The 118549-nt window shown below is 47.0% G+C and overlaps 6 protein-coding genes, 2 non-coding genes and 1 pseudogene across 21 annotated transcripts; 4 read left to right on the forward strand and 5 right to left on the reverse strand.

Annotated features, from left to right (window-relative positions):
* Window positions 1-2748: 2748 nt before the first annotated feature.
* On the forward strand, window positions 2749-4627 carry LOC105466465 (nuclear protein 2, transcriptional regulator). The gene is made up of 2 exons (XM_011715437.2): window positions 2749-3333; window positions 4414-4627. The coding sequence occupies exon 1, from the start codon at window positions 2896-2898 to the stop codon at window positions 3325-3327; it is 432 nt and encodes a 143-aa protein (XP_011713739.2). The 5' UTR covers window positions 2749-2895; the 3' UTR covers window positions 3328-3333; window positions 4414-4627.
* An 8127-nt stretch (window positions 4628-12754) lies between these two features.
* LOC105466461 (coiled-coil-helix-coiled-coil-helix domain containing 2) lies at window positions 12755-17688 on the forward strand. Its single transcript, XM_071095196.1, has 4 exons — window positions 12755-12954; window positions 14540-14789; window positions 16272-16416; window positions 17405-17688. The coding sequence occupies exons 1-4, from the start codon at window positions 12905-12907 to the stop codon at window positions 17413-17415; spliced, it is 456 nt and encodes a 151-aa protein (XP_070951297.1). The 5' UTR covers window positions 12755-12904; the 3' UTR covers window positions 17416-17688.
* Window positions 17689-18820: 1132 nt separating this feature from the next.
* LOC112423986 (small nucleolar RNA U13) lies at window positions 18821-18912 on the reverse strand (annotated as a pseudogene).
* Window positions 18913-25662: 6750 nt separating this feature from the next.
* On the forward strand, window positions 25663-38388 carry LOC105466459 (phosphorylase kinase catalytic subunit gamma 1). 5 transcript variants are annotated; one of them, XM_071095203.1, is made up of 11 exons: window positions 25663-25818; window positions 29710-29826; window positions 30889-31067; window positions 31618-31672; window positions 34375-34476; window positions 34923-34988; window positions 35214-35377; window positions 36398-36488; window positions 36605-36758; window positions 36896-37021; window positions 37352-38388. In XM_071095203.1, the coding sequence occupies exons 2-11, from the start codon at window positions 29744-29746 to the stop codon at window positions 37595-37597; spliced, it is 1266 nt and encodes a 421-aa protein (XP_070951304.1). In that variant the 5' UTR covers window positions 25663-25818; window positions 29710-29743; the 3' UTR covers window positions 37598-38388. The 5 variants fall into 5 exon arrangements, with proteins under 5 accessions (XP_070951304.1, XP_070951300.1, XP_070951301.1 ...); XM_071095199.1 differs by lacking the exon at window positions 34375-34476 and having other exon boundaries at window positions 25666-25818; XM_071095200.1 differs by lacking the exons at window positions 25663-25818; window positions 34375-34476 and adding an exon at window positions 27984-28107.
* On the reverse strand, window positions 37978-53442 carry LOC105466460 (sulfatase modifying factor 2). Of its 5 annotated transcripts, XM_071095207.1 has the most exons (10): window positions 53314-53442; window positions 50037-50193; window positions 45230-45344; window positions 44112-44156; window positions 43612-43762; window positions 42071-42126; window positions 40450-40534; window positions 40131-40274; window positions 39594-39712; window positions 37978-39115 (listed from the first exon to the last, which is right to left on the reverse strand). In XM_071095207.1, exons 1-10 carry the CDS (start codon window positions 53375-53377, stop codon window positions 38774-38776), a joined length of 1278 nt encoding a protein of 425 aa, XP_070951308.1. In that variant the 5' UTR covers window positions 53378-53442; the 3' UTR covers window positions 37978-38773. The 5 variants fall into 5 exon arrangements, with proteins under 5 accessions (XP_070951308.1, XP_070951309.1, XP_070951306.1 ...); XM_071095208.1 differs by lacking the exon at window positions 44112-44156; XM_071095205.1 differs by lacking the exon at window positions 39594-39712 and having other exon boundaries at window positions 40130-40274.
* A 269-nt stretch (window positions 53443-53711) lies between these two features.
* LOC105466458 (chaperonin containing TCP1 subunit 6A) lies at window positions 53712-65954 on the reverse strand. Its single transcript, XM_071095198.1, has 14 exons — window positions 65733-65954; window positions 65236-65299; window positions 63222-63356; window positions 61924-62097; window positions 61312-61415; window positions 59607-59717; window positions 59184-59343; window positions 59003-59085; window positions 58060-58156; window positions 57335-57482; window positions 56804-56937; window positions 55877-55979; window positions 54950-55022; window positions 53712-54690 (listed from the first exon to the last, which is right to left on the reverse strand). Exons 1-14 carry the CDS (start codon window positions 65867-65869, stop codon window positions 54618-54620), a joined length of 1596 nt encoding a protein of 531 aa, XP_070951299.1. The 5' UTR covers window positions 65870-65954; the 3' UTR covers window positions 53712-54617.
* LOC112423984 (small nucleolar RNA SNORA15) lies at window positions 57147-57281 on the reverse strand. Its single transcript, XR_003014591.1, has one exon. It is a non-coding gene; the product is annotated as a small nucleolar RNA SNORA15 (small nucleolar RNA).
* LOC112423985 (small nucleolar RNA SNORA22) lies at window positions 62216-62349 on the reverse strand. Its single transcript, XR_003014592.2, has one exon. It is a non-coding gene; the product is annotated as a small nucleolar RNA SNORA22 (small nucleolar RNA).
* A 173-nt stretch (window positions 65955-66127) lies between the features above and the next one.
* LOC105463723 (phosphoserine phosphatase) lies at window positions 66128-108901 on the forward strand. Of its 6 annotated transcripts, none has more exons than XM_071095212.1 (8): window positions 66128-66718; window positions 84122-84413; window positions 88243-88374; window positions 98252-98410; window positions 99663-99797; window positions 101833-101978; window positions 104033-104181; window positions 108393-108901. In XM_071095212.1, the coding sequence occupies exons 4-8, from the start codon at window positions 98271-98273 to the stop codon at window positions 108498-108500; spliced, it is 678 nt and encodes a 225-aa protein (XP_070951313.1). In that variant the 5' UTR covers window positions 66128-66718; window positions 84122-84413; window positions 88243-88374; window positions 98252-98270; the 3' UTR covers window positions 108501-108901. The 6 variants fall into 6 exon arrangements, with proteins under 6 accessions (XP_070951313.1, XP_070951311.1, XP_070951312.1 ...); XM_071095210.1 differs by having other exon boundaries at window positions 84233-84413; XM_071095211.1 differs by having other exon boundaries at window positions 84233-84413; window positions 88320-88374.
* The last annotated feature ends 9648 nt before the right edge of the window (window positions 108902-118549 follow it).

Below are 118549 nucleotides of genomic sequence, written 5' to 3' on the forward strand. Positions count from 1 at the left end.
AATTTTAACTGAATTGCTTTAAATGAACATTTAAACATGATAAACCATATTGATGGTATTTATGTTAATATACTTGAACATTTTTTCTTCATTATGAGTAATACAACATATCCCTCAATGAAAATCTAGAATTAGAGTAAATTTGCTAATGAATTCAATAACATTTCCATAATATTTTTAGTTATGTGCTTAAGGTTCTGTTAGTGTTTCTCCCACTTTTTAATAGCTTATGCCTTTTTTGCCTTTGTTTTTTTATTGGTTCATTTTAAAGCAAAAACCTCACAACATGTGCTCCCTAGAAGCACTGTAACCTAATGGTAAGATCATAGGCTCTGGGGACACAGGCTGGCCACATGTCTTCTCCTGTCAGAGCCTTAGTATCCTCTTGTAGTCACAAGAACTGAAGATCTATCCTGAAGATTTGATAAAATCTATCCTGAAGATTTGATAAGATAGTAAAGTAGTAAAGAAGATAGTAAAAGTGCTTCGCATAATATCGGGCATATAAATACATAATAAATGCTTCCTGACCTCAGGTGATCCTCCCACCTTGGCCTCCCAAAGTGCTGGGATTACAGGCATGAGCCACCACGCCCAACCAAGAAATTCTTATGTAAAAAGAGGCTGGGCTCAGTGCCTCACAACTATAATCCTAGCACTTTGGGAGGTCAGGGCGGGTGGATCACTTGAGGTCAGAAGTTTGAGACCAGCATGGGCAACATGATGAAACCCCATCTCTACTAAAAAAAAAAAAAAAAAAAATTAGCCAGGTGTGGTGGTGGGCGCCTATAATCCCAGCTTCTCGGGAGGCTGAGGCAGGAGAATCACTTGAACCTAAGAGGCGGGCATTGCAGTGAGCCAAGATCATGCCACTGTACTCCAGCCTGGGCGACAACAGCAAGACTCCATCTCAAAAAAAAAAAATAGACTCCATCTCAAACAAAAACAAAACACAAATGTGGTATTGCAATTAAAACAATTACTATGTTAAAGACAGTTTCATAGAAAATAAAAGACCACTCAGATACACTAAGCTGTCTTTTTAGACAGGTATAATTGTTATTCTTATTTTACAGCTTAAGAAACAGGCTCAGAGAATGTTATTTGATTGGACCGTGTTGCATCTCTGGACACTGCAGCTGAGGTCAGACTTCGTGTGTAACTCCACTAGCCTACCAAGGTGCCTCTCATAAAAGTAAGAAATGTAAATTTGGCCTAATATACGAAGTTGCCACGGCAGCACTGGGTCAGTTCTACATACACTACTTCTATGTTCATCAAGGGAAACCTTACAGGAAAGTGAAAATGTTTCTAGAAGGTGATTGGACACCAGCACATTTGCTTGTTGCCTTTGGGCTCTTCTTCTAAGGCCAACAGTGACCTGAAATTATTGACTGACTATTCCAGTCAACTGGAGAAAATGGTACCAAGGTCGCCAGCATCAGACAAATTCACTTGAGGACCTATCTATGTACTTTGAAAGACAAAACTGCTTGTGAAGGATACTGTATTTCAGAAAAACAGAATCATATTAACAACTAATAACACTGTAAAATGCTGATGTGTTGAATGCTACTTTAGAAAAACATGTTCAAATCTAGGAAAAAAATTTCCAACAGAAAACTACGTATCAGTTATCTAGCTAGCTATCTAGAGACATGGTCTCATTCTATTGCTCGGGATGGAGAGCAGTGGGATGATCATAGCTCACTGCAGCCTTGAGTTCCTGGCCTCAAGTGATCCTCCTGCCTCAGCCTCCTAAGTAGCTGGGGCCACAGGTGGACACAGGTACACCTGGCTTTTTTTGTCTGTCTGTTTTATAGAGACAAGGTTTCACTACATTGCCCAGGCTGGTCTCAAACTCTGGAGTCTCGCTCTGTTGCCCAGGCTGGGATGCAGTGGCGCAACCTCAGCTCACTGCAACCTCTACCTCCCTGGTGTAAGCAATTCTCCCGTCTCAGCTTCCTGAGTAGCTGGGATTACAGGCATGTGCCACCACACACAGCTAATTTTTGCATTTTTTGTAGAGACCAGGTTTCACCACATGGGCCAGGATGGTCTCGAACTCCTGACCTCAGGTGATCCACCGGCCTTGGCCTCCCAAAGTACTGGGATTACAGGCGTGAGCCACCACACTTTCTTATGTTATTAAATAGCCTAACCCAGGAAGGGTGTGGTGGCTCACAGCTATAATCCCAACAACTCTAAAGGCCAAGGTGAGAAGATCGCTTGAACCCAGGAGTTCGAAACCGGCCTGGGCAACATAGCGAGACCCCTGTCTCTACAAAAAAATACAAAAATTAGGCCAGGCGTGCACCACTTCCGGCTAATTTTTGTATCATTTGTAGGGACGGGGTTTCATCATGTTGCCCAGGCCGGTCTCGAACTCCTAAGCCCAAGCCATCCATCCTCCTGCCTCGGCCTCTGACAATGCTGGGATTACAGGGCCCAGCCAGCCTCATGTTTTCTTTAAGCAGTCCCTCCCTGTTGCACACTTGGATAGTTTTCTTTTTTATTTTTTTAGACAGAATTTACCTCAGTCTCGCAGACTGCAGTGCTGTGGTGGGATCATAGCTCACTGAAGCCTTGAACCTTGGGGTTCAAGCAGCTGGGGGGCTGAGGTGGGACTTCAGAGATGGGGTCGCCCCGTGTTGCCCAGGCTGCTCTTGATCGCCTGGCCTGAAGGGATCCTCCCGCCTCTGCCGCGCATGAACATAGTTTCCTATTTTTGACCAACATAAACCCTGTGCTGAGTTAGAGTTTGTCAACTACCCTTCTCCAGCAACCTACCGGACCTGACGGGGATGTCCGGGTTACCGGGCTCCACTCCAAGGAAAAGACAGCCCTGCTCTAGGCACTGTACCGCCACTGTGACGTCCTCGAAGGTCTGCCTCTATGACGCTGCCGAAGGCACCCCCGCTTCACAAGCGGAGCCCATCGGAACTCGAGGCGGGGCTGCTGGGTCTTCCAGGAGCGCCCAGACACGGGCGCGTGGCCACGGGTGGCCACAGGTGGCCACAGGCGCTGGGCAGGATGGCAGCGGCCACAGAGCGGGCCCTTCCACGTCTGCAGGCTCTGGCCCGGCAGCCACCACCCATAAGCAATGAGGAGGAGCTTTATGACTGCCTGGACTACTACTACCTGCGCGACTTCCCTGCCTCAGGGGCCGGGCGCAGCAAGGGCCGCACTCGGCGCGAGCAGGCGCTGCGCACCAACCGGCCTGCACCTGGCGGGCACGAGCGCAAGGTCCTGCAGAAGCTCCTCAATGGCCAGCGCAAGCGCCGCCAGCGCCAGCTGCAGACCTGGCTGCGCACTCGCCCCACCTGAGCCTGGGTAAGGGCGCCCAACACCTCCCCCAACCAGGGCCCGGGGACCCTGGTAGCGTCCCCCCATCGCGCGACGCTACTCGCCCTAGGCAGAATCGGCTGCCTCTGAGGGAGCTGCATTAGGGAACTGCACCCGCCAGCTTGGCCTCTGACGGCCGTTGCAATAGCATTAAAGCCTTTGGAACTTCGGAGGTGGATAGAAGGGGCTAGGAAATGAAGACAACATCTTTTTAAAAATATAAGCGATTGATAGCTGGGTGCGGTGGCTCACGCCTGTAATCCCAACACTTTGGGAAGCCGAGGCGGGCGGATCACGAGGTTAGGGGATCGAGACCATCCTGGCCAACATGATGAAACCCCATCTCTACTAAAATATATATTTAAAAAGCGGGGCATTGTGGCGCGCGCCTGTAGTCCCAGCGACTTGGGAGGTTGAGGCACGGGAATCGCTTGAACCCGGGAGGTGGAGGTTGCAGTTAGCCGAGATTGCGCCACTGCACTCCAGCCGGGCGACAGAGAGAGACTCCGTCCAAAAAAAAAAAATAATATATATATATATACACACACACACACACACACACACACATACATATATGTATGTGTGCGATCGAGCCCGGTAGGTTGAGGTTTCAGTGAGCCAAGATTGCACCACTGCTCTCCAGCCTGGGTGACAGAGGGAGACCCTGTCTCTAAAAAAAAAATATGCAAGTAAGAGCTTTTCTTCCGGTGCTCATGCTCAGACTGAAGAAAGTAATTGGGCTGGGCCCAGTGGCTTAGGCCTGTAATACCAGCACTTTGGGAGGCCCAGGCCGGCGGATCGCTTTAGCTCAGGAGTTCCAGACTGGCCTGGTCAACATGGTGAAACCACGTTGCTACAGAAATACAAAAAATTATCTGGGCGTAGTAGTGCGTGCTTGTAGTCCCCTACTTGCATGGCTGAGGCGGCAGGATTGCTTGAATCCAGGCGGTTGAGGCTGCAGTGAGCCATGATTGCCCCACTTCACTCCAGTCTGGGTGACAGTGAGACCCTGTGTCAAAAAAAGAAAAACAAAAAAAGTAACTGATCTTTTTGTCTGATTTCCTACAGGATACCGAAGGACCTGTTCAAAGTATTTTCTGTAACTCCAACTGTAACTTGTTTCTGAGGAGGAGAGAATCCATGTTTGGTCAACAGAACTTTTCCCTGTCACTTAAGTTTACTGCTTCCATATCTTTTCCTTACTTGATTGTTAATTAAGTAGTGTCCAAGTGGATTAGCCTTTTGAGGGTTTATTAATTAAAAGAGAGCAGCAAGAATGGCATTTTAACTCTCCTGGTTTTTTTTCAGTTACTATGGTAACTCTTTTCAAGTCCACAAATGATTTGTTCTTATCTGTAAAGAAAAGGTCACAAAGATAAGCAGAGAGAGACCAAAGATAGGAATATGTGTAAGATTTCTACCTAAATGTAGTTTAGGAGTACACTAAGTAGTTCACTCCTGTAATCCCAGCACTTTGGGAAGCCGAGGCAGCCAGATCGCCTGAGGTCAGGAGTTCAAGACCAACCTGGCAAACATGGCAAAACCCCATCTCTACTAAAAATACAAAAATTAGCCGGACGTGGTGGTGGGTGCCTGTATCCCAGCTACTCGGGGGCCTGAGTCAGGAGAATTGTTTGAACCTGGGAGGCCAAGGTTGCAGCGAGCCAAGATCATGCCACTGTGCTACAGCCTGGGCGACAGAGCAAGACTACATCTCAAAAAAAAAAAAAAAGATTTCTACCTAAAAATGTCATAGACTACTCTGAAGGTTAATATTTGCATATTAAAATGTATATTGCATGGCGTGCCAATCTCAAATAATCAAAAGGGTCAGAATCTAAAGGGAGTTTATTCATGCACAGAGTTTTAGGAGGGCCACCTGGGAAGCACAGATAGAGAAGAGTGGAAGTCAGTGGTCCGAGGCTTCGAAGTTTGGGATCACTTACAAAGTTTAGAGAAGCTTAGCCAAATTAAAGCATCTCTCCGTTTAAGGGTTAATACATAGTTAATCTGATTAGTCCAGGTGGTCTTTCTTTCACTCTGTCACCCAGGCTGGAGTGCAGGGGCACCATAGCAGCTCACTACAGCCTCAACCTCTCAGGCTCAAGCCATCCTCCCACCTCAGCATCCCTAGTAGCTGGGACTACAGGCGCACACCAACACACCCAATTAATTTTTGTATTTTTTGTAGAGACGGGGTTTTGCCACATTGCCTAGGCCGTTCTCAAACTCCTGGGCTTAAGAGATCCACTTACCTCAGCCTCTCAAAGTGCTGGGATTACAGGCATGAGTGACTGCACCCAGATGAGGTGGTCTTTTTTCCGGGAAAGGTGTGTTTAACCTTTCACACTGAATATGTAAGTCATGGGGTCTTTTGTGCCATCTGGTGTGAGTTAGGTACAGAACAATAAAGGAGGCAGTTAATCTCTAACAAAGATGAGTGATTGGAAGGCGAGGAGGTCTAGTCTCTGCTCTCTCATAGTCATTTACAGTATGAAAATAAGGAAAGAATAAATTATAATTTAAGAACCAGAAGTTACAAACATGCTATGCGACTCAATCAGGGTGTAACTTCCCCCTTGGTGTGCTAAATTTATATGGGGTCCTGAAACTTTTTTTTATAGTTGCTAGGTTCTCCACACTATTGATCCCACAACAATTCTTCGAGGTAGATGCTGCTATCCACATTTTTTTTTTTTTTTTTTTTTTTCTGAGACAGTGTCTTGCTCTGTCATCCAAGCTGGAGTGCAGTGGCATGATCTTGGCTCACTGCAACCTCTGCTTCCTGGTTTCAAGCAATCCTCCAGACTCAGCCTCCCAAGTGGCTGGGATTACAGGTGCCCACAACCATGCCTGGCTAAGTTTTGTATTTTTCATAAAGACCAAGTTCCACCTTGTTGGCCAGGCTGGTCTCAAACTCCTGACCTCAGATGATCTACCCACCTCAGCCTCCCAAAGTGCTGGGATTACAGGCATGAACTACTGTGCCCAGCCCACATTTTAGAAAAGAGATTCTAAGGCACAGAGAGTTCAAGTACCTTTCCAAAGATGACACAGCTAATTAGATAGCAGACCAGGTAGCCTGACCCCAGGACTTTTGCCCTTGGCCTCTATACTACTTTGTTGAGCACAGCAGTAAATATTTCATATATAGTTTTATCCAGAATTGTCCTGTTGGTTGTGGTAAACCATGTTTTGTTGTTCTGAGATGGGGGCAAGCTCTGTTGCCTAGGCTTCTGGTGTGCAGTGGCACAAGCACCAGCCTCAACCTCTTGGGCCCAGACAATCCATTTCCGCCTCCCAAAGCACTGGGATTACAGGAATGAGCCATCATGCCTGGCCTCACACTAAACTTTTACAGGCAATTCACTTCCTTCAAACTATCGATAAGGAAATGATTCTGTTCTGTTTTGTGTTTACATATTTTTTGTTTGTTCGTTTGTTTGTAGAGACAGGGTCTTGCTCTGTTGCCCAGGCTGGAGTGTGGTGGTGCAATCATGGCTCACTTCAGCCTCGACCTCCCAGGCTCAGGCAATCCTTCCGCCTCAGCGTGCCAAGTAGTTGGGACTACAAGTGCATGCTACCATGCTTGGCTAACTTTTGTATTTTTTGTAGAGACAGGTTTTCACCATGTTGCCCAGGCTGGTCTTAAACTCCTGGGCTCAGCCATCCTCCACCCTCAGCCTCCCAAAGTGCTGGGATTACAGGCATGAGCCACTGTGCCTAGCTGATGCTGTTCTTTTCAACTGCATTTGTTGGTTTTTTATGTTTGGGTTTTTCTTTGTTTTTTTTTTTTTTTTTTTTTTTTTTTTTTGAGATGGGGTCTCACTCTGTCTCCCAGGCTGGAGTGCAGTAGTGCAATCTCTGCTCACAGCAGGCTGGTCTCAAACTCCTGACCTCAGATGATTTTCCCGCCTCTATACCCCAAAGTGCTGGGATTACAAGTGTGATCAACTGCACCTGGTGATTTTGCTCATTTAGATACTAGAACATTTTAATTTTAAAAAATGAGCTGGAGTGCAGTGGCATGATGGCTCACTGCAACCTCTGCCTACCGGGTTCAAGTGATTCTCCTGCCTCAGCCTCCCAAGTAGCTGGGACTACAGGCGCATGCCACCACACCCAGGTAATTTTTGTATTTTTAATAGAGATGGGGTTTCATCATGTTGGCCAGTATAATCTTGATCTCTTGAACTTGTGATATGCCCGCCTCGGCCTCCCAAAGTGCTGGGATTACAGGCATGAGCCACCGACCCTGGCCAAAAACACATTTTTTTTTAGACAGAGTCTCACTCTGTCCCGCAGGCTAGAGTACAGTTGCACAGTCACAGCTCACTGCAACCTCAACTTCCTGGACTCAAGTGATTCTCCCATCATAGTCTCCCAAGTATCTGAGACCACAAGTACACGCCACCATACCCAGCTAACTTTTTTGTATTTTGTAGAGGAGGGGTTTTGCCATGTTGCCCAGGCTGGTCTCAAACTCCTGGGCTCAAGCGATCTTCCAGACTCAGCCTCCCAAAGTGCTGGGATTACAGGCATGAGACACTGTGCCTGGCCTTTTTAATTAAATTTAAATTATAAATGCGGTCACTGTAGGAAATATGTGTATTACTTATCTACTGCTATGTAACAAACTACTCCAAACCTAGTGACTTAAAATAAATACTTAGGGCCGGGCCCAGTGGCTCATGCCTATAATCCCAACACTTTGGGAGGCTGAGGTGGGCAGATCACTTGAGTCCAGGAGTTCAAGACCAGGCTGGGCAACAGCGTGAGACTCCATCTCTACAGAAAATGCAAAAATTAGCCAGGTGTGGTGGTGCACACCTGTGGTCCCAGCTACTCAGGAGGCTGAGTCAGGAGAATCACTTAACCCTGGGAGGCAGAGGTTGCAGTGAGCCAAGATCACACCACCGTACTCCAGCCTGGGTGACAGCGTGAGACTCTGTCTCAAAAATAAACAAATATAAAAAAATACTTAGGATCTCCATTTCGTGGGTCAGGAATTATGGAGTGGCATAGCTGGGTCATTTGGTCTCAGGGTGTCTCATGACATTGCAGTCAAGCTGTCTACTAAGACTGCAGTCACCTAAAGCCTGTTTCCAAGGTGGCTCACTTATGTGACTGCTGACCTGAGGGCTCAGTTTCTGTCACATGAGCCTCTCTACAGGCTGCTTAGCTGTCATGGTGTGACAGCTGGCTTTCCCAAGTGAGTAATCAAACAGTGAACAAGGAGGAAGCCACAGTACCTTTTATGATGTAGTTTGCAAAGTTGCAAACCATCACTTTTGCTTTTACTATCTGTCAGAAGGGAATTAGGCAACCCAGCCCACACTCAAGGGGACAGGGACTGGGCTCCACCTTTTGAAGAGAGTATCAAATAATTTGTGGACATATTTTAAACTACCATGCTATGTTTAATTATTGCAAGTATGGTCACTGTAGAAAAACTGGAAAATAGGGACAAGCAAAAAAAAAAAAAATCACTTATAATTCCATGACTCAATGGATAACATTATTAGTTGGGTATATATAATTCCAATATTCAAAATATATATTTACTTTCTCAAAATATAAATACACTGTGTACTATCATGTAATCTGCTCTTTCACGCAATGTATGTATTGTAAAAATTCCTTTCATGTCAAATATTCTTTCCTAATTTTTTTTTTTTCTTGAGACGGAGTTTCCTTCTTGTCGCCCAGGCTGGAGTGCAATGGTGCAATCTCAGCTTACTGCAACCTCTACCTCCTGGGTTCAAGCAATTCTCCTGCCTTAGCCTCCCAAGTAGCTGGGATTACAAGCATGGGCCACCACACCCAGCTAATTTTTTGTATTTTTAGTAGAGATGGGGTTTCACCATGTTGGCCAGGCTAGTCTCAAACTCCTGACCTCAAGTGATCTGCCCACCTTGGCTCCCCAAAGGGCTGGGATTACAGATTTGAGCCACTGTGCCCAGCCCCTCATAACATTTTTTCATGGCTGCATACATTTCATCATATGTATATATCGTAACTTATTTAACGAATTATATTATAGGACACTTAGGTTGTTTACAAGTTTTCCCTGTTTTATACATTTTGTTAAATGAACATCCCTACAACACATTTATTGGTATAATCATGACAGTTTCTTAAATTCCTGGAAGTAAAATTTCTGGAACACAGTTTGCATAATTTTAAAACTTCAAATGCCTGTTACCTAATTCGAGCAGAAGGTTTACTACAATATTCAAGAGTCCATTCAGCCAATGTCATATCTATGATAACACCTACAAAAGTTCAAATATTGGTAACTATAAGTAAATTTGTTGAGAGTGACTGAAATCACCATGGAATGAGAAGTTGCTATAGAAATTTTACTAAAGAGTGAACTGGCCAGGCGCAGTGGCTCACACTTGTAATTCTAGCACTTTGGGAGGCCGCGACAGGTGGATCACTTGAGGTCAGGAGTTTGAGACCAGCCTAACCAACATGGTGAAACCCCATCTCTACTAAAAATACAAAATTAGTCAGGTATGCTGGTGCACACCTGTAATCCCAGCTACTTGGGAGGCTGAGGCAGGAGAATTGCTTGAACCTGTGAGGCAGAGGTTGTAGCAAGCCAAGATCGCACCTGGGCAACAAGAGCGAAACTCCATCTCAAAAAAACAGAGTGAACTTCACACATCTGTCTCAGCAAACTATAAATGATATGTAGCAGAATTCTGGTATTTTCAATTCTGAGTTTTTTGTTCTTTGTTTTAATTAACTTTTTCTTAATTTGTTTTTTGGATAGAATACATTAACTGCTTCAAAATCCAAAAGCTACTGAATGCCCCTACCCCCACCACAGACACCCAGTCCCACTGCCTAAAGGCAACCAGTGTTATCAACTTCAGATATTTTATGCATATACAATATGATCTTTTTGTTCTGTTTTACACAAATAATAGCACACTGTACCCAATTCTGTCTCTTGCTTTTTTATCACTTGTAGTTTATTTTGGAAATCATTTCATATTAATATACAGAGAAGATTCCTCATTCTTTTTTTATAGTTGCCTATTGTGTGAATATGCCTTTTTTTTTTTTTTTTGAGATGGAGTCTCACTCTGTCGTCCAGGCTGGAGTGCAGTGGTGCAATCTTGGCTCACTGCAACCTCTGCCTCCCAGGATCATGCCATTTTCCTGCCTCATCCTCCCAAGTAGCTGGGACTACAGGCACGTGCCCCCACGCCTGGCTAATTTTTGTATTTTTACTAGAGACAGGTTTCACCATGTTAGCCAGGATGGTCTCGATCTGTTGACCTCATGATCCGCCTGCCTCGGCCTCCCAAAGAGCTAGGATTACAGGCGTGAGCCACCGCACCTGGCCTGCCATTATTTTTTTAACCAATTTTCTATTGGCAGGAATTTGGGTTTTCTCAATCCCTTACCAACACAAAATAACCTTGTATGAACATCTAATATTCTTTCAATTTAGGAATGAATGACTTAGCCACGTTTGAGTAAAATGGTGTCTGTTCTGGTCTGGATTCCTTTCTGTCTTGAATTGTCCAAAGTTCTCCTCACTCTAAACTCTTGTGCCAGGATGTATCCTATGTAAGACTCATTTTCTTCATCTCTGCTTATGAATTATCTAAAAGCAAGTAAAAAGTCATATTATTTGTAAAGCATTCATTCCTTTAAGAAGTTATGTAATAATAAAGCTTTGTTTTTTACAAAAGGTTTTTGTATTATTTGCCCTTTTTTTGTTCGAACGATCTTTTAATTTTTTTTATTTCAATAGTTTTGGGGGAACAGGTGGTGTTTGGTTACATAGAAAAGTTATTTAGTGGTGATTCTGAGGTTTTGATACACCCATCACCCGAGCAGTGTTCACCGTACTGAACAGTGTAGTCTTTTATCCCTTATCCCCCTAGCACATCCCTCCAAATCCCCAGAGCGCATTATATCATTCTTTTGCCTTTGCATTCTCATAGCTTAGCTCCCACATTATTCACCCTTTAGTTTCAAGTACATTCTGCTGTTGCTGGGACATGGGAAGGCTGTTTTAAAACTCCACTTCCTCTGGTGGAAGGGAGAAATTTCTGATTGACATCAAGCAGAAATGGGGGTTCCATCTCTGCTTCCTCTCCTCAATAAACCTCACTGCCAACTGCAAGGGACTTTCTCATGAGCCCATTATGAAATGCCACTAGTCAAATTTCGCCTTACTTTAGCGATGCTTAATGTAACTGTTGAAAGCATTTCAGGCTGGGCCTGGTGGCTCATGCCTGTAATCCTAGCACTTGGAGGCCGAGGTGGGTGGATCACCTGAGATCAAGAGTTCGAGACCAGCCTGACCAACATGGTGAAACCCCGTTTCCACTAAAATAAAACATTAGCCAGGGGTGTTGACGTGCGCCTATAATTCCAACTACTCCGAAGGCTGAGGCAGAATCGCTTGAATCCGGGAGGCGGAGGCTGCAGTGAGTCGAGAATGCGCCACTGCACTCCAGCCTGGGAGACAGAGTGAGACTACATTTCAAAAGAAAAAAAAAGAAAAAAAGCATTTCACACCAAGTATCACTAAAGCACAGATCCTTGGGGCCTTTGCAATTGCTGTTCTCTCTTCCTGTAACGTTCTTATCCTTCATAAACACATGGCTTGCTTCCCCCAACCTCTTCAAGACCTCGGTTCAAATGACCCCCGCCTTGCATAACCTCTTAATTTCCAGTATCCTTCCTCGCTTTTCATGTCACCACCACCTGATTTACATAGGTGTTTGTGTCTCCCCTCCGTGAAACTTAACTTCGTGAAGGTAGAATCTTACCTGATTTGGTGAAGTATCTCCAGAACCTAGCTAGCCACTCAGTAAATTTTTGTTGAATTTACCAGTGTATGGTTACTATCCCAATTCTGGACGCAAATTCTGTAATACATACGAAAAGGAACTGAAAATAAATAGTAACACATAAATGTAAAACATTATTGCTGCCTGAATTAAACTTTTGCTGACTGGATCCACAGACAAGAAATACCAAATAGAACTAACTCAACTCTCGATTCTTGGCGAAAACGATTTCTTTCATTCAGTTCATACTACGCGTCCACATTGTGCCTCCAAAAATATTTGCCCTTATAACTGAATGCTCACAAAGGCTAAGCAATCTGCCCAAGGTCCCCTGGCAATCCAGCCACAGATGTGAGGCACTCTTAAGGTTGGGTTTAATACAAATGTTTGAAGGAAGCAGCGATGGTTCAACTGAGCTAGGAAGCAAAATGCTAAGCGGCCTGATGCGAGGACCGGAGGACAAGGTTTGCGGACCAACCACAGGAACTTCCAGGTTTTAAAGATCTTGGCGCCAAGTTCATGACGTCGGTCGCGAAGGACGAGGCGTCCCCGTGACGTCCTCCTCTTCCAGTGACCTTCAGGCCGCGGAGACGTCGGAGAACGGAAGTCCTCTGCCTGTGTGCTGGTTGGCTGCGCATTAAGGCCAGCTCCGCCTCCCGTCTTCCGGTCTTCTCAGAAGTCGCTTAGCTCTTCGCGGGTTGTTACAGGTCCAGAGGCCGAGCCGTCGAGTACCTAGGATGCCGCGTGGAAGCCGAAGCCGCACCTCCCGCATGGCCCCTCCGGCCGGGTGAGACCATCGCGGGGTTTGAGACCAAAGCGTGGCCGTCAGGACCCTACTGGGGCAATGACGCAGAGGGAGGCCACGGGCGGGGGCGAACCAAGGCCGGCTGCGGCGTGGGCTCGCCTCGGCCAGGCGGGGGTAGATGGAGCGTAAAACGTGTGTTAGGGGAGTGTGGGGAGGGAATTCACTTACAGAAAAAGCTTCCTATCCAAACAACGGGAAAGGCATAACGTTATGGCCAGGTGCTAGGAAGGCATAACCTTTGACCTAGCCTGATTTGGGGGAAAAGAACACCCAAGGAAATGATCCGGAAATGGTCAGAGGGAGCGTGATACATATGGAGATTTTTAAATACATGCAGGACATAATTAGTCTTTTGTTATTTAAGAAGGGGGTCTCAAAATTGTTGAAAGCATCTGAACGTTGAACAGATGAGGAATAGTTGAAGTTGCTTTTGGTATAATAGTTCGGACGAGTCACTTTCGCCAGTCTTGTTTTCTAATGTGTAAAATGAAGGAATTGGACTAGATTATTTCCCCAGTTGACCATCTTTAGGTCTTAATTAGAATATTTATTTATATTTTGAGTCAGAGGCTAACTGTAACTCAGGCTGTAGTGAGTGACGTAATCATGGCTAACTGCAGCCTTGACTTCCTGGGCTCAAGCTATTCTCTCACCTCAGCCTCCAGAGTAGCTGGAACTACAGGCGTGCGCCACCTGTGCACCACACCTGGCGACTTTATTCTATTTTATATTTTAGTAGAGACAGGGTCTCATTATGTGGCTCTGGCTGGTCTCAAAGTCCTGGCCTCAAATGATCCTTTCGCCTCCACTTCCCTAATCACTGGGATTACAGACAAGAGCCACCACTCCCCAGCCTGTTTTTAGTTACTCGATCCCTCAATAAAATGTAAACTCCATGAATGCAGAGATTTTTGTCTGTTGTTCAGTTTTATTACCAGCGCCTTGTAGTTAACCTAATACTTGAATGAATTCTGTAAGAATCTTTCTAACTTTTAATAGTCTATATTTCTTATGACATATTGGATATGTCTTTAAAGATACTGTGGGCTATGTGAATACATGGAAATGGTTGCAAAAAAGCAGGAAAAACTAGTTTGTCCTAGGCTATTACTGTTACAAGAAAAGATTAAAGTGGCCCGGGGGGTGGTGGCTCACGCCTGTAATCCCAACACTTCCGGAGGCCCAGGCAGGTGGATCACTTGAGGTCAGGAGTTTGAGACCAGTCTGGCTAACATGGTAAAACTCCATCTCTACTAAAAATACAAAAAATTAGCCGGACGTGGTGGCGGGTGCCTGTATCCCAGCTACTTGGAAGGCTGAGGCAAGAGAATCGCTTGAGTCTGGGAGGCAGAGGTTGCAATGAGCTGAGATTGAGCCATTGCACTCCAGCCTGGGAAACAAGAGCGAAGCTCTGTCTCCAAAAAAAAAAAAAAATTGAAGAGATAAAATGATGTAAATAATTTGAAATGAAAATCTTGAGGTCCATTTTAATATGTAAGTTAAGTTGACAATTTCCAAAACTGGTTGGAATTGGGAATTTGATATGTTTTGTTATTTTCTTTCATAGCCGGGCACCTCAGATGAGAGCTGCACCCAGGCCGGCACCTGTCGCTCAGCCACCAGCAGCGGCACCCCCATCTGCAGTTGGCTCTTCTGCTGCTGCACCCCGGCAGCCAGGTCTGATGGCCCAGATGGCAACCACTGCAGCTGGCGTGGCTGTGGGCTCTGCTGTGGGACACACACTGGGTCATGCCATTACTGGGGGCTTCAGTGGAGGAAGTAATGCTGAGCCTGCGAGTCCTGACATCACTTACCAGGTGGGAATTTAGGCAGCATTTCCCTTCCATGGGTGGATTTTATGAGAAAACCCAGATGTTTCTAAGTTCCTTATGTGTAGGACTTGTCTTTGATTTTAGAACCCACTGTGCTGTTAATAGACAATGGGTTTTAAAGCCACATTTGGTCGTTGAGTTATTGCCTTAGGCCAGCACCAACAAGTACTGTACGAATTGTACTACTTCCCAAGGAGTAGACTTGTAACAGTCCACTTGACTCACTGTAAAAACAACCACTTTTCCCTTTGAATATTTCATCCCAGAGACACTTCTTACTAACCCTGTCTTGATTTTAGTTAACGAATCAAAAATCTTGCGTAGTTCTGTGCTCTTTCACCTGATATTTGCCATTACCCATCTTTCTGATGTGTATGGGTTTTCTAGTCTAATGAGCATAGGTGTATATGCTCTTGTATTTCTGGTGTGCTTGAAACTGCTCCATCCATTTTTCTATAGTACTGCCATTTTTCCTCCCTGAAGCTTCACAAGATAACAATTCTTGTTTATTTGCATCTTTATGAATCTTTCTAGTTATAACTGGAATTTTGTTAAAGCTGTTGGCTCTCTGCTTTTAAATATTTTCACTTTTGACTGGGCACAGAGACTTATGCCTATAATCCCAGCACATTGGGAGGCTGAAGTGAGGGGATTGCTTGCCAGAAGTTTGAGACCAGGTTAGGCAACATAGCACGACCCTATCTTTACTAAAAATATTTATTTAATTTTTTCTTTTTTGGAGGTGGAGTAGTGCTCTGTCACCCAGGCTCCACCTCCCGGGTTCAAGCGATTCTCCTGCCTCAGCCTCCCGAGTAGCTGGATTACATTTTTGTATTTTTAGTTGAGACGGGGTTTCACCATATGGGCCAGGCTGGTCTCGAACTCGTGACCTCAAGTGATTCACCCTCCTCAGCCTCGCCTCCCAAAGTGTTGGAATTACAGGTGTGAGCCACCACGTTCAGCCTAAAATATTTTTTAAGTAAATGAAGATTTAAATGTTTTCACTTTCCGGCCGGGCACGGTGGCTCAAGCCTGTAATCCCAGCACTTTGGGAGGCCAAGACGGGCGGATCACGAGGTCACAAGATCAAGACCATCCTGGCTAACACGGTGAAACCCCGTCTCTACTAAAAAATACAAAAAACTAGCCGGGCGAGGTGGCAGGCGCCTGTAGTCCCAACTACTTGGGAGGCTGAGGCAGGAGAATGGCGTGAACCCGGGAGGCAGAGCTTGCAGTGAGCTGAGATCCCGCCACTGCACTCCAGCCTGGGCGACAGAGCGAGACTCCCATGTCAAAAAAAATAAAAAAATAAATGTTTTCACTTTCCATGTTAATAGATGGAAACTTTAATTTGCATCTGGTGCTAATTCCATTTTCCGTTAACCTCAAAGAGGATGGATACTCTTTATTGTCTAGGCGTACGTATGATTTTCTTTCTCAGCAATGTTGAATGTTTTTCCTTCACAGGAGCCACAGGGAACCCAGCTGGCACAGCAGCAGCAGCCTTGCTTCTATGAGATCAAACAGTTTCTGGAGTGTGCCCAGAACCAGGGTGACATCAAGCTCTGTGAGGGTTTCAATGAGGTGCTGAAACAGTGCCGACTTGCAAACGGTAGGTGATTTGTCCAATTTACATCTGCTTAATTCACAGTGGAATTCCTGGATCCTGTAAAACTTAGGGGGGAATCTATGTTTAATAAATTAATAAATTAGACAAGACTTTGTTGAAATTTCTCTAGAATTAACTCCTAACAGCTGGGCCAGAGGTTTCTAGTCATTTTTGTTAGTCATTTTCTGAGTTTTCTTCTTCCTTTAGAAGGTATAGGCCAGGCGCAGTGGCTCACACTTGTAATCCCAGCACTTTGGGAAGCCAAGATGGGTGGATCACCTGATGTCGGGAGTTTGAGACTAGCCTCGCCAACATGGCAAAACCCTGTCTGTACTAAATATACAAAAATTAGCTGGGTGTGGTGGCAGGCACCTGTAATCCCAGTTACTCAGGAGGCTGAGGCAGGAGAATCCCTTAAACCCAGGAGGCAGAGGTTGCAGTGAGCCAAGATCTCGCCACTGCACTCCAGCCTGGGCAACAGTACGAGACTCCGTCTCAAATTTAAAAGAAAAAAAAGAAGGTATAAATCAGTATGCCAGATCTTACTGTGATTACTGGATGTGAGTGACTTCCTATCTTTAAGGCCGTGGATATAAAATTAGATTCTGTTGTCACCAGAATCCGGGAATAGACGAAAAGACTGATACCTGGTATCTGTACCTCATTGAGTGAAAGGAGTTAATTAAGTTCCTCAGGGGAACTCTTGAGATTGAGGGTGTGTTGTTAGTCGTAGGATGCCTTCAGTAGCTTACAAACAAAACCATAAACTTGGTGGAAACTCTGGAAGGTCAAGGTGGGAGGATTGCTTGAGTCTAGGAGTTCGAGACCAGCCTAGGCAACATAGCAAGACATCATCTCTATTTTTTATCCAAAAAAAAAAAAAAAGGCCATAGCCTTGGCCTTTTGTCGCTGCTTTCATAATTTGGAAGTCTTCTGTTTTGTTGAGTATATGAAGCCAGCACTCTTCTAACTTAATCTTTTCTGTTTGCAGGATTGGCCTAATCAAGAAGTTCAACCTGGAGAGATGGAAAATCAGCTCTCATACCTTAAGTTAATTTAGTGTAAAAATAGAATTGATAGTGAAGGTATAAAGTGTAACCATCAGTTAAACCTCTCCTGTCATTCCTCGCTTCCTTGCTTCAGAACTGAAATGGAAGGGGGTGTGTTCCTACTCTGTAGAATTTGGGACTGGGCAAAATGTGTTACCTCCTTAAACTAGCTGTTATGATTTTATTCTTTGTGAGTTAATTAGAATAAAGTCATTTTCTTCCAAGATGTGGTTCATTTAGTCTATTGTCTCTGGTTATGAAATTAGCATCCTCAGCCAGGCGCGGTGGCTCACACCTGTAATTCTAGCACTTTGGGAGGCCAAGATGGGGGATCATGAGGTCAGGAGATTGAGACCATCCTGGCTAACACGGTGAAACCCCGTCCCTACTAAAAATACAAGAAATTAACCAGGCATGGTGGCAGGCACCTGTAGTCCCAGCTACTCTGGAGGCTGAGGCAGGAGAATAGCGTGAACCCAAGAGGTGGAGCTTGCAGTGAGCCAAGATCGCGCCACTGCACTCCAGCCTGGGCAATAGAGCGAGACTCCGTCTCAAAAAAAAAAAAAAGAAATTAGCATCCTCCCAGATCTGACAGCTCCCCGAGGGGTTATATAAGGAGTAACTCAGTCACAAACGTGTCCTCAATTCAAAGGTTCCAGGTGCTGTGGGTCTGGAATTAAGTAAGCTGAGCAGTAGTAGGAAACTGCTTAAAATACTGTTTTAAGCCAGGCGTGCTGGCAGATGCCTGTAATCCCAGCTACTTGGGAGGCTGAGGCTGGAGAATCGCTTGAACTCGGGAGGCGGAGGTTGCAGTGAACCGAGACCATGCCACTGCACTCCAGCCTGTGTGACATAGCAAGACTGTCTCAAGAAAAAAAAATTACATTGTTTTAATCAGGTGAATGATAAAGGAAACAGGACTAGGTCTATTTGGGGTCGGTTCCCTGTGGCCAGGTCAGCACTGCATGTCACTATTCCTCTACTGTTTCCAAGCAAGCTTGTGCAACCCACCTTTTGTTCTGTTTTCTTTTGCTTTAGGCTTTTAGCAGCCTGGAGTCATGGTTCTTAGTTTCTGTCTCTAGTGATAAGTGGAAAAGAGGGATGAGGAAGGGACTTTACTGGCCCTAACCATGAACTGTAACTAAACCGGTGACTGTATTCTCTCCCTTCTCCCTTGGACGCCCAGATTGAAGATAAAAAAGCATTCTTAATATGTGCAGTTCCCCTGAAGGTGCATTTCCTCTGCTTAAGGTGTTGTAGCCGCCTCCTCTTAAAACACTCAGGCTGCCATCCCCCACTCCGTGCTAGGGAAGAACTTTAAGGGGATGGAATTCAGTTTGGAGTAGGCCGCTTTTTCATGTCAGATGGGTAATGTGTCAATGTAACCAGTTTTGAGGGAGGCACACTTCATCTATGAGCGTGAAAACCCAGTCATCAACTACAAAAGGATCAGCAGGTCTTTTTTTTTTTTTTTTTTTTTTCCCCAAAGTGAGCAGCAGAGACAGTTTCACTATGTTGACCAGGCTGGTATAGAACTCAACCTCAGGTGATCCACCTGCCTTGGCCTTCCGAAGTGCTGGGATTATAGGCATCAGCCACCCACCCGGCCTCCGTAGGTTCTGTTTTCTGATTTTTTTCTGAGTTTCAGAGCCCTACATCACTGCCAGGTGAGTGAGATGCTGGTAATTGAGGGAATTAACCAGTTGCGTCTTGCTTCCTATCAACTGTGTTCCTGGAGTGCCTAAACATTCAGTTCCTGAAAGAGACTCAGAAAGAGGGTCTCAGCAGAGTTCACTCCTGGCCAGTCCCCCAGCACATTCCCTCCTGGGTTTATAGAAGACACTTCTACTCGTTTCCTGGATGCTCGGGACTTCTGTGAGTCTGTAGTGTTAATACTCAGATGTCCCTCGTGTCCAGGTGTAGTGGTGATTCAAATACATTGAATCAAAGAGAAATGAACAAGTGACAAAATGCAAGCGTGACTAGCCTTGCCTTTCCCTGGTAGGAGTCATTGCTACAAGGAGAAAGGTGTGGAATAATCCTTTAGGGGCACTGGCCTTTTGCCCTAAGGTCAGAAAGGATTTTGTGATGCATTCATTGATTGTCCAGTCAGTGCGCCAATTCCCTGAGTTCCGCGTCCATCGATTCAGCCAATCGAGGATTGAGAATATTTGAAGCCTGTGCAACAAAGTGAGATCCCAACAAAAATAAATCAGCCAGGTGCAGTAGCATGTACCTGTAGTCTCAGCCACTAGGGAGGCTGAGGTGGGGGGATCGCGGAAGCCCAGTTTAAGATTGCTGTGAGCTATGATCACGCCACGGAACACCAGCCCAGAGTGAGACCCTGTCTCAAAATAATTTTTTTTTTTAAAAATTCAGGGTCATTTCTGTAGGAAACATGTAGACTATTTTCCTTGTCATTCCCTAAACAATACAGTGTAACAACTATTTATATCCTGTTTGCATTATACTAGGTATTATAAGTAATCTAGAGGTTATTTAAAGTATACAGCAGGATATGCATAGGTTATATGCAAATAATGTGGCATTTTATATAAGGGACGTGAGCATCTGTGGATTTTTGTTATCCATAGAAGCCTTGGAACCAATCACCTGAAGATAACATAAGCCAGCAAGAGTCAAATATGTAGCTTAGAAATGTGAGGGAGGGCGGGCGCGGTGGCTCAAGCCTGTAATCCCAGCACTTTGGGAGGCCGAGGCGGGTGGATCACGAGGTCAGGAGATCGAGACTATCCTGGCTAACATGGTGAAACCCCGTCTCTACTAAAAAAATACAAAAAACTAGCTGGGCGTGGTGGCGGGCGCCTGTAGTCTCAGCTACTTGGGAGGCTGAGGCGGGAGAATGGCGTGAACCCGGGAGGCGGAGCTTGCAGTGAGCCGAGATCACGCCACTGCACTCCAGCCTGGGAGACACAGCGAGACTCCGTCTCAAAAAAAAAAAAAAAAAAAAAAAAAAAAAAAAGAAATGTGAGGGAGAAAATAGGTCTATTAACGGTAAATTAGGCCGGGCGTGGTGGCTCATGCCTGTAATCCCAGCACGTTGGGAGGCTAAGGAGGGCGGATCACCTGAGGTCAGGAGTTCGAGACCAGCCTAGCTAACATAGTGAACTCTCATCTCTACTAAAAATACAAAAATTAGCAGGGCATGGGGGTGGGTGCCTGCAATTTCAGCTATTTGGGAGGCTGAGGCAAGGGAATTGCTTGAACCTGGGAAGCAGAGGTTGCAGTGAGACGAGATTGCGCCACTGCACTCCAGCCTGGGTAACAGAGCAAAACTCTGTCTCAAAAAGAAAAAATAAATTTGCCAGGCCTGGTGGCACACGCCTGTAGTCTCAGCTACTCAAAGAGGCCGGGGCAAGGAGAATTGCTTGAACCCTGGAGGCAGAGGTTGCAGTGAGCCAGGATCGTGCTACTGCCTCCCAGCGTAGGTGACTAGAGCGAGACTCTTGTTTAAAAAAAAAAAAGTAGTAAATTAGGCCTGGCACGGTGACTCACGCCTGTGATCCCAGTACTTTCGGAGGCCGAGGTGGGCAGATCACCTGAGGTCAGGAGTTCAAGCCCAGCCTGACCAACATGGTGAAACCCCCATCTCTACTTAAAAAAAAAAAAAAATTAGCCAGGCGTGGTGATGCACGCCTGTAATCCAAGCTACTCAGGAGGCTGAGGCAGGAGAATCACTTGAACCCGGGAGGCAGAGGTTACAGTGAGCCAAGATTGTGCCATTGCACTCCAGCCTGGGCTATAAGAGCGAAACTCCATCTCAAAAAAAAAAAGAAAAGACAATTGCTGGTCATGGTGGTGCCCGCTTGTGGTCCCAGCTATTCAGGAGCCTGAGGCAAGAGGCTCTCTTGAGTCCAAGAGGTCAAGACTGTAGTGAGCCATGTTTGCGCCACTGCACTCCAGCCTGGGCAACAGAGCAAGACCTGTCTAAAAAGCAAAACAAAAGAGAAAACAGTAAGTTAAAGAGTTCCAGGTATTTTAAACCTTGCAGAATTTGTGTTTCAATGTAAGTTGGAGGCTTTTATGCTTAGCACTCATACCCTAAAGTCTTTTTCAGCTCATTTGTATGTAAACAATTCAACAAAAATTTTCCCCAAAGTGAAAGAAATAGATGGTCAGCATTATTATTATTATTACTATTATTGAGACGGAGTCTAGCTCTGTCGCCAGGCTGGAGTTTAGTGGTGCGATCTTGGCTCACTGCAATGCCTCCCGGGTTCAAGCAATTCACCTGCCTCAGCTTCCCGAGTAGTTGGCATTACAGGCATGCGCTGCCGTGCCCAGTTAATTTTTGTATTTTTAGTAGAGACAGGGTTTCACCATGTTGGACAGGATGGTCTCGATCTCCTGACCTCATGATCTGCCTACCTCAGCCTCCCAAAGTGCTGGGATTACAGATGTGAGCCACCACAGCCAGCCAGATGGTCAGCATTATAAGGAAATGCTGGTGCCCACAACATCCACGGTTAATCTAGGCTCTCCAACTCACCTACTTGGCGACCTTGACCAAGTCACACTCTCTCTAAAATTGGCTTAATACCAGGGTTTTGTGGACCAAGTGAAACTATGAAGTGCTTTGTAAAATGTGTATCAATTAGGTATCTGTGGTCGAGTGTGGTTTCTCACGCCTGTAATCCCAGCACTTTGGGAGGACCAAAACAGGAGGATTGCTTGAACCCAGAACTTTGAGACCTGTCAGGGCAACATCGTGAGACCCCCATCTCTTTTGTTATTTTATTTATTTATTTATTTATTTATTTATTTATTTATTTATTTATTTTGAGACAGAGTCTTGCTCTGTCACCCAGGCTGGAGTGCAGTGGCACGATCTTGGCTCACTGCAACCTCTGCCTCCTGGGTTCAAGCGATTCTCCTGCTTCAGTGTCCAGAGTACCTGGGACTACAGGCACCCACCACCACGCCAGACTAATTTTTGTTTTTTGTTTGTTTTTTGAGACGGAGTCTGGCTCTGTCGCCCAGGCTGGAGTACAGCTCTGCCTCCTGGGTTCATACCATTCTCCTGCCTCAGCTTCCTGAGTAGCTGGGACTACAGGTGCCCACCGCCACGCTCAGCTAATTTTTGTATTGTTAGTAGAGACGGGGTTTTGCTGTGTTAGCCAGGATGGTCTCAATCTCCTGACCTCATGATCTGCCCGCCTTGGCCTCCCAAAGTGCTGGGATTACAGGCGTGAGCCACCATGCCCAGTCTAATTTTTGTATTTTTATTAGAGATGGGGTTTCACCATGTTGGCCAGGCTGGCCTCGAACTCCTGACCTCAGGTGATCCTCCCACCTCAGCCTCCCAAAGTGCTGGGATTACAGGTGTGAGCCACCGTCCCTGGCTCCCATCTCTATTTTGAAAATTAAAAATACATATAAAATTAAAAACAGCCAGGTGTGGTGGCTGAAGCCTGTAATCTCAGCACTCTGGGAGGTCAAGGCAGGCGAATCACCTGAGGTCAGGAGTTCAAGACCAGCCTGACAAACATGGAGAAACCCCGTCTCTACTAAAAATACAAAATTAGCCAGGTGTGGTGGCACATACCTGTAATCCCAGCTACTTGGGAGACTGAGGCAGGAGAATTGCTTGAACCCGAAAGGCAGAGGTTGCAGTGAGCCGAGATCATGCCATTGCACTCCAGCCTGGGCAACGAGAGTGAAACTGTTTCCAAAGAAAAAAAAATTCAAAAATTAGCCTGGCTTGGTGGCTTGCGCCTATAATCCCAGCTACTCGGGAGGCTGAAGCAGGAGAATCACTTGAACCCCGGAGGTGGAGGTTGCAGTGTGCCAAGATCGTACCACTGCACTCCAGCCTGGGCGACAGAGTGAGACTCCATCTCAAAAAAAAAAAAATAGGCCGGGTGTGGTGGCTCACACCTGTAGTCTCAGCACTTTGGGAGGCCGAGGCGGGTGGATCACCTGAGGTCAGGAGTTCAAGACCATCCTGGCCAACATGGCGAAACCCCATCTGTACTAAAAATACAAAAATCTCTGGGTGTGGTGGTGGGCGCCTGTAATCCCAGCTACATGGGAGGCTGAGGCAGGAGAACCGCTTGAACCCAGGAGGCAGAGGTTGCAGTGAGCTGGGATCACACCACTGCCTTCCAGTGCAGGCCACAAAGCAAGACTCCGTCTCAATAAAATAAAATAAATAAAACACATAAATAATTTTTAAAACCCACACATCTGATGTAAGATTAAAGGAAGGTTTTTTGTTTTTTGTTTTGAGATAGGGTCTCGCTTTGTCACCCTGGCTGGAGTGCAGTGGCATGACTTTGGCTCACTGCAACTTCTGCTTTCCAGGTTTAAGTGATTCTCCCGCCTCAGCCTCCTGAGTAGCTGGGATTACAGGTGCTCACTACCATGCCTGGCTAATTTTTGTATTCTTGGTAGAGATATGGTTTCGTCATGTTGTCCAGGATAGTCTCAAACTCCTGACTGCAGGTGATCCACCCGCCTCGGCCTCCCAAAGTGCTGGGATTACAGGCGTAAGCCACCGTGCCTGACCTTAAAGGAAGGTTTTTTACATGAAATTATGGAGGGTAGATCAGAGGTGGATTCCTGCAGGGGAAGGTCCCTTTTTGATTGATTGATTGATTGATTGATTGATTGAGACTGAGTCTCTGTTGCTAAGGCTGGAGTGCAGTGGCATGATCATAGCTCACTGAAGCCTTGACCTCCCAGGTTCAAGTGATCCTCCACAGTAAGCCGCCTGAGTAGCTGGGACCACAGGTGTGTGCCACCACACCTGGCTAATTTTTTAATTTTTTTGTAGAGCCAGGGTCTCACTTTGTTGCCCAGGCTGCTGTCAAACTCTTGGACTTAAATAATCCTCCTGCCTTGGTCTCCCAAAGTGCTGAGTGTGAGCCACTGTGTGGGGAAAAGAAAGAAAGATCAGACTGTTACTGTGTCTATATAGAAAAAGGTAGACATAAGAGACTCCATTTTGTTCTGTATTTGAGATGCTGTTAATCTGTGACCCTACCCCCAACCTTGTCCTTGCAAGAGACATGTGCTGTGGTGACTCAAGGTTTAATGGATTTTGGGCTGTGCAGGATGTGCCTTTGTTAAACAAGTGCCTGAAGGCAGCTTGCTGGTTAAAAGTCATCACCATTCTCTTAATCTCAAGTACCCAGGGACACGTACACTGCCAAAGGTCGCAGGGACCTCTGCCTAGGAAAGCTAGGTATTGTCCAAGATTTCTCCCCATGTGATAGTCTGAAATATGGCCTCGTGGGAAGGGAAAGACCTGATCATCCCCCAGCCTGACACCCGTGAAGGGTCTGTGATGAGGAGGACTAGTACAAGAGGAAAGAAGGCCTTTTGGCGGTTGTTGGCAGTTGAGATAGAGAAAAGCATCTGGGCAATGGAAAACCACCTTACGGCAAAAGCTGGGACTTGCTGGAGCAATGCTGCTAAGAGGTTTATGGAGATGTTTGCATATGCATATCAAGGCACAGCATTTTCCTTTAAATTTATTCACGTCACAGAGATCTTTATTCGTATGTCTTACTGCTGATTTTCTCCCTACAATGATCCTATTATCCTGCCACTCCCTTATCTTTAAGATGGTAAAGATAATTATCAATAAATACTAGGGAACTCAGAGACCAGTGCCGATGTGGGTCCTCTGTATGCTGAGCGCTGGTCCCCTGGGCCCACTTTTTCTTTCTCTATACTTTGTCTCTGTGTCTCATTTCTTTTCTCAAGTCTCTCATTCCACCTAACGAGAAACGCCCACAGGTGTGGAAGGGTAGGCCACCCCTTCACCACTGCACCCGGCCTCCCTAATCTGTACAGGTCTGCATTATACAGGGTAATCACGCACACTGTCCCTAAATGTCCCTGGGACAGCCAGGGCAGTCAGCTGCTGCAGTCGTTCACTGAGAAAGCCTCCAGGGCAGTGCTGTCAGCATACGCAGAAATCAAAATTGCTCCCAGTGAAGCTAGTGCCCTCCGCACGAGGCTGGATTTACGTTCTCTGGTCCTGGAAGCCAAGGGAGCTCCAGAGGGAGGATCAATACATCCTGTCTGGCCTGGTCTCAGGCCACCCGAGTTTCCCTCATCCTCCACCAGAGGTCCCCCCTGGTGATACTCGGCCCCATGCCCCGTCCCTGCGGAGCCTTGGCCTGCCTCCCGGGTTTGCAGTTGTGATTTATTTTTGGCACGTTAGCCTCCGGTCATCAAATAGCAAAACCCAAAACAACAGCAGACGATATCTTCCAAGTGTCTGCTCAGGACACGGCTTCAGCCCTCTGTGGTCCCCGCTCCCCGGGGGCTCTGAGGCCTTTGGGATTCTTGTCAAGCTCCTTCAAGAGCCTGCAAGGACTTAACTGTGAGTAGCTAGCCCATTGATGGACAAAAGCCAGGTGACAGGCAGGGAGCAGGGAGGAGTGAGGGTGGAGAAGACAGAAACTCCCACATCCACTCTATCCATGTCTCTTTTCTAAAGGCGGATGGACCAGGGAGAGTGGCAGCACTGACCCTTGAAACCCCCATCTGGGGACTTTCCTACAGAAAAGAGGTCCTGAGGCTGATCTGGTTTTTTGGACTTTCAGAGTCCAGGGGAGGGAAGTTATGTGCCAAAAAGGACCAGGCCAGGTAGGCACGGTGGCTCACACCTGTAATCCCAGCACTTTGGGAGGCCAAGGTGGGAGGGTCACTTGAGGTCAGGAGTTCAAGACCAGCCTGGCTAACATGGTGGAGCCCCGTATCTACTAAAAATACAAAAATTAGCTGGGTATGGTGGCTCATGCCTGTAGTCCTAGCTACTCAGGAGGCTGAGGCAGGAGAATCGCTTGAACCCGGAAAGCAGAAGTTGCCGTGAGCTGAGATCGCGCCACTGCACTCCAGTCTGGGTGACAGAGAGAGATTCTGTCTTAAAAAAGGACTGGGCTACCTACTCCCATGTGGGAACCCTGTCCACAGGGGTCTTGGGAAAGGTGTGAGGGGTGGGTGGGGCAGTAGACAGGGGCACTAAGTTGGCCCCAGTCAGAGCTGGAGCTGGGGCAAGATAACCAACTCCTCAGCACCCCAGGAAAGGTGAGTGTAGCCACAACTTGGCCAAGTAGGCTGTGCCAAGGACTGGAGCCTTAGGCCTAGGCTGGCATCTCATAGGGGGTTCCAGGTGTACTTTCTGCTCATGGAGGGCTGGGGGAGAGGAGAGAGCTGGCACTACCCAGCTTTGGGAGGTGATGAGGCACAGATGCCCATTGTGAGGACTTAGAAGGACTTACCAGCAAATGGGCTTGTTTTTATGGGAAACAGACAGTCCCAGGCTCCGCCGAGTTGCTGATGGGGCAGGCAGAGAAGGCCTGTGCGTGAGCAGCCCAGATGCCTGGCACCAGCAGAGGGGACTTGTTATTCTAAACCTTCCTCTGGTAACCAGGCACCCAGTAGTGGGGCCACCAGGATTCCTGGAACAGCCTGCCCAATCCCGGAGGCAGCCAGAGCTGCTGCTTGGCTGGTCAGCAAATTGGCTCCTTTGAGAGGCCAGGCCTTCTTAGGCCCAGAAGCAGTGGGGAAAAGGGGGTTGGAGGCAGCTTTGGCCCTGCTGAGTGGCAGGTTGGGCCTGTTTTCTATCTGCCTTTTTCCCTGTTGGTAAATGGTATTTTCTGCATTCCTCAAATCCTGCATCTGATTTTGTTTTGTTTTGTCTTGTTTTTTTGTTTTGTTTTGTTTTTGAGATGGAGTCTCGCTCTGTTGCCCAGACTGGAGTGCAGTGGCATGATCTTGGCTCATTGCAAGCAACGTGTCCCGGGTTCACGCCATTCTCCTGCCTCAGCCTCCCGAGTAGCTGGGACTGCAGGTGCCCACTACCACGCCCAGCTAATGTTTTGTATTTTTTAGTAGAGACGGGGTTTCACCGTGTTAGCCAGGATGGTCTCAATCTCCTGACCTCGTGATCCTCCCACCTCAGCCTCCCAGAGTGTTGGGATTACAGGCATGAGCCACCGTGCCCGGCCTGTTTTGTTTTGTTGAGACAGAGTCTCACTCACTCCGTCACCTAGGCTGGAGTGCAGTGGTGCGATCTCAGCTCACTGCAACCTCCACCTCCTGGGTTCAAGTGATCGTCCTGCCTCAGCTCCCAAGTAACTGGGACCACAGGTCCGAGAGCCATCATGCCTGGCTAATTTTTGTATTTTTTGTAGAGATGGGGTTTCGCCATGTAGCCCAGGCTGGTCTCGAACTCCTGACCTCCAGTGATCTGCCCACCTCAGCCTCCCAAAGTGCTGGGATAACAGGTGTGAGCCATCATGCCAGGCCTAAATCCTACATCTGAAGCAGGAGTGGAGTTCCCTGGTAGGAGCCTCCATGTTCCTGACGCAAGGCGGGGCAGCTCAGCGCCTGTGTGTCCAGGCCTGAGTGTCCTGGCTCTGTACTGGCTCTATGCTGCAGCAGGGCCACTCAGGGCTCACTGGCCATTGTTAGGTAGGACATGGGGCATTCTGCCAGCAGGACCCTGAGCACCAAAGGGGTACCTGCCCAACCATTGACTCACATTCAAGGAATAGCCCCTGCCAGACACCCGCACTGGGTATGGGGGGCAGAGATGGCTAGGACATCCTAGAGGTGACAGTCTAGCGGGGGAGGTGAGAGCATACACTGGCGAATGACACCAGAGGTAGGGACCGGGATGGACCCACCCAGCTCTCCATCCCTCAGAGCACCCAGCATAGTGGTTGGCAAAGAGTGGGTGTTCAATGTCTGCAGAATGGAGATGTAATGAATGAGTGAGTGAGTGATTATGAAAGTCCCAGTTATGGATAGAATACATGAGGAAGGGCCGGGTGCAGTGGCTCACGCCTGTAATCTCAGCACTTTGGGAGGCCAAGGTGTGTGGATCATTTGCGGTCAGGAGTTTGAGACCATCCTGGCCAACATGGTGAAACCCCATCTCGACTAAAAATACAAAAAAATTAGCCAGGCATGGTGGTGCGTGTCTGTAATCCCAGCTACTCTGAAGGCTGAGGCAGGAGAATTGCTTGAACCCGGGAAGGGGAGGTTGCAGTGAACCAAGATCACACCACTGCACTCCAGCCTGGGTGACAGACCAAGACTCCATCTCTACACACACACACACACACACACACACACACACACACACACAAAACATGAGGAAGGAGCAGTGGGATGGAGCACAGGAAACCTGTCCTAGAAGGGGGTGTGTTTTCAGGAAGCACAGTCACAACAAGGGGAGATAAGGAGAGGCTACAGGAGTGGCCTATTAAAAAGGAAATTGTGGCCAGGTCCAGTGGTGGCTCATGCCTATAATCCCATCTCTTTGGGAGGCTGAGGCGGGAAGAATGCTTGAGGCCAGGAGTTTGAGACTAGCTTGGGCAACATAGGGAGACCCCATCTCTACAAAAAACTTAAATATTAGAGCTGGGCATGGTGGTTCACGCCTGTAATCCCAGCACTTTGGGAGACCAAGGCGGTCGGATCACCTGAGGTCAGGAGTTCGACACCAGCCTGGCCAACATGGTGAAATCCTGTCTACTAAAAATAGAAAAAATTAGCCAGGCGTGGTGGTAGGTGCCTGTAATTCCAGCTACTTGGGAGGCTGAGGCAGGAGAATCGCTTGAACATGGGAGGTGGAGGTTGCAGTGAGCCGAGGGCCAAGATTGCACCACTGCACTCCAGCCTGGGGGGTACTTTAGTCCCAGCTACTCAGGCGGCTAGGGTGTGAGGATCACTTGAGCCCAGGTGGTTGAGGCAGCAGTGAGCTATGATGGTACCATTGCACTCCCGGCTGGGTAACAGAGCAAGACCCCATCTCTACAAAGAATTTACTTTTTTTGAGCCAGAGTCTGGCTATGTTGCCCAGGCGGGAGTGCAGTGATGTGATCTCCGCTCACTGCAACCTCTGCCTCCTAGGTTCAAGTGATTCTCCTGCCTCAGCCTCCCAAATAGCTGAGACTACAAGCGTGTGCCACTGCACCCAGCTAATTTTTGTATTTCTAGTAGAGATGGGGTTTCACCATGTTGGCCAGGCTGGTCTTGAAATCCTGGCCTCAAGTGATCTATCTGCCTCAGCTTCCCAAAGTGCTGGGATTATAGGTGTGAGCCACCATGCCCGGCCTCAATTCACAAACATTTATTTGGAACATTCACTATAGGCCAGTGTGGTGCCAGATACAAGGATGAGTGAGAAACAGTTCCAGGCCCCAAGGAGAACACCCCCTGGGTCAGGAAGGCTGACAGCTTCTTTCTGTTCCCCTCTCAGAGCCACTCAGAGTTCCCCTGCTGAAGATCTGAGCATGACCCGGGATGAGGCACTGCCGGACTCTCATTCTGCACAGGACTTCTATGAGAATTACGAGCCCAAAGAGATCCTGGGCAGGTAAGGCCCAAGCTCTCCCCACGAAGTACTGTCCTAGGCTCCAGCAGGCCCTGTAGGCTACAGCCAACTCCGCTCCACCCCGAGTACTGACCCCACTTTCATCCCCAAAGCGCTGTTCTCTTGGAGAAACCCTTGGTTTGGGGTCCTGCCCTCCTGAAGCCAGGAAAGATAAGAGAAACCTTTCCCAGCAAAAAGTTCCCAGGGGTAGGTGCAATGGCTCACACCTGTAATCCCAGCACTTTGGGAGGCTGAGGTGGGAGGATTGCTTGAGGCCAAGAGTTCAAGATCAGCCTGGGCAACATAGCAAGACTCCGTATCTCTTTTTTTTTCTTAAGATAGGGTCTTGCCCTGTAGTCCAGGTTGGAGTACAGTGGCATGATCTTGACTCACTACAGTCTCTGCCTCCTAGGCTCAAGTGATCCTCCCACCTCAGCCTCCCTAGTAGCTGGGACAACAGGTGTGTGCCACCAGGTCTGGCTAACCATCTCTATTAAAAAAAAAAAAAAAAAAAAAGCGAGGGGCTGCCGGGCACAGTGGCTCATGCCTGCAATCCCAGCACTTTGGGAGGCCAAGGCAGGAGGATCACCTGAGATCAGGAGTTTGAGACCAGCCTGGCCAACATGGTGAAACCTGTCTCCAGTAAAAATACAAAAATTAGCTCTGCGTGGTGGCAGGCGCCTGTAGTCCCAGCTACTCAGGAGGCTGAGGCAGGAGAATTGCTTGAACCCGGGAGGTGGAAGTTGCAGTGAGCCAAGATTGTGCCACTGCACTCCAGTCTGGGCGACAGAGTGAGACTCTCTCTCTCAAAAAAAAAAAAAAAAAAAAAAAGAGCACTGAACTAGGAGTTACATGGCCTGAGAGCAGGCTTGTTACTCACCAGCTCTGGGCAAATCACCTGACTGTGCCTGTATTTATTCATCCACCATTTCCAAAACCTCAGAGGAACTTGGGGGAAAGTGTAAATCTATTGACAAGGGCAGGACATCTCTGCTGCAGCCTCGAATCTGGGACTCCCCATGGGGTGAGGGACCCCCCGAGGCCATCTGTCCTCTGCACTTCCAGGGGCATTAGCAGTGTGGTCAGGCGATGCATCCACAAGCCCACGAGCCAGGAGTACGCAGTGAAGGTTATCGACGTCACCGGTGGAGGCAGCTTCAGCCCCGAGGAGGTGCGAGAGCTGCGAGAAGCCACGCTGAAGGAGGTGGATATCCTGCGCAAGGTCTCAGGGCACCCCAACATCAGTGAGTGATGACCCCAAGTCACATGACGGGGTGCCCCCCTGTGATTCTGCCCTGACAGCCCAAGCCAGGGAGTGTGACCCCACCACATAGCCAGCTAGAACCACCCAGGCTCAAGGCTCCCAGCTCCACCCTCACTGCTCTGACAGAAGGGGTCCCAGGCTGGGATGGATGCAGGCAGGGGAATGGGGGTTTGATGTCCCTGGGCTGAATTAGCCAGGCGTGCTGATGCATGCCTGTAATCCCAGCCACTCAGGAGGCTGAGGCAGGAGCATCACTCGAGCCCGGTAGTTTGAGGCTGCAGTGAGTTATGATTGCACTACTACATTCCAGCCTAGGTGACACAGTGAGATCCTGTCTCTAATAATAATAATAATAATAAAGTCCCTGGGGCTGCCCACACCCTGGGTTGATGTCCTTTGAGCACCCTCCTGATTCCCCTGTCAGCTTTTGAAGTTAGCCCACAGCATCCTCAGTCCCTGACCCCTGTGCCCCAGCTGCCCCTACCTGGGCTCCCCTGCTACTTGAGACAAGCTAGCCATTTCCATTTCAGTACAGCTGAAGGACACTTATGAGACCAACACTTTCTTCTTCTTGGTGTTTGACCTGTAAGTACCCAGCCCTGGAGCAAGCCACACCTGAGAGAACCTCGACTGTCAACTGTCATCCGCTCCCCAACCCCAGGGCTGCCTGGAGACCACAGCCAGCTCCTGAGCTGAGGATGCCAAATACAATCCCGGTGTTTAGACAGATCAGCCCCTGGGGTCCGGCTGCCGGGTTTGGAAACCTGGGTTCACCACTTGTGGGCTGGATCATTTCTTTAAATCTCGGTTTTCTCATCAGTATTATGGGAGTGATAATAGCACAGTGAGTGGCATAGTGTGAATGCTAATAATTACTAGCCTCAGGCCAGGCACAGTGGCTCACAACTGTAATCCCAGCACTTTGGGAGTCTGAGGCTGGAGAATCGCTTGAACCCAGGAGGTGGAGGTTAAAGTGAGCCAAGATCGTGCCATTGAACTCCAGCCTGGGTTACAAAAGCAAAACTCCGTCTCAAAAACAAAAACAGAATAAAACAAAAAAAAAAAAACCCAAAACTCTTGGCCTCACGCAATTCTCTCACCTCAGTCTCCCAAAGTGCTGGGATTACAGGCATAAGCCACCATGCCTGGCACGGTATATTGATATAATTGTTCTATTTTATTATTGGCTGTTAATCTCTGTGCCTAATTTATAAACTTCATCTTAGGTATGTACATATAGGAAAAACATAGTAAGTATAGACTTCAGTGCTATCCACGGTTTCAGGCATCCACTGGGGGTCTTGGAACATATCCCCTGCAGATAAAGAGGGAGAACTGTAGACAGATATAAAGTAGAACAAGGGTTAGCAAGAGACAGGGGCTTCCTTAGACTGAGTGGTCAGGAAGGCATGTCCAGGAAGTGACCCAAGCAGAGGATGGCAGGATGTAAGGTCGGTCAGCACCAAAGACCAGGTCCTGCAGGCATTTTAGCCATGGTAAGGAGTTTGGAGGGTCAAGACTGGGCGGCTGACGTGATCTGATTTACTTTTGTTTTTTTTTTTGAGACAGAGTTTTGCTCTTGTCGCCCAGGCTGGAGTGCAGTGGTGTGATCTCGGCTCACTGCAACCTCTGTCTCCCGGGTTCAAGCGATTCTCCTGCCTCAGCCTCCCAAGTAGCTGGGATTACAGGTACCCACCCACCACCATGCCCAGCAAATGTTTTATGTGTGTACTTTTTTAGTAGAGACAAGGTTTCGCCATGTTGGCCAGTCTGGTCTCGAACTCCTGACCTCAAGTGATTCATCTGCCTCAGCCTCCCAAAGTGCTGGGATTACAGGCGTGCGCCACCGCGCCCAGCCTGACTTCTTTTTGAAAAGATCTCACTGACTATCTAGGGACGACTGTAATGAGGCGGGATTGGAAAAAGGGAGGCCAGCAGTATCGAGGAGAGAGGCAGGTGGTAGAGGTTGCACCTGTGGTGTGGTCCAAAGGTTAATGTCATCATCACCATCACCACCATCATCATGCCCCTACTTCTGCATCAATAGGATTAGTAAGATGAGCCCGTTATTGCTAAGCATCAAATGTGAACACTACAAAGTACTCTGTGAAATGTGGATTCCAGACTTCTTATCGGCCAGGCACGGTGCCTCACACCTGTAGTCTCAACACTTTGGGAGGCCGAGGTGGAAGGATTGCTTGAGGCCAGGAGTTTGAGACCAGCCTGGGCAACAAAGCGAGACCCCATCTCTACAAAAAAATATAAAATTAAGGTCGGGCATGCTGGTTCACCCCTGTAATCCCAGTACTTTGGGAGGCTGAGGCAGGCGGATCAGATGAAGCCGGGAGTTCGAGACCAGTCTGGGCAACATGGCGAAATCCCATCTCTACAAAAAATACAAAAATTAGCCCAGCATGGGGACAGATATCTGTGATCCCAGTCACTCAGGAGGCTGAGGCACAAGAATGGCTTGAACCCAGAAAGCAGAGGTTGCAGTTAGCTGAGATTGAGCCACCGCACTCCAGCTTGGGCAACAGAGGGAGACTTTCTCGGACCCCTCCAGACTCACCAGCAGCAGCTGTCTTGACTCTGCTCTGTGGCACTGTCCTGTATAGCTCTTGGGGGCAGCTCAAATGTCTTTAACCTTTGAAGAAGTTGCTGGGGGAAGCTATTTTTAATGCTGCCCTGAGGAGCCCTCCAGGGTATAACTAGATGATTCTAGCAGAGAGTTCTTTCTAGATCATCCCAGGAGGTAAGAAGATTGAACCTCAATTCTTAATCCCGTAATTGGCAAACTTTGCGCCTGCAACTCTTGCACAGCTGATTCTTCCCATTTGTTTCCTGGGAAAAAATCGGGATACTCAGCTGGGTGTCGTGGCTCACGCCTATAATCCCCGCACTTTGGGAGACCGAGGCAGGTGATCACCTGAGGTCAGGAGTTCAAGACCAGCCTGGGTAACATGGTGAAACCCTGTCTCTACTAAAAATACAAAAATTAGCTGGGTGTGGTGGTGGGCACCTGTAATCCCAGCTCCTCAGGAGGCTGAGGCAGGAGAATCGCTTGAACCTGGGAGGCGGAGGTCGCAGTGAGCCGAGATTGCATCATTGCACTCCAGCCTGGGTGACGAACAAAAACTCCATCTCGGGGAAAAAAAAAAAAATCGGGATACTCATGTCCTTCTGATCTGGGTCTCGGCTCCTGGGCCAGTGGTTCATGGTCCTCTCTTTCAGCCTCCAGCCATCATTTAGGCCCCGATACATCCCAGTCCACACTGTCACTTCCACAGATGGGAGAACCCCCACACTGAAACAATGGAGATGGAACAGAAATGGCACTTGGGCTGGGGCTCCCCCAAATCCACCAACTTCAGGGCCCAGGGCTGGGAGAGGTACTGCTCACAGGGCCACTAGCTCAGGGCCCATTGCTTCCCTGGTCACTTCTAGCCATTCTGGCTTGGAACTAGCCAGAATGGGAACCTGGGGAGAGGACTTAGCTGAAGAAATGCCTACCCCATGAAATGGTGGGAAAAACTTTGCCAGGGGAAAAATTAAGTCAGGGGAGAAACCTAGGCCATCTCTATTCCTCGGAGGGTTGATGAGAGCCTGAGCCCCCGACATGGGCCACTTCTCTCCAGCCTCCTTTGCTTTTCTCCCAGTTCTTCCAGAACACTTCTCTCCTCAATTCCCCGGTTCCTCTCCCCAGACTGTGGTTCTCCACGGGGAGTGGCCCACTTAGCTTCTAGAGGTATCGGGGCAGAAGGCAGCTCTCTGGGAGCAGGGTAAGGAGGGTGGTGGTCTTGGGACCGACCCAGCTATCAACCATCTGTTTCCACAGGATGAAGAGAGGGGAGCTCTTTGACTACCTCACTGAGAAGGTCACTTTGAGTGAGAAGGAAACCAGGTGAGCATCCCTTTGCCCCCTGTCCGCTCCCTCCCACTTGGCCTAGGGCCACAAGCACTGGGGCCTCAGGGGAGGCAGGGCGTGCATGTGTCTGGGCTGGTGCATGTGTCTGGGCTGGGCGTGTGTGCTGCTCCCTTGCAGTGTGGCTGAAATGTGAGCTGTGTCTCCCTGCCTGTCGCCTGACTCTGCGCAGAGGAAGAGTGACAAGTGTGTGCCCCACCCTAGAAAGATCATGCGAGCTCTGCTGGAGGTGATCTGCGCCTTGCACAAACTCAACATTGTGCACCGGGACCTGAAGCCCGAGAACATCCTCTTGGATGACAACATGAACATCAAGCTCACAGATTTTGGCTTTTCCTGCCAGCTGGAGCCAGGAGAGAGGCTGCGAGGTCTGGTAACATGGCCTTGGCCCACGTCTGGGCCTCGGGCGCTCAATCAACCCTCCGCGGAATAGAGATGGCCTGGGTTTCTCCCCTAACTTAATTGTTCCCCAGAATAAAAATTCCACCATTTCAAGGGGTAGGATTTTTTTTTTTCTTTTTTTTTTTTTTCCGAGATGGAGTCTTACTCTGTCACCCAGGCTGGAGTGCAGTGGCGCATTCTCAACTCACTGCAACTTCTGCCTCCCGAGTTCAAGCGATTCTCCTGCCTCAACCTCCTGAGTAGCTGGGATTACAGGCACGCGCCACAACGCCCAGCTAATTTTTGTATTTTTAGTAGACATAGACCATGTTGGTCAGGCTGGTCTCGAACTCCTGACCTTGTGATCCACCCGCCTCGGACTCCCAAAGTGCTAGGATTACAGGCGTGAGCCACCACGCCCGGCAGGGCTAGACATTTCTTCAGGTAAGTCCTCTCCTAGGTTCCCATTACCCTTGTTCCAGGCCGGGATGGCTAGAAGTGACCAGGGAAGCAATCGGCCCTAAGCTGGTGGCCCTGTGGGCAGTACCCCGCCCTGCCCTGGGCCCTGAAGTTGGTGGATATTGGGGGAGTCCCAGCCCAAGCTCTATTTCTGTTCCATCTCCATTGTCTCTTTGGACTTCCTCTTTTTTTTTTTTTTTTTTTCGTTTGAGACAGAGTCTCATTCTGTTGCCCAGGCTGGAGTGAAATGGGATGATTTCAGCTCACTGCAACCTCTGCCTTCTAGGTTCAAGCGATTCTCCTGCCTCAGCCTCCTGAGTAGCTGGGACTATAGGCATGTGCCATCACACCTGGCTAATTTTTGTATTTTTAGTAGAGACGGAGTTTTGCCATGTTGGCCAGGGTGGTCTCGAACTCCTGGCCTCAGGTGAGCTGCCTGCCTTGGCCTCCCAAATTGCTAGGATTACAGAAATGAGTCACTGCGGCTGGCCTGGACTTCCTCTTCTGAGTGCCCTGCTGACCTGTCTTGATGATGACTGTTCCTGCAGAGGTCTGCGGGACCCCCAGTTACCTGGCCCCTGAGATTATTGAGTGCTCCATGAATGAGGACCACCCGGGCTATGGGAAGGAGGTGGACATGTGAGTGCACCGAGGAAGGAGGATCACCTGCCTGGGCTGGGCGAGGGAGGGAACCGGCAGGGCTGGGTCGGTGCCCCTGGCGCTGGGTAAGTGGCCCTGGGCCCTCACGCGTCCAGGTGGAGCACTGGCGTCATCATGTACACACTGCTGGCCGGCTCCCCGCCCTTCTGGCACCGGAAGCAGATGCTGATGCTGAGGATGATCATGAGCGGCAACTACCAGTTTGGCTCGCCCGAGTGGGATGATTACTCGGACACTGTGAAGGACCTGGTAAGAGGCCAGGCCAACTGGCTCCTGGGCTCAGGACTGCGATGCCAGGCTCCCCTGCCCGGGGAGGCCCCGCCTCTCCTGACATGCTGGAGGGGACCTGCCTTGATGTTCTCCGTTCCTCTCTCCTCCCCTCCCAGGTCTCCCGATTCTTGGTGGTGCAACCCCAGAACCGCTACACAGCGGAAGAGGCCTTGGCACACCCCTTCTTCCAGCAGTACGTGGTGGAGGAAGTGCGGCACTTCAGCCCTCGGGGGAAGTTCAAGGTATGAAGCGTTCTGACCCAGACCCGCCAGCTCCCCAAGTGCAAACCTCTAAGCCCTCTCCTCTCCCAGGGGTCCTTACACCCCGTGGGTTTCCAGAGTACCCACCCCACCCCTCCCAGCTGCCCTGTGATGGCTTCAGAGATGGCAGGTGTCAGCCCACTGGCTCTGTCCCTATGGATGCTGGCCAGGTGGGAAGTGGAGGACACTAGGAGGGCCCCGCAGAAGCCACCCAAGGCTTCGTGGCAAACGAGCCCAGAGCGTTCCTGTGCTGGAGGGGCAGGGCCTGGCAGGGGGGCAGCTGCAGCCCAGCTTCTCCACCTGGCCCTGCAGGTGATCGCTGTCACTGTGCTGGCTTCAGTGCGGATCTACTACCAGTACCGCCGAGTGAAGCCGGTGACCCGGGAGATTGTCATCCGAGACCCCTACGCCCTCCGGCCTCTGCGCCGGCTCATCGACGCCTACGCTTTCCGAATCTATGGCCACTGGGTGAAGAAGGGGCAGCAGCAGAACCGGGCTGCCCTTTTCGAGAACACACCCAAGGCCGTGCTCCTCTCCCTGGCCGAGGAGGACTACTGAGGGGCTGGCCAGTCAGGGAGGGCTGGGGGGCAGGTGGGGAGGGGAAGTCACGGAAATATAAGTCCAAGGGGTGAGATGCGTGTAGTCCTCTGCAGAAGGAGTGCTTGGCCCTGGCCAGGAACCCCTGGAGCTGAGGTCATGATCTCCTCTCAAAGGCTGTGCACAAGGGAAGCGGGTGTTCCCACCACACAGCAATACCTGCAGGCTGGGGCAGGCCCTGGGTGGGCAGAGATCACAGGTGGCCTGAGAACCAGGAGCCGCCTGCTCCCTCACTTCCTGGATGAGCCACCATCTCCGTTTCTCTTTAGGGGAGGCCCAGAGTTACTGACACTTGGGCCCTCCTAGGGTCCCAAGGTGAGAATCAAAGACACAGAAATGTCTGAGATACACAATCACAGGAGATTTTATTGACCCCATGACATCCAGTGACAGTGTGGGAGCAGGCTACTCTCCAGGGACATATTTTTGGAGGCATATGGAGAAGGAGGCCCAGGCGAGGTGGCTCACACCTGTAATCCCAGCACTTTGGGGGGCCGAGGTGAGAGGATCGCTTGAGGCCAGGAGTTTGAGACCACCCTGGGCAACACAGTGAGATCCTATCACTACAAAAGTTCAAAAACTTAGTCAGGCCTGGTGGTGCACACTTAGTAGTCCCAGCTACTCGGGAGGCTGAGATGGGAGAATTGCTTGGGCCCAGGAGTTCAACGCTACAGTGAGCAGTGATCACCACTGCACTCTAGCCTGGGCAACAGAGCAAGACCCTGTCTCAAAAAAAAAAAAAAAAAAAACAATGGGAAGCTTCTGATATTTGTCTTTCTGGAGTACTATTTGCTTTGTGATTCCCACAATGCACCGCTTCACCTAATACATCATTTGGTTCTCCTAGACCCTTTTAGGACTGAACTGTGCTTTAAATAGTTACACGTCTGCCTGTTACACAGTGGAAACTAGTTTCCTTCTTCAGAGGGACACAAAACCACAGATGAGGCCACCAAGAAAGCATTCTCCTTCCACAACAATTGGCTGAGAAAACAGAACAAGGGAAATTCTGCCTTGAGGAAACAATGTCAGCTTCCTGAATCATCCAGGGAGAAAGAGAGAGAATAGATTTTAAAATGCTTAACAAATGGCCTTTCAGAGCCCTCTGTTCTAATTGTTTGCATGTTTGCCCCTGTGTCAATAATACTTGGCCTGTAAGAGAAACACCTGGCTCCCAGCCACCTTCAACACGTTGGGCCCCTTCTCCAAAACACAGGAGGCTGAGTCCTCTCTTGCCCTGGTGAGAGGCGCCTGCCACACAGGGATGGGAGACAGGGAAGGGGAAGTTCTTTCCTGAGGCTGAAGCTCCCGAGCTTGGAATTGGGCTGTTTGCAACATGGCCAGGGAATGACAGTGACCCTGGAGGGCTTTTCTCCTTGTCACCACCCGGCTGCTTACAGCTCCCCTGGCAGCCGGCCTGCGTCTGCAGCACAGCGGAAACCGAGGTTGTCTGAGGCTGAATCTGGAGTGTTGCCCATCCTGCCAGTAGAGGAGGGGAGAGAGGAAGGACACATCCTGAGAAAGAGGCCTGGGGGCTGACCCATCTTCCCTGCCTCACCCGCAGGGCTCGCCATGATCAGGGAGCTTGAGGGCTGGGGAGGGCATAGTCTGGAAGGAAGCCTGTGCCAGTCCTGGGAGAAGGGGAACAAGAAGGGGCTTTGGGACAAAAGGGGCCTTGCAAGAGTGGGGGGAGGGACAGTGGCCCCGAGAGACAGCACTGGAGGGCAGAAAAGACAGTGACTAACTTCTGTGTTAGCAGTTGAGAACAGCTCAGTAGAGAAAACCTGTCCGCAAGCTATGAGAATATCGCGGCCAGGTGCGGTGGCTCACGCCTGTAATCCTAGCATTCTGGGAGGCCAAGGCGGGCTGATTGCTTAGTCCAGGAAAATGAGAAAAACCTAGGCAACATGGCAAAAACCCATCTCTACAAAAATTAGCCGGGCATAGTGGTGCATGCCTGTAGTCCCAGATACTTGAGGAGCTGAGGTGGGAGAATCGCTAGAGCCTGGCAGTTTGAGGCTGCAGTGAGTTGAGACTGCACCACTGCATTCCAGCCTGGACAACAGAGCAAGACTCCATCTCCAAAAAAAAAAAAAAAAAAGATTTTTCGTGTGCCCACCAGTTTGAAGAGTCAGTAAGTCTATGACCACCACTAATGACCTACTGGTGTGGTCATTCTACTTCCCTCCCTTTGCCTACCTAGTGGTAAGGACAAGAGGAGAAACCCCATAATTAAGATGCCACACACAGTCTCCCTGGGTACCAAGAGCTGGCAGGAGAGTCACAAGGTGTCCTGGGCCCCTTTGCTTTTCATAGCAAGTGCTGCTGGCTTTCTTTTCTGTACCCACAACTGGGCACAGGCTCAGGGAGGTGCTGGGACCAGCTCACTGCACACAGACGGTTGGTGGTATGAAGGTTGGGGCACTCCGGGACCGGGATTCAGACTCAGCCCCAGCTACTAAGCCGCGCGTTGCCTGGGACAAAGCCCCTCACCTGGTGGTGACCCGGGCCCGGTGATTGGCAGAGCCGTCAGCTGTGTCGATCCACGATGCCCCCCGGAGGACACGCATGTCCTGCTCAGCGGCCTGGTATGGTGATGCTGTCCACTCCCACACGTTGCCCAGGAGGTCATAGAGCCCTGCAGCCCCACCGGCGGGTCAGGCCAGGCTGGGACCCGCGGACCACCCCGCCTACCCTCTGAGGTCCGGGGGCCAACTCAGGGAAGGGAGGTGCTTCCCTCTGCCTCCTCTCTAGACACGATGGTCCCAGCAGCCAGTTCGTGGGCATGGGCATAAGCCCAAGAGAGCTCTTACCATAGTTGTTCTGGGCGGGGAAAGCATTCACTGGGGAGACTCCATGGAAGCCATCCTCAGCTTTGTCCCCCTTGGGGAACCTTCCCTGATGGGAGAAAGGGAGGGTAAAAGATTTACCACCTGTCCCAAGGCAGGTCCTCATGCCTATCCAGAGGAAAACCAAAGTCGTCTTGCTGTCGCATCTGGGGAAGGGGAAGGGCACGGGGCGGTGACCTAAGATTCCTATCCAGAGCTCCCAAACCCATCACCTCACATCCCCAGGGTGACCCCCCTGCTGGATTAGGAAGAGTGTTTCCCCTGTACCCAAAGGGCTCTAGGTCAAGCCCAGGCCACACCTGACTTCTCCACTCTCAGCAACATCCTGCCCTCTGCCTGGAACCCCACATGCCATGGAGCCTCGAGAAGACAGCTTCTCCCACGCTCCTCCACAGCCTGTCCCCACGCCCCGTGCCTGAGCACTGGAGCCTGCTCCTGCAGGCCTTCTCAGGACAGTGCTTTTTTATTTGCTTATTTTAGTTTTATTTATTATTTAGTCACTTTTTTTTTTGAGGCAGGGTCTCATTCTGTCGCCCAGGCTGGAGTGCAGTGGCAGCATGACCTTAGCTCACTACAACCTCCTCCGCCTCCTGGGTTCGAGTGATTCTCCTGCCCAAGTCCCAAGCAGGTGGGATTACAGGTGCCCGCCACCACGCCCAGTTAATTTTGTACTTTTAGTAGAGACAGGGTTTCACCATATTGGCCAGGCTGGTCTTGAACTCCTGATCTCAGGTGATCCAACCCCCTCGGCCTCCCAAAGTGCTGGGATTACAGGCATGAGCCACTGCACCCAGCCCTACAAATCTTTAATAGAAAGTACTTATGCTGTCTGGGCACGGTGGCTTATGCCTGTAATCCCAGCACTTTAGGAGGCTGAGGCGGGTGGATCACCTGAGGTCAGGAGTTTGAGACCAGCCTGGCCAACATGGCAAAACCTGATCTCTACTAAAAATACAAAAAAATTAGCTGGGCATGGTAGCAGGGACCTGTAATCCCAACTACTTGGGAGAATGGGGCAGGAGAATCGCTTGAAACTGGGAGGCGGAGGTTGCAGTGAGCCGAGTTCGCACCACTGCACTCCAGTGTGGATGACAGAGAGAGACTCTGTCTCAAAAAAAAAAAAAAGGCCGGGCGCGGTGGCTCAAGCCTGTAATCCCAGCACTTTGGGAGGCCGAGGCGGGCGGATCACAAGGTCAGGAGATCGAGACCACAGTGAAACCCCGTCTCTACTAAAAATACAAAAAATTAGCCGGGCGCGGTGGCGGGCGCCTGTAGTCCCAGCTACTCAGGAGGCTGAGGCAGGAGAATGGCGGGAACCCGGGAGGCGGAGCTTGCAGTGAGCCGAGATCGCGCCACTGCACTCCAGCCTGGGCAACAGCGTGAGACTCCGTCTCAAAAAAAAAAAAAAAAAAAAAAAAAAAAAAAAAAAAAGTACTTATGACCCATTGTCTTTTGCTTTACCAGCTTATGAGTCATCAGTTGCATTAGAACCCAAGCTCTCTGGATGCCGCGGCCTAACAACACAGTACCTAGCCTCTAGCAGGTCTCTGTGGATGCTTGGTGAAAGGAGGAATGTAGGTCTTACCTGCCACAGGTTGGTGCGGTTTGGCTGGAACCGGTTTCCCCATGGGTAAACTTGACCTGCCAGGAGAGCAAGGAGGCAGCAGAGGAGGGGGAGGTGAAGAATTAGGGAAGGAAAACAAAAACACAGAAAGAGTGAGGGAACCAAAAGGAAGTTAGAGGGAGATGAGAAAAAAAGAGAGTGAGATGACCTGCTTTTATTTCCCATGCCACTCTCTGAACTGCATTAGAGGCCCTGGCCTCCTCATGTGCTCCAGGGCTCTGGGATCTGAGTCAGTTTATAAAGCATCTCTTATCAGTTCATGTTGAGAAAAGTACAGAAATTGAGAAACTTGAAAATTGGACTTAGATTGCATAAACGAATGAGCCAGAGGCAACCTCACAAGTCATATTAAAAACTTTGATCATTGGCCACACGTGGTGGCTCACACTTGTAATCACAGCACTTTGGGAGACCGAGGCAGGTGGATCACGAGGTCAGGAGTTCAAGACCAGTCTGGCCAACACAGTGAAACCCCCGTCTCTACTAAAAATACAAAAATTAGCCAGGCATGGTGGCAGGTGCCTGTAATCCCAGCTACTCAGGAGGCTGAGGCAGAAGAATTGCTTGAACCTGGGAGGCAGAGGTTGCAGTAAGCCGAGATCGTGCCACTGTACTCCAGCCTTGAGCAACAGACTCTGTCTCAAAACAAACAAACAACAAAAAAAAACTTTGATCGTTGATGTACCTGGTGTTCACTGAAAGACTGTGTAGAGGGGTTTAATGTGGGGAGTTGCTTTTTGCTGTCCTAACTTTCTGTGTAATTAGGATTGCGGAATGACAAATGACCGAGGAGCAAACAGTGATTCTTAACATTAACCCCTGTACCCCAAGGGCAGAGGTGTGTAGTCTAACCCCAGAGACAGAAGTGTGTAGTCTTGGTAATTCTTCTTTTTCCTTATGCCATGTTGCTCTGGTTATATTTATTGAAATGTAATGTCTGTGGAATTTCCAACAAAATATTTTATGTCTGTTCTTTCAATTTCTCCAGTTACTAATTTTCATGGTATTTCATAAATGTATCAGTCTGAGATGGACTAGAAAAAATAATAAAAAAAACCCTGGTCCTCTACCACAGATAGCTTAAGAAGCACTGCTCTAGGGAACACAGACCCTTCCTGCCCCAATCCCCGCTTTTTTTCTTGAGACAGGGTCTTGTTCTGCCACTCAGGCCAGAGAGCGGTGGTGTGATCATAGCTCGCTGCAGCTTTGAACTCCTAGGCTCAAAGGATCCTCCCACCTCAGCCTCCCGAGTAGCTGGGACTAGAGGCACATGCCACCAGGCCCAGTTCATTTTTGTATTTTTTGGAGAGACGAGGTCTCCTTATGTTGCCCCGGCTGGTCTTTCACTGCTGGCCTCAAGCTATCCTCCTGCCCCAGCCTCCCAAAGTGCTGGGATTACAGGCATCAGCCACCGCGCCTGGCCCCTTCCCACTCTTTAAAGCCCCTCATGCAGGGCAGGATGGGGAGAAGAATGAAAGAAAATCGCCTCATCATCTGGATACCCTTCAAGCCCCCTCGGGCAGCAAACTCCCACTCTTCCTCCGTGGGCAGCCGTTTTCCCCGCCAAGCACAGTAGGCACGGGCGTCATTCCAGCTCACGTGTAACACTGGGTGCTCCAGTCTCTCTCGGATGCCAGAGCCAGGACCTGCAGGCTGACAGCCAGGATGAAGTGAGACAGGCTTCCGGGAGCGCATTAAGTCGGAGGCAGGCTAGGTTTAAGGCACCCGCGTTTAGCTTTTACCACTAGATGGAGGAAGAGAGCTGGAAGACAGCCAGGTGAGTGAGGAGCGGTCGGAGTCAGAAAAAAGATTACAGGAGGCTGAAAAGGGAGAAATGGATGGGTAACGGGAAAAGGAGGCCTGCTGAGCGATTTCCCTGAAATTCCCCTGTCCTCCTTTGAAACTCAGTGTTCCTGGACGTACGAGGGGTAGAGAGGAGGCTGGGCCTGGAGAATAAGAGTCAAGCAGGGGTAGAAAATGAGGTAGTGGAATCAGCCCTTACCTGCCTCCAAAATGCCTTTTCCACTGGAAGCCACCAGAGTACAGGCTGCAAAAAAGGAGACTGACTGCAAGATGCTCTGGCCCAGCAAAGGCGCCTCCCCGACTGAGCCACAGGACGCAGAACAGAGACGTCAGGCTGAGACTCAGGTAGTCTAAGTGAGGTTGTGGCTGAAATTTTATTTATTTATTTTTTTGAGACAAGATATTGCTCTGTCACTCAGGCTAGAGTGCAGTGGCACCATCACCGCTCACTGCAGTCTCAACCTCCTAGGCTCAGGTGATCCTCCCCCCTCAACCTCCTGAGTAGCTGGGACTACAGGTGTACATCATCATGCCCAGCTAATTTTCTTTCTTTCTTTTCTTTTTCTTTTTTTTTTTCCTGTAGATATGGGATCTATGTTGCCCAGGCTGGTCTTGAATTCTTGGGCTCAAGCAATTGTCCCACCTCGGCCTCCCAAAGTGCTGGGGTTACAGGAGTGAGCTGCTGTGCCCAGCTGAGACTGGAATCTTTATAGAGTCCAATCTCACCACCCTTATTAGAGGTTGGCTTGCCAAGGGGATTTTTTTTTTTTTTTTTTTTTTGGAGACAGAGTCTCACTCTGTCACCCAGGCTGGAGTGCAGTGGCGCCATCTCGGCTCACTGCAACCTCTGCCTCCCAGGTTCAAGCGATTCTCATGCCTCAGCCTCCTGAGTAGCTGGGATTACAGGAGCGTGCCACCACGCCTAATTTTTGTATTTTTAGTAGAGACGGGGTTTCGCCATGTTGGCCAGGCTGGTCTTGAACTCCTGACCTCAGGTGATCCACCACCTCAGCCTCCCAAAGTGCTGGGATTACAGGCATGAGCCACCACACCCAGCCCACCAAGGTGATCTCCTGATTCAAGTTCCTTGAACCCTATCCTGACTTGGACCTTTAGGCAAGAGCTAACTTCAGTTCAGGTTTAACTTCCTGGGAGTGTGTATTGATCTGATGCTCCATGGTGGGTTTCTCTTGCTTCCTTTCTGCCTCCAGCTCTCAGGTCTGATTCTCCACTGTGTCCCAGGTAACCCATGTCCCACAGGATTCCCTGTCCAGGTCCCACTCCTATCCCCTCAGCCGCAAGACCAGGTTCTCTCACCTTCATTGGCTGGGTGGCTTTGTTTCTCAGCTCATCAGTGACAAAGTCCTCAAAGACAAAGCTCCATCCAAACATCTCAGCCTCTGTCCGATACTTTTTCTCCCTGACAAAATCCCTGCAAAGACATAGTTCAGCTGGTTCAGCTGGTGAGGTTCTGTGCCCGCCCTATCTTCTCCTGCTCCAGGAAACCTCAGATATCCCTGTCCTGTAAGTTACACACCACAGAGTGTTCATGATCGCCAAAGAATTAACCTGAAGCCTGGGCGATTTTCTTTTAAATTAGAATGCAACAAATTCACATACAGTAAAATTCATTCTCTTCAGTGTTTAGTTCTGTGAGGTTAATTTATTTTTTATTTATTTGTTTGTTTATTTATTTATTTAGAGATGGAGTCTCACTCTGTTGCCCAGGCTGGAGTGCAATGGCATGATCTCGGCTCACTGCAACCTCCACCTCCTGGGTTCAAACGATCCTCCTGCCTCAGCCTCCCTAATAGCTGGGATTATGGGTGCCTGCCACCACGCCCAGGTAATTTTTGTATTTTTAGTAGTGACAGGGTTTCACCATGTTGGCCAGGCTGGTCTCGAACTCCTGACCTAGTGATCCACCTGCCTCGGCCTCCCAAAGGGCTGGGATTACAGGCGTAAGCCACCACACCCAGCCTATTTATTTATTTATTTTTTTGAGACAAAGTCTCACTCTGTTGCCCAGGCTGGAGTGCAGTGGCACAATCTCAGCTCACTGCAACCTCCACCTCCCGGGTTCAAGTGATTCTCCAGCCTCAGTCTCTCAAGTAGCTGGGATTACAGATGCATACCACCATGCCCAGCTAATTTTTGTATTTTTTGTAAAGATAGGGTTTTGCAATGTTAGCCAGGCTGGTCTCGAACTCCTAACCTCAGGTGATCCTGCCACTTCGGCCTCCCAAAGTGTTGGGGTTACAGGCGTGAGGCACAACACCTGGCTAATTTTTTCTTTTTTTTGAGACAGACTCTTGCTCTGTTGCCCAGGCTGGAGTGCAGTAGCGCAATCTCGGCTGACTGCAACCTCCACCTCCTGGGTTTAAGTGATTTTCTTGCCTCAGCTTCCCCAGTAGCTGGGATTACAGGTGCACACCACCATGCCCAGCTAATTTTTGTATTTTTAGTGGAGGCGGGGTTTCACCATGTTAGCCAGGCTGGTCTCGAACTCCTGACCTCGTGATCTGCCCGCCTCGGTCTCCCAAAGTGCTGGGATTACAGGTGTAAGCCACCATGCCCAAATTAACTTTTATTTATTTTAATCATTTATTTATTTATTATTTATTTATTTATTTATTTATTTTTGTTTAGACAGAGTCTCACTCTGTGGCCCAGGCTTGAGTGCAGTGGGGTGATCTCAGCTCACTGCAACCTCTGCCTCCTGGGTTCAAGCGATACTCCTGCCTCAGCCTCCTGAGTAGCTGAGATTACAGGTGCGTGCCACTACACCCTGCTAATTTTTGTATTTTTAGTAGTGACAGGGTTTCACCATGTTGGTCAGGTTGGTCTTGAACTCCTGACATTGTGATCCGCCCGCCTCAGCCTCCCAAAGTGCTGGGATTACAGGGATGAGCCACCGTGCCCGGCCGATCATTTATATTTTTGAGACCAGGTCTCACTCTGTCACCCAGGCTGGAGGGCAGTGATGCAACCATGGCTCACTATAGCATCGACCTCCTGGGTTGAAGCGATTCTTGTGCCTCAGCCTCCTGATTTATTTTAATTATTTATATTTTGGACTGGGTCTTACTCTGTCACCCAGACTGGAGTGCAGTGGCACAATCACAGCTCACTGCAGCCTTGACCTCCTGGGCTCAAGCAATTTTCCCTCCTCAGCCTCTCAAGTAGCTGTGACTACAGGTGCATGCCACCATGCCTGGCTAATTTTATAGAGATGGGGTCTCACTATGTTGCCCAGGCTGGTCTAAAAATTCTGAGCTCAAGTGATCCACCCACCTCGGGCTCCCAAAGTGTTGGGATTACAGGCATGAGCCACTGCGCCCAGCAGTTCTGTGAGTTTGACAAAGCATATAGTCACTACAATAATCAAGATACAGAATAGTTCCATTGGTCACCTCTAAAAAAATTTCTCTGCAACTCACCAACCACAGACCAGGTTTTTTGTCCCTATGGTTTTGCCTTTCCCAGAATACCATATAACTTGAATCATATAGTATGTAGTCTTCTGGGTCTGGCTGTGGTTTCCTTCACTTAGCAAATGCTTCTGAGATTCGTCCATGTTGTTGCCATTAGTAGTCTGTCCCTTTTTATCAATGAGTAGTATCTTACTGTATGGACATACCATATATTGTTTATACACTTACCAGCTGAAGATCATGTGAGTTATCTCCTGTTTTTAGAGATCATGAATAAAGCCACTGAGCAGGAGATTTAAGGGTGGGGAATTCATCTCTTTTCTGAAAGGTCTCCAGCACCTATCTTTTTTTTTTTTTTCCTTTTTGAGAAAGGATGTTGCCCAGGTTGGAGTGCAGTGGTGCAATCATGGCTCACTACAGCCTCAACCTTCCACACTCAAGTGATCCTCCTGCCTCAACCTCCCTACTAGCTGGGACTACAAGTGCATGCTACCATGAGGGGCTAATTTTTTTTTTTTTTTAAGACAGAGTCTCACTCTGTCGCCTAGGCTGGAGTGCAGTGGCCGGATCTCAGCTCACTGCAAGCTCCGCCTCCCGCGTTTACACCATTCTGCCTCAGCCTCCTGAGTAGCTGGGACTACAGGCGTCTACCACCTCGCCCGGCTAGTTTTTTGTATTTTTTAGTAGAGACAGGGTTTCACCGTGTTAGCCAGGATGGTCTCGATCTCCTGACCTTGTGATCCGCCCGTCTTGGCCTCCCAAAGTGCTGAGATTACAGGCTTGAGCCACCGCGCCCAGCCTTTTTAAAATTTTTAGTAGATATGGGGTCTGTGTTGCCCAGGATGGTCTCAAACTCCTGGGCTCAAGTGATCCTCCCACGCCAGCCTCCCAAATTGTTGGGATTACAGGCGTGAGCCACTGCATCCAGCCCTTCATCACATATCTAATCTCACAACAGTCATCAGAGGTAGGTAACAGGTTTTATTGTTATTATCTCCATTTAACAGATGAAAAACACTGAACCAAATAGAAGTGAAAAATTGGGCTTTTAAAATGGATTTTCGACTGGACGTGGTGGCTCACAGCTGTAATCCCAACACTTCACGAGGCCAAGGCAGACGGATCACCTGAGGTCAGGAGTTCGAGACCAGCCTGACCAACATGGAGAAACCCTGTCTCTACTAAAAATACAAAAATTAGTTGGGTGTGGTGGTACATGCCTGTAATCCCAGCTACTTAGGAGGCTGAGGCAGGAGAATCACTTGAAACCAGGAGGCGGAGGTTGCGGTGAGCTGAGATTGCACCATTGCACTCCAGCCAGGGCAACAAGAGCAAAACTCGTCTCTAAATAAATAAATAAAATAAAATAAAATGGATTTTCAAGGCCAGGCATGGTGGGTCACACCTATAATCCCAGCACTTTGGGAGGCCAAGGCAGAAGGATCACTTGAGCCCAGGAGCTCGAGACCAGCCTGGGCAACAGGGCAAAATCCTGTCTCTACCAAAAACACAAAACAAAATAAGCTGGGTGTGGTAGGGCGCACCTGTAGTCCCAGCTACTCAGGAGGCTGAGATGGGAGGATGGTTTGAGCCCGGGATGCAGAGGCTGCAGTGAGCTGAGATCATACCACTGAACTTCAGCCTGGGTGACAGAGCCAGACCCTGTCTCAAAAAAATAATAATGATAATAATAATAAAATGAATTTTCATATACTTTGGTATGGTTTAGTAAGTTTCAGCAGGCAGATTGTCAGGGTAAGATGGATTGTTATATATATACATTTATATATATAACAATATGTACAAATTTATATACTTATTTACTTATTTTTACTTATTCATTTATTTTAGCAGAGATAGAGGTCTCCCTATGTTGCCAGGCTGGTCTCAAACTCCTGAGCTCAAGCAATCCTCCCACCTTGGCCTCCCAAAGTGCTCACATTGCAGGTGTGAGCCACCACACCTAGCCTATAAGGGGAATGTAAAGGACTCTCTACTATGATGTCCCTTCTCCCAATCCCTTTCCCCATGTAGAAGAGGGTTCTGTTGAGTGACTGGCATTTGCTTGTATTTCTCAGTGCTATGTCCAGTGTAATGGAAAATGCACTGGCTCAAGAGCCCAGGGATTTGAGTTCCAGGCCAAGCTCATCTACTAACTGAGTCAGTCAAACCTCTTTGGATTTCAGGTTCTTCATCTGAATAACGTATATAACACTTATCCCATAGTACACTGCAAAGATGACATGTGACAGTGAACAAGTTAGTATTCCTTTAGATATTAGATTTAGATATTAGATATTAAGAATGAGGCCAGGTGCAGTGGCTCATACCTGTAATCCCAGCACTCTGGGAGGCTGAGGTGGGGATATCAGTTGAGGTCAGGAGCTCGAGACCAGCCTGGCCAACATAGTGAAACCCCATCTCTACTAAAAAAATACAAAAAAAAAATTAGCTGGGTGTGGTGGTGAACACCTGTAATTCCAGCTACTTGGGAATTGCGGAGGCAGAGGCAGGAGGCAGAATTGCTTGAACCCAGGAGGCGGAGGTTGCAGTGAGAGACATCACGCCATTGCACTCCAGCGCCTGCGAGACAGAGTGAGTAAGTCTCCAAAAAAAAAAAGAAAGAAAGAAAGAAAAAATAATGAGATTAGAGAGGGCCTTCATTCCTCCTGGAAGAACACCTCATGTACCTGAAATCTTTGTTGGTGACAGGAAATATGTCAATGGCAAAGGCTTTCACTGTTGCCTCCCGCACAGGGCCTTCACCATCTCTGCTGTCTGGAGAATTTGTTCCCATCAGGAATCTCCCACCTGGCAGTTGGACCATGCTAGTAGCCTGTCCATTTCCTGCAAAGAAAAATGAGAGTTATCAGTAATACATGCATATATATAAAACAAGTGGTAATATTTGGATCGTATGCAATACTCATGATGGTATAATAAAACACAACAAAAAATGTGGAGGCTTAAAAATCTGGCTTTAAATTCCTTTTGGGCTGGGTGCGGTGGCTTACGCCCTGTACTCTCAGCACTTTTGGAGGCCCAGGCGGGTGGATCACAAGGTCAGGAGATCAAGACCATCCTGGCTAACACGGTGAAACCCCTTCTCTACTAAAAATTTAAAAAAAAAAAAAATTAGCCGGATGTGGTGGCAAGCGCCGGTAGTCCCAGCTACTCGGGAGGCTGAGGCAGGAAAATGGCGTGAACCTGGGAGGCGGAGCTTGCAGTGAGCCAAGATCACACCACTGCATTCCAGCCTGGGCGACAGAGTGAGACTCCATCTCAAAAAAAAAAAAAAAATTCCTTTTGCGTTTTGTTTGGCTTCACATTCTTGTTCTGCCACTTGATTTGCTGGGAAACCTTAGGCAAATTACTTAATCTGAGATTCAATTTCTTTCTTTTTTTTCTTTTTGTGACAGGATTTCGCTCTGTCACCCAGACTGGAGTGCAGTGGTGCAATCTGGGATCACTGCAACCTCTGCCCCCGCCGGATCAAGCAATCCTCCCGCCTCAGCCTCCTGAGTAGCTGGGACCACAAGTGTGCACTACCATACCTGGCTAATTTTTGTATTTTTTGTAGAGATCGGGTTTTGTTGTGTCACCCAGGCTGGTCTCAAACTCCTGAGCTCAAATGATCCTTCTACCTCAGCCTCCCAAAGTGCTGGGATTATAGGTGTGAGCCAACACGCCCAGCTGAGATTCAATTTCTTCATCTGAAAAATGGGAATATCTATGAACGACCATAGCTTGTTAATAAAAGACAAAACAATAAGTATGAAAAATAGGGATAATATCTCACTATCTCTTGGGTAGTAGCTGTGTCAATTAAAATAACATGGAACCAGGAACAATGGCTCAGAGACAGGGTGCAGAGGCTAAGGCAGGAGAATTGCTTGAGCCCAGAAGTTCAAGGTCATAGTGAGCTATCATTGTGTCACTGCACTCCAGCCTGGGTGACACAGTGAGACCCTGTCTCAAAAAATAAAAAATAAAAAGATAATAGTAACAATAAAATAGCATGGGTGAAATGTTGACCACATGGTAGATTTGCACGTACCTCTTTCTTCCTCTACACAAGCCCTTGTCCCAGCTAGGCGAATTTAGACACTCTACCCTAAAATACACCTAGCACTTTCTTTCCATCCTTCTGCTTATGCTGTTTCTCTGCCTCTTCCTCTCCACTTACTGAACTCTTATCAGTTATTAGTGATTCTAACCATTATATGAGCCAGAAGAGAAGCATATAATACATACATGTTTGACAGTATATCCCTGGCTCCTGCTATAAGTGCACAATTATTGCCAAATAGTTGAATGAGCACCTTTAGACTTGTATGAATGCCTCAGAAAATCATGGAATTAAAAAGGACGGGTCAGGTGCAGTGGCTCACGCCTGGAATCCCATGCTAGGAGGCCCAGGCAGGCAGATTACCTGAGGTCAGGAGTTCGAGACCAGCTTGGCCAACATGGCGAAAACCCGTCTCTATCAAAAATACAAAAATTAGCCGGGCGTGGTGTCAGGTGCCTGTAATCCCAGCTCTCAGGAGGCTGAAGCAGGAGAATCGCTTGAACCCGGGAGGCAGAGGTTGCAGTGAGCTGAGATCACACCACTGCACTCCAGCCTAGGTGACAACAGTGAGATTCCGTCTCAAACAAACAAACAAAACCAAAAATTAGCTAGGTGTGATGGTGTCCACCTATAATTCCAACTACTCCGGAGGCTGAGGCAGGAGAATAACTAGAACCTGGGGGCAGAGGTTGCAGTGAGCCAACATCGCGCCACTGCACTCCAGCCTGGGGGTAACGGCAAGACTCTGTCTCAAAATAAATAAATAATAAACAAAAAAGGGTCTTTGCTTCAACCTCCTTATTCCACAGGAGCAAACCAAGACTCGAAAAAGAAATATGACTTAAAGAGCTAGTTAGCAGGAGACAGGACTAGATTCAGGTCTCTCTACGGTGCTGTTTCCAACAGGCCACATTTCTTCAGCTTGATGCACCACTTCACAGTGTCTTTCCAAGAAAGTGTCTAAGCACTACAACTTCTTTCAAGGCAGAGTCCTCGTCTTTTGATGTTCCTCAAGATCCTATCTTTGGCTCTCTTATTCTGACACATTCACACTGATTTCATCCATTTTCAGTTTTTCTTTTTTTTTTTTTTTGAGGCGGAGCCTTGCTCTGTCGCCCCGGTCGGAGCGCAGTGGCCCGATCTCGGATCACTGCAACCTCCGCCTCTCGGGTTCAAGCGATTCTCCTGCTTCAGCCTCCTGAGTAGCTGGGACTACAGGCCCCCGCCACCACGCCCGGCTAATTTTTTGTATTTTTTTTTTTTTTTTTGAGACGGAGTCTCACTCTGTCCCCCTTGCTGGAGTGCAGTGGCCAGATCTCAGCTCACTGCAAGCTCCGCCTCCCGGGTTCAGGCCATTCTCCTGCCTCAGCCTCCCGAGTAGCTGGGACTACAGGCGCCCGCCACCTCGCCCGGCTAGTTTTTTGGTATTTTTTAGTAGAGACGGGGTTTCACTGTGTTAGCCAGGATGGTCTCGATCTCCTGACCTCGTGATCCACCCGTCTCGGCCTCCCAAAGTGCTGGGATTACAGGCTTGAGCCACCGCGCCCGGCCAATTTTTTGTATTTTTAGTAGAGACAGGGTTTCATCATATTGCCCAGGCTGCTCTTGAACTGCCTGACCTCGTGATCTGCCCGCCTCGGCCTTCCAAAGTGCTGGGATTACAGGCTTGAGCCACCGGGCCTGGCCTCTCTTTCCCTTTTTTAGGTTTGAAAGATTCCAGCGCACGAAGTTGAAAGTACAAGGCAGTGAGACGCCACGGGCGCCAAGAGCGACCTCCCCAGCCGACCGCTGCAGCCGCATCCCGAAGGCGAGGAGAGGGGCCTCTGGCTCTCTCCCGCCAGGGCGGAGCACCCCATCTCCTTCCCAGCGCCCCCGGGATGGACGGCCGGTTCACTGACCTAGCTTGAACCATGCGCCGACCAGGAGCAACAGCAGGGACAGGAGGGGTACTAACCAACCCATGCCGGAATCAGGACTGGCGAGCTGCGCCGCGCACACGCACGGCCCCACTACGCATGCGCCCTCCTTCACTGCAGCGGTCAAGCCCTATGCACATGCGCAGGCTGCTCCACCACCCACCACCCACCCCTTACCCTACAGTTCAGCAGGGGGAAACTTACAGAGCGAGGCGGAGGACTCACCACACCACCTTCAGGGCCGCCCAGCGAATTAAGGAAGACCACGTTTAAGGGTCCCTTCCGTTCCAGAGACCCCCTCACTACTTTTTTGAACTTTTGGGCAGTTTACATTCCCCTTAAGATTGCTTTTGTGCGTCATACCATTCAAGACCAGAAAGGAGGTTTCAACTTAACATTTATTGCACAACTCACTTCAGGCCACTGCTGACCCCCCAAAACACAGCCTAGTAACACACTTCACCTTCAAGGGCTGCTGAGATAGACCAACTATATAATCTCGTGGAACGCAGTAATTTGGGTGAGAAAAATATGACACTAGAGGCTTTGGGATATTTTGCATAAGCAAAAGTTCAGAAGCTTGAAAACACAGTCGGCCTACAAATCTCAAATTTCACCCAATAACCGTAACCCTTAGTCACTACGCCTTGTATCATCTTTTTACCTCTGCCTGTTTTTGCCTCTTTACACTTGCAGCTCTCTCAACTCCCTCGCCTCTAGCTTACTCCTCTTCCCATTTCCTACAACTTAACTTTGTGGAGGGGGGGAGCATTTTAGCAAAGCCATTTTAAAAGCATTCAAAGTCCAACTGACCCAATGCATTTACTCAGAAATTTATACTAACAAGGATGCTTTCAAAATTTTAAATTACTTGTTTATATTAGCATAAAAATTTTAAAACCAAATGTTTAACAATAGGGTACTGTTGGATAATTTAACATACGTCTACATAAAATTAAGCCATTAAAATTTGCTTTTCAAGGAATATTTAATAACAAGTAACATATGCTTATCTAACATGGAATTTTATGTCACTGCTGCTAAAGCAAAACATCCTGTTTACTGGGTAAAAGAGCTGCTTTATGTGTATACGCTTCAGTGCAATTTTTAAAAATACTGTAATTTCAGAACTTCCAAATTTCAACAGATGCCAGTGTTCTCTCCTTTTTTCATATGGGAAAATTCCTTTGGAAATCATTTGAAGCTTGGACAAAAATTCCACAGCTGTATTCTCTCAGGATCACTTTGCAGAGTCTTCAAGACTCAGATACAGAGGAAGATTCAATTCAACCTTTCAGAGAAGACATTCCAGCTCGCATGATCTCATCAACCAAGAGAATGTTGGTGGCAATCACAGTGCTGAAAGGGGGACAAAAATAAGATGGCTCAGATGATTAGGAGTCCTAATTCGACTCAATTTCCCACTTCCAACCAAGCTGCACACATTACATCCAATTAAATTTTCCCCTTCCCCTCTAAACATCAGAGAGGGCTAGTTCAGTTTCCATACTTCCAGCTGATTACATTATTCATGGGGGGAAAAGGAGCAACTAAACAGAACACACCAAATGAAGAGTATGATTCTCTAACAGTTTAGTTTTCATTTTCCCAAACTTACCAGGAGTGAAGAAGCTGTTTCTTTACACAATAGTTATCCCACACACCTACTTCTGCTGCTACCATTGGCTCACCTAAAAAGCAACCAAATCTTCTTAAAGTAAGTTCAGTCAATAAGAACCAACAATATTGTGTGTGGCTTTGCTTATCACTGATGACTCATTTCCTCCAGCATTAACTATGAGAGTTCAAAGCTTCTCTGTTAGCCCAATTTTCTACTCTAAACACAATATTTGATGAGTGTCTGACTTCTACTGAGAAGTCCTGAACACCGCCCCCCTCTTCTTCTGGATAGATTTGTTTACTCATACTGAAGTACAGCACTTCAACTATAATCTGGCTAAAATGGACTGATCATTTCCCTCATTCCGGAAACCTTTTCTATTAAATAATAATGCTGACAACAATAGGTCTTGCACATACTGCATGGATGTACCTGTTATCTCCTACTTTGTACTTAATTTGTGTTGTTTTGTTTACAGGAACCTAAGATTAGGGCTGTCACCATTTCACTACATTTCGAGATCCCCTTTTCTGGCATTAATTGCTATCTTTAGCTGGTTTTCATCCAGGAATATAATCACCAAATCTATTTTATCATAGTACTTGATTAAAAACTAAGTAAGGCAAATACAATATGAAAATCCTTCAACATTAATCTGAACCATCTACCACCACTCAACATCTCCAAAATTGTATCCCCAAATTACTCATGTCTACCTACTCTAGTCCCTTAATTATACCTAGTCATTCCATTTTTTATTAATATCCTATTTTATTGTATTTTAGAACCCAGAGTTCCCTAATAGTACTGGTGTCAAATTGCAAAGCAAAACATTTTTTTTTGGTCCCCATTTTCAATCTTTCCTGGCTTCAACTCACATGTATTACATCTAGTTTTCCCTCTACAACAGTTGCATTCTCTTACCTGTGTTCAGGTCCACACCCACAAGCTGACCTGATTCTGAATGTTCTGCTTGAATTTTAACTAATGTTTCCTGAAGGTCAAAACCAGAGTTCTGAGCAAGAACCTAAAGTAAACAAATTTAATTCTTGAGAAAACAGGAATAACTGTTTAAAAAAAAAAAAAGATAAGAAAAAAAGAAAAAGAAAATCTCAGCTTGGTGCAGTAGCTCATGCCTGTAATACCAGCACTTTGGGAGGCCATGGCAGGTGGATCACCTGAAGTCGGGAGTTTGAGACCAGCCTGGCCAACATGGTGGAACCCCATCTCTACTAAAAATACAAAAAAAAAAAAAAAAAAAAAAAAACCACAAAAACCTAGCTGGGTGTGGTGGCAAGTGCCTGTAATCCCAGCTACTTGAGAGGCTGAGGCTGCAGTGAGCCGAGATCGCACCACTGCACTCCAGCCTGGGCAACAAGAGCAAAACTCCGTCTCAAAAAAACAAACAAACAAAAAAATCTCATTGCATGAAGACAGAACATTTATGCTTCCTTCAGAGAATAACCAGACACAAGTTACTGATCAATTCTCTCATCTACCTCAAACCCAGCAGCAATATACCAGTCATAAATTATACCTCAAAATTAGTATATAACAGAAAATAGTATCAGTTTAAAACAAAAGCAAAAAGCAAGTTTGTACTCAAGTATAACCCCTAATACTGCAAATATTAAACTACAGGTTATCTCTTGTTATCTGAAACGTCAGTTATTCAGGCCTCCCAGAGAAACCAAATACATTTGGATGAGGAGGAATACCTGTTCTAGAGTCAGGAAGAAAACTGATCAAACTTGGCTTATCCAAAATCCACATTATGAATAAAGCCTACATTATCAAAAAGGTTTGATCAGCTAAATCTTTTAGAAGATTGACTGTTAAAAGCGTGCACACCTTGGGAATAATGAGCAACGCATCAGCAAATGCTTGGACTCCAAGCTGTGCCCTGCCCTTTACACTGGGCTTATATTTAATCAGGGCTTCTGCCATTGCCACTTCCACAGCACCAGCACCTGGAACCACACAGCCTGTTGAATGGGGGAAAAGGAAAAATGCTAAGAAAACTGCAGAACTAATTATGAGCAACAACTAAAATACACATATGAAAGCCATTAATTTCTTACAAATTTACTATGACAAAATACAAGCGACTAACATATCAAATAGGAGAATGTTTCAACAGAATGGCTTCACTAGCCGCTGGCAGCTCTTTCAACAGATCAGTATTATTTCATTTATCTGTATTCACCTTTAATAATGATATGCTATGAAAAACCTTAGCATACCATTGGTCATTCTAAAGGGAAGACTGCTTTTGCATGGTGTCTGGCTGTGTAAACTACTGATAAAAGAACACAGTATTCGGCCATGCCTTTCAGACCAGCAAAACAATATAATAGAATTAAAATACAGTGAGGATCTTACCATCATCAATAGCATTTTTGACAGCCCTCAAGCCATCCCTCACTGCATCTTTGATCTGAGTGAGTGTGTGCTTGTTTGGTCCTTTGATCAATAATGTGACAGAACGAGGGTTGTTACATTTCTCAATAAAGGTGAACTTCTCTTCTCCCTATGTGTAGAAAAAATATGATTTTCAAAAACAGGATTTGTGCAGAGAGTGAAGACAGAAGAGGGACTTACAGAGAATGACAAGCAGCATATTAATAAGGAATAAACTTGATCACATTAAAGCAAATTATCTCCTTTTGAAAAATCACATATAAAAGAAATGGGATTTTCCCCAAACAAAAATCTGATCCTGAATTTCAATTAATTTTTCTGCTCAAGACTTCATGAACACAGTGGCTCATGCCTGTAATCTCAGCACTTTGGAATGCTGAGGGTGAAGGACAGCCTGAGCCCGGGAGTTTAAGACCAGCCTGGGCAACACAGTATGAACTTGTTTCTACAAAAACTACCAAAAAAAAAAAAAATTTAGCCAGGCATGGTAGCACACATGTCTGTGGTCCATTTGCTCAGGAGCCTGAGGAGGGAGGATCACTTGAACCCAGGAAGATGAGGCTGCAGTGAACTGTTACCACATCACTGCACTCCAGCCCGGGCAGGAGTGAGACCCCATCTCACACAAACAAAAATAATTCATGAGCTAAAAGGTTCTATTACCTTGAAGAAGAAAATACACTTACCAATGTATACTCATACACAAGTCCTGCATGTCCCAAGCAGTCAGGACTTAGGTCGTCAAAAGAATTCAGGGCTACCCCACCACAAGCAAGAGTCAGCCTGAAATAGCATTTTAAGGGAGATGGATAAGCAAGGTTACCAGTGAATTTCAAAGACAAGACCAGTAATTTTTAGGAAGGAATCTTCCAGAATTACACACAAAATTACATTTTAAAATGTACTTTAATCTAAGCCTTTCCATTTGCCATCAACCAGCTGAAAACTAGCATTTTCTCTTAACCCTCCATTTAAACCACTCTCCCCAAGTCAGCAAATGAAATCTAAAGGTGGACAAGAGCTCTTTATTAGCCAGGCATGGTAGCTCACACCTGTAATCCCAACACTTCGGGAGGTTGAGGTGGGTGGATCACTTGAGGCCAGGAGTTTGAGAACAGCCTAGCTAACACAGCAAAATCCCATCTCTACTAAAAAAACACAAAACAATTCAGTGAGCATGGTGGCAGACACCTGTAATCCCAGCTACTCGGGAGGCTGAGAATCCTATGAACCCAGGAAGTGGAAGTTGCAATGAACCAAGATCATGCCATTGCACAACACGGCAAGACTGTCTCAAAAAATAACAATAAAATAAAAAAAATTTTTAAAAAGCTTCTTATTGTGGTGAGCTCTTTGGGAAAAAGTATACTGAATTCAGAGACAAAAAGTAAAATAATGTTTACAAGGGGCAAGGGGGAGGGAGAAATGGGGAGTAATTATTTAATGGGTATACAGTTTCAGTTTGTGATGATGAAGAAAGTCCTAGAGATGGACAGTGCTGACGGGGTGCACAATGTGAATATAGTTAACGACAATTCATTGTACAGTTGAAAAACCTGAAAATAAATTGTAAGGAAAAATAATCCCAATTCACTTGCAAAATGAGTAAAAGTCAAATTACTCGGATACCTCTCCATATTTCTCCTTTTAGCTCTGCGCAGAGCGACTATGCCTTCTTTTGAAAGAGCATCTAAGGAAAAGGGGTCAATTCCCTATAACAAAAATAAAAATTAATTTCAACATCTTTCACCTTAAAAGCAAAAAGGATGATACATACTATTTAGTTTATACATTGGGTTTTCATTCTCACCTTTTGATTAATAACAACAAATCCTTTATCTGAATCACCACAGACTTTCCTTTTCAGTTCTATTATTTTTTTAACTTTATCTTCAATGAATTTTCTTTCAGCTTTTACGAGTTTTTCTCTCTCTTCTGCACTTTTGTAAAAAAAGCCAGAACTCACTTCTCTATTAAGAAAAAAAAAAAAAGGTTACAGAAAACAGGGAAACATTCTAAGAAAGTAGCTTCTGAAACTGGTTTAGTCCTAAGATTTAACAGTTCACTAAGCTCGAATCCTGTCCCTTATACATCTTCAGAGACTGTTTCCTGTAACTCCCCCAAACCAATTTGAGCATTATTGTCCTTACAGTGGGAAACAAAGTTTCACAAAAAATAACTCCCCTAAAATACGAAGTTCCTCGATTTCACTGTTAAGGGGCTATAAACTTACGTTTTTTCATACTCTAATGATACGTTACAAGTGAGGACATATGCATCCTCCACCCTTTTCTTCATATCAGGATGCCGTGCTCCATGGTCCAAAACAAGCCCTCTGATTAAGCTGTTCAAAACACACAAAATTACGGTTATTGATTTTCACATGGGTATATAATATGTTAAACACTCAACTAAGAAGGTATTGATATTTCATGCAGTCACATTTCTTTTTTTTTTTTTTTTTGAGACAGAGTCTCGCTCTGTCGCCCAGGCTGGAGGGTAGTGGTGTCGTCTTGGCTCACTGCAAGCTCCACCTCCTGGGTTCACACTATTCTCCTGCCTCAGCCTCCTGAGTAGCTGGGACTACAGGTGCCCACCACCATGCCCAGCTAATATTTTTTGTATTTTCAGTAGAGACGGGGTTTCACTGTGTTAGCCAGGATGGTTTCAATCTCCTGACCTCATGATCCGCCTGCCTCGGCCTCCTAAAGTGCTGGGATTACAAGCATGAGCCACCGTGTCCAGCTTATTTCTTGAATTACTTGAAGATCCCGTGCTGTACAGAAAAGTCTGCAGAGATAGTCTCACTAGTAGGCTGTCAAACTGTGATGACGTCCTTTAAAAACATGTTTTCTGCCAAGCGCCTGTAATCCCAGCACTTAGGGAGGCAGAAGTGAGAGGACGCCTTAATCCCAGGAATTTAAAACCAGCCCGGGCAACATAGGGAGACTCCATTCTCCACACACACACACAAAAAAGAAAAACACAAACATTTTCTAAGTCTTTGAAAAAAATTTTTTAAATTTCTCTACTACTACTCATTATGCTTCGTACCTAGCACATCAATAAATGCCAAATGACTGATGTCATTCACTTTTCAGAATCACTCTAACCATAAATATAACATCACATTCACCTTATTTCAGGAGAAAATATTACTAAAAGTAAAAACAATATTCATCTAGCAATTTATCCAGCTTACATCTTCAGGTAAATATACAACATTTTATACCCAAAGATATTTTAAAAATTGCCAACGATTTCACGCCTGTAATCCCAGCACTCTGGGAGGCCGAGGCGGGCGAATCACGAGGTCAGGAGATTAAGACCGTCCTGGCTAACATGGTGAAACCCCTTCTCTACTAAAAATACAAAAAAAATTAGCCAGGCGTGATGGCGGACACCTGTAGTCCCAGCTACTCAGGAAGCTGGAGCAGAATGACGTGAACCCGGAAGGCAGAGCTTGCAGTTGAGCAGAGATTGTGCCACTGCACTCCAGCCTGGGCCACAAGAGAGAGACTCGGTCTTAGGAAAAAAAAAAAAAAAAAAAAAAAGCCAACCATATATTGTACAAAGCACCCCTAAATTTCTAAACACAGTTTATTTTTTGTTTTTTTGGGACGGAGTTTCACTGTTGTCACTCAGGCTGGAGTGCAATGGTGTGATCTCAGCTCACTGCAACCTCCACCTCCCAGATTCAAGCGATTCTGCTGCATCAGCCTCCCGAGTAGCTGGGATTACAGGCGCGTGCCACCACGCCCGGTACACCCAGCTAATTTTTGTAATTTTAATAGAAACGGGGTTTCTCCATGTTGGCCAGGTTGGTCTGAACTCCTGACCTCAGGTGATTTGCCCGCCACGGCCTCCCAAAGTGCTGGGATTACAGGAGTAAGCCCCCATGCCTGATCATTAGTATTTCACAGTATTCTACCACCTACCTTGTATCAGTTTCAGATTTATGTTTCATCTCCATGATCTCAATCATGAAGAGATCAATAGGTTCATCTTGTTTTTTAATGGCCAAAATGGAGTCCACTACAGCCTGCAATTGGAGGAGCATAACCATTAACTAAATTCAATTTGCAGCAGCAGAAACATCTTGCTTTTCCGAAGGCTAGACAGTTTCATTTTACAATTACACACTGATTTAAGTCTTTTTCTATGAGCAAACAGAATATATGTAAACAGCAACAACTGAAGCCATTTACATTTCTGAAATCTCAATCTGTAATTCCCAAACATTAACATTAATTAACATTAACAATTCTCCTGTTTCATTAAAAATACTGGTAACTTGGAAGCTTTCTAGTAACAAAATCTCCACTTTACAAACCTTTTAATGAAAGCCTCAATTTTACTTTTATAACCCAGTTACGTATACTATTATTTGAATTTCCTCATTTTAGAGACACAAATTAGGTATTATTGCCCCAAAAATGAACCTATACAGCACCTTGTAATTGAAATTGGGAATTATATTCATGTTTCTACTATCAGAGATTTTCTATATAGGTGTATTATACCAGACACAGACAACGTTTAATATATACCTCTGTTAAGACATCTGCAAGTTCAGCATGAACTTTAGTACGAAGAGATGTTCTGGCCACATCTATAAGTGTTTCCCTGTCCATCTCTCTGCTTACTTTGACTTCTTCCAAAAACTGAAGGGCCTTTTCCTTTGCAGCTTCAAATCCTTCAGTGATTATTCTGGGATGAAGGCCCTACAATAAACACACATTAACACTTGCATCAAGTAGGTACAACCACAGTTCCTGACGAAGTTCAGTTAATTCCTGAAGGGGTATTCTGGATCATCATACCTATGAACACGAGGTAATATAATGTGCTGGCTTTCAGAATACATTTAAAAGGATAAATATTCCTTTCAATGCAGAGGAGAACAACAGGTAATGCTCTAGCACAGGGTCAAAGCCAAGGAAACTATAAAGCACACTTAGGTATTCACTGTGCAAACCACTCTGAATCATTTCAAAATCGACACTGTGTCCCAACCAAGGACTCGCAGATGGTAACATTATTCTATCTTTTCTTTCTTTCTTTTTTTTTTTTTTGGAGACGGCGTTTCGCACTTGTTGCCCAGGCTGGAGGCAATGGCACGATCCCGACTCACCACATCCTCCGCCTCCTGGGTTCAAGCGATTGTCCTACTTCAGCCTCCCAAGTAGCTGGGATTACAGGCATGCACCACCATGCCCGGCTAATTTTTGTATTTTTAGCAGAGATGGGGTTTCTCCATGTTGGTCAGACTGGTCTCGAACTCTCGACCTCAGGTGATCCGCTCACCTTGGCCTCTCAAAGTGCTGGGATTACGGGTGTGAGCGACCACGCTTGGACTATTCTCTTTTCTATAGGTAATCTCAAACTAATTCACATCATTTACTAATTATTTAACAAAGACTGCTCTCTTTTTCCAGGAAATTCTGACAACAGATTCATACTCACTGAGGTTTGTTTTAACCTTGGAACTAGTCAGGGCTTAAAAAAGTGGAATTTATCCAAATATAAGCTTTTGGATGCTTTTTTCCTAACAAATATTCCTAGTCCTAAACATTCCACTTTTAGATCTAAATTATTAATCTACACTAAGGACAGATACAAATCACATAGGCAATGCAACTTCATTACAAAATTATTTTCAGGCCAAGAAAGGTTCCATAACCTGTCCAAGGTCACAATTTGTTTTAGACCAGGACAAAGACCCAGATTTAAGCCCCCTAGTTCTACTGTATGGCCTCAGCTATTAACAGCACATCAATCTGTATAAATAAGTATCAGACACTTCCTATATACAATAAAATATTACAGAAACAAGAGTTGTGCATACTTCAGAAATGTAGAGATCCGCCTGTTTCAGTAGTTCTCCAATGATTAGGACATTGGAAGTTGTACCATCACCAGTTATATCATCCTGGGCTGTTGCTACCTTTGCTATTAAGGAAGCTGTTGGATGTTGAATTTGCTGAAAGTAGAAAAAGAATGAATCACTTAAAACAACATGAAGCAGTCTAAATATAACACAAACAAAATGTAGGAAGGGCCTCTTTAAGTGCTATCTACTTGAAAAAGCTACCCAAGTGTTTGGCTACAAATTACTTCGATTAGCTATCACGCACATGCAATTATGATTGAAACGTTTTCATGTGTAATTTATTTCCCAGGTTATCTCTACTTTACAGATGAGGAAGCTTGAGGCTAAGTAAAAGTTTACTCAAAATGACAGAGCTACCAGTTAACAGTAAAACATAATTTTACATCCTTGCCTCTTTATGGCAAGTGTATGGCTCTAGTGAGAGTAAGTCAGGTATCTCCTAAAGGGCACACACATCGTAATTATTTTTGTAGGTTTGTAATTTTTTCAAAGAAAACTGAAAGACTTCTGGAGATTGGAGAGAGGTTCCAGTGGGAGGAGACTTCTGAGGTGGTAGCAACAATTTATTTCTTAGCTACAGTGGTGGTTGTGTGTGTCCATTTTATAATTTTTTCTTAAATAGTAAATGTTCAATGTGCTTCTCTCTACTTATGCTGTATTTCTCACACACTAAAACCCAAATAATTTTTTGTTTTGTTTTGGAGACAGTCTCTGTCACCTACATTGGAGTGCAGTGGCACAAACTCGGCTCAATGACACCTCAGCCTCCCAGGTTCAAGCAATCGATTCTCCTGCCTCCGCCTCTGGAGTAGCTGAGACAACAGGCGTGCAGGACCACGTCCGGCTAATTTTTGTATTTTTTGTAGAGACAGAGTTTTACCACGTTGGCCAGGGCTGGTCGTGAACTCCTGGCCTCAAATGAGCCACCTACCTCAGCCTTCCAAAGTGCTGGGATTACAAGCATGAGCCACCACACCCAGCCCCCAAACAATTCCGACATCAAGTTTAACTATGCTCCACTTTTCCAACACGGGCCACCATTGAGCCCACTAAAAACAAACACTACACCTCCTAGGTTACCAAGTCCTTACTAAAGATATTTCATTTGGATGTTGATAGCTTGGTACGCTACTAGTAAAACCCTAAGTATTATTCTGAACTCAAATCAGCAGGAAATCATTTCCTGTTCTTGAACTGCTAAGTTTTGGGAATTCAGGGGATGAGTAAAACGCATACTCCCCCCAATAATCTCATATTCTCCATCCCTAAGACTTGCAAAGAGAGATTTCAATCCCCTCCACTTGGAGATGCAGATGAGACCTAACGGAGAAATTGCTGTTTTAAAAAGAGAAAAACCGGCTGCGTGCGGTGGCTCACGCCTAGTAATCCCAGCACTTTTGGCGGCTGACGCGGGCGGATCACCTGAAGTCAGGAGTTCAAGACCAGCCTGGCCAACACAGTGAAATCCTCTCTCTACTAAAAATACAAAAATTAACTGGGAGTGGTGGCCCGAGCCTGCAATCCTCGCTACTTGGGCGGCTAAGACAGAAGAATCGCTTGAATCCGGAAGGTGGAGGTTGCAGTGGGCCAAGATTGTGCCACTGTGCGACACAGCAACACTTCGTCTAATAAAAACTAAAAAAAAAAAAAAAAAAAAAAAAAAAAGAAAAAAAGAAAAATCATCCTCATGCATTTTGCCCATGTGATTGTGTCAACCTCTCTTAATTTTTCAAATTTTATAATAATTAACTTTAATATACAATTACAGTCCTTTAGCCCAGACTGTGAATAGCAAAAAAGCAGGAATTCAAAGGCAGAGCTGTCAGACTCCAGGCACTGTACTATTACTGATTACATGCCACTTCTAAATGTTCTCCTGCCTTGAAAACGGACACTGCAAATCTTTCCACAAAGCAAACAATCTACGGAAAATCAAGACCTTTCTGACCTAGAGCAGAGCACCTCTCACCATTTCGTGAAGCAGCACATTGCCGTCTTTAGTAAGTTTGATGTCTCCAGCGCCAGAAACGAGCCTGTTTAAGGGACAGAAATGAATCAGAAGTGACTTTTCAACGATAACTAAAAGTCCCATTAGAAAACGGGCTCTTCCCAGATCTTACGGAGCCAGGGATATGGGGCTAGTTATCTCCCGCAGGCTGGAGGAACAGGTGTAGTGCCCACCCCGTCCCCGCAGAGATTGTGCCGAGTCCTCAGAGTGCCTGGAAGCCCCAAAGGGAGGGGAACGCCGCGCTCTAGAGACGCTTTGTTCTCCCCAGAGACGGCATGAACGCTGGAAGAAATGGCTGGGACGGTGGGACTTAGCAGAGAACAGGACCGACCCCGAAGGACGCGGAGAAGGGCGGCTGCGGAGCCCCGAGGCGGCGGGCTCCAGCCCGTGGTCCCGGACCAGCCAGGTGCGTGGCGGCGCGCGGTGCCCACCCGGCCCTCCCTTCAGCCCCGCCTCACATCTTCATGGTGCCCTTGGGCCCCAGGTTGGTCCTTAGCACGTCCTGCAGACCCCGCGCCGCGCTGATGTTGACCGCCAGGGCCGCCTGCGCTCGGGCCACCTCGGCCTTGGGGTTCAGGGTTTTCACCGCCGCCATCGCTGCTCCAGCGGAGGAAAAGGAAACGAGGTTGAGAACCTAGAGCCGGCGCGGCGTGGCCAGGAGGAACTATCCGGGTCTTCTGGAAAAGTCGGCGCGTCCGGCCCGCCCCCAGCGTGCCCGCGCGCCTCCGCCATTGGGCCACAGGTCGCCCGGCGCCCGCCCATTGGTCCGTGGCTGCACGGCGCCTACGGTCCCACCCCTCGCGCGGCGGCCGCGGCGTCATTGCGCACGGGAGGAGCCTATTCCCGGCCGACCGTGCTCCTTGGTTCCGGTGTCGCAGCTCAGCGGGGCCCAGCTTTGTGGACCCGGGAGTCCAGGACGCAGGCGGGGCTTGTGCTTCGCGGGGGCAGGGCGTAGGGTGGGCCTCCTCTCGCCTCCACTCTCGCGGTTTGCTCCTCAGTCTCCTTTCTTTGCTGATTTTATGCCTTTCTTTCTTTTTTTGAGACGGAGTCTCGCTCTGTCGCCCTGGCTGGAGTGCGGTGGCGCGATCTCGGCTCACTGCAAGCTCCGCCCCCCGGGTTCGCGCTTTTATCTCTTTCATTGGAGCTTTCTGGACCCTGTGCTTGACGGTGCCCTAGGTGGCTTGGAGACACACGCGAGTCTGATAAGCACCCTGCCCCGGGATCATGCGGTGCTGTGAGGCCTAGCGAAGATGAAGATAGAATGCAAGGTAGAAAGTGCTGGATACCTTTAGAAAGCTGCAGAACTGGTGCGATGGGAGTTGAGACGTAAGAACCTGCCCGTCCGTAGGGCTCTGGATGCTGCTGAGGCCCGAGGCCCCCATGGCACATTTGAAAACTCACCCTTGTAGAGTCATTCCTGCCTTTGAGAGGACTCCCTATTAAGGTAAATTTCCAAAGAGCTCCACAATTGTTTCCAGTATCCAGTGTCCCGCCAAATACCAGGGATTCCGTAACACGTGATATTTTACTTTATTTATATTATTTTTGTAGACATAGGGTCTCACTATGTTGCCCAGGGTGGTCTCAAACTTCAGAGTTCAAGTGATCCTCCTGAGTTCAAGTGATCCTCCCGCCTCGGCCTTCCAAAGTGTTGGGATTACAGGCGTGAGCTGCCGCGCCCGGCTGATATTTTATTTTTAATAAATAATGGAAATTGTTCTGAATTCAAAAGGCACCAAAGGGCATGTAGTGGAAATTAAATCTTCCTCCCACCTCTAGTTCAACACTAGAGACAAAGTTACCCCTGGATACTCTATGAATTTTCGGAATGCTTTCTGAATGTATAAACTTATATATGAATGTAATCATTTCCTCACACAAATGGCAATTCATAATACACACTGTAGGGTGTGTTATACTTTAAGTGTCTTGGAGATTGTGCTATATCAAGACTAATGGGAAGTCCTCGGTAACAGCTGCGTGATGTTCTTTGTAAGAATGACACAACTAGGGGCCAGGGCTCAGTGGCTCACGCCTGTAATCCCGGCACTTTCGGAGGCTGAGGCGGGGGCATCACTTGTGCCTGAGAGTTCAAGATCAGTCGAGGCAACATAGCGAGACTCCATCTATACAAAATATACAAAAATTAGTCGGGTGTGGTGCTGCACGTCTGTGGTCCCAGCTACTTCGGAGGCTGAGGTGGGAGGATCGCTGGAATCTGGGAGGCGGAGGTTGCAGTCAGCTATGATCTTGCCACTGCACTTCAGCCTGGGCGACAGAGCTGACCCTGTCTCAAAAAGAATGACACAACTAACTGGTCACCTACTGACTAATGTTTAAGTTGTTCCCAATCTACTATTCAGGCTGCAGTGAACATCTGGATGTATGATGCTTTTAGGTGGGTTTGTGTATTTGAGAATCACAAAAACATCTATATATGTGACTAGTAGCACTGCACAATAGAAGATGAGTTATTAGTTCCATAGGCATTACATGGTGTGCATTCAGATTTATTATAACTGCTGTTAAAAATGTTATGAGGAGGCCAGACATGGTGGCGCATGCTTGTAATCCCAGCACTTTGGGAGGCCGAGGCGGGCGGATCACTTGAGGTCAGGAGTTCAAGACCATCCAGGCCAACATGGTGAAACCCCGTCTCTGTAACAATACAAACATTAGCCTAGCCTGGTGGTGTGCATCTGTGATCCAAGCTACTAGGGAGGCTGAGGCATGAGGATTGCTTGAACTCAGGAAGCAGAGGTTGCAGTGAGCCAAGATCATGCCACTGCACTCCAGCCTGAGTGACAGAGCCAGACTCTGTCTCAAAAAAAAAAGGCCAGGAACAGTGGCTCACACCTGTAATCCCAGTACTTCGTGAGGCCGAGGTGGGCAGATGACTTGAGGTCAGGAGTTCAAGACCAACCTTGCCAACATGGTGAAACCCCATCTCTACCAAAAATATAAAAAGTTAGCTGGGTGTGGTGGCGCACGCCTGTAATCCCAGCTATTTAGGAGGCTGGGGAAGGAGAATCATTTGAATTCTGGAGATGGAAGTTGCAGTGAGCCAAGATCATGTCACTGCACTCCAGCCTGGGCAACAGAGCGAGACTCCTCAAAAAAAAAAAAAAAAGGCCAGGCACAGTGATTCACGCCTGTAATCCCAGCACTTTGGGAGGCCGAGGTGAGCGGATCACGAGATCAGGAGTTCTAGACCAGCCTGACCAACATGGTGAAACCCGTCTCTACTAAAAATACAAAAAACAAATTAACTGGGCATGGTGGCCGGCGCCTGTAGTCCCAGCTACTCTGGAGGCTGAGGTGAGAGAATGGCATGAATCCAGGAGGTGGAGCTTGCAGTGAGCCGAGATGGTGCCACTGTACTCTAGCCTGGGCGACAGAGTGAGACTCTTTCAAAAACAAACAAACAAAAAAAACCTAGAGGATGGGTTAATGGGTGCAGCAAGCCACCATGGCATATGTATATCTGTGTAACAAAAGTGCACATTCTGCACGTTTCCCTGAATTTAAAGCAAAAAAAAAAAAAAAAAAAAAGCCAGGTGTCGTGGGGCATGCCTGTATTCCCACCTACTTGTGTGGCTGAGGCAGAATTGCTTGAACCTGGGAGGCGGATGTTGCAGTGAGCCAGAATCGCAGCACTACACTCCAGCCTGAGTGATAGAGCGAGACCCTGTCTCAAACATAAAAAGAATTTGTAAAAAACAGTAAGAAGAATTCCCATACTCTACCCACAGATCCTTCTGTTGTAAACATCACATTTAACCCTGGAATAAGAAATTAACATTAGGCCGGGCGCGGTGGCTCAAGCCTGTAATCCCAGCACTTTGGGAGGCCGAGACGGGCGGATCACGAGGTCAGGAGATCGAGACCATCCTGGTTAACACGGTGAAACCCCGTCTCTACTAAAAAATACAAAAAAACTAGCCGGGCGAGGTGGCGGGCGCCTGTAGTCCCAGCTACTCGGGAGGCTGAGGCAGGAGAATGGCGTGAACCCGGGAGGCGGAGCTTGCAGTGAGCTGAGATCCGGCCACTGCACTCCAGCCTGGGTGACAGAGCGAGACTCTGTCTCAAAAAAAAAAAAAAAAAAAAAAAAAGAAATTAACATTGATGCAGAATCCAATCTATAGATTTCATTCAAATTTTGCTAATTATATCATGAATGTTCTCTCTCTGGCCCAGGATTCTATTTATCTAGAATCACTCTTCACATTTACTTGTCACGTTCTTCAGTCTGGAACAGTTCTGCAATTTTTCAGTCTTTAATGATCTTGGCATTTTTTTTTCAGTACTGTCCTGTTATTTTACAGACTGTTCCTTACCTAAGGGTTAGTTGATGTTTCCTTATGATTTTTTTTTTTTTTTAAATTTTTTAAAGACGGAGTCTCGCTCTCGCTCTTTTGCCCAGGCTGGAGTGCAGTGGCGCTATCTCTGCTCTCTGCAGCCTCCGCCTCCCGGGTTCAAGTGATTCTCCTGCCTCAGCCTCCGGAGTAGCTGAGATTACAGGCACCCACCACCATGCTGGGCTAATTTTTGTACTTTTAGTAGAGTTAGGGTTTCGGCATGTTAGCCAGGCTGGTCTCAAACTCCTGACCTCAGGTCATCTACCTGCCTTGGCCTCCCAAAGTGCTAGGATTAAATGCATGAGCCACTGCACCTGGCCTGATATTTTCTTATGTTTAAATGCAGGTTATGGCCGGGCGCAGTGGCTCATGCCCGTAATCCCAGCCCTTTGGGAGGCCAAGGTGGGTGGACCATGAGGTCAAGAGATTGAGACCGTCCTGGCCAATATGGTGCAATCCTGTCTCTACTAAAAATACAAAAAATTAGCTGGGCATCGTGCTGCATGCCTGTAATCCCAGTTACTCAGGAGACTGAGGCAGGAGAATCACTTGAACCCGGGAGGCGGAGGTTGCGGTGAGTGGAGATCACGCCACTGCACTCCAGCCTGGGCTATAGAGCAAGACTCCGTTATCAAAAAAAAAAAAAAAAAACCAGGTTGTTCATTTTTGGCAAGAACACCAGAGAGTATGTGTCCTTTTCAAGGCATCATAGGAAGAGTCACATGATGTCAGTTTTTCTCATTCCTGGTGATGTTAACTTTGTTCACTTGGTTAATATTTGCCAGATTGCTCTACTTTAAAGTTACTAGCTTTTCTTTGTATTTAATAAGCATTTAATAAACATTTTGTGGGAAAATATGTGACTGTTCTGTTTTTCATCATAACAGTGCCTACTAATTTAAGCATCCATCGATTTTGTTGTTTTTGAGACAGGGTCTCACTGTGTCGTCCAGGCTGGAGTGCAGTAGCTCAATCACACAGCTTACTGCAGCCTGAACCTCCTGGGCTCAGCTTCTTATCTCAGCCTCCTGAGTAGCTGAGACTTCAGGTGTACACCACTATGCCTGGCTAATTTAAAACTTTTTTTTTTTTTTTAGAGATAAGGTCATGCTATGTTGCTTGGGTGAGTTTCAAACTCCTAGGCTCAAGCAGTCCTCCTGCCTCAGCCTCCCAAAGTGCTGGGGTTACAGGCATGAGCCACTGTGCCCAGCCCATCAATAATTTTTGCCTGAAACAATTATTACTGTGATCTTTGTACGAAAGTCCTCCATGGATCTGTTGCGTGCTTACATGTCTTGCTGTGTGTGCCAAGAATGCAAGGCCCAAGAATGCTCTTTATTTGGGGCTTTTCTCAGAGTTGTTTATACAGCTACTAATCTTCAGAGACAAGTTAATGTTTCCTCCTGGACAAAGAGCAGGCTTGCCCACTGCTTGGTATAAAAACAATAGATTTCAGCCTGACATAGTGGCTCATGTCTATAATTCCAGCTTTTTTTTTTTTTTTTTTTTTTTTTTTTTTTAAGGTGGAGTCTCACTCTGCTCACTCTGTTGCCCAGACTGGAGTGCAGTGGCGCGATATCGGCTCACTGCAGCCTCCATTTTCTGGGTTCAAGTGATTCTCCTGCCTCATCCTCTTGAGTAGCTGGGACTATAGGTGCCCGCCACCACGCCTGGCTAATTTTTGTATTTTTGTAGAGACAGGGCTTCACCATGTTGGCCTGGCTGGTCTCAAACTCTTGACTTCAGGTGATTTCCCCCGCTTGGCCTCCCAAAGTGCTGGGATTACAGGTGTGAGCCACTGTGCCCAGCCATCCCAGAACTTTGGAAGGCGAAGGTGGAGGATCCTTTGAGGCCAGGAGTTCGAGACCAGCCTAGGCAACACAGTGAGACCCCATCTCTACAAAAATAAAACAATAAAACAATAAATGAGGTGGGCAGATCACCTGAGGTTGGGAGTTCGACACCAGCCTGACCAACATGGAGAAAACCCATCTCTACTAAAAAAATACACAATGAGCCAGGTGTGATGGCACTGTAATCCCAGCTACTGGGGAGGCTGAGGCAGGAGAATAGCTTGAACCCAGGAAGCGGAGCTTGCGGTAAGCCAAAATAGCGCCATTGCATTCCAGCCTGGGCAACAAGAGCGAAACTCTATCTCTAAAAAAATAAAAAATAAAAAACAATAAAAAACAAAAACAAAAACAGTAGATTTCCTGAGCTGAGTGTTCCTTAGCTGTGATCCAAACCCACCGTCTTTGAGGCATCCATCTGGGTCATGTCGTGTTACCCCATGGAAGTTGGAGGGAAAAGGGAAGTGATGCAATTATCCTACTGCCTGTGCTGCTTGCTGTGCTGTAAGCAATAAAGTTCTTTGAGACAGGAGACTTTTTTTTTTTTTTTTTTTTTTGGGACAGAGTCTTGCTCTGTCACCCAGGCTACAGTGCAAGGGCACGATCTTGGCTCACTGCAGCTTCTGCCTCCTGGGTTTAAGTGATTCTCCTTGCCTCAGCCTCCTGAGTAGCTGGGACTACAGGCACGCACCACCACACCCAGCTAATATTTGTATTTTCAGTAGAGACAGGGTTTCACCATGTTGACCAGGATGATCTCGATCTCCTGACCTCATGATCCACCTGCCTCAGCCTCCCAAAGTCCTGGGATTACAGGCGTGAGCCACCGTGCTTGGCCAGGAGTCTTGTTTCTTAGGCCACATCCATAAAACAAGCAAGAGGCTAATGTATTAGTTTGTAAGTAGGGTAAAATCAAATCTCAAACCTAACAGTTTGCAAGTGGTAATTTTCTATTCATTTTTTATTTCATATATATTTTTGAGATAGGGTCTCACTCTGGTGCCCAGGCTGGAGTGCAGTGGCGCAGTCACTGCTTACTGCAACCTCAGCCTCCTGGGCTCAAGTGATCCACCATCGTGCCTGGCTAATTTTTTTTCGGAGAAGGTCTCCGAAAAGCTGTGTTGCTCAGGTTGGTCTTGAATTCCTGCCTCAAGCGATCCTCCCACTTTGGCCTACCAAATTGCTAGGTAGGATTCAGAAGTGAGCCACTGCACCTGGCCAATTTTCTGCTTTCATCATTCATTTTACACTTATTGGTTGGAATTCTGCTGTAAGGAAGGACTTTCCCTTCTCCTCCATGAATGAGTGAATGAGTGAATGAATTTGTATCAGTATGGATTCAAGAATTCTTTTTTTTTTTTTTTGGAAACAGAGTTTCACTCTTGTTGTCCAGGCTGGAGTGCAGTGGCGCCATCTCAGCTCACTGCAACCTCCACCTCCCGGGTTCAAGCGCTTGCCCTGCCTTAGCCTCCCGAGTAGCTGGGATTACAGGCATGCACCATCATGCCCAGCTAATTTTGTATTTTTAGTAGAGATGGTGTTTCTCCATGTTGGTTAGGCTGGTCTCGAACTCCCAACCTCAAGTGATCTGCCTGCCTGGATTATAAGCATGAGCCACTACACCTGGCCCCTTTTTTTTTTTTTTTTTGAGATGGAGTCTCACTGTGTCACCCAGGCTAAATAAAGTGCAGCGGCGCAATCATTAGCTCACTGCAGCTTTGAACTCCTGGGCTCAAATGATCCTCTCACCTGAGCCTCCCAAGTAGCTAGCCTCAAGCGATCCTCCTGCCTCAGCCTCCCAAAGTGCTGGGATTACAGGTGTCAGCCATGGTGACTGACCTATTATCTGATTGTAGCCAGCAATGTTGTTTTTCTTAATATTATTCTTACACTGTTAATTAAATGTGATTTAAATAACCTTTTAACTCTCAGTTATTATAGATGAAACAGCCTGCAAAAACTCACCTTACTTTGTTTATTCCGTAATCTTTGTCCTCCTAATTTTTCTATTGCATCATTTCTATATTGTCAGAGTAGATAACATTTACATTCTGTTTTTTCTCCCCAAAACCTGGGTTTGTTTAGTCTTAGTTTTGCAGTTCTATACACTCAGTGCTCCTGCTTGTCCCTTTGCTGAAGTTCCCTTTGCTATCCATTGGTGAGTAATGTTTATTCATTAGCAGTTTCCTCAAGAAAAACATTCCCATGGGAGGCCGGGCACAGTGGTCCATGCCTGTAATCCCAGCACTTTGTGACGCTGAGGCGGGTGGACCACCTGAGGTCGGGAGTTTGAGACCAGCCTGACCAACATGGAGAAACCCTGTCTCTACTAAAAATACAAAAATAGCCAGGCGTGGTGGCACATGCCTGTATTCCCAGCTACGCAGGAGGCTGAGGCAGGAGAATCGCTTGAACCTAGGAGGCAGAAGTTTCCGTGTGCCAAGATCACGCCATTGCACTCCAGCCTGGGCAACAAGACGAAACTCTGTCTCAAAAAAAAGAAAAATATTCCCATGGGAAAAATATCCTCAGAATTCCTGTATGTTCAAAACTATCGTTTGTAGCCTTTGTGTGTGAATGATGGCTTGGCTTGTTTTAAAACAAAAAATCACTGGCTCATACTTTATTCATTTATTTTTTTGAGACAGGGTCTTGCTCTGTTGTTCAGGCTGGAGTGCAGTGTCACGATCACAGCTCACTGCAGCTTCCACCCTGGGGCCCAAGCCATCCTCCCACCTTAGCCTCCCAACAGGTGTGTGCCACCACGCCCAGTGAATTTTTTTTTTTTTTTTTTTTGTAGAGACAGGGGGTGGGTGGGTGGGGGTGTGTCTCATGTTGCCCAGGCTAGTCTCGAACTCCTGACCTCCAGTGATCCTCCTACTTTGGCCTCCCAAAGTACTGTACTAGGATTACAGGCATGAGCCACCACGCCTGACCTGTATATCTTTAAATATTTATTTATTTATTTTTAGAGATGGGGAGTCTTACTCTGTTGCTGAGGCTGGCCTTGAACTCCTGGCCTCATGTGATCCTCCTACCTCAGCCTACCTAATAGCTGGGACTACAGGTTCAAGTTACCACACCCAGTTAAATACTTATTTGTTCTAATGTTTTGGTTATCTTCATTGGAAATTTCAATTGTGCATGTTGGCTGTCTTTGGTCTGTCTTCTATAGCTATATATATACATATATATATATATATATATATTTTTTTTTTTTTGAGATAGAGTCTCACTTTATCACCCAGGCTGGAGTGCAGTGGTGCCATCTCAGCTCACTGCAACCTCCCCCTCCCAAGTTCAAGCAATTCTCTTGCCTCAGCCTCCCAAGTAGCTGGGATTACAGGTGTGCACCACCTCGCCTGGCTAATTTTTGTATTTTTTGTAGAGACAGGGTTGGTCTTGTTGGCCAGGCTGGTCTTGAACTCCCAACCTCAGGTGATCCACCCACCTTGGCCTCCCAAAGTGCTGGGATTACAAGCGTGAGCCACTGCACCTGGCCAACTATCATTTTTTCTCTAATTACATTTAATTCTTTTGGTTTATATTGTTTGCTTTTCTCATTTTTATCCATATTGGTTAGTATATTTTTCATAGTGTCCACTTTTATTTTTGCTCCTTTTAGCTTCATCTTCACTTCTGTGATGGTTATTTTACCTGTTTTTTGGAGATGGTGTCTCAATATGTTTCCTAGGCCGGATTTGAACTCCTGGGATCAAGTGATCCTCCTGCCTCAGCCTCCTGAGTAGTTGGCATTATAGGCACGTGCCACCATGCCCAGTGTGATAGTTATGTTTTTTCCTTCTACATCCTTTTTTTTTTCCCCTTTCGAGACAGAGTCCCATTCTGTCGCCCAAGCTGGAGTGCAGTGGCATGAACATGTCTCATGAACTGCATGAACTGCAGCCTCAACCTCCTGGGCTCAAGCTTTACTCCTACCTCAGCCTCCTGTGTAGCTGGGACCACAAGCACTTGTCACCATGCCTGGATGATTTTTTGATGTTTTGTAGAGACAGTGCTTCACTTTGTTGCCTATGCTGGTCTTGAACTCCTGGCCTCAAGCAATCCTTCTGCTTTGGCCTCCTAGACTGCTGAGATTACAGGTGCCTGGCTCCCTTCTGCTTCTTTCCTGGATTTTGTCAGTTTTGTCTTGTCTTATTTTGTCATCTTTTCCATGAATCTCTATATTTGTATTTTTGTTTTTCCTTCTTGGAAATAATTCATTAAGTTTTTTTCAGACAGTTTTTTTGTTTGTTTTTGTTTTTTTTTGAGACCGAATCTCGCTCTGTTGCCCAGGCTGGAGTACAGGGATCTTGGCTCACTGTAACGTCCACCTCCCGGGTTCAAGCAATTCTCCTGCTTTAGCCTCCCAAGTAGCTGGGATTATAGGTGCACGACACCACACCCTGCTAATTTTTGTAGTTTTAGTAGAGACGAGGTTTCACACTGTTGGCCAGGCTTGTCTGGAACTCCTGACCTCAGATGATCCACCGGCCTCAGCCTCCCAAAGTGCTGGGATTACAGGCATGAGCCACTGTGCCCGGCCCAGATCTTTTTTTTTTTTTTTTTTTTTGAGACGGAGTCTCGCTCTGTTGCCCAGGCTGGAGTGCAGTGGCTGGATCTCAGCTCACTGCAAGCTCTGCCTCCCGGATTTACGCCATTCTCCTGCCTCAGGGATTACAGGCTTGAGCCACTGCGCCCGGCCTCGGATCTTTTTTTTTTTTTGAGACAGAGTCTCGCTGTGTCGCCCAGGCTGGAGTGCAGTGGCACAATCTCAGCTGACTGCAACCTCTGCCTCCCAGTTCAAGCAGTTCTCCTGCCTCAGCCTCACGAGTAGCTGGGATTACAGGCGTGCACTACCACGCCGGACTAATTTTTGTATTTTTATTAGAGACAGTGTTTTGCCATGTTGCCCCAGCTAGTCTTGAACTCCTGGCCTGAAGTGATCTGTCTACCTCGGCCTCCCAAAGTGTTGGGATTGCAGGCATGAGCCACTGTGCCCAGCTCACTCACATGCTTCTGATGTCTCTCCATGTCCAAATTTTCTCTTCTTACAAGGACACCGGTCAGATTCGATTAGGGCTCACTCTGAAGACCTCATTTTAACATAATCACCTCTTTAAAGACATTGTCTCCAAGCCAGACTAGGTGGCTCACACCTGTAATCCCAGCACTTTGGGAGGCCGAGGCAGGCAGATCACAAGGTCAAGAGATCAAGATCATCCTGGCCAACATGGTGAAACCCTGTCTCTACTAAAAATACAAAAATTAGCTGGGCATAGTGGCAGGCACCTGTGGACCCAGCTATTCGTGAGGCTGAGGCAGGAGAATCGCTTGAATCCGGGAGTCAGAGGTTGCAGTGAGCTGAGATCGTGCCACTGCACTCCAGCCTGGGCCACAGAAAGATTCTGTCTCAAAAAAAAAAAAAAAAGAGAGAGAGAGAGAGAGTCTTGCTATGATAACCAAGCTGGTCTTGCATTCCCGGGCTCAAGCAATCCTCTCGCCTTGGCCTCCCAAAATGTTTGGATTACAGGCGTGAGTTTCCGTGCTGGCCAAAACAGAATGTTAGAGACACACATTGAATTTACTTGGAAGGCTGATTCTTTTCCCACGCCCTCCCTAGGAAGGTGAGCTGGGTGTTCAGACCTTAACCTTGGGTTACACCCCTTGGGCATCTTCACCCCTTGGGTTACAAGGGTTTCAACTCCCTTTCTGCTTGATTGAGCCTTGCCCTCAGTTCTTTTTATCCCTGCTCTGCTCTGCTTGTTTCAAACAACACATGTTTGCACTGTGGCACCAATGGCTCGTCTTCAGAGAGTCTATTTTTGCTGGTGTTTTCTGGGATCTGCATCTGCCTCTTCCCATGTAACTTTGGTAGCCCTTGTACAGGTCTTGGAGTCTCCAGTGACTTTGTGTCTCCTAGTTTTGTTGAATATGGGATTTCTGCCTCATTCCCCCCTACCACCATATCTCGCTATCACTTTGCATAATTTCTAGGAGGAGGAAGGGGAAAATTCACTCAAATATTGCCACAGTTTTTTTTTTTTTTTTTTTTTTGAGACGGAGTCTCGCTCTGCCACCCAGGCTGGAGTGCAGTGGCCAGATCTCAGCTCACTGCAAGCTCCGCCTCCCGGGTTCACGCCATTCTCCTGCCTCAGCCTCCCGAGTAGCTGGGACTACAGGCGCCCGCCACCTCGCCCAGCTAGTTTTTTGTATTTTTTGGTAGAGACAGGGTTTCACTGTGTTAGCCAGGATGGTCTCGATCTCCTGACCTCGTGATCCACCTGTCTCGGCCTCCCAAAGTGCTGGGATTACAGGCTTGAGCCACTGCGCCCGGCCTGCCACAGTTCTTATACTGTAATCATATCACTTTGTAATATAAATTTCTCCCACTTTTTCCATTATAAAGATAGCTCACAACAAAATCCCAGCGCTTGAACCCAGAAGGCAGAGATTGTAGTGAGTTGAGATTGCACCACTGAACTCCAGCCTGGACAGTGACAGAGCCAGACCCTGTCTCAAAAATATAAACAAATGAATAATGTTTCCTTTTTTATATAGATATATAGATATAGATATATAACCATATACCATACCTGGATGTAGACACACATAGAGATTTCTTTGTTCAAAAATGGGGTCTCAAATGATATATATGTTCTGCAACTTCCTTTATTCATGTGACATATGGGCATATTTCCATGGCATGACTTATTTTGAATGACAATGTTTATATATATATATATATATTTTTTTTTTTTTTTGAGACGGAGTCTTGCTCTGTTGCCCAGGCTGGACTGCAGTGGCCGGATCTCAGCTCACTGCAAGCTCCGCCTCCCGGGTTTACGCCATTCTCCTGCCTCAGCCTCCCGAATAGCTGGGACTACAGGCGCCCGCCACCTCGCCCGGCTAGACTTTTGTATTTTTTAGTAGAGACGGGGTTTCACTGTGTTAGCCAGGATGGTCTCGATCTCCTGACCTCGTGATCCGCCCGTCTCGGCCTCCCAAAGTGCTGGGATTACAGGCTTGAGCCACCGCGCCCGGCCAATGACAATGTTTATGTTAAATCACATTTCAAACTGTGTTCACTGTGCTCTTTCAAGACATTTATATTATTTTAATGTATTGGTTTTTTTTTTTTTTTTTTGAGACGGCGTCTTTCCCTGTCACCAGGCTGGAGTGCAGTGGTGCAATCTTGGCTTACTGCAACCTCTGCTTCCTGGGTTCACACGATTCCCCTGCTTCGGCCTCCCGAGTAGGTGGGATTACAGGCACATGCCACCACGCCTGGCTAATTTTTTGTATTTTGGTAGAGATGGGGTTTCACCATGTTGGCCAGGATGGTGTCCATCTCCTGACATTGTGATCTGCTCTGCCTCGGCCTCCCAAAGTGCTGGGATGACAGGCGTGAGAGCCACTGCGCCTGGCCGGCAGTGTATTGGTATTTAATGTATTGATAAGAAATATTACATTTGTTAGCAAATATTTTATACACACAGATATAAAAAGCATCTGTATACCTACCATCCTACTTAAAGGAACATTATTGTTATAGTATCATTGTTAACTCTACATACCTTTTCTCAGTCTCATTTCCTTTCTTACTTTCAGAAGTAACTACTGTCCTGAATTTTATGTTTTAAGTTATCATTTATGACATTAAATGATAGTCTCTTTTTAAAGTTTCCGGTGGCTATTGGAGTATCACAGTAACTGAGAATGTTCACAGTATTGCTGTGAAAATTCTTACATATATGTGGCTCCTCCAGTCATACAAGTGTCAGTTTTTTTTTTGTTTGTTTGTTTTTGAGATGGAGTTTTGTTCTTGTTGCCCAGGCAGGTGTGCAATGGCATAATCCCGGGTCACCACAACCTCCGCCTCCCGGGTTCAAGCGATTCTCTTTATTCAGCCTCCTGAGTAGCTAAGATTACAGGCATGCGCCAATACACCCAGCTAATTTTGTATTTTTAGAGGAGACAGGGTTTCTCCATGTTGGTCAGGCTGGTCTCAAATTCCTGACCTCAGGTGATCTGCCCGCCTCAGCTTCTCAAAGTACTGTGATTACAGGCATGAGCCACTGCACCCAGCCTCTTTTTTTTTTTTTTTTTCTTTTTTTTGGGGGGTGGAGTCTCACTCTGTCACCCAGGCTGGAGTGCAGTGGCGTGATCTTAGCGCAGCCTCAACCTCCTAGGCTTAAGTCATCCTCCCACCTCAGCTACCCAAGTACTTGGGGTTCGAGATGTGTGCCCCCACGTCCAGCTAATTTTGTACAGATTAGTTCTCAATATGTTGCCCAGGGTGGTCTTGAACTCCTGGGCTCAAGGGATCTTCCCATCTAGGCCTCCCAAAGTGCTAGGATTAGAAGCATGAGGCACCACACCCAGCCAGCTTAATCATGCAAGTTTCTCCTGAGTGTCTTCCTCAGGTGGAATTGCTGGGTCGTAGAAATTGCTTGTGTTCAATGTTTTTTGTTTGTTTGTTTTTTAGATGGAGTCTCGCTCTGTCGCCCAGGCTGGAGTGCAGGGGTGCGATCTTGGCTCACTGTAGCTCCGCCTCTTGGGTTCATGCCATTCTCCTGCCTCAGCCTCCCGAGTAGCTGGGACTACAGGCACCTGCCACCACGCCCGGCTAATTTTTTTTTTTTGTATTTTTAGTAGAGACGGGATTTTACCGTGTTAGCCAGGATGGTCTTGATCTCCTGACTTCGTGATCCGCCCACCTCAGCTTCCCAAAGTGCTGGGATTACAGGAGTAAGCCACTGCGCTCCGCCGCTTGTGTTCAATGTTACTAAATAACACCATATTGTTTCCGGAGGGCTTGTTTCAATTTACTATACTTTAGAAGGCTATTAGCACTGAATGACTTTTAAAAAGAGTACATGATTCTAACATAATTAGCCATTAGAAAATTTGTGGCTGGGCACGGTGGCTCACTCCTATAATCCCAGCACTTTGGGAGGCCAAGGCGAGTGAATCACCTGAGGCCAGGGGTTCAAGACCAGCCTGTCCAACATGGTGAAACCCCATCTGTACTAAAAATACAAAAATTAGCCGGGCATGGTGGTGCATGCTTGTAATCCCACCTACTTGGGAGGCTGAGGCAGGTGAATCGCTTGAACCCGGGAGGCAGAGGTTGCAGTGAGCTGAGATCACGCTGCTGCACTCCAGCCTGGGTGACGGAGAGAGACTCCATCTCAGTAAAAAAAAAAAAAAAATGTTAGCTTACAAAAATGTGATCTATAGAAAATCTTTCAGAGCCGGGTAAAGTGGATCACGCTTGGACTTGAGCCCAGGAGTTGGAGACTAATGAGACCCAGGCTCTACTAAACATAAAAAAAAACAGCCTCGTGTGGTGGCACACACCTGTGGTCCCACCTGCTCAGAAGGCTGAGGCAGGAGGATTGTTTGAGCCCAGGAGTTCGAAGCTTCAGTGAGCTATGATCATGCCACTGCACTCCAGCCTAGGTTACAGTGAGACCCTGTCTCAAAACAAAAAAAAAAAGAAGAAAGAAAACCTTTAGGAACAGTAGTATGACCTGTATTACTTTTGACTAACCAATTGTGATTAAAACTCTGCAAAATAATTTGCTAATATTTTTATTATACCTTCATTATGCTGTATTGTATTTGGTTCTCACGTGCTATTATTCCACTAATTATGCCTTCATTATGCTGTATTGTATTTGGTTCACTTGTGCTATTATTCCAGTAAGAACAGCATTGAAGCTTTTTTTTTTTTTTTGCTTTTTGTGTTTTTAGACAGAGTCTGGCTTTGTCACCCAGGCTAGAGTGCAGTGGTGTAATCTCGGTTCACTGCAACCTCTGCCTCCTGGGTTCAAGTGATTCTTCTGCCTCAGCCTCCCCAGTAGCTGAGATTACAGGTGCCCACCACCAGGCCTAGCTACTTTTTGTATTTTTAGTAGAGATGGGGTTTCATCATGTTGGCCAGGCTGGTCTCGAACTCGTGACCTCAGGTGATCCTCCTGCCTCGGCCTCCCAGAGTGCTGAGGTTACAGGCGTGAGCCACTCTGCCCAGCCTGATGAAGCATATTTTAATCTGTTTCACAGTTTTGCTTTCTCTGGCAAGATTACCTCCTGGTTGTTATATGTGACCACTCATTAGTGTCTTCTAGGCAACTATATATATTTTTAACGTGATGTGCTCTAGCAAAACAATGTCTACAATACAGCCATCTCATGCCCACAAGTATTAATACAGGTGTGAGTGTGAGGTTGATTCCAGGACCATGAAGAGGTGACAGATTTTAATTAATTAACTAATTTTTCAGAGACAAGGGCTTGCTCTGTTACCCAGGGTGGAGAACAGTGGCATGATCACAGCACACTGTAACCTTGAAATCCTGAGCTCAAATGATCCTCCCGCCTCAGCCTCCCAAGTAGCTGGGACTGCAAGCATGCACCACCACACCCAGCCAGATTTTAGTAAATATAAATATTTTATCTGAAATTTTTAAGAATATTTAATATTTTAAGGAATATTTAATGTTAAACATTTATGAAATACAAATAGCATAAGTTAACTCTTCTAGTCTTCCACATTTACTTACTTGAGTTTCTTTTCCCCTCAAAATAAATTCTCAGTTACCACTTATACTTAGATACAAACATCTGGTGTTTAACATTTTGTTTCTTATATTATGCTTTTGGTTTTTGTGTGTTTTTTTGAGATGGATTCTCATTCTGTTGCCCAGGCTGGAGTGCAGTGGCGTGATCTCACCTCACTGCAACCTCCCCTCCCAGGTTCAAGCGATTCACCTGCCTCAGCCTCCCAAGTAGCTGGGATTACAGGCAGGCGCCACCATGGCAGGCTAATTTTTATATTTTTAGTAGAGACAGGGTTTCAAATTGTTGGCCAGGCTGGTCTTGAACTCCTGACCTCAGGTGATCCACCCGCCTCGGCCTCCCAAAGTGCTGGGATTACAGGCGTGAGCCAATGTGCCCAGCCTATTATGCTTTTTAAAAAACTACAGCAGGCTGGGTGTGGTGGCTCATGCCTGTAATCCCAGCACTTTGGGAGGCTGAGGTGGGCAGATCATTTGAGGTCAGGAGTTTGAGACCAGCCTGGCCAACATGGTGAAACCCAGTCTCTACTAAAAACACAAAAACTAGCTGGGCATGGTGGCGTGCGCTTGTAATCCCAGCTACTGGGGAGGTTGAGGCAGGAGACTCACTTGAACCCAGGAGGCGGAGGTTGCAGTGAGCTGAGATCACACCACTGCACTCCAGCCTGGGAAACAGTGAGACTCAGCCTCGGGAAAAGAAAAAAATTGTGTTTTGGTGAGGAGGGTCCTGTAGCTAAGGGCAGAGATGCTGTGACCAAGTGTCCCACCCCAGGGATTGCATCCTCTGTGTGGGTAAGCAACGTAGAGTGAGCCTGGAGTGCAGACTGCCAGCCTTTGAGGTTTCAGGTTGTGTTTTAGAGTGGACCTCGATGCCCAGCTCTAGCCAGCTAACTCTAGTGGTAAATGTTTGGGGGAAACACCTGTTATTTGTTGTAGTTACATGCAAGGAGCTGGGCAAGTGACACATGGAATTCATATATATATTTTTAAACCAGTCTTACTCTGTTGCTCAGGCTGTAGTGCAGTGGCACGATCGTGGCTCACTGCAACCTCCTTCCCCGGGGTTCAAGCAATTCTCCTGCCTCAGCCTCTCAAGTAGCCGGGACTACAGGCATGCACCACCATGCCCCGCTAATTTTGTATTTTTGCTCCAGACGGAGTTTTGCCATGCTGGCCAGGCTGGTCTGGAACGCCTGATCTCAGGTGATCCGCTTGCCTCAGCCTCCAAAAGTGCTGGGTTTACAGCCTTGAGCCGCCGAGCCTGGCCAGAAAAATTTTAAAAAGAAATAGGCCGGGCGCGGTAGCTCACACCTGTAATCCCAAGACTTTGGGAGGCCGAGGAGGGAGGATTGCTGGAGCCCAGGAACGGGAGCCCCCCATCTCTATTTAAAAACATAAATAAAAATTAAAAATAAAATAAAAACAAGGTGCAAAGACTCATTTTGTTACTCATGGTTGCATTTTAATTGAGAATATAAGTAGTCTTGGCCGGGTGTGGTGGCTCACGCCTGTAATCCCAACACTTTGGGAGGCTGAGGTGGGCGGATCACGAGGTCATCTTGGCTAACATGGTGAAACCCCGTCTCTACTAAAAACACAAAAAATTAGCTGGGTGTGGTGGCGGGCGCCTGTAGTCCCAGCTACTTGGGAGGCTGAGGCAGGAGAATGCTGTGAACCCAGGAGGCGGAGCTTGCACTAAGCCGAGATCGTGCCACTGCACTCCAGCCCAGGCGACCGAGAGAGACTCCATCTCAAAAAAAAAAAAAAAAAAAAAGAATATAAGTAGTTTTTGAAGTTCTTTTGGGACCTACAGTGCTGCAAATGCATAATGCCAAACGTGGATTTCAAAAGAGGCCCCCCCGACGGGGTTTTATTAATTGCAAAATCAGTGCAGCGGTCCCTTGCTTCCCTCACCTACCCTTAGATCCTAAGTGGTGGTGGCGGCAGCGCGGAGCAGCTTCTGAAGGTCCAGGAGCTTAAAGCGGAGGTGCCACGGGGCGCGGCTTTGCGGAAAAAGCAAAAGCTCACTCCGCACCGTGCACTTCTCGGAATACAGGCGCTGAGCCCCGGGAGGAGGAGAGGGCTGGTTCTGGGAGCCCCTCCCCTGGGGCGGGGCCAAAGGGTCCTCCCAGCCCGGCTTTGCAGAACAGAGATCTGGTGTCTCCAGTTTACAGAAGCACTTGCAGAACTCATCAGAAGCCACCCTGCTTATCAGCAGATTTCAAGAGAGCGTTCAGTGGAGGCCCTGAGTCTGCACAGTTCACCTCCCTGGGAACTGCTCGCCTGAGCATTGGAGCCGGCGCTGGCCCCCTGTAGCCGAAAGGAGCCCCGGAGGCCCAGGACACAGCGTGAGTCCTGGCTTGTGCTTTCCCTGCACCCAACTTTCTGATTTTGCCGACTTTCCTTTTCCTTTTCCAGGCTTCCTCTCTGAGTCTACATTTCTTCTTAATCGCATAGGCAGATCATTTCCTAGAATCTTCAGGCTTGCTTTTCATTGATTTATGTTTTGGGTAACTTCACTTGTCTAATCTTACAGCAGCTGCATGTTGCCAAACAGCATGAATGAATGATGCAATCCCTTGCACACAGGAGCACCCTCAGTGCAAGACTGGGGCAGTCCCCAAACTCAGAGTTGAAGTGTCCGAGTTTGTCTTCTTTCCCATTAGAATTAGAATTTTAAAATAAGTACTTACCAGATACATTGTTGTAACGATACAACGTCAAGTTGGGAATTAAATCATGTTTTCATTCATTAAATATATTTACTATATTTTATTTTCTTTTTTAATTTTTTTTTTTTTTTTTGACAGAGTCTCATTCTGTTGCCCAGGCTGGAGTGCAGTGGCGCGATCTCGGCTCACTCCAACCTCCACCTACAGGGTTCAAAGGATTCTCCTGCCTCAGCCTCCCGAGTAGATGGGTGTGGGCCACTATGCCCAACTAATTTTTTAATTTTTGTATTTTTAGTAGAGACAGGGTTTCACCATGTTAGCCAGGCTGGTCTCAAACTCCTGGCCTCAAGCGATCCACCTGCCTCTACCTCCCAAAGAGCTGGGATTACAAGCATGACCACTGTACCTGGCCACTATATTTTCTTTATGTATGATTTGCATATTATTACTTTTTAAATATTTGATGACTGATATTGGAATGAGGATCAGGGAGGAAAATAATAAAATCCAAGATTTCTGTATTACAGTGCCAAGTAGGTTTTCAATATCATGACCGTAGCCCTGTTACTATCATGTTGGTGCAACAAAGTAGTCAGGACTTTTAAAATTTTCAAATGATTTAATATATGCCTTCCTTTGCTTCCTTCTTTTCTTTCTTTTTTTTTTTTTTTTTTAAGAGACAGGGTCTCACTTGGTCACCCAGGCTAGAGTGTAGAGGTGCAATCATAGCTCACTGGAATCTCAAACTCCTGAGCTCAAGTGATCCTCCTGCTTCAGCCTCCCAAGTAGCTGGGACTACAAGTATGCACCACCATGCCTGGCTCATTTATTTTATTTTTTGTAGAGATGGCATTTCACTATGTTGCCCAGGCTGATCTGGAACTCCTGGGCTCAAGCGATCCTCCCTCCTCAGCCTCCCAAAGTGCTGGGATTATAGGTGTGAGTCCCCATGCCCAACCTTTTTTTTTTTTCTTTTTTCTTTTTTGAGATGGAGTCTTGCTCTGTCGCCCAGGCTAGAGTGCAGTGGTGAGATCTTGACTCACCGCAAGCTCTGCCTCCTGGGTTCACACCATTCTCCTGCCTCAGCCTCCCTAGTAGCTGGGACTACAGGTGCCTGGTACCAGGCCTGGCTAATTTTTTTTTGTATTTTTAGTAGAGACGGGGTTTCACCATGTTAGTCAGGATGGTCCCGATCTCCTGACCTTGTGATCCGCCCATCTCGGCCTCCCAAATGGTGCTGGGATTACAGGCGTGAGCCACCACGCCCGGCCTTTTTTATTTTTTAGAAAATCCTTGGACTAGAATTAGGGTTAAAGGGATCCTCAAGGTTGCCTAGAGCAGCCTCCCATGAGAGACTTTTTTAAAACCAGTGTTTTATTGATATATAATTAAATGCAATAAAATGCATTCTTTAAGTGCACATTTTGATGAATTTTGATAAATTTATTCATGCTTGTAATTATCACCACAATAACATTTCCATCACCCATTAAGTTTCCTAGGGCCTCTTTCCAGTCAGCCCCTTGTCCCAACTCCTAGCCCTACTGATCTGATCTTTGTCATTATAGCATTTGTATTTTCTAGTGTTTCTTCTTTTTTTGTTTCTTTTTTTTTTTGAGACCAAGTCTCGCTCTGTCACCCAGGCTGGAGTGCAATGGTGCAATCTCAGCTCACTGCAACCTCTGCCTCCTGGGTTCAAGAGATCCTCCTGCCTCAACCTCCTGAGTAGCTGGGACTACAGGCGCCCGCCACCACGCCTGGATAATTTTTTTGTATTTTTAGTAGAGACGGGGTTTTACCATATTGGCCAGGCTGGTCTCAAACTCCTGACCTCGTGATCCACCCACCTTGGCCTCTCAAAGTGCTGGGATTACAGGCATGAGACACCGTGTCCGGCCTCTAGTGTTTCATATAACTGAAACCATACAGTATGTGCTCTTGTGTCTGGCTCCTTTCCATCAGTATAATTATTTATTTGTTTATTTATTTTGAGACAGAATTTTGCTCTTGTTGCCCAGGCTGGAGTGCAGTGCGCGATCTCAGCTCACTGCAACCTCCGCCTTCAGGGTTCACCAATTCTCCTGCCTCAGTCTCCCTGGTAGCTGGGATTACCAGCATGGTGGCCCAGCTAATTTTGTATTTTTAATAGAGACAGGGTTTCACCATGTTGGTCAGGCTGGTTTCAAACTTTTGACATCAGGTGATCCGCCCACCTCGGCCTCCCAATGTGCTGGGATTACAGGCATGAGTCACCGTGCCCGGTCTTGCTGGGTCTTATGGTAAGTATATGTTTATAAGAAACTGCAGGCCCAGTGTGGTGGCTCACAGCTGTCATCTCAACACTGGGAGGCCGATGTGGGAGGATCCCTTGAGGCCATGGGTTCAAGGTCAGCCTGGGCAACATAGCGAGACCCTGTTTCTACAAAAAATGAAAAATTAGCAGGGCATAATGGTGTGCATCTGTAGTCCCTGCTACTCGGGAGGCTGAGGCAGGATAATTGCTTAAGCCCAGGAGTTCTAGGATGCAGTAAGCTATGATTGCATGGCTGCATTCCAGCCTGGGCGACAGAGCAAGACCCTGTCTCAGAGACACACACACACACACCTGTTGTCTTTGCTCCCTTGTAATTGGGCAGCAGATCCTTTCTCTGATTCATCTTGGAAGGCTGTTGTCTCTGTCCCCTCATTATATTTATTGTTTGTTTGTTTATTTATTTATTTATTTTGAGATGGAGTCTCGCTCTATCACCCAGGCTGGAGTGCAGAGGCACGATCTTGGCTCACTGCAGACTCTGCTTCTGGGGTTTATCAAGTAGTTCTCCTGCCTCAGCCTCCCGAGTAGCTGGGACCACAGGCATGTGCCACCATACCTGGCTAATTTTTTTTTTTTCTTTTGAGACAGAGTCTCTCTCTCGCCCAGGCTGGAGTGAAATGGTATGATCTTGGCTCACTGCAGCCTCTGCCCGCTGGGTTAAAGCGATTCTCCTGCCTCAGCCTTTCAAATAGCTGGGATTACAGGCACACACTGTTACCAGCAGGCTAATTATTGTATTTTTAGTAGAGATGGGGTTTTACCATGTTGGCCAGGCTGGTCTCGAACTCGTGACCTCAAGTGGCCCGTCTGCCTTGGCCTCCCAAAGTATTGGGATTACAGGCATCAAACACCGCACCCGCCCAAGTCTGCTACTTTGTCTATGCATTTAGTTCTCCCAAGAGATTATCTTTCCCTCTCCCTTGCCTTTGTACCCTGCTAATCAGGTATATGTGATTTCCTGTCAGACCTGAACCTTGCAGAATTGAAGCCATAGAAAAGAGTATGTTGACTCTACAGTGATTGAAGGGGGTAGGAGTAAAGCATTTCGCAGAGGAAGCAGTCTTAGGAAATTTTGCCTCTGACCCGTTTTTGTGCCAGTCGTACCAGGAGAGAGAGTGAAGCCAGACAGCCTCCCTCTTTCCTGTTTTGTGTGTGGACTACGATGTTCATTTCCTCATTCTCTCTTTCTAGGCTCTTGCTCTTGCAGAATCCACAGGTCTTTCTTGAAGAAATCTGTAGTCAGAACTTTGTTCTGCATTTTTATCTAGGGAAGGAACAGGAAGAGAAGAGTGTGGTCTACTAGAAATCTAGCACTGGAGACACGTGAGTCTGATTTGCCTTTTCTTGGTTTTTTTTTGCTGTCATTGGAATGTTTTTATGCATTGAACTGTTAAACGTTTGTCTATCTGCTAGCAGTTCACTCTTTTTTGAGACAGAGTCTTGCTCTGTCACCTGGGCTGGAGTGCAGTGGTGCGATCTTGGCTTACTGCAACCTCCACCTCCTGGGTTCAAGTGATTCTCCTGTCTCAGCCTCCTGAGTAGCTGGGATTACAGGTGCGGGCCACCACACCTGATTAATTTTTATATGTTTAGTAGAGACAGGGTTTCGCCATGTCGGCCAGGCTGGTCTTGAACTCCCGACCTCAGGTCATCCATCTGCCTCGGCCTCCCAAAGTGCTGGGATTACAGGCGTGAGCCACCGCGCCCGGCCGGCATTTACTCCTCACCTGAATTTTAAAAATTGATGTCAACTATGTGGCATGCAGAAGATCTCAGCTTCCCAGAATAGCTGGTTATATTACATATCATTTCAACTTTTATTTTAGCTTCAAGGAGTACATGTGCAGGTTTGTTACATGGGTATATCACATGATGCTGAGGTTTGGGGTATGATTGATCTCCTCACCCAGGGATTGAGCACGGTACCCAGTAGGTAGTTTCTCAGTCTTTGCCCTCCTTCCGCTGCCTTCTTGTAGTCCTCAGTATCCTTTTTTTTGTTTGTTTTTTGTTTTTACACAGTCTCGCTCTATCGCCCAGACTGGAACACAATGGTGTGATCTTAGCTCACTGCAACCTCCACCTCCTGGGGTCAAGTGATTCTCCTGCCTCAGCCTCCTGAGTAGCTGGGATTACAGGTGCCCACCACCATGCCTGGCTAATTTTTGTATATTTAGTAGGGACAGGGTTTCACCATGTTGGCCATGCTGGTCTCGAACTCCTGATCTCAAGTGAGTTGCCTGCCTCGGCCTCCCAAAGTGCTGGGATTACAGGTGTGAGCCACTGCACGTGGCCATTACTGTGTTTTTCCCGTCTTTGTATCCACATGTACCCAGTTTAGCTCCCACTTTTAAGTGAGAACGTGTGATTTGGTTTTCTGTTCCTGCGCTAATTCACTTAGGATAACGGCCTCCAGATGTATCTATGTTGCAGCAAAGGACATGATGTCATTCTTTTTTATGGCTGCGCTGGCTTTTTTTTTTTTTTTTAATCATAAAATATAGCATAAGGCCGGGCATGGTGGCTCACACCTGTAATCCCCGCACTTTAGGAGGCCGAGGTGAGCAGATCACCTGAGGTCAGGAGTTCGAGACTAGCCTGCCCAACATGGTGAAACCCGGTCTGTACCAAAAATACAAAAATTACCTGGGTGTGGTGGCACACACTTCTGATCCCAGCTATTCGGGAGGCTGAGGCGTGAGAATCACTTGAACCCGGGAGGCAGAGAGTGCAGTGAGCCGAAATCACACCACTGCACTCCAGCTTGGGTGACAGAGCAAGACTCCATCTCTAAACAAAAGATAAAATAAAATATAGTGTAAGTGCATGTGCTGAGGATCCCAGCCCTTGTTATAGGGAGTTCCCTGTTTGACTCTCCTCTGATTCAGAAGCTTTTCAAAATCTACTGTGTACTCTTTTTTTTTTTTTTTGAGACGGAGTCTCGCTCTGTCGCCCAGGCTGGAGTGCAGTGTGGCACAATCTCGGCTCACTGCAACCTCTGCCTCCCAGGTTCAAGCAATTCTCCTGCCTTAGCCTCCCCAGTAGCTGGAATTACACGCACGTGCCACCATGCCCGGCTATACTGTGTACTTTTTCAATTCCCGGGAACCTGAACAATTTTATCCCTATTACCAAAGCAAATAAGCTTGGTTCTCGCAATTGTGTGTGACCTTCACAACCTCTGTACAGGCTTTTAATTTTTCCTTACACAGGTGAAGGTAAGAGGTCAGTCCTAACAAGGTGAAGGAAGTAAGGTGATCTTAGAAGCCTGTTGAAAGATACAGAGATTGAGAAGTTGGAAAGCGTTTGTTTGGGCGAGAAGCTTTTTTCCTCTTATCCAAAATCAGGCCTCCGAGGCCTGGTCCTGCAGGAAAACTTGCTTTTGTACTTTGGAACTAGGGGCAACAAGCCCTTGTCAGCAGTGACTTTTTTGTTTTGTTTTGTTTTTAAATCCGTTGGTCCTTTGCTTGCCCCAGATGAAGTAGCTGGGGCCAGCCAGGCAGAAGTTCTGTTCTGAGCTGCAGAAGACAGTGGTCCGGATGGGGCCTGGGAGCCGCTGTGTCTGAGAATCTGAGAATAGACCTTCCCACCGGCATGTCTTCTACCCCTGGCCCTGCCCTCTCCCTCCCTGTTAGAGCCAAATATGAAGAATCCAGAGTCCATTCTCCGGCAATGATTTTTCTGTGTGTGGAATTCTGATGTACACAATTTACTTTGAAGCAACTGACCTTACTCAGCAGATTTTTTTCCTCTATAGCCACGAGAATTTTAAATACACATGGATTGCGAGTCACTCCTGGTAGAGACAATGAAAAGAGGAGGAAATTGGCCAGGCGTGATGGCTCACACCTGTCATTCCTACACTTTGGGAGGCTGAGGCAGGTGGATCACTTGAGGTCAGGAGTTTGAGACTGGCCTGACCAACATGGTGAAACCCTGTCTCTACTAAAAAGTACAAAAGAATTAGCCAGGCGTGGTGGCAGGCGCCTGTAATCCCAGCTACTCGGGAGGCAGGAGAATCATTTGAACCCAAGAGGCGGAGGTTGCAGTGAGCCGAGATCACATCACTGCACTCCAGCCTGGGCAACAGAGTGAGACCCCATCTGAAAAATAAAAATAAAAATAAAAATAAAAAAGGAGGAAATCAGAAGTGTACAGGGAGGTACAGCATTTTGCAGAGCAGGATGGGAAGAGCTAAAAGGAGCTGTGGCCAAGTTTGCTCTGCTGCTCAATCAAGCAGGGAGGGAGTTGATACTCTTGTAATCCAAAAGGTAAAGGCCATCTCCCCTGGCCTGACCATTTCAGGGGCAGAGTTAAGGTCCTAAAATCCAGCTCGCTGTCTTAGGGAGGGTGTGGAAAAAGAATCAGCCTTCCAAGTAAATTCAATGTAAAGTGTGTCTCTAATGTTCTATTTTGGCCAGCACTGTGGCTCATGCTTATAATCCTAGCACTTTGGGAGCCAGGATGGGAGGATCGTTTGAGGCCAGGAATTCAAGACCAGCCTGGGTAACATAGTGAGACCTCATCTCTACAAAAATATTAATAATAATAACTTAGCTGGGTGTGGTGGTGTGTGCCTGTAGTCCCTGCTACTCAGGAGGCTAGGGGGGAGGATCACTTCAGCCCAGGAGGTTGAGGCTGCAGTGAGCTATGATTATACCATTGGCACTCCAGTGTGGGCGACAGAGTGAGACTTTGTCTTGAAAAAAAGCCAAAAATATTCTGTTTTCTCCTTGGGACCACATTACAACCCAGAAGGCAGGTGTCAACAATTCTGAGCTGTATATCAGGCCTAGTGGTCAGCTGGGGATGTGTAAATCAGTTCTAACTTTTAGTGGAGGAAATGTACATTTCCTTTCAAACTCAAGGCTGATGGTCTTGCTTTTTTTCTGAGACGATGTCTCACTCTGTCACCCAAGCTGGAGTGCTGTGGCCTGATCTCGGCTCACTGCACCCTTGAACTCCTGGGCTCAAGCCATCCTCCCGCCTCAGGCTCTTGAGTATCTGGGACCACAGGCGTGCACCACCATGCCCCACCAATTTTTCTTTTTCTTTTTTTTTTTTTTTTTAAAGAGAAGGAATCTTGCTATGTTCTCAAGAACTGATCTCAAACTCCTGAGTTCAAATGATCCTGCTGGGATTACTACAAGTGTGAGCCACTGTGCCCAGCCAATCTCATTAAAGTGTCATTGGTTGGAAAGAGGTTCAAGTACCTGGTTTGCCTTTTTTTTTTTTTTTTTTTCCAGATGGAGTCTTGCTCATGTTGCCCAGGCTAGAGTGCAGTGGTGGGATCTCAGCTTACTGCAACCTCCGCCTCCCGGGTTCAAGCGATTCTCCTGGCTCGGCCTCCTGAGTGGCTGGAATTAGAGGCGCCCGACTAATTTTTGTACTTTTAGTAGAGATGGAGTTTCACCATGTTGGCCAGGCTGGTCTCAAACTTCTGACCTCGTGATTCACCTGCCTTGGCCTCCCAAAGTGCTGGGATTACAGGTGTGAGCCACCGCTCCTGGCCAAAGTCACTGGTTTTTCTAACATGACCAGTAATTATTTGTCTGACCATTTCGACAAGACTGGAAGCCTCTTGAGGATGGCGCCCATGCATTATGCATTCCTCTTTGGGTCTTGTGTCAGGCTTCCTGGGGACTGGCTTTGAGGTTCTGGTGCCCGTCAGTCGTTCTCAGGAGCATTGCCCATTCTTAGTTATGGTGTGTTGCCTCATTTGCCTCATGCATCTTCTTTTTTTTTTTTTTGGAGACAGAGTTTCACTCTTGTTGCCCAGGCTGGAGTGCAATAGTGCAAGCTCGGCTCACCGCAACCTCTACCTCCCAGGTTCAAGTGATTCTCTTGCCTCAGCCTCCTGAGTAGCTGGGATGACAGGCATGTGGCACCACATCCAGCTAATTTTGTATTTTTAGTAGAGACGGGGTTTCTCCCTGTTGGTCAGGCTGGTCTCGAACTCTCGACCTGAGGTGATCCACCCAGCTCAGCCTCCCAAAGTGCTGGGATTATAGGCATGAGCCACAGTACCCAGCCTTCTCATGTACCTTCTTAAAAAGTCCTTTAGCTTATCCCATTTATTTTAGCTCCTCTTAAACCATTTGTCTGTTTCTGGCTACCTCTTCACTCACCTATGGTTCATTCTCCATTCTTAGTGGAATTATGCTACAGTAAGTGCTGCTTCTCTGCCGATAGACCTGCTGACTTCAAGGTCTTTACAGCGACCCTGCCTGGTCATGTAGTATGAATTAGCTTGATTCCTGCTGGACCAAAGCCAAATGACTGGTTTCTTTTTATTTTTTATCCTTTTTTTTTTTTTTTTTTTTTTAATAGAGACAGGGTTTCACCATGTTGGCCAGGCTGGTCTCAAGCTCCTAGCCTTAAGCAATCCACCTGTCTTGGCCTCCCAAAGTCCTGGGATTACAGGTGTCAGCCACCATGCTGGCCCTTGTTGAGTTTTTTTTTGAAATGGAGTCTCGGTCTGTCGCCCAGGCTGCAGTGCAGTGCAGTGGTGCAGTGGTGCAATCTCGGCTCAATGCAGTCTCCACCTCTCTACCTCCCAGGTTCAAGAGATTCTCCTGTATTCAAGTGATTCTCCCGCCTCTGCTTCCCAAGTAGCTTGGATTACAGGTGCCTGCCACCATGCCTGGCTAATTTTTGTATTTTTAGTAGAGATGGGGTTTCACCATGTTGGCCAGGCTGGTCTCGAACTCCTGACCTCAAGTGATCCTCCTGCCTTGGCCTCCCAAAGTGCTGGGATTACAAGTGTGAGCCACTGCAGCCAACCTCTGGTTCAGTTCTTAATAACTGCTTAGGTTCCACTCTATTTAATTCATAAAATATTTAATTCATGAAATATTTAACTAACACCTATTGAGTGCTGGGTGCAGTGATAGAAGATAATTCAACTGGAGTGATTGACTGATTTTCTGGGTTGATGGGGTGGAAATAATGTGGTATAGGGGAGGCCACTTGATCTACACCATGAAGAAGTAGGACTTGCTTCATGACATGGGGGATATGGTGATTCCAGGCAGAGAAGCAACATTTGAAAGGGTGTAGAGGAATAAAAACACATGACATAGGCTGGGTGCAGTGGCTCATGCCTATAATCCCAGCACTTTGGGAGGCCAAGACAGGTGGATCGCCTGAGGTCAGGAGTTCAAGACCAGCCTGGGCAACATGGTGAAACCCTGTCTCTACTCAAAATACAAAAATTAGCTGGATATGGTGGCATGCACCTGTAGTCTCAACTACTCAGGATGCTGAGGGAGGATAATTGCTTGAACCTGGGAGGGGGAGGTTGCAGTGAGCCGAAATTGTGCCACTGCACTATACTCCAGCCTGCGTGACAGAGCGAGACTCTGTCTCAAAAAAAAAAAAAAAAAAAAAAGTCCTTAGTATTCCTTGAGCCATAAATTGTGTGTTTGACCAGGCACGATTGCTCACGCCTGTAGTCCCAGCACTTTGGGAGGCCGAGTCGCATGGATCATTTTATTCCAAAAGTTTGAGACCACTCTGGGCAACATGGCAAAACACCATCTCTACTAAAAATACAAAAAATTAGCCAGACATCGTTCCTGCCTGTAGTCCCAAATGCTCAGGAGGCTGAAGTGGGAGAATCGCTTGAGCCAGGGAGGCAGAGGTTGCAGTGAGCTGAGATTGCACCACTGCACTCCAGCCTTGGTGACAGAGTAAGGCCCTAACTCAAAATTTAAAAAAGTGTGTGTTTGTGTATGTGTGTGCGTGTGTGTGTAAAAATGTGTGTGTGTGTATGTATATTTGTGGGGAATGAGGTTGGTAAAATACATAGGCATGGGAGCCAGATCATGAGGACATAAAGTGTGTAATAAAGACATTATGTTAATGGCTGGGTGCAGTGGCTCTGGTAGGGTACAGTGGCTCATGCCTGTAATCCCAGCTCTTTGGGAGGCTGAGGCAGGAGGATCATTTGAGGTCAGGAGTTCGAGACCGGACTGGCCAACATGGTGAAACCCCATCTCTACTAAAAATACAAAAATTAGCTGGGCGTGGTGGCATGTGCCTATAATCCCAGCTACTTGGGAGGCTGAGGCAGGAGAATCACTTAAACCTGGGAGGCAGAGGTTGCAGTGAGTCAAGATTGTGCCACTGCACTGCAGTCTGGGTGACAGAGCGAAACTCCTTCTCAGAAAAAAGAAAAAAAGGATTTATTAATAGACACTGAAATTTGAATTTCATTTTTACTTATTATTATTACTTTTGAGACAGGCTCTCATCTCACTCTGTCACCCAGGCTGGAGTGGAATTTCATGGTCGTAGCTCACTGCAGCCTCAAACTCCTGTGCTCAAGCAATCCTTCTGCCTCACCCTCCTGAGTAGCTAGGTCTATAGGCGCGTGCCACTACACCTGGCTAATTATAAAAATACTTTTGTAGAGATGGAGTCTTGGTATGTTGCCCAGATAGGTGTTGAACTCCTGGCTTCAAGTAATCCTCCCACCTCAGCCTCCCACAGTGCTAGGATTATAGGCGTGAGCCACTGTAGCCAGCCTGAAATTTGAATTTCATTAGTTTTTACATGTCAAAAAATATTCTTCTTCTTTTGATTTTTTTTTCAACCGTTTAAAATGTAAAAATCAGCTGGGCATGGTGGCTCACACCTGTAGTCGCAGCTACTCTAGAGGCCAAGATGGAAGGATCACTTGAGCCCAGGAGTTTGAGGCTGCCGCGAGCTATGATGGCACCACTGCACTCCAGTCTGGGTGACAGAATGAGATCCTGTCTCAAAAAAAGTAAAGTAAAATAAAATGTAAAGATCGTTCTTACTTGTGAGCCATACAAAACCAGGTGGCAGGGTAGATTTGGCCTACAAGCCATAGTTTGCTGACCCCTGACTTAAAAGATTTTTTTTCCCAGGTCAACTTTAAATGGCATTATTCTGCCAACTGCATTGGTTGGAAATCAGTTGAGCAGTGGGTTGGTCAGCTGCTTTGAGTCTGTTTTTAACCACAGTCTTTTCTAAATATAGATTATTTACATCATCTGTGTAGCCTTGTATTTGACATATTAGTCTCTGATAGGAGGCTGGTCTAGGCAATCTTGAGGATCCCTTTCGCCCTAAGTCTAGTCCAAAGATTTTATAAAAAATAAAGGCCAGGCATGGGGGCTCATGCCTGTAATCCCAGCACTTTGGGAGACCTAGGTGGGAGGATTGCTTGAGTCCAGGAGTTGAAGACCAGTCTGGGCAACATAGCAAGACCCCCATCTCTTCAAAAAACAAATTTAAAAATTAGCCAAGCATAGTGGCGTGCACCTGTAGTCCCAGCTACTTGGGAGGCTGAGGCAGGAAGATCGCTTGAACCCTGGAGTTGGAGGCTGCAGTGAGCCATGATTGTACCACTGCACTCCAGCCTGGGTGACAGAGTGAGAACTTGTCTCAAAAAATAAATAAATAAATAAAAATTCGTTTTGACTCCCTGTCCTCTGCAGCTTCTGTAGCAGTGTGCCTCTCAGAGTTTCTTCCTGTACCTTCACCATTTTCCCTTTCTCCTTCCCAGACTCAAGTCAGGATGTCAAGGTGGTGGTCCTGCAGGCTCTGTCCTTAGCGCTCTTCTCTTCTCCCTCTTTCTATTCTCCCTGGACTTTATTTTTATGATTTTTTATTTTCTTGAGACAGGGTCTCACTCTGTGGCCCCATCCTGGTGCAGTGGTGTGATCTTGGCTCACTGCAATCTCCACCTCCCAGGTTTAAGAGATTCTCCTGCCTCAGCCTCCTGAGTAGCTGGGACTACAGGTGCACACCATCCTGCCCGGCTAATTTTTATTTTTTTTAGTACAGCTGGGGTTTTGCCATGTTGGCCAGGCTGGTCTTGAACTCCTGGCCTCATGTGATCCTCCCGCCTCAGCCTCCCAGAGTGCTGGGATTACAGGCATGAGCCACTACACCCAGCCTCTCCCTGGACTTTAATCAGATCACGTCTTCAACTAGCACCTCTACATTGGCAATGTTGTGTTTGTTAAGCCGTTATATTTAGCTCTGACCTTTCTTCTGAGGCTTAAAGCCTTTCCCAGTATCTGGAAGTTAAAGTCTAAACTCCTTAGCCTGGCCCTAGGACCCGCTTAGTCTGAACTCCTGATGCACTGCCAGGCCCCTGGGCCAAGCCACGGGATAGCTTCCAGCAGGTCATCTGCTTCCTCCTCCTTGTCTTTGCTCATGCTCCTCCCTCTGCCATCACAAGCCTCTCTCCTTGTCTCTACCTCCCTTCCTCTCCTCCCAGCACTTGCCAAATCGATGCCCTGCCCTTTGACAACCCACTCAGAGGGCCACTTACCTGTCAGATTCAGCTCAATTACCTGTGCCTCCTTGAAGCCGTCTTTTTTTTTCTTTTAGTTAGAGTCAGGGTCTTGCTCTGTTGCCCATACTGGAGTGCAGTGGCACGATCTCAGCTCACTGCAGCTCCACCTCCTGGGTTCAAGTGATTCTCCTGCCTCAGTGTCCCAAGTAGCTGGGATTACAGGCGTGTACCACCACACCCAGCTAATTTTTTGTATTATTATTTTTAGTAGAGACTTGATCTCTCTCTGTTGCCCACACTGGTCTCGAACTCCTGGCCTCAAGCAATCCTCCTCCTGCCTTAGCCTCCCAAAGTGCTGGGATTACAGGGATGAGCCACTGTGTCCAGTCTGAGGCCCTATTTCATAGATAAAGCAAAACATTTTTCCTATATGCCCATAGAGACTTATGCACACCTCTGCTTTAATGCTTGCTTCCTTGCTACAATTAGGTAAAAAAAATATATATATATATGTGTGTGTGTGTGTGTGTGTATATATATATATATATATATATATATAACTAAAAGAAAAGAAAGAAGGCTTCAAGGAGGCACAGGTATTTGAGCTACTAAGGAGGCTGAGGCACAAGAATCACTTGAACCCGAGAGGTGGAGGTTACAGTAAGCCAAGATCGTACCACTGCCCTCCAGCCTGGACAACAGAGTAAGACTCCACCAAAAAAAAAAAAGAAGAAAGAAGAAATTGGTGTAGTGTGGGAAGTAAACAAAAAGGAAAAACAAATGAATCCGTGAGTACACTCTTATGTGGCCTGCACGGACTTCGACACAATTTAGATTGGCTTCGTAGGCAAGGTGGGATCTTTTCAGAATTGTATTTGATGTCTTTAAATACATTTATCTTTTAAATACATTTATCTTTTTTTCTTGTAGAAGGAAAATTCTTCCAACAATGGTCTCCCACTCAGAGCTAAGGAACCTGTTCTACTCAGCAGATGCTGTATGTTTTGATGTTGACAGCACCGTCATTAGAGAAGAAGGAATCGATGAGCTAGCCAAAATCTGTGGCGTTGAGGACGCGGTGTCAGAAATGTAGGGATAGCATTTATCCACTTTATGAAATGATAAAGACTTTCTAAAGAGTGACTGTTTTGGATGAAGTGCTAGACCCTGGCTATGGAACATGAGCACTAGGCTTTTTCTTTCATCCCTTAGAGTTTAATTTGACATATTCATTCGTTTATATAAATATTTATAATAAACAAACATGGATAAGACATGTTCTTAGCTTGATCAAGGGAATGACGACCATCACTAACCAAAGAAGGTGGCCTGGGGAGCGGGACCCAGGTGTCCAGTGGCTTTGTGTCATGGTTTAAAGTGTGGCCTTAGTGGTTCCCTGTAAAGGTTCAGAGTCTCTTAGTGGATCCTGGAGCAGAGTCCCTCCCTCCCTCCCTCCTGCCCTCCCGCCCTGCAGCTGGGCATCTCCCTCTGCAGTCCCAGTCCCCCAGTCATGCACTGTGTCATTTTTTTTTTTTTCCCGAGACGGAGTCTCATTTTGTCGCCCAGGCTGGAGTACAGGGACACAATCTCGGCTCACTGCAACCTTTGCCTCCCGGGTTCCAGCAATTTTCCTGCCTCAGCCTCCCAAGTAGCTGGGATTACAGACGCGCACCCCCAGGCCCGTCGAATTTTTGCATTTTTTCAGTAGAGATGGGGTTTTGCCATGTTGGCCAGGCTGGTCTCAAGCTCCTGGCTTCAGATGATCTGCCCACCTCAGCTTCCCAAAGTGTTTGGAATTATAGGCATGAGTCACTGCACACTGGCTTTTTAATGTTATTTTCTTTTTCTTTTCTTTTTTTTCTGAGACAGTTTCACTCTCGTTGCCCCGGCTGGAGTGCAGTGGCGTGATCTCGGCTCACCGCAACCTCCACCTCCGGGTTCAAGCAATTCTCCTGCCTCTGCCTCCTGAGTAGCTGGGATTACAGGCGTGTGCCACCATGCCAGGCTACTTTTGTATTTTTAGTAGACACGGTGTCTCTCCATGTTGGTCTGGCTAGTCTTGAACTTCCAACCTCAGGTGATCCGCCCGCCTCAGCCTCCCCAAGTGCTGGGATTACAGACGTGAGCCACTACGCCCGGCCTGTTAATGTTATATTCAAGCAGTCCTTCGAAAATTTATTCCAAGGCCTTGCTCTCATAGCAGCAAAGCCTGTCTGTTGTACAATGGGGCTCTTGGTAGCATCTTCCTGTCGGTGGATGTTGTGCAGACCTGGGGCAGTAAGGTATGTTAACCTCGAGGACAGCGAACCTGGCTGGCCTGACTGTTGGGTCTCCCTCCTAGGACACGGCGAGCCATGGGCGGGGCAGTGCCTTTCAAATCTGCTCTCACAGAGCGCTTAGCCCTCATCCAGCCCTCCAGGGAGCAGGTGCAGAGACTCATAGCAGAGCACCCCCCACACCTGACCCCCGGCATAAGGTAAGAGGAGCCCCTGCTCCAGGTGTATTTCAGCACCAGTGTTGGGGGGCAAGTCCTCCTGAGAGCATCTAACTATTGCTTTAGAGTGACCTCTGGGTGATTTATTTATTTTCATTTTTATTTTTTAATTTTATTATTATTTTTAAAATTTTTATTTATTTTTTCAAGATGAAGTCTCACTCTGTCACTCAGGCTGGAGTGCAGTGGTGCAATCTCAGCTCACTGCAACTTCTGCCTTCCAGGTTCATGCAATTCTCCTGCCTCAGCCTCCTGAGTAGCTGGGATTATAGGTCCCCGCCACCACACCTGGGTAATTTTTGTATTTTTAGTAGAGATGGGTTTCACCATGTTGGCCATGCTGGTCTTGAACTCTTGACGTCAAGTGATCCGCCTGCCTGGGCCTCCCAAAGTGCTGGGATTATAGCTGTGAGCCACTGCACCCGGCCTATTATTATTTTTTTTAGAGTCAGCGTCTCATTCTGTTGCCCATGTTGGAGTACAGTCATGGCTCACTGCAGCGTTGAACTCCTGGGGTCAAGTGGCCCTTCCACCTTAGCCTCCTTAGTAGTGGGGACTATAGGTGCATGCCACCATGCCCAGCTAATTAAAAAAAAAATTTTTTTTTTGAGAGACAGGGTCTTGCTTTGTCACCCAGGCTGGAGTGCAGTGGCATGAATACAGCTCACTGTAGCATCAACCTTCTGGGCTCAAGGGATCCTCCTGCTTCAGCTTCCTAAGTAGCTGGGACTACAGATGTAGACCACCATGCCTAATTATTTTTTAAAAATTTTCTGTAGACACAGGGTCTCACTATGTTGACCAGGCTGGTCTTGAACTTGTGGGCTCAAATGATCAATTTTCCCACCTCAGCCTCCCAAAATATTGGAATTATAGGTTTGAACCACTATACCCAGCCTTTAAAATATTTTTTGTAGAGATGGGGTCTTGCTATGTTGCCCAGGCTGTTCTCAAGCTCCTGGCCTCAAGTGATTTTCTACCTCGGCCTCCCAAATTGCTGGATTTAAAGGCATAGCCTGTGTGGTTCTTTTGGTACTTACACATGGTCTTGTCTGGCTGGTTGTGTGGTCCTGTCTGTTTCTGCCTTTCCTCTTTCTCCACAGAAAACCTAAGTTTTCCTTGTTTGTCCTCATCTTGTCTTGTTCTGGGTCCATGGACAGAGTAGAGTTCTGGAATGGTTTCCTGAAGTAGCCAAACTCTACCCATTGATTTCTAAGTGCATTTAGAAAAACATATATAAGGCCGGGCGTGGTGGCGCATGCATGTAATCCCAGCATTTTGAAAGGCTGAGGCGGGCAGATCACCTGAGGTCAGGAGTTCAAGACCAGCCTGGCCAACATGGTGAATCCCCGTCTCTACTAAAAATGCAAAAAAAGTTGGTCAGGTGTGGTGGCTCGCACTTCAGCACTTGGGGAGGCCGAGGCGGGCGGACCACAAGGTCAAGAGATGGAGACCATCCTGGCCAACATGGTGAAACCCTGTGTCTATTTAAAATACAAAAATTAGCTGGACATGGTGGCTGCGTCTGTTGTCCCAGCTACTTGGGAGGCTGACGCAAGAGAATCGCTTGAATCTGGTAGGCAGAGGTTGCAGTGAGCCGAGATCGCACCACTGTACTCCAGCCTGGTGACAGAGCGAGACTCCATCTCAAAAAATAAAATAAAATAAAATAAAGTAGCTGGGTGTGGTGGCGGGTGCCTGTAATCCCAGTTACCCTTGAGGCTGAGGGAGGATAATTGCTGGAACCCTGGAGGCAGAGGATGCTGTAAGCTGAGATCACACCACTGCACTGCAGCCTGGGCAACAGAGCGAGACTCCATCTCAAAAAGAAAAAAAAAAGAAAAAGAAAAACATATACAAAACATTAACTCCCCAGGCAATATACCTTGTCAAATATACCTCAGGCAAATGCATTCAGGAGAATAAAATATATCTTAGTTCCCTCTTCATGTTTCCTTTTTTTTTTTTTTCTTTTTGTATTACTCAGTGTTTGGTATTTTGTATATTATTTTTGCAGGGAGCTGGTAAGTCGCCTACAGGAGCGAAATGTTCAGGTTTTCCTAATATCTGGTGGCTTTAGGAGTATTGTAGAGCATGTTGCTTCAAAGCTCAATATCCCAGGAACCAATGTATTTGCCAATAGGCTGAAATTCTACTTTAACGGTAAGACGTTAATGGTAACATATTCCCTTTCTTAGCAGTTCTATTATTCAGTATTCTGGGTAATGTCTGTTGGAATGAAACTTAAACAGTCACATCAGAGTTAAATATTGAGATGAATGGTCCTCTTAATTGATGTCTTTTGCCCTTTGGTACCCTTTGCTCAGCAAAATAGACTTAGGTCATCACCTGTCCTAGCTTTATTATCTATAACATCACCTGTCTGTACATAAATGTCTGCATTTCATGAAACATTAATTCCTACATAGCCCCTATGACTTACTTTGCTGTATGTTATATTTCAACTTTATGGGAGCTTCTATGCATTTGAAGCAATTTAGACTCAAGAAGGAGACTTGGCTGGGCATGGTGGCTCACGCCTGTAATCCCAGCACTTTGGGAGCCTGAGGCGGGAGGATCACTTGAGGTCAGGAGTTCAAGACCAGCCTGGCCAACACAGTGAAACCCCAAGTCTGCTAAAAAAAAAATACAAAAATTAGCTGGGCGTGGTGGCATATGTCTGTAGTCCCAGCTACTTAGGAAGCTGAGGCAGGAGAATCACATGAAGCTGCGTGAGCTGAGATCATGCCACTTCACTCCAGCCTGGGTGACAGAGTGAGACTCTGTCTTAAAAGCAAGAAAAAAAAAAAAAAAGACAACAAGACAGAGACTTTAAAAGGGAGACTTTTGTTAACGGATTACTGAACTACAGCCCTTGGGGAAGCCTCCGGTCCCCTCTCTGGTCCATAGCGTTGCCACAGTTGTTATATTATCTCAGATCTCCAGTTATATCAAGGGGTGACTGATAGTGATTTTTTTTTTTTTTTTTTTTGAGACAGAGTCTCACTCTGTTGCTCCAGCTGGAGTACAGTGGCTCGATCTCGGCTCACTGCGACCTCTGCCACCTGGGTTCAAGCGATTCTCCTGCCTCGGCCTCCTGAGTAGCTGGGATTACAGGTGCCCACCGCCACGCCTGGCTAATTTTTGTATTTTTTTTAGTAGAGTCGAGGTTTCACCATGTTTGTCAGGCTGGTCTCAAACTCCTGGCCTCAGATGATCCACCTGCCTCGGCCTCCCAAAGTATTGGGATTGCAGGCATGAGCCACCGCATGTTAATAGAACATTCTTGAGTGGTCTAGAGATAGAGATCATTGAAAAAAGAAGTCAAGAATGAGTGTGGTAATTACTGTAACAACAGAAATAATTGATCAGAAATAAGCTGGAATTTCCTTTTGGGTGACATAATATATTAACATTTTAAATTTAATATATTAAGACTGGGTGCGGAGGCTCACGCCTGTAATCCCAGAACTTTGGGAGGCCGAGGCAGGCTGATCATCTGTGGTCAGGAGTTCGAGACCAGCCTGGCCAACATGGCAAAACCCCATCTCTACTAAAAACACAAAACTTAGCCAGCATGGTGGCATGCGCCTGTAATCCCAGCTACTTGGGAGGCTGAGACACGAGAATGGCTTGAACCTGGGAGGCGGATATTGCAGTAAGCGGAGATCATGCCATTGCACTCCAGCCTGGGCAACAGAGTGAGACTCTGTCTCAAAAATAAATAAATTATTAATTAATTTGATATATTACTGTTGTATGGTGTTCTGCTACCTCAACAAAGTTTGAGAATTACTGGAAGCTTGAAGGATACAACAAATTCACCCCTAGGTATTTATGACCTAATAGAGGTCATCTCTACAATTGATATTTGTAATTTAAAAGCAAAGGTTGGCTGGGTGTGGTGGCTCACACCTGTAATCCCAGCACTTTGGGAGGCCGAGGCAGGAGAATCACATGAGCCTAGGAGTTCCAGACCAACCTGGGCAACATGCCAAGACCCCATTTCTATAATCATAATCATAATCATAAAAGGAGAAAAAGTAAAGCTTGTTTATTCCCAGGAACAGGTGTGGAGCTCCAGGCTGTGCGACTTTACCCAGGGCCATTTTTAACCTTCTCAGTGACATTTAAGTGAAGATCTCATCTATGCAGAAAGCTGTCACTGGTAAGATACTTCTGTGGGTCTTTAACCTTGTTTTTATTGCTCTTTTAAGGTGAATATGCAGGTTTTGATGAGACACAGCCAACAGCTGAATCTGGTGGAAAAGGAAAAGTGATTAAACTTTTAAAGGAAAAATTTCATTTTAAGAAAATAATCATGATTGGAGATGGTGCCACAGACATGGAAGCCTGTCCCCCTGCTGTATGTATTAAGGATGCTAATATTTTTGCAGGTTGTACTTTTGTTTTTTAAATATATTTATTTATTATTTCTTTATTTTTTTTTTGAGACGGAGTTTCGCCCTTTGTTGCCCAGGTTGGAGTGCAGTGGCATGATCTCAGCTCACTGCAATATCTGCCTCCCAGTTCAAACCATTCTGGTATCTCAGCCTCCCAAGTAGCTGGGATTACAGGCACATGCCACCATGCTGGCTAAGTTTTGTATTTTTAGTAGAGATGGGGTTTCGTCACATTGGCCAGGCTGGTCTTGAGCTCCTGACCTCGGGTGATCTGCCTGCCTTGGCCTCCCAAAGTGCTGGGATTACAGGCATGAGCCACCACGCTCGGCCGTACTTTTGTTTTCACAGCTGATTTATCCTATAATCCCAACATTTTGGGAGGTCAAGGCAGGCAGATCACTTGAGCACAGGAGTTTGAGACCAGCCTGGGCAACATAGTGAGACCTCATCTCTACAAAATAAATAAATAAAATAAAATAAAAACAGCTGATTTAGAACTATGTAAGATTTAAAACAGGAGTTAAGCAAAAACAACTCTGATTACAAGATAAAAATGAAATAATAAAAAATTCAATCTTGTTTTGTCAACTTTATGCAAACCCGAGAAAAGTTATGAATAAGGAACTAAAAACCTTTTAAAACTTTTAACAATGCCTTATCCCTGTAGTATGGGCACCATCTTTTAGCCTAGGTGTGTGCTCAATAGGTTGGTTTCATTTCCCCAAATAATACCATCAACGACTCATAACTGAGATTTTAACATCATTTGATACTTTATATACTAGTTCCTCATACATTACCTCATTTAATCCTCATAGCAGCCCTGTGAGGTCAAATATTATGTTTTGTTCTGTTTTGTTTTTCTTAGACAGAGTCTCACTCTGTCACCCAGGCTGGAGTGCAGTGGTGTACTCTCAGCTCACTGCAGTCTCCGCCCTCTGGGTTCAAGGGATTCTCCCACCTTAGCCCCCCAAGTAGCTGGTACCACAGACGCATTCTGCCACACCCAGCTAAGATTTTGTGTTTTTGGCAGAGGCAGAGTTTCACCATATTGCCCAGGCTGATCTCGAACTCCTGAGCTCAAGCAATCTCCCCTGCCTTGGCCTCCCAAAGTGCTAGTATCACAGGTGTGAACCACCATGTCTGGCCAAATATTGTGTTCTTCTTACTGATAGGGGAACTGAGGCTTGCAGAGATTATATGATTTATCTGTAACATATCAGAGCATTTTCTTTTTATTTACTTATTTATTATTTTTTGGACACAGGGTCTTGCTATGTTGCCCAGGCTGAAGTGCAGTGGTGCAATCATAGCTTATCACAGCCCTGAACTACTGGGCTCAAAGGATCCTCCCACCTCAGCCTCCTGGGTAGCTGGGATTACAGGTGTGCGCCACTGCATCCCACGCCACCACGGCATTTTATTCCTCTGAACTAATTTCATTTTCTGAGACTAGCAGAGGTTTTGTTTATTTTTTGGGGTCTTGCTCTGTCACCCAGGCCAGAGTACAGTGGCGCAATCTTAGCTCGTTGCAGCCTCGACCTCCCAGACTGAAGCAATCTTCCCATCTCAGCCTCCTGAGTATCTGGGACTGCAGGCGCATGCCACCACACTTATTTAATTTTGTTTATGTTTTGTAGAGATGAGGTCTCACACTATGTTGCCCAGGCTAATCTTGAATCCTGGCTTAAGTGATCTTCCTGCCTTGGCCTGCCAGAGTGCTGGGATTATAGGTGTGAGCCAACATGCCCAGCCAGGGATTTTATTTCTAAGCATTTTAAAATCAATGCGCGCATGTGCACTCTCCCTCTCTCTCTCTCTCTCCATATATATATAAAAAATCAAATACTATATATAGCAAGTGTCGTAAATATCAAATGGGTCCATTTCACGTAGGGCTTTGCCTTTGTCATGTCATTCTAATGTAAGAAAAACTACACCGGCCGGGCGTGGTGGCTCAAGCCTGTAATCCCAGCACTTTGGGAGGCCGAGACAGGTGGATCACGAGGTCAGGAGCTCGAGACCATCCTGGCTAACACGGTGAAACCCTGTCTCTACTAAAAAATGCAAAAAACTAGCCGGGCAAGGTGGTGGGCGCCTGTAGTCCCAGCTATTCGGGAGCCTGAGGCCGGAGAATGGCGTGAACCCGGGAGGCGGAGCTTGCAGTGAGCTGAGATTTGGCCACTGCACTCCAGCCTGGGCGACAGAGCGAGACTCTGTCTCAAAAAAAAAAAAAAAAAAGAAAAAAAAAAGAAAAACTACACCAAAATATAGTGTGGCCAGGCACGGTGGCTCATGCCTGTAATCCCAGCACTCTGGAAGGCTGAGGCAGGCAGATCACCTGAGGCCAGGAGTTTGAGACCGGCCTGGGCAACATGGTGAAACCCCATCTCTACAAAAAATACAAAAAAATTAGCTGGGAGTGGTGATGGTGCCTATTATTGCAGTTACTCAGGAGGCTGAAGCATGAGAATCACTTGAACCCAGGAGGTGGAGGTTGCAGTGAGCCGAGATTGCGTGACTGTGCTCCAGCCTGGATGACAGAGTGAGACTCCATCTTAAAAAAATATATATATAGTGCTGAAGTTTTTACTCCTAGTTTCCTGAGATCTAAAAATAGGGATTGTCTAAAAAAAAAAAAATTCATACTCTTTGTGAATGATGAAAGAAAAAGGGTTCAAAGGAACCTTTTTGGCCAGGCACGAAGGTGACTCATGCCTGTAATCCCAGCACTTTGGGAGGCAGAGATGGGCGGATCACCTAAGGTCAAGAGTTTGAGACCAACCTGGCCAGCATGGCAAAACCCTATCTCTACTAAAAATACAAAAATTAGCCAGGCATGTTGGTGGGCGCCTGTAATCCCAGCACTTGTGAGGCTGAGGCAGGAGAATCTCTTGAATTCGGGAGGCGGGAGATTGCAGTCAGCCGAGATCGCGCCACTGTATTCCAGCCTGGGCATGACAGAGCAAGACTCCATCTCAAAAAAAATAAAAATAAAAAGTTCCAGCCAGGCTGGTCTCAAACTCCCAACCTCAGGTGATCTGCCCACCTTGGCCTCCCAAAGTGCTGGGATTACAGGCATGAGCCACACCACACATAGCCTTTGAATCCTTTTTTTTTTTTTTTTTTTTTTGACAGAGTCTCGCTCTCTCACCCAGGCTGGAATGAAATGGCGTGATCTTGGCTCACTGCAACCTCTGCCTCCTGGGTTCAAGCAATTCTCCTGCCTCAGCCTCCCAAGTAGCTGTGATTACAGACGCCCACCACCACGCCCAGCTAACTTTTTGTATTTTTAGTAGAGACAGGGTTTCACCATGTTGGCCAGGCTGGTGTCGAACTCCTGACCTCAGGTGATCCACCCATCTCAGCCTCCCAAAGTGCTGGGATTACAGGCGTGAGCCACCACACCCAACCACCTTTGAGTATTTTTATTGTTAGCTTAGATAATTTATAACCACTGTTGGAGTTGTCTAAGTAATGAACATTGGCCTACTAGTTTAATGAGGAATACATAAAAGTAAAATGAAGAGATTTCTCAGGGAGCTCCCAATCTCGTTTTCAAGAAACGACAAAATCAGCCAGAAGTGGTGGCTCACGCCTGTGATCCCAGCACTTTGGGAGGATTGCTTAAGCACAGAGGTTCAAAACCAGCTGAGCGACATGGCAAAACTCCGTCTCTAAAAAATTACTCAGGGATTGTGATGTGCACCTGTCATCCCAGCTACTCAGGAAGCTGAAGCAGGAGGATCAATTGAGCTCAGAAGTTCAAGGGTGCAGTGAGCCATGACTGTGCCACTGCACTCCAGCCTGGGTGACAGGGTAAGACCCTGTCTCAAAAAACAAAAAAAGAACGACAAAATTGGATGGGTGCAGTGGAACATAACTGTAATCCCAGCACTTCGGAAGCTGAAGCAGGAGGAGTTTGAGAGCAGTCTGGCAACATAGAACGACCCTACAAAAAAATTTTAAAAGTAGCCCAGCAAGTTGGTGCACACCTGGAGTCTCAGCTACTCAGGAGGCTGAGGCATGAGAATCACCTGAACCCAGGAGGCAGAGGTTGCGGTGAGCCGAGATTGTGCCACTGCACTCCAGCCTGGGCGACAGAGCAAGACTCCAATAAATAAATAAATAAATAAAAATAAGAATAATTTCTCTCTCTTTTCTTCCTTCTTAGGATGCTTTCATTGGATTTGGAGGAAATGTGATCAGGCAACAAGTCAAGGATAACGCCAAATGGTATATCACTGATTTTGTGGAGCTGGTGGGAGAGCTGGAGGAATAACATCCACTGTCACACAGCTCCGAACACCTTCGGATGGATTTTTACAAGTGATACAGGTTGATACTGTTTGCTTACAATTGCCTATTACCACTTGCTATAGAGAGTTGGCACAGATGATCAATACTTTAAACTACAGTTAGGACTCCTAGAAGATCGCTTTTTTTTTTTTTTTAACTGTAGTTCCAGTATTATATGATGACTATTGATTTCCAGTAGAGTTTTGTAATCTGAATTCTTTCTGTATATTCCTAGCTATATTTCATACAAAGTGTTTTAAGTGTGGAGAGTCAAACAAACACCTTTACTCTTAGAAAGATGGATTCGGCAGCTTTCGGTGAATATTGGTTTCTCTTTGGTATATCAATAAAAGTTTATCCATGTGTCAGAATGGATTTGTGGAATTTGCAGTTCTGCCTCTTGGATATTGGAATACCCAATATTTCAGGTACTGTGTTGAAGCATAAACAGCCCCAGGCAAGAAACAGGCTTAAGACTCTGCTTAGTGCTAGGCACAGTGTCCTCACCCCATGAGCCCACTCCCACTTCCTGAAGCCCTGGGGCCTCGAAAGTCCTTTTTTTACTTCTTGGGATTTGTCATATATGAAATGTTACAAAGGTGTTTTTTTTTTTTTCCCTCCAATATAACAATAGAGTCTTAAACAAAAGTACTGATTAAAAATGGATATTTGGGCTAGGTGCGGTGGCTCACGCCTGTAATCCCAGCACTTTGGGAGGCCGAGGTGGGCAGATCATGAGGTCAGGAGATGGAGACCATCCTGAATAACACAGTGAAACCCCCGTCTCTACTAAAAATAAATACAAAAAATAAGCCGGGCACGGTGGCGGGCGCCTGTAGTCCCAGCTACTCGGGAGGCTGAGGCAGGAGAATGGCGTGAACCTGGGAGGCGGAGCTTGCAGTCAGCTGAGACCGCGCCACTGCACTCCAGCCTGGGTGACAGAGCGAGACTCTGTCCAAAAAAAAAAAAAAAAAGATATTTGGGCTCACGCCTGTAATCTCAGCACTCTGGGAGGACAAGGTAAGAGGATCACTTGAGGACAGGAGTTCAAGACCAGCCTGGGCAACACAGCAAGACCCTGTCTCTACAAAAAATAAAAACATTAGCTGGGTGTGGTGACACGCACCTGTAGTCCCAGCTACTTGGTGGGCTGAGATGGGAGGATTCCTTGAACTCAGGAGTTCGAGGCTGCAGTGAGCTGTGACTGCGCCATTGCACTCCAGCCTGGGTGACAGTGAGACCCCGTCTCTTAAAAAAAAAAAAGGATATTCAAAAATCACATAAAGTAAAAGAAATAAAAACAAGTTTTACCAATCACAAAGGCCAGCATTTTCCCCTAAATGAATTAAATATTAATAACTTCTATCAGCCTATATAAACTATTTCTTTTTTATAGATGACTTGGAAATACTTGAAAGCCAGGTTTACGTTTGTTTTGAGCAGAGCCAAGCAAGGGAAATTTCAGAACATGCTTTGAATGTGTGAGAGTCTATACCCTCCCTGGAGGAAAAATGGGGGGAGGGGAAAGCCACGGGGTTAGGAAGTGGATACTGTTGGATAATTCAGTAGAAAAAGCCATAAGGTTTTAATATTGAGAATTAGTGGAAAAATTTATCATTCAACCAAATTTGGCCAAATAAATAATTATTCAGCCACATAAGCAAATCAGATGAATCAAATTTCCTTCCAAATCAGTTTCTGAAGGAGAGACATGAAATAGGTTTGGCAACATTTAAATGAGATTCCAAACAATGAGGCCGTTCTTCCCAACTGTGAATGCCTCCTGGCCGCTCTCCTAGAAACTGTTTTGCGGTGTTTGCACTTTTCAGCAGTGCCAAGCCCTGGGCAGGACCAGGCATGCCAGGACCTTGAAAAGTGCTGCAGACGGCGTCAGCCTCTGCACCGCCTGGTGCGCATGGCAGGGACAGGCCACTGGCGGGCGGGTGGGAGGACCGAGCCCCCACTGGTTTTCACCGTCTGACCGTCACAGCTGCTACTGCCCCATGGGTTCTTCTTGCCCGCGGCCCAGATACAGCCCATTTCTTAAGACTGGGGAATTGCAATAGAGACAGAGATTAATTCATGCAGAACCAGCCAAACAGGAGGGCGGAGCTTTATTCTTACATCAATCTCCCCAAAAATTCAGAGGTTAGACTTTTTCAAGGATGCTTCGGCAGGCCAGGGGATTCGCTTCTGGCTGGGGCCGTGGGGTAGGGTGGGGTGAGGTGGTGGGGTGGCGGGGGTGGGGGCAGGAGGTCATCGGGTCCAGGTGGAGCCATTGATGGTCAGAAATGCAAAAACCTGGGCCAGGCACGGTGGCTCACGCCTGTCATTCCAGCACTTTGGGAGGCCGAGGCAGGCAGATCACTTGAGATCAGGAGTTGAAGACCAGCCTGACCAACACGGTGAAACCCCATCTCTACTAAAAATACAAAAATTAGCAGGGCGTGGTGGAAGACACCTATGTAATCCCAGGTACTTGGGTGGCTGAGGCAGGGGAATCACTTGAATCCAGGAGGCAGAGGCTGTAGTGAGTGGAGAGATCACACCACGGCACTCCAGCCTGGGCGACAGAGTGAAAGTCTGTCTCAAAAAAAAGAAATGCGAAAACCTGAAAAGACATCTCAAAAGGCCAATCTTAGGTTCTACAGTCGTGATGTAACCTGCAGGAGTAACGGGCAGTTGCAAATCTTGTGCCTGCCCTCTGGAATAATAACTGGAAACGATGTTTATGTGTACACCTTGGCAGAATTTAGGCTTCTCGCATCCACCTAGCCTGGTGGTCTCTCACTAGCTTTATGAAGGCGGTTGAGTTTTGGGGAAGGGCTACTATCTTTTTTTTTTTTTTGAGACGAGTCTCACTCTGCCACCCAGGCTGGAGTGCAGTGGCGCAATCTTGCCTCACCGCAACCTCCGCCTTCTGGGTTCAAGTGATTCTCCTGCCTCAGCCTCCTGAGTAGCTGGGATTACAGGTATGTGCCACCATGCCCGGCTAATTTTTTTCTGTGTTTTCAGTAGAGACGGGGTTTCACCATGTTGGTCAAGCTGGTCTCAAACTCCTGACCTCGTGATCCTCCCGCCTCGGCCTCCCAAAGTGCTGGGATTACAAGTGTGAGACGCCGCACCCCACCAAGCTATTGTCATTTAAGCTATAAACTAAACATCTCCCAGGTTAGCTTGGTCCAAGCCCAGCTATATGATTAAGGGCAGTTTGAAGGCTAAAGGCAAGATGGGGGGTGGTTAAATTTACATCTCACTTTGTTAGAGTTTTTGCAGACGTGGTTTCATTTGTATGTGTGTGTCTGTTTTTCGTTTGTTTGTTTGTTTTTGAGACAGAGTCTTGCTCTGTCATCCAGGCTGAAGTGCAGTGGCACAATCTCGGCTCACTGAAACCTCCGCCTCCTGGGTTCTCATTTTTCTTTTCTGGTCCATCTTTCACAAGCATGCAAAGGTGGTTTCAGAGCACATCCACAGGGCTGTGGGCTGAACATAAGGTGGACATGAATTTGGGTCAGAGGGATCTGATCCCCTGATAAATACTGATGGCTGCATGGAACCCATTATAGGAGGGGCTGGTCCCACAGGCTGCCCAGCTCTCAGCAAACCACCCAAAAGCTGCTGTCTCAGACAATCCCTGCTTTGTTGTGTTCGAGGAGTGAGTTTGAAATTATGCAAGAACTGCACTAACCCCTTTCATACTTTTTGAATTCTGGACTCACTGGAAACAGCTACGGAACAGCTCTCCCATGAGTCACGCCCATGCCTACACTAGGATGGACTCAGGCATGGCTGATTGTCCGTGTGACGCCATTGTTCATTCCGATTATGAACACCGCCTGTGTAAACAGAAAGAGCTAAGACTTGGGATCATGAAGCCAAGAGCAGAAATTTGTCAGGGTATTAAGGTGAAACAATAAAAGGCCTTTAAAGCTTTTATATACTTAAAAAAAAATGACTTTATGCCCCCGCCCACTCCATTCTCTCCTGGTTTAACTGCTGCTTATTTTTTATTTTTATTTTTTTGTTGAGACAGGGTCTTGCTCTGTCGCCCAGGCAGGAGTGCAGTGGTAAGATCATAGCTCACTGCAGCCTGGAACTCCTGGGCTCACGCGGACCTTCTTCTTTGACCTCCTGAGTAACTGGGACCACAGGTGCACACCACCACACCTGGCTAATATTTAAATTTTTTGTGGAGATGGGGGTCTTGCTATGTTGTCCAGGCTGGTCTTGAACCCCTGGCCTCAAACGATCCTCTGTTCTCAGCCTCCAAAAGTGTTGGGATTGTAAGTGTGAGCCACTGCGCCCAGACCTAACTGCTGGTTTAATGATTCTTCCATTTCTCTCTCTTCTACTGGAGACAAGTGTGTCTCCACGGCACCTAGGGAGGCCCACTGGGGCTGCTGCTCCCAAGGGCAAGGCCAGGAGAGAGCTGCAGATTCCAGAGATTGGCCTCAGGAAGCAGTAACACAAACCTGATGACTTTTGACCCTACGACCCTCAGAACCTTTATGAGCAGCTTCAGAAAACCTAACCATGAGTCACAGTGCTTATTTTCACATTTTGCAAGGTGTTTTCATGTCTCCTCATGTGATTCTCACAGTCCTAAGGTCAGCAGTATAGAAACTGCTGTCCTCTTTATTTATTTTTTTTGAGACGGAGTCTCGCTCTGTCACTCGGACTGGAGTGCAGTGGTATAATCTGGGCTCACTGCAACCTCCGCCTCCCAGGTTCAAGTGATTCTCTTGCCTCAGCCTCCCGAATAGCTGGGATTACAGGCACCAGCCACCATGCCTGGCTAAGTTTTGTATTTTTTACAGAGACTGGGTTTCACTATGTTGCCCAGGCTGGTCTCAAACTCCTGGCCTCAAGTGATCCACCCGCCTCGGCCTCCCAAAGTGCTGGGATTACAGATGTGAGCCACCGCACCTGGCCCTGCTGTCCTCTTTAACAGCTGGGAAATACCCTCACCAGAGTTAATGACAGCTGTGAGATCACATTCAGAGCTGGAACCTGAGGCAATGATTTCCACACCATTCTTTATCTTGTAAGTATTATTAGAGAGTTAACAATTTAGCAGGCCAGGATTATCCACCCCAAGTGAATACTTAACACTGTGGTCACAAGTGCTGACATATGAATACAATGGAGAAATTTTACTCCCTGAGATGGACAGCCTGTTTTGCAAAAACTTCAAGTGGTTTTCATCTATTTTTTAATTTTTTTGTAGAGATGGGGGGGTCTCATTAGGTTGGGCTCAGGAACTCAAGATCAGCCTTACAATGTAGCAAGACTCATCTCTACAAAAAATACAAAAATTAGATGTTGTGGCTCATGCCTGCTGTCTGAGCTACTCAGGAGGCTGAGGCAGGAGGATGGCTTGAGCCCAGGAGGATGAGGCTGCTGTAATTACACCACTACACTCCAGCCTGGGTGACAGAGTGAGACCCTGTCTCCAAACAAAAACAAAACCCCAAAACTGAGAGTCTCTATACTTTTTCTTCTCCTTCCTTCTCTCTCCCTCTCTCCTTTACTTCTTCCCTTTCTTTTTGTTGATTCATCTTATTATTGAACATCTATGATGTCCCAGAAAGAAACTGAAAGTATAAATTTAATAAGAAATACATTTATAGAGCAGGGCACGTTGCCTCATGCCTATAACCCCTGCACTTTGGGAGGCCGAGGTGGGCGGATCACGAAGTCAGGAGTTCGAGACCAGCCTGGCCAATATAGTGAAACCCCATTTCTACTAAAAATACAAAAATTAACCAGACATGGTGGCGCATTCCTGTAGTCCCAGCTACTCGGGAGGCTGAGGCAGAATAATTGCTTGAACCTGGGAGGAGGAGGTTGCAGTGAGCCGAGATCATGCCACTGCACTCCAGCCAGGGCAACAGACTGAGACTTCACCTCAAAAAGAAAAAGAAAAAGACATTTGTAGGCCAGGCATGGTGGGCTCATGTCTATAATCCCAGCTCTTTGGGAGGCCAAGGCAGGCAGATCACATGAGGCCTGGAGTTCAAGACCAGCCTGGCCAACATGATGAAACCCAGACTCTACTAAAAAATGCAAAAATTAGCTGTGCTTGGTGGCGCATGCCTGTAATCCCAGCTACGCGGGAGGTTGAGGCAGGAGAATTGCTTGAGCCCGGGAGGTGGAGCTTGCAGTGAGCCGAGATCCTGCCACTGTACTCTTGGGTGACAGAGTGAGACCCTGTCTCAAAAAAATAAAAAAAAAAAAATTAAAAAAAATTTTTTAGTGAATTATTATTATTATTATTATTTGAGATGAAGTCTTGCTGTGTCGCCCAGGCTGGAGTGCAGTGGTGTGATCTCGGCTCACTGCAAGCTCTGCCTCCCGGTTCTAGCAATTCTTCTGCCTCAGCCTCCTGAGTAGCTGGAGTCACAGGCGTGCACCACCATGCCCGGCTAATTTTTGTATTTTTAGTAGAGACGGGGTTTCACTATATTGGCCAGGCTGGCCTCGAACTCATGACCTCAGGTGATCTGCCTGCCTCAGCCTCCCAAAGTGCTGAGATTACAGGCGTGAGCCACAGCACCCAGCCAACTCGGTCACTCTTGACACTGTTTCCAGTTCTACTCCCTGACCCCCCAGTTCCTCAGTGTGGTGGATCCGGAAGTCTGCCTTACACAACTGCCCCCTGGTGGCCACCTTCCCATGGGACAGTTCCATGCAGTCTGTTCAGGTGGCCCCGCTGGCCCTCACACCCCACACAGACTAGGCAGATATGCTGCAGTGACCACCATTCAGTCACTGCAAGACCTCCTGGAACTTGTGACTGCTTGCTTTATTTTTTGAGACAGGGTCTGTCTATGTTGCCCAGGCTGGGGTGCAGTGGTGCAATCTCAGTGTACTGCAGCCTTGATCTCCCAGGCTCAAGCGATCCTCCTACCTCAGCCTCCCAAGTAGCTGGGACTACAGGTGCCCACCACCACGCCCAGCTAATTTTTGTATTTTTAGTGGAGACAGGGGTTTCACCATGCTGGCCAGGCTGGTTTCAAACTCCTGACCTCAGGTGATTCATCTGCCTCAGCCTCCCAAAGTGCTGAGATTGCCGGCATGAGCCATCTCACCCGGCCACCTGCTTGCTTTAAACCCACCAATTAAAATCTCCACGGGGAAACCTGTTTGGGTGACGCCCAGGACCCCACTAAAGGCACTGGCCCCCAAGTCTCTTTCTGACCTCCTGTGTATGACCTCCAGGAGTACTGTGTATCCCTAGGAACTTTAAGTGATAAACTGGTTTTTTGTTTTATTGTTTGTTTTTTGACAGGCTCTGGCTTCGTCACCCAGGCTAGAGTACAGTGACACGAACACAGCCCACTGCAGCCTTGACGTCCCAGGCTCAAGTGATCCTCTTGCCTCAGCCTGTCAGGTAGCTGGGACCACAGACACAGACCATTGTACCTGGCTAATTTTTAAATTTGTTGTAGACACAGGGTCTATAGAAATTGCCCAGACTGGTCTCCAACTCCTGTACTCAAGTGATTCTCCTGCCTCGGCCTCCCAAAATGCTGGGACAGGCATCAGCCACCGTGCCTGGCCAAGTGATAAACTCTTTATTTCCATCTTGGGCCTCTCCTAATCATTGGAGGGGTGCTGTCCATCTTAAAGGCCCTAAATTAAAGCAATGGGTGGCCAAGCGCAGTGGCTAATGCCTGTAATCTCAACACTTTGGGAGGCCCAGGCAGGAGGCCTGCTTGAGCCCAGGAGTTTGAGACCAGCTTGGGCAACGTAAGGAAACCCTGTGTCTACAGAAAATTAAAACTTAGCCAGGCATGGTGCATGCACTGTAGTCTCAGCTACTCAAGAGGCTGAGGTGGGAGGGTCACCTGAACCTAGGAGGTGGAGGCTGCAGTGAGCTGTCAAGCCATTGCACTCCAGCCTGACTGACAAAGCAAGACTGTCTCTAAAACAAAACAAAACCACTACTTGATATCAGTGGAAGCTTGTCAGGTAAATATCCAAAGAAAGAGAATATCTATCTATCTATCATCTATCTATCTATCTATCTATCTATCTATCTATCTATCTATCTATCTAATCTATCTACCTATCATCTATCTCTCTATCAATCATCTATCTGTATCTATCTATCTATCTATCTATCTATCTATCTATCTATCTATCTATCTATCTATCTATCTATCTATCTATCTATCTTAGTTTTAGTCACCTAGAAATACAAGCCATTCTAAGAATGTTACTCATAGAACACTAAAAGGGCAGGGAAGTAACTGATTATCTTGCGGTATGGGCTGTCCCAGAGGGAAGCTACTGCCTCTGAGACACTGAGTTAAAAATCTTCCTCCTCTTTTTTTTTTGAGATGGAATCGCACTCTGTCCCCCAGGCTGGAGTGCAGTGGTGCAATATCTGCAACCTCTGCCTCCCCGGTTCAAGTGATTATCCTGCCTCAGCCTCCCAAGTGGCTGGGATTACAGGTGTGTACCACCACACCCGGCTCATTTTTGAATTTTTAGTAGAGACAGGGTTTTGCTTTGTTGGCCTAGCTGGTCTCGACTTCCTGACACTCATGACACTCCGCTTGCTTGAGTGTCTGCCGAGTTCCCTGGTGGTTTCTTAGTCTCTTTTGCAGGTTCCTCCTCACCTTGATCCTCTCATCTGACTATAGTCACTCGCTTGGTGAGCTTGTCTTTTTTTTTTTTTTTTTGAGACAGGGTCTCGCTCTGTCACTCAGGCTGTAGTGCAGTGGTGCAATCTCAGCTCACTGCAACCTCCACCTCCTGGGTTCAAGGGATTCTCCTGCCTCAGCCTCCCAAGTAGCTGGGATTACAGGTGCCCACCCCCATGCCCAGCTAATTTCTGTATTTTTAGTAGAGACAGGGTTTCACCATGTTGGCCAGGCTCATCTCGAACTCCTGACCTCAGGTCCTCCCGCCTCGGCTTCCCAAAGTGCTGGAATTACAGGCGTGAGCCACCACATCTGGCTGCCTCACTTCAACTTATGTGGACAATTTGCAAATGTGCATCTCCAGGCCAGAAGGCTCTCTTAAATTCCAGACTCATAACCAAGACCTACTTGACATCTCCCCCTGGATCTGTGCAGAGATATCTCCAACTCAGCATGAGTAGAATAGAATATCTGATCTTCATTCCCCCAAATCTGTTCCACCTTCCCCAGCCTTCCAAGTGCTCGGGCCAAAAAATAAAATCACTTTTTTCTTTCACTCACACTCCACAATCACTTGTTCAGGAATTCACATTGGCTCTACAATCAAAATATATTTAGAATCTGGCCATTCTGCCTACTTATTATTTTTTGAGACGGAGTTTCACTCTTGTTGCCCAGGCTGGAGTGCAATGGTGCGATCTTGGCTCACTGCAAACTCTGCCTCCCGGGTTCAGGTGAGTATTTTACCTCAGCCTCCCAAGTAGCTGGGATTACAGGCATGCACCACCACGCCCAGCTAATTTTGTATTTTTAGTGGAGATGGGGTTTCTGCATGTTGGTCAGACTGGTCTTGAACTGACCTCAGGTGATCTGCCTTGCCTTGGCCTCCCAAAGTGCTGGGATTACAGGCCACCATGCCTGGCCCATTCTGCTTACTTTTACTGCTACTCCTTATTGAAGTTACTATTGAAAATATAGGGCTGGGCACGGTGGCTCACGCCTGTAATTTCAGCACTTTGGGAGGCCAAGGCGGGAGGATCATGAGGTCAGGAGATCGAGACCATCCTGGCTAACAGGGTAAAACCTTGTCTCTACTAAAAACACCAAAAAATTAGCCAGGTGTGGTGGCACGTAGTGCCAGCTACTAGGAGGTAAGACTACTAGGAGGCCTCCTGTAGTCCCAGCTACTAGGAGGCTGAGGCAGGAGAATCGCTTGAACCCAGGAGGCAGAGGTTGCAGTGAGCCGAGATTGTGCCACTGTACTCCAGCCTGGGCGACAGAGCAAGACTCTATCTCAAAAAAAAAAAAAAAAAAAAAAAAAGGAAAATAGAAGTCAGATCATGCCTTTCCTCTGCTTGAAAGCCTCCAGCGGATCTCATCT

Source organism: Macaca nemestrina, chromosome 4 (assembly GCF_043159975.1).
Source record: "Macaca nemestrina isolate mMacNem1 chromosome 4, mMacNem.hap1, whole genome shotgun sequence".
NCBI lineage: Eukaryota > Metazoa > Chordata > Mammalia > Primates > Cercopithecidae > Macaca > Macaca nemestrina.

Excerpts from the sequence above, each read along its gene's own strand:
- LOC105466465 (XM_011715437.2), top strand. The coding sequence starts at position 2,896 with ATGACGCTGCCGAAGGCACCCCCGCTTCACAAGCGGAGCCCATCGGAA.
- LOC105466458 (XM_071095198.1), bottom strand. The coding sequence starts at position 65,869 with ATGGCGGCGGTGAAAACCCTGAACCCCAAGGCCGAGGTGGCCCGAGCG. Across the intron at positions 61,416-61,923 it reads TTGCAGATGTCTTAACAGAG|GCTGTAGTGGACTCCATTTT; the intron begins GTATATATTAAA and ends CTCCAATTGCAG. Across the intron at positions 55,980-56,803 it reads CGTTGCTCATTATTCCCAAG|GTTCTTGCTCAGAACTCTGG; the intron begins GTGTGCACGCTT and ends TGTTTACTTTAG.
- LOC105466459 (XM_071095203.1), top strand. The coding sequence starts at position 29,744 with ATGACCCGGGATGAGGCACTGCCGGACTCTCATTCTGCACAGGACTTC. Across the intron at positions 29,827-30,888 it reads CCCAAAGAGATCCTGGGCAG|GGGCATTAGCAGTGTGGTCA; the intron begins GTAAGGCCCAAG and ends CTGCACTTCCAG. Across the intron at positions 36,759-36,895 it reads CGGACACTGTGAAGGACCTG|GTCTCCCGATTCTTGGTGGT; the intron begins GTAAGAGGCCAG and ends CTCCCCTCCCAG.
- LOC105466460 (XM_071095207.1), bottom strand. The coding sequence starts at position 53,377 with ATGGGTTGGTTAGTACCCCTCCTGTCCCTGCTGTTGCTCCTGGTCGGC. Across the intron at positions 45,345-50,036 it reads GTCACCAACAAAGATTTCAG|GGATTTTGTCAGGGAGAAAA; the intron begins GTACATGAGGTG and ends ATGTCTTTGCAG. Across the intron at positions 39,116-39,593 it reads TCAAGTATCTGGGACTACAG|GATGGGCAACACTCCAGATT; the intron begins GCATGCACCACT and ends CTCTACTGGCAG.
- LOC105466461 (XM_071095196.1), top strand. The coding sequence starts at position 12,905 with ATGCCGCGTGGAAGCCGAAGCCGCACCTCCCGCATGGCCCCTCCGGCC. Across the intron at positions 12,955-14,539 it reads CGCATGGCCCCTCCGGCCGG|CCGGGCACCTCAGATGAGAG; the intron begins GTGAGACCATCG and ends TTTCTTTCATAG. Across the intron at positions 14,790-16,271 it reads GTCCTGACATCACTTACCAG|GAGCCACAGGGAACCCAGCT; the intron begins GTGGGAATTTAG and ends TTTCCTTCACAG.
- LOC105463723 (XM_071095209.1), top strand. Across the intron at positions 99,798-101,832 it reads CACCTGACCCCCGGCATAAG|GGAGCTGGTAAGTCGCCTAC; the intron begins GTAAGAGGAGCC and ends TTATTTTTGCAG. Across the intron at positions 101,979-104,032 it reads GCTGAAATTCTACTTTAACG|GTGAATATGCAGGTTTTGAT; the intron begins GTAAGACGTTAA and ends TGCTCTTTTAAG.